Genomic DNA, 113,846 nt, shown 5'->3' with positions numbered 1-113,846 from the left:
ACTGGGATATAACATCATATTCAGCATCTAAAAGGCAAAAACAACTACAAATTGCAAATATGCAACACTGGACTATCTCTTAACACCAAGCACCCTGCCTGATTCTTTCGTTTTCTCATTTAAATTTTCTGCCATCTGATTCAGCTCATTACACTCTAGATTCCAGCAGAGTTTAGGGAGGTAGCCTTTACCGTGAATGCATAAACCGGGTTTGCTTGCAGGAGACTTCTGTAATAGCTATCCCTATGAGTGTCCCTTTGGATCTAATTTACCAGCACAGTTCCAGACAACAACAAAGGATAATTGCATTTTTTAAATGTTCACCATCACCCTGAATTACAGTACTAGCTAGAAAGAAACATTTGCCTTATCATTTACCCAGTATAATCAATCATGGCATCTTTTCACTTTTTTGGCAGGTTTTTTTGACCGATTTTGATGTCAGATAGCAGGACTGTTGCTGTCCCTCATAGACTACGTAAAAGATGGTGATTGTGTGTAAGCAGAATGTGCTAATGCAAAGCAACTTTTTTATTCAAGATACAGAGAGCAATCAATTTTTCATATACAGTACAGACATTCTATGTATGCTGCAATTAGAATTATTTCCCCCACAAAAACTAAGTTGCAGGGTGCCAGCACACACATGGCCAGGGGAAATGAATAAAGGCACATACCAGTGACCCTGTAGGTCTCTACTGTATCTACGGGTAAGCACTGATGAACCAGACCTGCTACATCATTAGTTACAACCCCATTATCAGTAGAAGAAAATGACTTCAATAAACAGTTGATTTTAATGGTTAGGAATAGAACATATTTTTCATATTCCCAGCAGTGAATAAGATCAGGGATTTAAAATAGTACATGATGTATATGATTCTTCCATCAGAAGAGGAGGGTAATGGTGTATTAAAATAAGCACAAGAATTTAGTTCCATGAGAGCTATTAACACCCTGCTCTCATTTTCCCATAGTAAACCCACCCAACAGTAACTATTCAGAAGTACATGCTCCGAAAACGTTTTATCACGCAGGAGGCAGCACTAAAATATCAGCCTCAGTAGGACCAGCAGTCGCTGAGTGGAGGAACTCCTTGAGACCAGACAGGTAAGACTAACCCACTCTCTCTGTAATTTACTCAGGCTGCACGATATATCGTATATTTATCGTCATCAAGTTTTGTGAGATGAACAAATTGCAAAAAACTGTGTGAAACTGTAATGAATAGTAGCTATTGATTTAAATTGATTTTCTGTTAAATTGATAGGCTGTTCATGTGCAACCTGTTCAATGGAAGCATGTTAGAAATAATGGCTACATTTTTTTATTCAGTGGACACAGGCTATTTATTGTCTGGGGTCTATGTTAGCAGTGCACCTAAAGCAGAAATACATTAGAACTGTGCACACTTCAATATCCGTTTATTTATTGCAAGTAATATCATAATATCAATAATATCAGTAATATCATATCATCATCACGTATCAATTTCCTTATATTGTGCAGCCCTATAATTTACTTTATTTGCTACTTAATTCCGATCACAAGACCAATGGTACAGATGTCAGTGAGTGAGGGAGTATACAAACGATTTGTAGCTGTATGAAAAATTCCCTGACATTTTAAAGCTCTTGACAATTTTACAGCGGTTAAAATTCGTAGAAAAGGTGGTAAATATTGAATTATTATTTGCCTGCATGTTAGTAAGGCAGGTGGGTTCAGGCTGTGTATTTACATTTTATTATTTCAACTCTTGCAGCATAGTAGAAGTCACTAAATACACATATAGAAATTCTACAGATGATTTCTACAACATATAAACAAATATATAACTCAATGTGACACAGATATAGTACATTGCTTTCAATAGAAGAATCTGCCAAATGAATATAATGTAAAGTAATGTAACTGTAGTGTTACGCTACCCAGTACCCATAAACAGAAAAAAATCTGTTGATCAATCTGGGGTGAAATGAATGGGGAAAGATATGAAGATTTCCAGCAGAGCAGGGAAGAAGTCTCTGCTTCCTCTCACCTACTCAACACCTCGAGGAGCTGACAAGCTCCTTTCTCAAGCAGTACGGTGCAATGAATTCTGCCTGCACATTTCACCTGCCCGTAAAAAATCGTACCGTAATGAAAGTCACTGATCGGGCTTGAACCCAGTTATCACAGCCAGTAGCTTTCAACACTATTTTACCATGTTATTTAGCTGCAGATAATCATTTCATGTGTGTGAAATGATTGTGTGATTTTTAAAGCAGTAACATGGTGGATAATGACACGTGCCAGGTATGAGGGGATGAATGGTTATCCTCATCGACATATATATATATATATATATATATATATATGTCAATGGGTTATCGTCATGTGACAAACTACTAGGAGAACAGTCAACCGGTTGAAAATAGGAAGATACATTTCAAACGTTTACTTATTGCTATTTATACAGACTGACTTGCACACAGCTAATATCATATACATAAAATCCATTTCACACAGCTATAGTTGATATTTACTAAAATAGGTAATGTACCTTAAAAGTGCTGGGAATTACTGCAATATAACTGCCAGGCTCAAAGTGATTCAGTTTGGCAGTGCACACGTATAAAGGCATAAATATATGGTCAGACTTTACAATAAGGTTCATGAATCAGTACTAGCGTAGTTGTTAAAATGAATTCATGATGGGCAAATACATTAAGCATGAAATTAAATATAATTTGTCATTAACAAATACATTAATTGACTTTTTCATTCCAATATGAATTTGCAGTAACTAATGTATTTGCTAACATTAATTAATCGTGTAATGTACAAATACATTAACAGAGCTGTAAATATTAACTTCTCAGTAGTAGTTAAGAACTACATTAGTTCATGCCAATTCATGGAACCTTATTGTAAAGTTTTAACAAATATAGAATATGAATATGAATATATAAGAGGAATAAGCCATTTCTGGTTACTCTGTTGGTGAAGCTTAGTGCACATGTTGCATGTCCATATTTTTATGGGGCATGTGACCTATCAGAAGCAGGGACCTGATGGACTAGCACAGCCTGCACAGGATCCCTGAACCCCCAGAAACTCATAAAAATATTAACTATCCGTTTAGAGTTACCCTGCATGTACTGCATATTACATCAAAATCCTAATATATCTTTATGGGCTAAAGAGTCAAATATTTTAGAGGGCACTGTGTACAGACAAACAGACATTGGTATTAAAAAGATCATATTTCTCGCAATATTTCAGTTGCATGAGATTGTAAATGTAACATTTACACACACCCACACACACACACACACACACACACACACACACAAAAGTTCCTTTTGGCAACATTTAAGTAAATAATTTGAACATTTCAAACTGACCAACATCTTGCAAGTGGGAGGTGTTAAGACTAAGGGCACTCTCCTAATTATCATATCAAAAGTGTGAATGTTGCCACAACTTTCCACCATGTTGCTAACTTTTCAGACATCTCCCACACTAATTTCTACATCTCTATTGGAATAAATTGTACATGTGTTGCAAATTCATTTTAACACACTTTGCATACATGTAGGCCGAGGCCATGGGTTTCAGATTCCAGTTTTAAATGTATTATAAAAAAAGAATAATAATGATAATAATAAAACAAAATTTAAAAAAAAGAAATAATAATAATAATAATAATAATAATACTTTATCATCCATTTTTCATCTTCCAACATCCTAATAAAATAAAAAAATGGCTGTGCCGACAAATTCAGTTTTTTTTCCTACACTGAATATTTTCACAGCGAAGCAGCACAAATAACCTTGTCAGATAGTCAGCTCCTGCACTCCTGCTGGTGAAATGCACCAGTCAATCCTGCATGTCACCCAGAACATTTCAAAACTAACTGCTGTTCAAAGAACCTGGGAAGCAGGGATGCCATCAGGATGCCATCAGGTGCCTAAACATACAGTACCAAGATAGGAAATAAAAGAGAACACCCCAACCTGCTCCATGTCCTTTTGTATACCAGGCAAATAGCTCACAAGGTTTCAAAACATTCTACTTTGGATCATGGAATGAATAAAAAATAACTTACATTTAACTTTCTTTTTTGGGTCACACCTGGAGATGAGCTGTGAGAGTGTGGCTTAAAAAGAGCACCTCCAAGCTCTTTCAGTTTCACACCTGGACTCATAAGGCAGACATAGAGCATAAGAAACAAGCAAACTTATAGGAAAACTAAATTAGTATTGCACATTATCCACCTCGGTGTCAGTTGAGTATCAAATCAAATGGCAAATCAATATTATTATTATTATTATTATTATTATTATTATTATTATTATTATTATTTTATTATTTTATTGGATAATAAGCAATAAATACTAGTTTTATAACTATAACTATTATAACTATAATTCATGCTTCGGCAACAGAGTGTCTTGGGACGAAGTATCTGCTGACAGAAAAAACCTCCATTTTACTCGCTCATTATGTAAAGAAAACACCTTCACTCATAAAACAAGTAGCCTTTTCGTAAATTATTAAACTAGCCATGGCAACCTTTTATCTAAGAAGACCAATCACTGCTGTTCAACACTTCTGACAGGTGTCTGCGACCTTTCTGCAGGTACAGAACACCCATCGCTCAAAAGTGTCGGCTTTGCATCATATTTGGCATGTCACAAGACACTTTCTCACAAAAGTGTAAATTAGCCTTAAGGGGGAAAGATTACACAACTTTATGTGGAAAGGAACCACAAAAGGTTATTGTGACTTCACAACTTCTGATTGGTACATTGAGCTGAGACAATAAGATGAAATGTGTTTCTTGTTGAATGCTAATGTTGAGTATAACCTGCAGCATCAGTAACCCAATTAGGCTGGTTAAGTCTTTAAAGAGAAATACTGACAGTACAAGAATCATTACGCATACATTTTGGTAATGCTACAGGACTTACAAGTAAAGTGATCACAGTTTAAAAATGCATGTTGTAATGTGAGAGAAGTTAAATATAACTTAAGCCTCTTTTTAACTCTTAAACATGTCAGTCTATGACCTGTGAAACTGTGAAACAAAATAAGAGAAAACATATTTTCTTCCAGCCTTTGAGAGCCTGTTAAATCTGCACAGTCTCAGCGGCGCCATCATGTGGAAAAAGCAGAAATCAGAAATGGCCCCCGGGCAGGGTAAGCATGGTGCTCCGTAAACCACCCCTCTGCCACAAAAACAAAACATAAACGAAACAAAAAATACCTGTAAATATAAATGCATTACAAAAAGAGCATTATCCCTCACGATATTTGACCATTAGAATGAGCAAAATAACGATAACTATCTTCATTAATTTTATGTTCATTTGTCACCATGCCTGTAGTTGCATTATACATTGCAGAACAACGCAAGACCACACGGCCCAAAAGGAAATGATCTCAATACTGGACTAGCGTCTTTGACACGATGGGATGTCCAAACATTTGATTTTCTAAAATTGAAATGGCTTTTAAATGACTGAAAATGCATATCATATACAAGGAACACTGCAAGGACCAACATCAGTTTACAAGGAACTGCAGTCCTAACCTCCAAAGGTCACCTGAAGCTTGAAAGAGAAAAATGAAGACACATTGAAAAAAGAAGACCTACTCACAACTTAAGTGCCAACCATTTTAGCTTGGGAAGACTAACAGTGCATGAGCCTTTTCCCCCACAAGTCTGTGCAAAGAAAATAAGAAAAAGTAAAAAGTGATCAGCTTTCCTCAGCAGGGGGAGTGAGAAACCAGCTCACACTCAAGACTGCCATTCAATATATTTGCAGGAACTGAAAACAAAATGTCTGCAGTGTGACACATTTTTGATTAATGTGCAATAAACACATTCTGCCACAGAGATGACGTGACAGGGTATTGCAAACGGTGACATAAAAAACAAATGTTTGTAATAATGTAACATAAGGTAACACAATGTAACGTAATGTTTAGGTAAAGTTACAGTATGTTATTTTGGTATGTCACTGTGTGCTTGTGCTCATACATAATTTCAGAAAGGCCCTAAGTCACAGATGTTTTATGTTTGAGAATAATGTTCTCCTGTCTTGTTTCTTTCTGTTTGGTTACCACAATTGTACACTACAAGGTTTTCCAGACAAGCCCAAGGGTGGAGGTAGGTCATGGCAAATTTAATAACAAGAATGTTTTAAATACTCAATACATCTCACTTCCCATAATTACAGCATGGCAGATTACAACTTTTAAATTAGGTCAATTATGTAAAGAGAGTAAGCTTTTAGATTTTTCTTGTTGTATTGTTAAGTGTGTCTGTCTGCAGGACATTGCATGTGACTATATGCCTTCACAGCACTGTGTAATGTGACTTCAATATAACCTCCAAAAAGGTTAGGCTAAATCTGTAAAACTGTAAAATCTACATAAGCCTTGTCCTTTTATTTTAGCACAGATTAGTGGTAGTGGTTGAATAGTAATGATTGATTAGTGATGCTTTCTGAATCTCAAACTTCAAAAACAGGTGGAGAAAGTGCAGGGGAGATTTCCTGAAGCCCCACTCTCTCATTGTTATTGACCAGCTCAGTAAGAATAGTATTACTGATGAATTAACACAAATATAAGAATGTATGTGCTTTTCAAAAACTGAGCAAGGTTTTCTATTCGGTGGCAAATATTTTATTCTTATGATATAGGGCTGGTTTCATGGGAACAGATTAAGGGTACTCTCCTGGACTAAACTGACTGTTGTACGGAGAATCTGCATTCAGAACTGAATTTAATCTAAAACAAGGCTGAATCTGTCTGTGAAACTGGCCAGTTATATTCCAACCTTTAATCGTCTGTTGTATACCTGTGTAAAAACCTACCCTCTTACTATATAAAAACACAGACATATTTATATACACCACATATAACTGCCTTTAAACAAAGTCTGTAGACCCCAAATACCAAATATTGAACTTTTATGTTGATTTTAGCAGTGGCAATAAAAAAGAAGTCCAAAGTCCCGGGTGTCATGATCACACAGTATGTGGAGGAACTTCCAGAAGGAAAAAGCAGTCCAGATTTCATCCGCAAACCCATCGCCTTGACTATTCAGGAAGGTATGGTTTTCTAATCCCCATTGCAACTTCAGAACATGAGGTACAGAATACACCATCCTGCTTATCAGTTGTGAAAGCAATTCTTTGATACGTTTATTTCATTTTGAATAACAGCTTGTATCAAGTCCACAGATCTGTAGATAAATGTCACACTTATCACACACTTCTAAAGCCAGAAAGAAAACTTGTATAGTGAGTTACTGGTTACCATGGCTACTTTACATTCACTTGTATGTAGCTAATATGTATCAGAGAGCACCTTCCCCAGTATAATTCCCTACACCTCCTTAAAGAGAGACGCACATTCGTAGGGACAATCTGCGAATCTGTGAAAGAAGTAAAGCCCCTGGCGATACCTTAAGCAATAAAGGAAGTTTCATGTTTGTGAACCTCACAGGTAAACTAGCCATTTTCAAAGCGGTGGTCAGTGGAGATCCTAAACCAACTGTAATATGGACAAGAAACACGGGAGACATGTCAGACCCAGAAAAATACCAGAATTTCTACAATGAAACGGATGATGAATACACCATACAGGTGAGAACCTTTCCTTTCACAAGAATATTTATCTGCAAATGTTTAGTAAAATGTTTAGTGTTAAATCAGCTCTAATATTGCACCGCTATTGCCCTCATATATACTCTGTTAGAGCTGAATTAACACTGGACATTTTACACTGTGTGTGTGTCGATTGGCAGCAGTTTATTATGCGCTATGAACAATGTGAATATAATAATATAATAATAATAATAATATAATATAACTCCCAATGCACATTCCAGGGGTTATTGGATGTAGAAGAACATCTAGAAGTGCCAGCTCCATTCTTTAAGTACACATATAAAACAGACATATACAGCAATGTGCTCAACTAGAGATGATTATGCTTAAAGGTACAAAAGGTACGATCTTTTAACAGATACCCAGTGTATCACCAGACCAAGAAGATACCTACAAATGCTTTGCAACCAATGAGTTTGGAAGAGCAATCTGCACTGCCAGACTGAATGTTATTAAAGGTAAGAAACGACAACATATGGTTTTGGGTTCATTAAACAGCACTGCATATATATTCCATATGTGGCCAGCAGGTGGCACTCTTGCATTTAATGTAAATGTAGAATCCACAAGGTGTTAAAAAGGTTTTTTTTTAAAAACATAATTTCTCTCTTCCAGTTGCCTTCGAGATAAATAAAACAGAAGGTATGTTTTCATGTCATGTTACCACAAATTGAATTATTGTTCTTTATTATTCTTATTTTTATAACAACCAATCCCCTTCAGATGATATATACTACTGGAAATGGCACACAGTACATACAGTATCACAAAAATACAGTACAAATAGCTTTAAATACTGTAAACATTACATGTTGATCTTTATGAATACAGTGCCCTTCTATGATGAATACCAGTGCCTTCTGTTTTACCCTTTAAGCTCCTAAAGCAGAGGATCCAGCAAAGTTCAGAAAACTGCTGAAGACTAGGTAAGACAGGGTCATTAACCAGACAAATAAATACACTCAACGAACAATGTGGAAATGTCAGACCATATACAATGCACTGATGTGCTCATATGCTTTTTCAACAATACAGTAATGATGGACACTTAACCATGAGCACTTCTGAAAAGTGCTCAATTCTGCATTCGATTTCTTGTGGTGGCTTGAAAGGTTTTTTTGTGCTTTTTTTATCGTTAATGTTCTTTCTCAAGGGCTATAAAATCTAAAGCAGAGCCGAAGAAGGAAGGGGAAATAGACCCAAAATTCTGGGAGATTTTACTGAGTTCAGAAAAAAAAGACTATGAACGCATCTGTTTTGAGTTTGGTGTCACAGACTTCCGCTGGATGTTGACAAAACTAAATCAGATAAAAAAAGAGAGAGAAAAAGAGCAAGCAGAGGTATGTAGTGTACTTTTATTAATCATCATAATGATAATCTCACAATTACACTTTCTATCATTAATTCAGGTCCAGGTATACTTTCAAACTATACCTTAGTCCTCCCTCCTGATTTCCTCCCCCCCTTCTGATATCCCTCTTGTCTAACCCTAAAAAAAAGAAAATTGCACTTGACTTGTTTGTTTAGAACAGCCCTTCATTCGTATTTTACGAGTTATGGATTTGATGCTATAACCTGTGGAAGAGAGGTTCTAAATTCCTTTGGATTAAAAACATCTGCCAAATGACTATGACTCCTGGGGTCCCTGGAGATCTACTGTCCTGTAGGTTTTCACTCCAACCCTAACAAAGCACACCTCATTTAATAGCTAGAGCAGGGCTGCCCAACCCTGTTCCTGGAGCTCTACCATCCTGTTGGTTTTCACTCCAACCCTAACACAGTACACCTCCTTCAACATCCTGTTGAGCCGCCAATTAGTAGAATCAGGTATTCCAAATGAGGATCGCAATGAAAACCTATAGGACGGTAGATCTCCAGGAACAGGGTTGGTGACCACTGAGTCTGGGCCTGTATCATGAAGCAGGATTACTGAGTTAGCTGGGTTAACTTCACTGAGTAAAACCCAGAACAGCTCTTTTTACTGATCCACCTTCAAGTTTATCATCCTCAAGGTCAGGTTAACAGCACTCTAACTGATCTATCTATCAAGCAGATGTAGTCAGACCTGCAGGTGTTCTAGTGGACCGGACTTCAATCCAGATTTCCTCTCCTGTATTGTTTCTAATCATCCATTTGTCAGTTTGCCTTCTCTCTCATTTTATTTTCTTTTCCTGGGTCTCTCTACCTCTCCAGTTTATCGAGAACCTTTCCAAGCTGAAACATATTGAGATTAAACCAAACGGTTTAGCAGAGTTTGAATTTTCCATGGATCTAAAGAGCCCTCACCATCAAGTTTTCCTCTACAAGGTGAGAAGTTCTTTCTATTTAGTCGAGAGCAAGAATGCATGGCATACAGTCCAACATCACTGTTTAAGAATGGATGTTTTTTAATGGCGGTTTTTATTTGACAGGATGGGGAATTGGTTCCTCTTAGCAGTGACAAAGATTCCAAGCACCACCTGAAGAAGATGGGCAGGAAATACGTGTTCAGCATCAGGGACCTTACCCAAAACGATGCTGGGTTGTACCAAGTTTTAGTTGAGGATGCCACCGTCTTCTCTACTGACTTCAAGAGTAATTTTGCACAAGAACAACCACTGCCATATAGAATTGAATAACTTATAATTTACATAGATTTATCCACAGGTTTTCAGAAACCTTCTGCAGGTAACTTTGCTAAACAAAATGGTGCTTCTGCTGGTCGCAATGCAGCGTAAAATTAGCTGGTTTTACAACACAACATCTCAGCTCTGGAATAATAATAATCAGCATCATAATCATAACCTTAGGAACAGTGGCTTACAGGGCTGAAAGCAGGGGCCTGTTCCACAAAGCAGGATTATTGACTTAGCCAGATAACTATAAAACCTGGAACCCACCCAAACTGAAAGATGGAGCTGTTCTGTGTTTTACATTGTGCAGTGTGCACTAACCCTGTTTTATGGAACAGACCCCTTCTCTACTGCTCTACTATACAAACTCTTAAGTAATGTAAAAGAGCATTATTAAGTCTCCTGCTAATTAAATCTTTATGATATTTCACTAAGCTTCAACAGTACATTTTTTACTAAATGGGTGAGGTATTGCAAGGTTGCCACTACACTACTAAACCTTGAGACACACCCATTTTGGATACCTCTTGACCATTGATGCCATCCATACAAATATGTGGAACTTCAAAATGAATATTTCCTGTCTACCTAAAAACAAAGGCTTCACACGTGCGCCACAGCAATAACACACAATGTCTGTCTTTCAGTTATCCCCGTCGAGTTCATCGTCAAAATACAGGAGGTGAAGGCGAAAGAGAGAGAGGATGCGGCCTTCGAGTGCGTCCTCTCTCACCCCTTCCCAAAGATCTTATGGATGGGCAAGAACAAGCCCCTGGAACAAGGGGAAAAGTTTGACATCACCGTGTCCGAGGACAAGCTGACCCACAGGCTGGTGGTGAAGGACTGCATGCAGGTGGACAAGGGAATCTATGCGGCCGTGGCTGGCATTAAGTCCTGCAGTGCCTGGCTCATAGTGGAAGGTAAGACAACTACAACTTTCACCCATTTATCCTTCCATTGTGTTGTTATTTTTAGGAAATAAAGCACTAAAAAAGAAACATGTTACATAAACTGGGACAGATCTTCAGCCTTGCAGAGTTTATACATTGTCTTTATAAGACAAATTCTCAGAGTGAAGGTCCATGTGTAAGATAATACAGCACCTCAGACTCATCACACTCAGGCTTTTACTCTGGCTCTATCAAATTCACAGAAATGTTTGATCAATTTAAATTTTCTAAGCTTTAATTCACCAAGTTTGCAAATGATCAGTTACAGGTGAGAAGCCAAATTTCAAGGGAAGAAACCGATTTCACAGTGTCTGACACCATTTTCACGGCTGTGAATTTGGTCAGGCTCTACTCAGGAAGAGTGACATGGTGAAGAAAGGCAATAATTTATCCCTCTCACTCTCTCTCTCTGCTTTTTTTCCCAGCTGACAACGACCCACGTATGCGTGGGAAAAAGAAAGCCCGGAAGACCACGTGTGCCGTAGGAGGCGGATCCGGGCTGGTGGAGAAAGTTCCAGAGCAGCCAGTCAGAAAGGAGCCTGTGGCTGTGACTGTGGCCCCTGAGCCTGTGGCTGTGGCCCCTGAGGTCAACACGGGCAGTGGAGACGGAGGGGCCGGGGAAAGATCGGATCTCATGAATGGGTCAGGGCTGGATGCCACAGAGGGTGACGGATTGGGGGGGACTAGCAATGGCCCACTGGATGCAGATATGATCATATGTAAGCAGTCACACAGGGTGCTTTTGGGATGGGTGCATGGGTGCAATATCACTGGAGGTGAGCTAGGCTGTATAATTATAAGGATTGATAGGATAATCATATAGGGCGGCCTGTAGCGTAGTGGTTAAGGTAAGTGACTGGGACACGCAAGGTCGGTGGTTCTAATCCCGGTGTAGCCACAATAACATCCGCACCGCTGTTGGGCCCTTGAGCAAGGCCCTTAACCCTGCATTGCTCCAGGGGAGGATTGTCTCATGCTTAGTCTAATCAACTGTACGTCGGTCTGGATAAGAGCATCTGCCAAATGCCAATAATGTAATGTAATTATTACACTTTCTGTTTATAGCTACAGCAAATTGAATGAATTGCTTAACTTCATTTTAAATGCTTACACTCTATCATCATTACATTACATTACTTTACAAGGCATTTAGCAGACACTCTAGAGCGACGTACAACGAAGCGCAGATCGAACAAAGGGACAAGTGCGAAGAGGTCCCTAGAGGACAGTACAGTTCTAGTTCTAGCGTGACAATACAGACACATTTGAAACCCTTGAAGAACACATCAACTTATGAACTAGCATACCACATTTGGCAGCTAGAATACCCCAAGTACAACAATACTATATCTAATACAGTACAATAATATTTATATATATTATTGAATATATACAGGGGCTGATCCCTTAACTGCCTGGTACGCGAGCACCAAAGTTTTAAATTTGATGCGAGCCATAACAGGCAGACAGTGGCAGTTGCTGAGCGGGGGGGGTGACATGTGAATGTCTGGGCACATTGAATACCAGAGGGGCTGCGGTGTTCTGGATCAGTTGCAGGCGTCTGGTGGCGGATGCTGTAAGGCCAGCCAGCAGAGAATTGCAGTAGTCCAGGTGGGACAGGACCATTGCTTGAACAAGGAGCTGAGTGGAGTAGGTGGTGAGGAAGGGCATTTAGTTTAAAAAAAAAAATAATATTCTGATTGGAATAACTTCCCTGTATGGCAGGAATCAGCAAATCACGGTCCTCGAGTGCTGAGAACTGCTGGTTTTCCACCCTCCCTTTTCCTGAAAGTCAGGTGTGAAGACAGTCTGGTCAATCAGGAGCACTAATTACCTAGGATCCTGCTGTATGGGCTTCTACAGGGGAATGCATGTATTAAAATGTTGGGGATCATATGCCATTAACTCTGCCGGTGTTGCCTATCAGCTCCTAGGGCTCATTTCGTCAGCGGGTTAGAAGACACCACCACCCTTAAGGGCCAGTCAGTGGAGCTGGTCTGTGAGCTCAGCACTGAGAACTTCACTGGTACCTGGTACAAGGACGGAAAGCTGGTATGTGTTCACTATCAGCCATCTATCAGCCATCATATTACCAAAATAAAAACAGTAGGCTGCTCAGGAATCCCACCTCTCCAAAAATGTGTGACCAGCTCCCTGATACCCCGGGAGTGGGCAGAAATCTCCTGCAAATCAGCCATCTACACCACAGGCCGAAGTGAAGTTTATAAATCTGCCTTATCCTGTTGCGAACTGACAAATAGTTGCAATTTAATTAACCAAAAAGTCTGGGGGAATCCCCCAAGGTCACATCATTTTTGCATGGGTGGGACGCCTGCCTATATCTCACTTGCCCAAACTGGAAAGATGCGATGACTATTACAGCAGAATGTCACATTTCTCCCAGTAAGAACAGAGGACACTGTTGCTGAGTTGAAACCCAATAGTCTGAAAGACCTTTACCGTTCCTTTTTGTTGTCATTAGCTGTCCTCTAAAGATGGAGTCACAATAAAGAAAGACGGAGCCCACCACAAGCTGCTAATCAGTAACTGCCAGGATGACCACGCAGGGAAATATCGACTTGAGGTCGACGGGTGCAAAACAGAAGCGATGCTCACTGTTCAAGGTTTGAGTACCTCACATGACAATGTCTTGACTTCAAATTTGATGCGAGCATTTGATGCGAGCCATAACAGGCAGACAGTGGCAGTTGCTGAGCAGGGGGGTGACATGTGAATGTCTGGGCACATTGAATACCAGAGGGGCTGCGGTGTTCTGGATCAGTTGTAGGGGTCTGGTGGCGGATGCTGGAAGGCCAGCCAGCAGAGAATTGCAGTAGTCCAGGCGGGACAGGACCATTGCTTGAACAAGGAGCTGAGTGGTGTAGGTGGTGAGGAAGGGCATTTAGTTTAAAAAAATAATAATATTCTGATTGGAATAACTTTCCTGTATGGCAGGAATCAGCAAATCACGGTCCTCGAGTGCTGAGAACTGCTGGTTTTCCACCCTCCCTTTTCCTGAAAGTCAGGTGTGAAGACAGTCTGGTCAATCAGGAGCACTAATTACCTAGGATCCTGCTGTATGGGCTTCTACAGGGGAATGCATGTATTAAAATGTTGGGGATCATATGCCATTAACTCTGCCGGTGTTGCCTATCAGCTCCTAGGGCTCATTTCGTCAGCGGGTTAGAAGACACCACCACCCTTAAGGGCCAGTCAGTGGAGCTGGTCTGTGAGCTCAGCACTGAGAACTGCACTGGTACCTGGTACAAGGACGGAAAGCTGGTATGTGTTCACTATCAGCCATCTATCAGCCATCATATTACCAAAATAAAAACATTAGGCTGCTCAGGAATCCCACCTCTCCAAAAATGTGTGACCAGCTCCCTGATACCCCGGGAGTGGGCAGAAATCTCCTGCAAATCAGCCATCTACACCACAGGCCGAAGTGAAGTTTACAAATCTGCCTTATCCTGTTGCGAACTGACAAATAGTTGCAATTTAATGAACCAAAAAGTCTGGGGGAATCCCCCAAGGTCACATCATTTTTGCATGGGTGGGACGCCTGCCTATATCTCACTTGCTCAAACTGGAAAGATGCGATGACTATTACAGCAGAATGTCACATTTCTCCCAGTAAGAACAGAGGACACTGTTGCTGAGTTGAAACCCAATAGTCTGAAAGACCTTCACCATTCCTTTTTGTTGTCATTAGCTGTCCTCTAAAGATGGAGTCACAATAAAGAAAGACGGAGCCCACCACAAGCTGCTAATCAGTAACTGCCAGGATGACCACGCAGGGAAATATCGACTTGAGGTCGACGGGCGCAAAACAGAAGCGATGCTCACTGTTCAAGGTTTGAGTACCTCACATGACAATGTCTTGACTTCAAATTTGATGCGAGCCATAACAGGCAGACAGTGGCAGTTGCTGAGCAGGGGGGTGACATGTGAATGTCTGAGCACATTGAATACCAGAGGGGCTGCGGTGTTCTGGATCAGTTGCAGGCGTCTGGTGGCGGATGCTGGAAGGCCAGCCAGCAGAGAATTGCAGTAGTCCAGGTGGGACAGGACTATTTTTTGAACAAGGAGCTGAGTGGAGTAGGTGGTGAGGACGGGCATTGAGTTGAAAAAAAATTCTGATTGGAATAACTTCCCTGTATGGCAGGGATCAGCTAATCACAGTCCTTGAGGGCTGAGAACTGCTGGTTTTCCACCCTCCCTTTTCCTGAAAGTCAGGTGTGAAGACAGTCTGGTCAATCAGGAGCACTAATTACCTAGGATCCTGCTGTATGGGCTTCTACAGGGGAATGCATGTATTAAAATGTTGGGGATCATATGCCATTGTTGTACAACTCTGCCGGTGTTGCCTATCAGCTCCTAGGGCTCATTTCGTCAGCGGGTTAGAAGACACCACCACCCTTAAGGGCCAGTCAGTGGAGCTGGTCTGTGAGCTCAGCACTGAGAACTGCACTGGTACCTGGTACAAGGACGGAAAGCTGGTATGTGTTCACTATCAGCCATCTATCAGCCATCATATTACCAAAGAAAAAACAGTAGGCTGCACAGGCATCCCACCTCTGTAAAAATGTGTGACCAGCTCCCTGATACCCCGGGAGTGGGCAGAAATCTCCTGCAAATCAGCCATCTACACCACAGGCCGAAGTGAAGTTTACAAATCTGCCTTATCCTGTTGCGAACTGACAAATAGTTGCAATTTGATGAACCAAAAAGTCTGGGGGAATCCCCCAAGGTCACATCATTTTTGCATGGGTGGGACGCCTGCCTATATCTCACTTGCCCAAACTGGAAAGATGCGATGACTATTACAGCAGAATGTCACATTTCTCCCAGTAAGAACAGAGGACACTGTTGCTGAGTTGAAACCCTATAGTCTGAAAGACCTTCACCGTTCCTTTTTGTTGTCATTAGCTGTCCTCTAAAGATGGACTCACAATAAAGAAAGACGGAGCCCACCACAAGCTGCTAATCAGTAACTGCCAGAATGACCACGCAGGGAAATACCGACTTGAGGTCGACGGGCGCAAAACAGAAGCGATGCTCATTGTTCAAGGTTCGAGTAACTCACATGACAATGTCTTGACTTCAAATGTATGCCTGGTTTTGGGGGGAAGTGAATAAAGGTAATTGAATAAGTTATCAACTGATTTTAAGCTGCGTCAACCTTCTACATTATCAAACAATCAAACTGACTTCTATAGTATTTATTTGGCCCCAATTAAAACCCTAACAAATGTTTTAAATGTTTTAATGTTCTCAACCGAAGCGAACACTTGGGATTTTGTTGGAGCCAATTCATATTGGGCTTGGGACTGAAAGGGTTAATATGGACAATATCTGACAATAATCATAGTTTGGTTCTGAACATTGTAGACCCACCCAAACTCGACGCAGATGCCCTGGCTGAATTCTCAAAGCCTGTTGTTGTGAGAGCTGGTGAGAAGGCAACCTTCAAGATGACTTTTGTGGGTCGCGACCCAATGAAAGTGCAGTGGTACAAGGATGATGAGGAGCAGCTGGATGGTTTAAACGTAAAGCGTGAGATAACGGACCAGCAGAGTCGTCTACTTCTCAGCAAGTGCCAGCGCAAAGACAGTGGAGAGGTCAAGATCAAGATCAAGAATGAGTTTGGAACCATTGAGGCTAAATCTAGACTTATTGTCTTGGGTAAGAATAATGGTTTGTATATAAAAGTTGGTAGCGTAGTGATATGAAATCAGCTGTGCCTTTTCATGAATGGTGTTATGCGTGATGCTTCAAACCAAGGAAATCAAAGGAAAGATACTAATTTACATTTTGTAAAAAAATCTTAATTTCCAATCTATACATATCGTGATCTGGGTGTTCGTATCATTTACAGATAGCAAAAATACAGTTTTTCAAGTTGGGTGTAGATTACCCGCAAATTGACCCATTGGCTCATACATATATTAAACACATATTGACAACCTTTACGAGGAACTGTATTGTGGTCTATAGTTTATGGCTTGGCGTGTGAACTGACTGTGTAAATACAACACCGTTTGTGGCCAGACAAACCAACACCACCACAAGGTCCAGTGGATGTGCTGGAAAACTCTGCCAACTGCATCGAGTTCAAGTGGAGACCCCCGAAGGACGATGGCGGTTCTCCAGTGACTAATTACAGCCTGGAGCATCAGCAGGTGGGGCGCAACACCTGGAAGAAGATAGGGATTGTCCCCAAAGACCCTCCCAGCTACAGAGACACGGATGTGGAACATGGGAGAAGGTACTGCTACCGTATCAGAGCGGTTACAGCAGAGGGCGATAGCCAGCCATTGGAGACTGAAGACATCATGGCTGGCACTAAGGGTAAGGAGTCTCTGGTCAGTCAGTCCCATTTTCCTTACTAGGGGTGCCCAATCTTATGCCATGGAGGGAGTATGCAAGCTTTCATTCCAACCAACAACATTATAACCACCTCCCGATTTCACTAATTAGCTCCCTTCTTATGGTGTGTTACTGAAATCAACTGGTGTAGTATGGTTGGAATGAAAATCTGCATACTCTCAGCCCTCCTTGATTGGACATCGCATTGGACATCACAGCCTTAAACAGCATTCATCCTACATTTTTCCAGAACTTTGCTGCAGGTCAGTTGCTTTGGTGAACATAGGCAAATATATTTAGTTCCCTCATGCCTCATTTATCAAATGAATTTTAATTCATCTGGTACAGTAAGTAGACTATGTGCTCAAATTAATAATTCAGAGTACAGAGATAAATATGCACTCAATATAAAATGTAAATATTCAATATTCAATGTAAATCCCTTCCTATCATTGAAAAAGGCTCACTGACATGTCAAATCACCCTCTGCCTGTTTTTATAGTCCTTAAATTCACTCTCTACCAAAACATTGCATAGCTGTTCAATAATTCAAGCTCATTGGTGGAAAATTGGTTCTAATTGCCACAGCCAATGGCGTTTCTGTTAGGTTTTGTATTTTTCATGTTCTGTATTCTGCCTATGTTGTTAGCGTTTTTGTGTTTTTGTTACCTCCGTGCAGACCTCATTCATTCGTTTTACCTGTTTCACTTCCTGATTGTTTCCCCACCTGATACCCATTCCCTCTCGTTACCTGTGTATAAAAACCCCTCTGTTTGTGCAGTTAGTTGCCAGACTGTTACGTGTTTATTCCATATTCTCCAGCATTTTCGTATTGATACCTGATTTTACCTATTTCGTTCCCGACCATCAAATTTAGCTTATTCCTTATGTCTTGGTCTGACTGATGTCTTATGTCTTTCGACCTGTTTCTGCTTATTGACTTTCATTTCTGGATTGTGTTTCTGTTTAATTAGCCCAATTTTTTTCAACCCATTGCCTGTGACTGCGACTATTCTTTGGATTATCCTCAATACATCTGTTTGCTGGAGATCTGACCCTTTGCCTGGACTATCACTTACAACGAACTGCCTTATTCCTGCTATAACTGTTTGCTGGTCATTGACCCTCGCTGTACCTCACTGTTCTGTACCTCAGTGCCTGATAGATTCACTGTCAGCACGTTCACAGAGAAGGGGTGGGATGAACAGTGTTGTGGTTTGAGCATGTTTGTTGCTGCAATTCCTCTCTTGACCGTTAGAAGTCTGAAGTTACTGATTGTATTTTTAAGCTACAATTTAGTTACATAATTGTACATTCCAAATTATGGCGGGAATTGAATACATACAGACAAGCAGACTTCAATGTACTCTTTGCATTACTCATTACTTCAGGGGAACGTTTAGTAACAGTGCCGTGTTGTGTTTGTTGTGCTTTAGCATACCCGGGTCCACCAGCTGCACCTAAAGTGGTCAGTGCTTTCAAGGACTGCATTAACCTCTCATGGGTCGCCCCAACCAACACGGGAGGAACCGCCATTGTGGGCTACAACCTGGAGAAACGCAAGAAGGGCAGCAACCTGTGGAGCCTGGTGAACCCAGCTGGAGAGCCCATCAAAGGTCTGAGCTCTTCCATTATTTCCATCTTGAAATGTCTATTTTGCCATTCTAAGGATCTTACTTACCTTTAATGAAATGAATGGCTTTTAAAAAATATATTCCTTCTCTCTCAGATGGTGTTGTCATATGTATGAACCGGAGTGTTAATTTCAGTACTGCGGAGAATCCATCTGACACAATTCTTCTGACTTGGCTTCTGCAAGTGCAGTGATTGGTCCGCCAGATTCTGCAAGTGCAGTGATTGGTCTGGCAGTCAACTGCTTTTTTTAAAGTTTTTTTTTCCCCCCTTAGAGAATAAGTGTGCTGTCGAAGATGTTGTTGAAGGAATGGAGTACCAGTTCAGAGTGGCGGCAATAAACTTATCTGGGGCTGGGGAACCTAGTCCCCCATCAGAAACTGTAATTGCAAGAGACCCCAAAAGTAAGTCATACTAAAGGGGTGTTATCATTTCAACCATTTGTTTGTGTGTACACACAATTACTGAAAAGGCTTTTCCACAACATAATAATAACATGTTTTCACTGTACAGCAAAGCACAGCTTGTCTTGTAAGTAATCCATGTTGATTGTGGTCAAGCCAAAGACAATTTTCCACATTGTGGACAATAAAGTTTATATCTATCTCTGCTGTGTCTTTCCAGAACCTCCTGGTAAAGTTATGGACCTAAAAGTAACAGACTCCAGCTACACCACACTGTGCCTGGCCTGGTCCAAGCCTCACGAAGAAGAGGGTGTCCAAGATGAAGCCAAAGGATACTTTGTGGAGATCAGACCAATAGAGAGTCAAGAGTGGACTCGCTGTAATACCAATGCCATCACAATGACCAGCTACACCATAAAGCATCTGAAGTCAATGGCCATGTACTGGGTCAGGGTGATAGCCACCAATGACGGGGGAGAGGGGGAGCCCCAAGAACTGGACAACTACATCCTGGCCATGCCTCCTCCTGGTGCGCCCCTTTAAATTGACCCCTTTATGTAATGTTCTACTCTCATCAATAATGACTGGAACTGCAGCATTTCACCAACATTGCAAATAATGTAAAAAAGAACCCATCGGCACAATCAGATATCATTCAGGTTAGTTTGTGTTGATGCGTGTGGTTTCTTTCCAGTGAGGCCAAGATTCACAGATTCAAAAATGAAGACTTTCATGGTGGTCAGAGTGGGAAATTCTGTGAGAGTCAACATAAACTTTGAGGCAAGTAGTGGCAATTCTTGTCCTAAAAACCTGCAAATTCTTACTTTAAATAGTAGTGTAGAAAAATCAAATACATCCCTACGTGATACCAATACATTTCATTTTCTACATTACTAGTGTAAATGTAATTATTGCCTAATAATGATAGCCAGCTAATCAATCAATACAATACAAACAATACATAATTTGTTTATGTTGTGAGTGAAATGGCAAGTGAAATTGGAGTATTTCGTTTTTGTCCAAAGGCTTCGCCAATGCCAGACATAATTTGGCTGAAGGACGGGATGTCCGTGTCTCAGCGAGTAACCGTTAGCAACACTGAGACAGGATCCCGCCTCCTGATTCCCACTTCAGAATACTCCGACACAGGGATCTACACCATCATTGTCAAGAATATAGTCGGCCAGGAAACCTTCAGCATCGAGATCAGAGTTACAGGTAATGTCATGTCCCATTTAAACCCTGTTCCTCAAATCACGGTCCTCAAGGACCAAGAACTGCTGGTTTCCACCCTCCCTTCACCTGGGAGTCAGGTGTGAGACCTGTCCCCTTAAAGGTTTAAATCTCACAGTGACTTAGAGAGTGCACATTGGGGGTGAGAGAGAGATTGTGTTTCTGACCTGGTTCCAGATGAACCCAAACCGCCAGGACCTGTGGAGCTCAAGCAGAACGTTGCTGGAACCGTGACTCTGTCCTGGACACCGTCTCCGGATGAGAAACGGGACGACCGGCTCCACTACACGGTATCCAAGCGTGACCCATTCAAACGGGCCTGGGAGATGGTCGCCGACCATCTCTTCAACAACAAATTCACTGTCTGCAACATTGTGCCTGGCCAGGAGTACTACTTCAGAGTCTACGCTAAGAACGACATCGGTCTCTCTTTGCCTTCCAAATCGCCAGTCTGGGGAGACAAAAAGACAAGAGGTTTGCCAAGTCATTTGATAACGATACTCAAGAAAGCACATTCACTCAAGAAAGCCTTTTTATAGTTATTTACCTGATGCTTTTTTCCAAAGCAACTTACAGTTGACTAGACTAATCAGGGGCCAAATCCCCCCCTGGAGCAATGTGGAGTTAAGGGCCTTGCACAAGGGCCTAACAGCTGCACTGATCTTATTTTGGCTACACTGGGGCTTGAATCACCACTAGGCTTTAGGTTGCCCCATCACAATACAGCAATATTGTCAGGGGGAAAAAAATATTGTTGTATTACATCATTAATATCATGATTACATGATGGAATATGTGGTTAGGTCAGCACAGGCAAAAGCCACAGGCACAAGCTGGGGGTCCTTCGACCTCATTTGTCCTGTCCCTCAGCTGTGACATCATCCAACTATGACTGCCAGTCCGCATCAATGGAACAAAATCAGATTACTCACATCAGGGAAGGGTTGGCTCAGCCCTTTGCAGAGTAGGTGTCTTCTAATTCAAATTCATATTTTGAAAAAGTGAAACCAGTAAATCCAGTTTTACATTAGACTGTTCAGTTAAGAACATTCTGATCACATATTTTTGATCTTACACCTTAAAGGGTTATGCCATATTTCCTCATAGCGCAAGCATTGCATAAGTGTTCCCTAAGTGGCACCTACAGCCGACCAGCTGAGAAGCATTTCTGTCCTCCAGTCAGCATTAGGTATCCTCTAATATGTTTTTACTGTGAAACAGCTGCTCTCTTCAGGAGTGTATGAGGAAAGCAGATGAGTTTCAGCTATACTGCGCAATAAATATTTAAGTGATAACGTCATAATTATTATTAAATATAATAAGATTAATTCACACATTTTGCAATCTACTGATGAAACTGCTCAATTAATTTTTAAAAATGCTGAAAGTAAAATTGCACAAATGACACAAACTGTTCATGTTATTTCATACAGAGAAGTTCACAGTAATCATTCCCTCATCTGACGTCTGCAACACTGAGAAATCGCCATCCTTTCTCGTCCCGCTGAAGATCCGCGAAGCTCTGCAAGGCTACGAATGCTACATGAGCTGTGCTGTTCAGGGCGACCCCGCACCCCACGTCACATGGTACAGAGACAACGTCAGCCTCAACACCAACACCAACTACTACATCACCAACACCTGCGGCGTGTGCTCCATGCTAATCCTCAGAGTCGGGCCCCATGATTCAGGAGAGTACAAAGTCATCGCCGAAAACCAACTGGGGCGAGCGGAGTGCTCCACCAAACTCACCATCAGAGGTACTGCTATTTGCCAGCCTCACTTCCACAGCTCAATGCTAATGACTTCAGTTCTTCAAAATGGTGCTACTTTGAGCTGAACTCAATGTCTTACTTCTCATTATGCTCCATGTGGTGAATTACAAGCTCTATGGATTTAACATCTTTATTCTTTTTGTTACATTTCAGAGTAAAGCAGCCAGCAATTTGGGCAAGGTGACATTGCCAGCTCTTTCCATGTCAGCCCATAATTAGGATGTATTGTGGTCTTTCACTGAAAACAGCGCTTTCAACATTTCCCCATTGATCTTGAAGCTCAACAGACGGAAGAAAAGAATGATGTCAGTACCTAATTTCCAACTGGTCTAGCTGGTGCAATAAAGATTTTCCATGTCTTGTTTGCTCAGCTTTAAACAGACCATGTAAAGACCAAGTTTGATCAATTTTTTGTACAAGAAGCATTTAAGTGCTTTTCGGCAAATTCAAATTTTCATATTGTGCCTGAATGGACCTGTGGCCACGACAGAGCATACAAAGTTTCAAATAATTTGATTATTTATTTAAGGAGTTATGGCCATTTTCACATTTGTACCCATGTGACAGCACGAGTCACACAATTCTGCATGCTTCCTTGGCTTACATTGTGGATCTACCTTTATTCTACCTACCGTTATTATTATTTTTTGTGATAAGGCACACACACATTCATTTCCACTGGCTGATTATTCAGCCATATTGTAAGAGATCCACAAATGATTTTAAGAAGTTTCGTCTATGGAGGCCGTATCCCAATTTTTTTTTTAAATTGGTCAATTTTTGTAGGCAGGTTTATTTTAATTTCTATTGGTTCATAAAAATATCACCAACTTCATGCACTGATTCATATAATTACTGTAAGAGTTTCTGATGAGACAAAAATTGCCTTGCTTGTAATCTGATACTTAAATATATCAAAAACATAAATGGCGAAAGGAAGAAATGGATATAACTGTACGGTTTGTCTTATTTAATACAATAAAGGAATGTTAGATCCATGAATTGTCTATTTTATTGTGTATGTGTTAATCTGACAGCTAAATATGGGAGGAGGATGATCCATTCATGGAAGCACAATAAACTGAACAATGGCTGATGGCTCTAGTGCTTTGTCAGTGCTCAGGCTATAATTTTACTGCCCTACAAAAGCATTACAGAAATGTGAAAACCTTATTGCATACACATTCCCACTAATCAGTCATATAGGAGAGGTAACAATTTGACATTAAACAACAGTAACTATATTTACATTTTGTAATAAGTCTGTTTTAATAGAAATTAAGTTTTGCTTCCCACTCCAGAGATAATCATTGAGCACCATGAGCCTGTCTCGACCTTCCTACGCCATGTACTGTATATTCCTGATTGTTTAGCTGTCATCTCTCACAGCTAAATCTCAGTAAATTACATATAAGGATACCCTGGGGATGCCAGAGAGAAGGTTGTAACCATGGAGAGATAGAGGGAACACAGAGTTCTTTCTGTTCATGTAGTGTGATCCAACTTCATCTCTCCAGATACAAGTCATCATCCCTATATGTCCACCAGGGGCTCGGACCAGTAGCTCTACAGTTGCCTAGGCTACCCTACAGCCAAAACTTTCTACTGTTCTATGCAGATATCGTTGTTTTTGCATTAAAAATCGCTCCAGATAAGAGTGTATGCTAAATGAAAGTAATGTTATGTAATAACATTTGTTCTGCCACAGTAATAATAAACACAATAAACATGCAGTGTTTCCATTTTATATCATCTGAAATGAGAGAGATTATATCAGAAAACGTGGCCAGTTACTTAAGCCAAGTGAAAAAAATGGTTTAAGGACAGTTCAGTAAGCAAATGTAATTTGAAGGTCATTTAGTCATTTGTAAAAGAAACGCGCTTTAGCGTCATTGCGCAGACATTACTAATTGAGTTTGAGCCGTCGTTGAACTTGAATGGCAGGGAACATCCAAATGATAGAGGCTAATCTCGTTTTGTCGTATGGCATACACAGGGATCCGATATGAATGATTATACCGTCATAGTGGGGAATCAAGCACAGATCTTTGGTTTGAATGTGTAGTCCAAATCTATGCGTAATGGGCTAATCGCCCAAAGTAATATATTAAACAGGATAAATAATGTATTACAAATGGTTTGGTGGCGTAAGTAGGCTATTCTTCGGGTAGAATATGTTAACATACGTCTTGATACATTTGCTTGTGGATTTATTTGCATGTACAGTAGAACATTCTGTGAGACTACACACACTGTCTTTGAAAACTGTATGTATGACATTTAATACCGTCCAGAAATGCACTTAGCGCTACTTCGTATAAAATGTTTCAGTGCTTTATGTTTTCCTCTATGTACAGAAACACGGTGACAGGGAGGACAGTGTAATGGACGACCGCTAGTATGGTACAGTGGCTACAAAACGTACAGAGTTGAGTTGCAGCCTGCAAGCACACGTGGGATTTTACAGAACATTAGATAACATTACATATGCTGCGCGGCGAATGGCTGCGCGTCGCCGCGGACCGCCCATCAACACTCAGTCCGCACTGTATGGTTCCCTGTCACGCCTTTCTTTCTCTCTTTTTGCCTGTGGACCACAAGGATATACTGTAGGTGCTTTTTGACGTTCAATCAATGAACATACTGTTCAATTTGTTTCGCTTTAAATATATCGATCAACTGGCTGAATGGATCTAAGAACTCAAGCGCTTTGAATGTAACAAGCTTGTTATGCATCGCTCGGTAGTCTATATCTTTGTTTGTTTTTTGTCCATTTACAGGGTGCAGGATTTTTAAATCATGACTACGGCAAGGCATCGAAAAGGGAAGAACTTCCACAAACGCGATGAGAACCATTTTGTAGATGACGCTTTGGAACCAGAGCTGCGGAACGGAAACCAGTATATTCTTATGTTCATTCTGTTACTCCTGTTAGTAGTCGGCGGTACCACGTTCGCCTGGTTCTGTCACGCACAGCAGCAAACTATCAGCCACCTGACAGAAAGTGTCTCTAGCGTTCAGATGAGAATAGTGAAGTTCCAGCAGTTACAGGAGGAAATGAAAACGAGAAATGTGGAGGTATGCGAAATACTCAAGCTCCTTTGCACAAGCAATTCAGAAACCCTGATAAAAAGAACTGTAGCCCGCATGACTATCAACGCTCATGAGATATTTAAATATTGATGTTACTAACGTTAGCCGACTTCAGGTGTCATTATAATGACACCTAACAGGCTAATGGGCTACTGCAAGTGGTGATATTTGTTTTGTAAAGATCTGACAGTAGTGTCCTATAATCCTTTTGACGAATAGCCTACAAATATCATATCAACAAGTAGAATTGTGTAAACGAACTAGGCCTACAATAGGCTAGCTGACTGAAAGCTGCATACGGGCCTACTAATATCACATTTCATCAGGATTCACCGTCAACAGAGATTTATTTAAACCACCTGTAATGTTGCGCAGCTGTTGCCGTAGGATATGGGGACAGCTTGACCGCTTGTTTTGTGTTGAACGTGCTATAATAACAACTTGCAAGCAACTCACTAGCCTGCAGGCTATTCGATGGTTGAGAAGTTCGTTGCTGTTCAAGGCGAATACTATAGGCTAAATTACCCTATGCGTGCAGGAACGCGTCGTTTGCTGGTTCACTAACTTGCGCGGTGTCTTTTCGAAACAGGAGGGGGGGAAAGCTATATGTAAAACGTAGCCGCTTTGTCAGTTGTTGGTTTTTTTTAAACAAAAAATGTTTTATTTTTTAAATAAACATTACACAGTTACTAACATTTATAAACGAATGGAATTTGAAACGAGCTGTTTGTTACGTATTTGGAAACATGCCTGGAGGAATGTGCCCTTTGCCGAATGTTTCTTGGTTGGTTAGACATTCGAAAACTTGATATCTGAACATCGTGCGTGGAATGAACGTGAGTTTTCCTGTAGTTCAACAAGCGAATTACGTACATATGAAATGCTCTCGAGACGTATAGATTTTTCAAATTCATAACACTCATGCTTACGTAGAGGTTGTAGTTACACTCACCTAAAATGGGCATGCATTTTTGATTTTGAGACATTTCCAACAAACCGCAGCTACCCGTTAACCGAAACAAAATAACAACCTGTATTAAGTGGGTTTTCATTTTGGTTGGTCACATTGAACAGGCCACTTACGTCATTAATGGCCAGTATGCACGGAAAGGTTTTACGTTCAATAGCATCATGAGATAAGGATATACCCCAGCTTTATGCAACAAATGAAACGTCTGAGTTCATCATATTTTTTATTTAATTGTTTAGCTCCTGGCTTAATGTAATCATCTTTTCAATGTGCTCATGCCAAAGACACAAGCAGAATTTATGTGAAGTTACAAAAATGTTAACACAAATTGTGTCAGACCATTTTTTTAATCCAATTTCAGAGACTGGGGCAGGTTATTCAATTTAGATGGAGCTAAATAAAACCTAAATCCAGATTTACCAAACTCTGTCTTTATGCAATGAATCTTTAATATGTCGTTATGAGATCTAGTGTTAAATTAATAAACTGATCAGATTAGCAAATCCCTCTCAGTGTCATGGACTGCCACACATGAAAGCAAGGGAGATTTGTGTCTCCAGTATAAAGTGTTCTTTGCAGTGGTTGACTAGCTATGGAATCCCCCGCCATTGTCCACTGTCCAGCAGTCTGCCCCAGAAGGCTTTGCAGAGAGGCTGGAGGCGCTGGAAGGGGCCTACGCCAAGGCCCAGAAGCAGGTGGACATGGCCGTGGCCACGGCGGAGCAGCTGAAGACCTTTGACCTCCGCAGCCAGGTGGCGTCTATGCACACGGAGATGATGATGCGGCTGACGGACCTGGAGCTGGCCCAGGTCTCGGCGGAGGATGTCACCCGTGTTCAAGACATCATCCAGGGCAAGAGCGAGCCGTTTCAGGCGGTGAGGGAGAACCTGTCAGACGTGGCGAGCGCCAACGAGGCTCTTGCCGGGAGCGTGGAAGGGCTGTCCTCGAGCGTGGCCGGAACGGTTGCCAAGGTTACAGAGCAGGCGGCCCTGGTGGACAAGCTGACCGATCGGATGGAGACGCAGGTCTCGGAGCTGCTGGGTCTGAAAGAGATGCTGGCACTTCACAGGGCCCAGCTGGAGACCAGCTCGCAGGACATCGCCAGTCTGAAGTACGGGTTTGAGCGTCTCCAGACAGAAACACTGGGGGTTTTCAAGACCTGGCTTGATACTGTGCTAGATACAGTACTATCTATTTCTTAGCATTAGGGATAGTTTATTATTAGGAAAATGGCTAATATTGTTGGGCTAAATGGCCTGTTCTTGTCAGTATGTTATGTTAAGTGTTCTTGTCAGAAAAATATTTTGTGGTGTTCTAAATACAATCATAATGATAATAATATTAATAATAATAACAACACTAATACATATAATAATAATTATGATTATGATTATTATGATTATACATCAATAATTCGAGAATGGTTAGCATTCACTAAGGAAGTTCTGTGAGCTCATTTCCTGTGGCCTGTCTATCTGTGCTGCAGGGGGATACTGGAGGTGGAACAGGCCAAAAGGACCCAGATCCTCGGAGAGCAGCTGACCTTTGTGCGTCGAAGCCTGGAGGACCAGAGTCAGGAAGCCCTGAGCCTTCACTCGTCCCTGAGAGCCCAGCTGGAGTCCATCCAGGGGCAGGTGGGTTTGGTAAATCTTGGCTTTATCAGCTGTGCGGTTCTGGCCAGGGGCTTGTATCATGGATTACTGAGTTAGCTCAGACCCAGAATAGCTCTTTTTACTTTTTATTTCAGTCCATGTTCGAAGCACAGCAGTATTGTTGAGATTGATAACCGCACTGAATAAAACCCAGAGGTGGTCTTTTTACGAAGACGAAGTTCACATTTGGGAGGGTTGTGGGTTCTACTCATACAGTTATCTAGCTAACTCAGTAATCTGGTTTTGTGATACAGCGCCCAGGTGTGTTTGGTATAGCATGACTTTTTTTGTTGATAGTATCATGAAGCAGGATTACCAAGTCAGCTGGATAACTGTACTGAGTAAAACCCAGAATAGCTCTTTTTACTTCAGTCTATCTATCTATATCTGTCTATCTATTGCGGGACAATATGACACAGTTCACAATTATTTTTATTTTAGTATGTCATTTGACATTTCTGTGGTCTTGTGATTTGCCTTTGTAATTCAACATGTTCATTGGACATGTACCTGGGGAATATTGTGAGAAAAGTGCTTGTCACATAGTTTAACATGTCCTGCAAATCTGTACATGCATTGTGCAATATTTAACAAGGGTCTGTGAAGTGAAGCAGTACCGTCTTTGACGAACTCTGAACTGTGATAACAAACTAGCATGGAAATACATGGTTTTTCCTTTATGGTGCAGGTTCTGATAGATTTCAGGCAATAATGCACCAACAAGACCAAGCAGCAGCAGTAGTAGAGCATTAGCGGTAGTAACAGCAGTAGTAGTAGTAGTAGTGGTAGTAGTAATAACAACAGTAATAGTCGTAGCAGCAGTAGTAGTAACAGTAGTAACAGTAGTAGTAGTAGTAGCAGAAGCAGCAGCAGTAGTAGTAGTAGCAGTAGTAACAGCAGTAGTAGTAGTGGCTATAGTAGCAGTAGTAGTAACAGTAGTAGTAATAGCTGTAGTACCAGTAGTTGTGGCAGTAGTAGCTTTAGCAGCAGTAGTACTACTACTAATAATAATGTGTCAACATGATATAGTTCCCTTCACATGCACACACAAAGCTTCAGCCTTTCATGTGTTATGTATACTCAAACTGTAATCACTCAATTCAGCAGAATTAGGAGAAAAAACAAATCTGAAATACAATGGTTCCGATACTGTATTCAGTATGGGCAGGGCAGTCAGGTTCATGGTTGGCAACCCGGGTCTTTAAACAAACAGTGTAAATTGTGAAAAAAGCTATTTTCGAATAGAATCTTTTTCAGGTTTTATATACTGTTTCGTGTAATTCAATTTTTCCTGTTTTTTTTAACCTTCATTCATTCATCTCTTTCATCATACTGAGGGTCAACCTCACAATGAGCAAACATGAAACCAGATAGAGCATGTCATCTCAAATCTGTTTGAAAACTGCATTAATGATTAGCTTTTATAGCACATGTGTGTACCCGTAGATACCATGAGACCGGTGGTTAACATGCAACCTTTTGCCTCTGAACATGATTGGTGTGTATGTGTATGTGTTGTGTATGGTGTGTGTGTGTGTGTGTGTGTGTGTGTGTGTGTGCTCATTTGTGTGTGTGTGTGTGCATACAGTACCAGTCAAAAGTTTGGACACACCTAACCTTTTTCTGGATTTTTTGATTAATGTTCTATTTCTACTCTTTGTAATCAAGCAATTCATGTGGTCAAAGTGCAGATTCTCATCTTTTATTAAACAATGTTTTTATACATTTTGGTTGCACCATAGCCCCCCATTTCAATGTTTGAGACAATTTGACATAATGTCAAATAAAATAGTCATGTTTTGTATTTGATTGCATATCCATTGCATAACATGACTTCCTGATGTCTGTGACCTATCAACATCACCAGAGTCTGGATATCTTGTTCTCAGGTTGTCCTACAAGCGATACTATAACTCTCTGCAGTTGAATGGATCTCTATGGGAATTGGGGGGTGGGACTAGATTTGGCTGTAAATTATGCTGATACAGTATAGAACACATTTGTTGGCTAAATGTCATCAAGGGTCCAAGGTATCAGATGAGCCTCAAACCACCCTGCTGCTGCCAGATATGCTGTAGATACTTCAAGGGACATTTATCCTGACTAATTTCCCTGTTGAACTCAGTGGAAGAATTGTTCAGGAGAAACAACCCTTGAAGTATCTACTGCATATCTAGTAGCAGCGCAGTTGTTAGAGGCTGGTTTGATACCTCAGACCCTTGATGACATAAAGCCATTTAGCCAACAAATGTGTTCTATACTGTATCAGCATCATTTACAGTCAAATCTAGTCCCACCCCCCCATTTCCCATAGAGAAAAAGGTAAGGTGTGTCCAAACTTTTGACTGGGACTGTATGTGTGTATGCGCATGTGTGTACATGCATGTCTATGTACAATTGTTTGTGCTTGTGTATGTGCATGCATATGTGCATGTGTGTCTGTGAATGTGTGTGCATGTTCACTTTCCACACACCTTTCCTTACCTGTCCTCTGTTCCTGCAGCTGGAAATTGCACTGGACACAGAGGCCCCACAGCTGAAAGAGCCTGCAGCACTGGAGCTGGAGCTCCAACAGGAAGTGGACCAGGAAGTCCAGGAAGAACTATTAGGACAGGAGGCTGAGGCTCCAGTGGACCAGGAAGTCCAAGAAGAACCATTAGGAGAGAAAGCTGAGCTGGACCAGGAAGTCCCAGGAGAGGAGGTAGAACAAGAATTCCAGGAAGAGGAATTGGAACAGGAAGTCCAAATGGAGCTGGGTGTCCAGGAACAGGAACAGGAAGCGGAACAGGAAGTCCACGCAGACGAAGCCTTAGAAGACGTCATGGCGTCCGAAGAAGTCATGGCGTCAGAAGAAGCATATTCGGAACAGCAGGAGGAGCTAGAAGAGTTGGCCGTTGAGGACAACCATGATGCAGAACAGCAAGAATAAGTCAGAACAAAAATGTAAGTGTGTCCTTCCATGTTCAGTGAGTGGGGTGTTGTGTGGCAGTGCTGGTGAACCAGCTCATACCAAGCTAGACCAGCTTAATATCAACTTGACCAGCTCAAAATGCTGGACATTTTACCGCAGGGTTCCAGGTTTTTGGCATCCATCTTGCCATTCCTTCAGAAAGCCTTTTTAACATTTGTTTACATACACTTAACATTTTTAATTTTCTCTTTGCAGAGAGAGATTTGTTCAGATGATGCAGTCTTCCAAAACCTCGCACTAAGTGGAACAGCCAAGAATAAAATACCGTATGAGACTAACAAGGACACATTACCACAGTGAAGGTACCTTTTTTATATAAAACTGGAGGTCAGTAAGATGACATCACTGCAGTATGTTAATTACTTAAAACAATTACCTCAAAGACGTGACATGTTTATGTATCAGGGCACGGCAGTACTGCATAACAAACAGGATTTTATGTGTATGTCTGCCTGAGAGGCCTTAATACTTTCTATGAATTCACCGGCTGTGTTTGCAGTACATATATGTGTATGTATACAGCTCTCTCTCCACATTTTCTCAACATTAACGTGGTCACACTTTACAATGAAGTTCATGAATTTGCATGAACTAATGTAGTTGTTAACATTAATTAATGATGGACAAATACATTAATTAAGCATTAGCTTGTCATTAGTTCAGGCGTTTGTTTACAACTAACGTATCTGTACATGAATATTTTTACATTACCAAACCATAGGATGAACTTATAATTAGTTAACCATAAACAGATACATTGTCTGACTTTTTCATTCCAATATGAATTGGCAATAACTAATGTAGTCGTTATCATGAATTAATGGTGTAGAAATACATTAACAGAGCTGTACAGATTAACTTCTCAGTTGTAGTTAGTTAAGAACTACATTTGTTCATGGCAATTCATGGAACCTTATTGTAAAGTGTGATTAATTAAAAAAAAATTAATTAACCGATTAATTAACAAAAACATAGTGATGAGCTCCTGAAAGACAGCACCAGCCTTAGCCTGCAGGTTCTTTGATGAGAGGAAAATACTACCCAACAAACCCACAAAGCACAGAATTTTCAAGTTGAATGAACTTTCTTTTACGTTTGGCCTTTTACGTATAACTCGTGGTTATATTGGCGGTGAAATCAGGGAAATATTGTTCATAAAATCAGGAACACTTTTTTTTTTTTTTGCTTATGATGCTTTCCTGACCACGTCACACATAATGCTTCATGACATACATCACACCAAATGAAAAATGGTACCAAAAATGCAGTTTAGACAGTCATCATGACATGGTTGCAATTACTATTAGCAGAGTTCAGAGACCTGAGACGTCCACTCCAGTGAACATTAGCTTAGTGAATATCCGCTACAAAATGTGACCTGAAAAAGCAATATAAGGGTGATTAGTTTCTCAAGCCTAGGATCTTGTTCTTTAGCGCAGTTTTTCTCATTGTGTGGACCAGGCAGCAAGTTCCATAGTTCAAAACCAGCAGTAAAACTACCCACACAAAAGATCCTATACAGTAAATTGAATTGTTAGGTGTCATTACATTGAGTGTCACTGAAACCAAGTTGGTCTGGCTAATTTTCTCACTTGCTAAATATGTTTTTAATGTTGCCTGTTTGTTAGCTTCCAACTTCAGATAAGCTTAAGTTTCTATGGAAGTTTCATAGTATGCTTTTGTCTTCATAAAGTAATGGGTTCATTTTTAACTGCTAAAGCTAGCAAGCTTTTTTGAAATTTCCCGTAAGATACCTCAATACATGTATTATAACACAAGTAAATATGTCATACCACTGTCATGGCAACTGTAAAAAACTGTTAACATGCTATGACACATATCATGAAGTACTTACTGTAAAGTGCTAATGATACACACTCTGAAAAAAAGGTACAAAAAAGTGCCTACAAGGTACAGCTTGTCACAGATGGGTACATACAGTAATATAGTATTGTATCCCTAGCCAACAATACATAATTCATTTGTACATTTTTATGCTTGTAAAAGATACTAAATATTGTTGTGCCTTCAGGATACATTTGGATAAATGTGTTTCTTCAAGAACAAAAATTACCTCCACTGTACCTTTATTTCTGAAAGTGCCTGTTCATGAGGGCTAAATTCAATAAAGTGGTAATGAGAATCTAAAGCAATTATGTCTGTTTACACTGTGCAAGCATTCTGAAATAAACTGAATTAAAGAAAGTGTTCAAAGGGCAAAATGTCAAAATATGTCCCGAACATTTAAATAATTTATATAAGAATTCTATTTCAGTCCACCATAGATAGTGATTCATGGCTGTTTTTTTATGAAGTTGCAGGAAGGTTGATGGCCAGGATATGGGTAACATGCTCCTTAAATAAACTTCAGCTCCATTCTTTTATACATCCATGCCTGTGACTCTTTCATTATTTATTATTAACTTTAGCTAAAAAATACTGTCCTAAGCTGTTTTTCTCTTTAAATTACTTATTCCTCTGCTCGATAATGTAGTTGAAGGTAAATCCAAAATGGCTCCATCAAAGAATGAAGTGTTTGAGAGGCAGCGTCCTCATTTAATACTGATATATGTACATATTTCTATATCTGTCATATCCAAGGCTGTAATGTTACAGTATATTACTAGTTAAAATAATTACGTTCTTTCATTGACTGCAACACCATATCTAACACACAAGTACATCGCTTGCACTACATGTAAATCTCATTACAGAACCTTTTTTTCTCAGAATCATATATAGGTATGTGGGAAGTAAGAGCACAAGAAGTACCTGTCTGATTTCAAACTTCTGGAGAATACCCAGCATTCTAAAATAAGATGTAATTGATTGCTGTACACCTCAAGAGTGGCTACTAGGTGCTGTGGGTGTCCTCTGGTCTCATATTCAGTCCTGGTAGAAGATACTGGAAAAGACATTGAAAGTCAGGAAGTTAGGATTTGCTGAAAAATTGTTTATAATTTAATAATGAATCATTTGTTATTTAGCCGACACTTTTATTCAAAGAGATTTACTGTTGATTAGACAAAGCAGGGAATAATCCCCCCTGGAGCAAAGCGGCATTAAGGGCCTTGCTCAAGGGCCCAACAGCTGTATGGATCTTATTGTGGCTACACTGGGGCTTGAACCACCAACCTTCTGGATCCCAGTCAAGCACCTTTGCGGGGGGCTCAAAACTGTCAAGAAGAAAGAGGCCCCACAATGTCTCTCAGGAGTGAGTGTAAGGTAAACCAATCAAGTGTCCCCAAGGGGGCGGGACTGGAATGGTGAGCCTCTGATTGGAGTTGACTGTCGCTCGGCATGACACGTGGTGAAAAAGGCAGCGACGGGATCAGATTCCAGCGCAGGGACACCGCTGATGTCAGTCACGTTTCCCCCCAGCCCCACTGCCGTTCTCCGCAGTCTGCATATCTGTCCGTTATCTGATACAGGGCCTTACGGTGGCTGTAAATAACATTCCCCGACAGCTCACATTTCAGCAGAAGACAACAACTGGAAGGCCCGGTGAAGGTTGTGACAAACTTCTGGAATAGAAAGAGCTTATCCACCTAGAAATACTGTTGCTTTGACGGTATTCTATAGTATTTGTTGTTTTCAGTTAATGTTGATAGGAGTTGAATATGAATTACATAACTTAGAATAATACAAATTATTAAGCTTCTACACTCTCAGAAATAAAGTAACAGTGGAAGTACATTTTTGTAGGATCAAATGACCTAAATGTACAGTACAGTTGTGTTCTCTTTGGGTCCAAATTAGTACATTTTCCAAGAAAAAAGTGTATTTTTTACTTGGAAAATACTCAAATTAATGTATTTGTTAAAACATACAGCTGTCATAGCAACACTTACTTGTTTTATTTATTTTAAATGTGAAAATAGTATTCTGCCATCTTGGACTTTTACCAGGACTGGAAGAGATACTGTATCTCTATGACTCCTGACTAATAAAGCATAAAAATAAAGAAACATGGCGTATGCGTCAGCTAAATAACATAATTATCTGCAAATGAAGCTACCAGGTCCATTACTGCACTAGTATCTACAGAAGTGAGGCATTCTGGGATCCAGAATCAGGTCTGACTGAGGAGGGAAGACCTGCTTGATGATGCAAGATTAATTAGCCTTTAATGATCATAAATATATAAACAAACATAATCATCTGAGGAAACAGTTATCATATTTTTCATGCTATTGCTTTTAATATCTGAAGAATGTCGTCATTGAAATCCAATTTTTTTAAGCAGCAGTTGATGCCCTCTGGTGGCGAATGTGAGGTACCGATGTATCTGTTATGGGTCCGATGCCCAAGTATCGGACCCATGCCTGTCTATTATGTGGGACATATTAGCTGCTTCATGGCTAAGCATGGGGCTTAACTGAAATATTCAACAAAGCCAAGGATTTCTTTACATTTTCATCTGATTTAAAATGTCCTCTTTTGATTGTTGAGTTATATCATGAAGGTTTGTCCATTCTCCTCCATGCGCAAATTTGTGTGTGTGTGTGGGATCTGTGTGTGTTACTTTGTTTAATTATGGGTGCAGTATTACTTTTACAGTGCAAATTACTCTAGGCTGCTATCAAGTTTAAGCTGCATCTGTTTGTAAAATGATAAATGCTGGAATTGGCAGAGAACTTGGAATCCATAAAGTCTTAAAAACAGTTATCCTAAAAAAGAGACAAGTTACAGCCACAGCTCTGCTCCTGTCCTCGTTCGCTCTCCGGTATGTTCAGCACCTACACCAGCGCAGGTGCGTGGCTTGGGGGGGAGGGGCCTGGGGGGGTCGCTTGTCCTGCATGATGCTATTATTAGTCCTGAAATCTGAAGTCCTTAAATCTCCTCTTGGTTAAAATGTCCTAGATTCTACAAATAGATGCACAGAACAGCCGCTTCCAAACTTACTTAGCGAAGGTCCATCACACATACACACATACACTACAGAGAAATGCACTTCAGAATTTTAGCAAAAGATGCTGCATTTTTTGCAAAAGATGTTAACTGTTACTCATACTTTACTCTCCTGACCATTTCCAGTTTAAAATGAGGCCAATTTGAGCAGTGCGTATCCACGCAGGCATTAAACAAGACAATGAAACAGCAAATCCTGCCAAAATTCACACATTAAGCTGTATACAAAAAACATAGAGCATTGCTATAGGCCGATGCTTTGGTCATGGTGATTCAATAGATGATGAAATAATATATTCTGATCCTTGTTTTTGATTTTATAAGCACATCCGTGATAAGAATTTATCGACAGCATCACCTAGTGGCAATTATTGGTGTATGTATTAGGGTGGGACATTGCATCTCAACAGGGAAACTGCATTGCCAAATTAATTTTGTGAAACATGTCTATTTCATTTATATCACTATCAGCAGGGTGGACAAAATGATTTTATTTACAGTAGCCCCAGATGCATGAAAAAAGAAAAACTGCATTAAACAAAAGCTGTTTGGCACAAAATATCAGAATAAATATTGAGTAAAATCAGGTCTGATTTCAGAGTGAACAGCCCAAGACAAAGATACTGTAGTTAAAAGGCCTTTATTTTTTGTTTTAATAGTTGATAACATTTATGATAAATCTGTACTTTTTAATATATGACATTTTTCATATAAGACATTTCATATTTGGTTCCCCTGATGTCTGGTACAGTGACGTTCGTTAATACCCAGGAGCTGGTGGAGTCTTTCCGTGAGAGGAACATTTTCAAAGTGTCCCCGCTTGGGGTTAAACATGCGGTCCACACAAGGTACAACAAGTGACAGGTACACACACACACACGCACACACACTTAACGACACAGAGACAAGACAAATCAACTACAGGGAACAAAACTGTCCTCAGTGTTAAAGAGTAGGACGTGAGAGGGAGAGGGATAAACTCTGAAAGAAGAGAGTAGGAGAACACAAAGAGTTCTTTGGAATTTTATTCTACAGTGATGATAGGAGATGGAAGACTGGAGCGTTTTCGGACAGAAATCGACAGTTTTGGCAGTATGCTCTGAAATCCCTCTGGCACAGCCAGGGACCGTTGCAGTGCGATTTCAACAGACAGCCATCCACAGCACACCAGATAGACTGCAACTGAAGTTATTGTGTGCATTGCACTGGCAAGGTAAAGAGCTAAGAGGCTAGAAGCAGACTTCTCCAGAGCCTTTTAATTCACATGGAGAAAAGGCTCCAACGGTTTGCTTACTGGTCCTGATGTGTGGGCGTCCCCACTTTGTGCTGACAATTTCAGTGTAACAGGATCAGAGCAAAGCCAAACGAGACTCAAAAATGCATACTGTATCAGAAATGACGGCTAGCTAAATAGACATCAGATTGGACCCACGAGTATTATGCTTGCGATTAATCTAAAACTAGAATGGTAACGTGTAAAGAAAATAACATTTGTCAAAAGAAAAGCTTTGACGTAGAAGCTAGCTGAAAAGAATGGCGAAATATGGGATCTTAAGAACCATGCGAACAATGTTTTACGTTAAACATTTCTTGCGAGCTGAACTAATTTCAGTGTCTGACACAGAGCTTCTGTTCTGGTATACATTTTATCTAATAAAAAATAAACATTCTGTGTTATCATACTATCACACTAACAACTTTATAAATTGTATGTTTACATCCATCCATGCATAGAGACAGGACACACATATGAAATATCCACTCGTTCATGCCATCATCTGGTGGAACAGCTTGCAGTATCGTTAAGGTCTCATATTCCTCCACCCAAACTCCCATTCAAAATTCAACTCTGAGACAGACAACAGGTCAGATAACCAACTGGGCAGCCTATAACATGACAACATAATGAAACCATCACGTCGCCACTGGTCAATCTGCACATATAACAGCACCAGCACAACCATTCCCTTATTTGAAATGACTGCAGAGGAAGATGAAGGGTGGCTGTGGTCTGTTTTCATCATCAGAGTTTTGCATGTTCTCACAAAGTACAGTAAAATGTATCCTCACTGGTTATTTTAACATACTCCGCCTCATCCAATTTACAGAAATGCTAAATTCTGCAGTCACGCATACTGTAAGACAGTCTTTCCTGTTACAGCAGTTATGTAATGACCTGTGCATATAGAGGTTCCCTGTGTGCCCCAAAGCGCACAAAGACATAACTGGACAGGTTCAAACAACTGCATTCATCTTACTTCTGTCCCTTCACATGCAACTTCACAAGAACCAAAACACTTTTAAACAAGAAAGACAGAAATGGCATGGCATGACAGAAGCATTCTACTTAAAACTGGGCACATACTGAGACACAAATAAAATCAAGAGCTACCATAGCAACCAACATGGCTGGCACACTAAAATGATTGTTATAGTCTTTCGTTAATCACATATTTAATGAAGTAATAACATATTTTAAATAAGCTCGTTTCAACACGTATGACCGCTGAGCTGTCCCTGCTCATACTTTTATGGCTTTATTTTTTAAAATATTAATTGACAATCTGTATACACATAAATACTGTATATGCACGCCTGTCATTTAGTCAAAAGCTAAACTTGGCGTGTAGCATTCAATAGGAAACATGAAGACACAGATAATCTATACAGTAAGACCACAACAAATACAAGTCTTTCGTATACAAAAGGGGCTCCAGGTATGGGATGAGATTGATTCTGCTTTCACAAATTAAACCCATACCCAGTTTATCCATTCATAAAGACCTTAAAATTATACTGGGTTATGGCAAAAAGCACCAGAGAACACATACTGTATACTTTATGAAACAGTAAATCTATACTCAATGACTAGTCCTTTCATAATTCAAGTGGTCAACTTCATGTTACGAATGACCAGTGTTGGCTTTGATACACCAATATGTCCAGTCTATGATGCACGAATTATCTCTGATTGGCCAAACTATATATATATACATAAATTAATATTTAACTAAGGAAATTTTACACAGCTCCGTCAAATGGCTTTTTAGCTTGGAGCCCCTTATATACAAGCAGACATTTTGTTGTTGTTGTTGTTGTTGTTGTTGTTGTTCATTAACCTGCATTGCAAACTGTAAAATAAATGAGAAAAAAAAGCTAATCTCACGAAATATAGCAGGCATGCTACAATATATCCCTAAATGAAGTCACAGAATTACACAACACTCTACGGTAGAGGTGAAGACAGAGTATGCATATAATTATTATATAGGTGTAATCTGCACTCTGTCTCTCCCCCATTCATTAAAAGTACTAGAAATGTACAGTAGGAGAACAACGGTTTCTCCGTTTTATTATCAAAATGACAGGTGACACACACTTGGACAATATATCTAATCTTCCTTAAAACATGCGGCTATTTACACTGTTGTATAGAAACATGCACTATTAACAAATTCTTATCTATGTACATATTTATAACAGGGGAGGGGAAAGGGGGAAGAGAGAGAAAAGAGAAAGAGAGAGTGATTGCTTATTTGTTTGTCGGTTTCCTTTTTGTCTTTCCTTTGACATCTGAATCTAGAATTATGACTAAAATGAAGTAGTGATACCCTAGGTATTACTTGATAGTTAGAATAAACAAAAAATGCACCTATTCTATTTTACAAAAAGGAGCCATCCGTTATAATAGTCTATCACAGTCATGAGATAACTACAGTGCAAAGTCCCTCGAGCTTCCAACTTATCGTATTTACAACCCGATCTTCATTATCTACAAACCACAGCTTTGAACTATTAACCAATGGCGAGATCTGGCTGCCTGTGTCTTATTGTTACCTTGGCAACTGGCTGGGACACCTTATGTAAGCACGAGCGGCAGAATAGCCCATGTTCTCATGAGAACAGATCAGTTTGGTATCCTCAGAAAAAAAACATCCTCCTTTTTACCATATAACTCATTTTAGCATCAGGAGTGGATATATACCTTCAAAAATATTAGATTTTCCATATATTTAAACAATATTTAAGCTCATTTATAAAAAAGTTAAATAAATTATAAATTTGTAAAGGGAGTTTCTCTGGTCTCTACAGTAACGTAGATGCTTAAATTTTATTTATTTTTTTAATAATAAAAATATCTAAAATGATTAAAAATGTTATTAAATTTAGGCGATGATGATGAACCACTAACCAAATCCTGTGGCATCCACTCTTCACGGTCCATGTTTTCTATCGTATGAAATAAAAACGAGATTAATGATGAACACAAACGAGGGAATGGCTCGTTCCCTGTGGCTGGGATGCAGCAGTTCTATAAGCCACAGGGAAACATCTGCTGGAGAAAGGGTTTGGCCCCAGTAGTCATTCCTAACGCAAGGAACTGACCGCTTCACTGATGTGTGCAACTCAATGCAAGCTCAGTTGTGCTATTGGCTAGTAGCAAGATCTACACAAGAGCACTGGTGGGAATGATACTGTAAATACATAAAAATGTTTGAAAAACAAGTCATCAAACTGGCAGTGTAGAATTGTACTTCCTGAAAGATAATTTAGTCAAGGATCTATAGGAAGGGCGAAAGGCATTTTTACTGGTTTACACTTCAAGGGGATTCATACTTTTTCTTCAAAGGTTTAACGCTAAGGAATTTGGACTTTTACCGTCTTGTTCCAAGACTGAAAAAAAATTTAAGATAACAGTAGAAAGACAGCCACTGCGGCAAGTATGTGAACCATACTGAACAACTAGCTGAATAATTCCTTGTTTCTAGTTCCACTAGTTCCGCAAACTATTGTGTTTCCTTGCACTATACATACGCGTATTCCTTTGAAATCAAAGTTAAATTATTTATCAATGAATGGCTAAATTCATCAATTAACGGTCAGGTCCTATAGTAGATTTGGAGGCATCAAAACCACAAGTGGTAGATTTGCAGGCAGTAGAGCGGACACCTAACAAATGCCACATTTGCAGGCACCTCATGGTTAAGTCCATAAGACAGAGATATGTTTGGCCGATCACGTGGAAGATATGTTTCACCAACAAACATGCAAAATCAGATAAAAAGATAAAAAACACACACATATCTGCTGACCCCCAAATTTCATAGTATACGTATGCTATATACAGTACTGTGCAGAAGTCTTAGGCCCATGTTAAAAAAAAAAAATCTGTAAAGTGAATATGCTTTCAGAAATATTTCTAAATATCAAAGCATTACTATAAAGAGCAGTAAACGGTTAAATCAACTAAATCAAATCAATATTTGTTGTGACCACCCTTCTCCTTTAAAACTGCATAAATTCCCTACACTGTCCTGCAATTCTTAAGACAACCAGCAGGTAGGTTGTGTAAAACATAGGAGAACTTGCCACAGTTCCCTGCAGACTTTGGCTGCCTTGCTCCGTGCTCCTGTTGATCAGGTTTTTATCTGAAAAGTGGTATATTACTTATTGTGTTATTTTATTTAATGACATGCAAAAATGTCTCTGTAAAGACATTTTGGAAAATGAATGTTTGGAAATCTGAAGATTGCCGTTTTCTACTGACACACTAATGCAGAAACCAAAACAAAAAATAAATAAAAATGTGTATAAAACAATCTAGGGTGCCTAAGCCTTGTGCGCAATACTGTACATAAATATTTCACACTTTGTATAACCACTCATATATGAGGTGAGCTCATAGTCACACTTTTGATTGATAAAAAACATTAAACGCTATTACACAAAAACTACACACTAAAATGAGTCATGCCATTGCAATATTGCTCAAGAATACAATGCCGATTACAAAGCAATGACCAGAACAAAAATAATCAAAAGCAAAAAGAGATGCATTGTTTGGAAAGCCAAAAAAAAAAAAAAAAAGTTTCGACAAGATTTTGATCGCCACCGTTTTTTAACGCGTTTTCTTTTCACTTAAGTTTGCCACTATAAAAAGGGGACAGAGCTCTTTATATGATGTTATTTGAAAAAAAGTGGCGTTTATTCTAAAATACTATTGCATTGTGAATTTAAAGTTATTCTGCTTGTAACTCCAAGGCTATAAATAAAAAAATAAGAAAAGACGTTGAGGGGAGGGTCGCTTTTACATTTTTAAAATCTGTGTGAAAAGTTCAAATGTTGGTTTTCTGTATAAATAACGTCTGTGATTAAGACGTTAAAAGATGAAAAGATGTTAATAAACTTAAAGATGTTGTCACCCGGGAGGATTTGAAGACACACAGGCTATATGTTTTATAATCTTTCATCCTGTCCCCCACAACATCACAGGTGTTAGAATGAATATGGTGGGATTAAGACGGAAATGGCTTCTCACATCGCTCCAGCTTTCCTTAGAACATTGTGCCCCTTCCTGAACTGGCAAACTTAAACGGAGCAACAATATGTGATGAGAAAGCTATTTCACTGTAGTTACACATCCAAAACCTTTTCCCAATTCCCAACTCACAATGAATGCAAACTGGCCATTTGCAGAAATAACTATTTCAGCAGTATAGTATGTGAACATAGTATTATACCCATCTCACCCTTATCAGTGCATATTCATCTACTCATTTCATGAATCAAGTTATTAAATCATTTTGTAAAAAATGCAAAACAAAGAAAACATTTTTTTTTATCTTAGTCATTCCTAAGTGTTTGCTATTTTCAATTATCTGACCATGTCTGTAGTGTTGATAATCCATGAATGGCATGCAATAAAGCGGTACGTGGTTGGTTAGGAGGTTGCCATGGGGACGGGTTATTTCTTGCCAGCCAGGGCCGCCAGGGAGGCGTCCACTTCCTCCTCGGGTTTGAGGGGGTGCCACTGGGCGATGGGGCGCCGCGGATTGGCCAGCATGTCGGACCAGTGCCGCAGCTCCGTGCCAGTCGCCTTGCTGCCCACGAAGATCTTTCCGATGGCGTCGTTCTTCCCAATCTTGTCATAGTCCAGCACGGTGACCACCGCCTGGATTTTCTGCACACAAGCCATACAAAGATGAATGCTGGGGGTGATGCTATATAAACACTATAGGTTATGCTACAATAGACACTGTGGGTTATGCTACAATAGACACTGTGTGTTATGCTATGTGAACATTGTGGTTTATGGTATATGAACACTGTGGGTTATGGTATAAACATTTCGCTGTAATTTACACTGCTGAATTTAATACAAACCATCCATCCATCTGGAAATTGTACAGTAACAGTTCTAGTTAAGTTATTGGCTTTTAGGGTACAGCAGCAGTGGGCTACTGAGGAACTGAATAACCATGGAGCTGAAAGCCTAGTTCCCAAACCCCTACACTACACTGTCTTACCGCACACGCGTGGCAGCCATGTTCTGTGTGTTACAGTGGCCATGTTCTGTGGGTTACAGTGGCCATGTTCTGTGGGCTACAGTGGCCATGTTCTGTGGGTTACAGTGGCCATGTTCTGTGGGTTACAGTGGCCATGTTCTGTGGGTTACAGTGGCCATGTTCTGTGGGTTACAGTGGCCATGTTCTGTGGGTTACAGTGGCCATGTTCTGTGGGCTACAGTGGCCATGTTCTGTGGGCTACAGTGGCCATGTTCTCTGGGTTACAGTGGCCATGTTCTGTGGGTTACAGCGGCCATGTTCTCTGGGTTACAGTGGCCATGTTCTGTGGGCTACAGTGGCCATGTTCTGTGGGTTACAGTGGCCATGTTCTGTGGGCTACAGTGGCCATGTTCTCTGGGTTACAGCGGCCATGTTCTGTGGGTTACAGTGGCCATTTTCTGTGGGTTACAGTGGCCATGTTCTGTGGGTTACAGTGGCCATGTTCTGTGGGTTACAGTGGCCATGTTCTGTGGGCTACAGTGGCCATGTTCTGTGGGCTACAGTGGCCATGTTCTCTGGGTTACAGTGGCCATGTTCTGTGGGTTACAGCGGCCATGTTCTCTGGGTTACAGTGGCTATGTTCTGTGGGCTACAGTGGCCATGTTCTGTGGGTTACAGTGGCCATGTTCTGTGGGCTACAGTGGCCATGTTCTCTGGGTTACAGCGGCCATGTTCTGTGGGTTACAGTGGCCATGTTCTGTGGGTTACAGTTGCCATGTTCTGTGGGTTACAGTGGCCATGTTCTGTGGGTTACAGTGGCCATGTTCTGTGGGTCACAGTGGCCATGTTCTGTTGGTTACAGCGGCCATGTCTCCAACCCTGGATATTAATTGATTGATGAATTCATCAATTAGAGCAGTTGATTACACAGTTACCTCACCTCACCTGGTTACCTGAGTCTGAACAGGATGCTGATTTAAGGTGAAAACAAAAAACAGCAGGCCCAGTAGCTCTCAAGGTCCAGGGACAGAGACCACTGTTCTGTGGGTAATGGCAGCCATATTTTCACATTCCAGCATACCTGCATCTGCTCCAGGGGGATCTCAAAGCTGAAGGACTCGTTGTAGTAGGGGTTCAACGTGTTCTTCTTCACTGTGGTCTTCTTCTTCTTCAGCCGCTTGCCGTTCTGCAGCAGGTGGATCTTCACGTAGGGATCTACACACAAGCCAATCAGAGCAGAGAGTAAGTGGATCACTCCAGCCAAACAGGACTGTTGGAGGACTGGCGGACATCACTTATTCTTGATTTTTATTTGCTCTCATTAGCTACTCATCTCACAGAACACTTCTGTTTCCTCCGGTACTCACAGTCAGCCTCTCATTACCAGGGCTCTCTTCACTAATTGTCTAATTAATTAAGAGCACACACACTCCAAATTATGTTCAAGCACACACTTTGACAGCCCCACCGTATAATTACAAAATGGAGAAAGCACTTGATTGCCACGGCACTCTCTCAGTGCAGAGAAAATGTCCCAATAAATATTTGTGGTTCATATTTGTGAACTTTACTCCCTCCTCCACAGCCTCATTAAACAACACTATTTCTCTGATACTCTCCAGTGATTGAGAAGCCTACATAATAAATGTGACGTGTTATGAAAACATATGATCTGAAGTGCAAATAATGTCATTCTAGGTTCAGCTGAAATCATATCTGGTTGACCAGTTCAGACCAGCTCCGTACTCAACATGGTTTGACCAGCTCAAGCCATGTTTTAAAACAGCTGGTAGCTGGTCATAGCTGGATTTTACACCAGGGGCAGTAGTGAAATGATAGAGCAGTAGCAGTAGTGGGTAGTTCACTGCACCTGACAGTCCACCAACGTCCATCTTTTTCAGGTTCTTGGCCTCCAGGATGCAGATGGTGAGCTTTCCAGCGGTGGGGACATAGCGGAGTGAGATACAGATATCTCCCAGTTTCTCCGGCTGAGGAGGGGAAAGAAGGAAGAACACACAACATTTCTCTCTTTCTCACTCTTTATTGCCATCTTATTATCATTATTATTATTATTATCTCACAAACACAATCACTTGTTCTATCAGCATACACAAACCACTGCAAAAGGTCCCATATTGTACACTTTTACAGCTTTTTATTTTAGGTCCTGATATCCATAAGAAGACGTTTGTGTGATTTTAAGCACCAAAAAGAATCTCTATCCAGTTTCTCCATTCTCCAGTGCCTCTGATGAGCTTTACCAAGAACAGGCTCTTTTAGTGACTGTGTCTTTAAGGCTCATTGATATCAATTAACCTGTGTTCTGGCTACAAGGTGGGCCGTGCTGAAGCAAATGATCGCATTGTCATGATGACATAACTTCACGGAAGGCTAAATGCACATTTTCTTCATATGGATTGTTTTTATAGCACCTTCAACTCCTTTATAATCCACACTACAAGGGGAATGTAATTTTAAAAAATATGGGACCTTTAATTAAGCTTTCCAGACATGCACTGCTGAAAAAGAAGTCCTTGCGTATTCACGTAAATGCGGGGACAAATCTCATTAGACAAGGCAAATGTTCAAAACTGTTCAATTAAAATGCCTGACTCTGAACCTCAATTAAAAATCACTGGAATACAGATGGTTCTAATTGACCAGCGAACACTAATCTTGTCATTAAATGCAGTTTCCACAAGTCGAATGCCTAAAGGGGTACTAAAGGGGACCAGAAGATAAATATGTCAATAATGAGAAGACAAGTTTAATTTAATTACAAGTTTTATTACAGAATAGACAATGAATGTCTGAATGCACTTCAATTAATCATTTATGATTTATCCTATCTCACTGAGAAAGGTGAGAGGTCAAGCCCTAATTCAATCATTTTTTCTAAAATATGGCACGTAATAAAATCCCATCAACAACAGCTGTGTAATTGTTTTGTTCAAAGCTACTAGAATAATTTCATCATAATAAATCCGTAAGTATAGGAAAGAATGGACTCAATATAGAACTGCTTTATCTGGTAGAGATATGAAGTGGTACGATTTCAGCCTTTCAGGTGTGAAAAAATGTGCGGTTAGAATGTTTTGCTGGTGACTGAGCAATGGATTTCTAGAAGACTGGCATAGAATTTTGAAACGAAAGAAAATAAAAAAACCCATTCCAAAAAACATACTCTTCACAGGGTAACAGATTAAAAGCTAATGCTCTGTGTCACATCATCAAGTACCGCCAAGTTTTACCTCCTCTTTTTCTGCACTTTCCAGATCCCTCCATTCCTCAATGGGCTGGCCCAAGTCTATCTTGTTCATGGGAATTTTCACCTCACCGATGATGTCATGCTTGGAAAAGCGGTCAAAATCGTAGACGGACATCACCAGGGTTTTCCCACCAAGTTCCTGATAGGGAATCTGGGAAAACAGGAAACAGGAGAAGGAGGGCAAAATTAAAAAAGCTCTCCTTTCGTTCATTTCATAAAAACCCCAAAAATCCCAAAAAATCCTTCTATGCTGAACTGGTCAACCAGCTACCAGCTCATTTTCAGCAGGGATATGAGACCAAATCAACACTTACATCCCCATGCCCACATTTAAAGGAATCAGACAGATTTGTGTCCAGGCAAGATTGATAAAATCAATTATTCTTTAGGATCCTAATGCAGCCTGAAGCTCCACAGTGTGCAGTATTGAACTATGTCTCGCTAGTGTAATTGGAAAATATTGGACCCATTCATCATGAACAGCAGGAAATAAAAAAGACCAGAACATTCAGTTCATTAAGATTTTCTGTGAGGCCCATTTGCTTTTTGTCTTCTTGGTGTGTCCGGCCATTTTGTATACAGTACTCTTTTGTAAACTTTACTCTCACTGCTTTTATCAGATATTTTTACACAGTTTACATCCTTTACATACCATCTATTAATACTGCTGGATGTTAACTGAAGCAAATCAGCTGAGGTACATCCCTCAAATATATTGTAAAATGCGACTGTAGTAAGTAAGAATAACCTGTAGCCTTTGAGTTACAAGATCATGCTCCAACCATTTTACCACACTGTGGCTAACCCTAAAGGTTGGTGTAAGTAAGGAGATGGCCAGCCAGGCTAGTGTTTAGCCTAGCTTCTTTCAACTGAGCATGCTCAGCTGCCCGGGGCTTCTGCTGGTCTACACTCTCAGAAATAAAGGAACAAAAACTGCCTAAAAAAAGTTCAAATGCTTGTCGCTGGGGCAGTACCCTATATATACATGAAATTGTACCCTAGCCCACAATATATAATTAAGTTGTACCTTTTGTTGCTTGGGAAAAGTACTCATTTGTAGCCAAAGAGAACATTCAGGGTACATTTGGGAAATTTGATCCTTTGCAGAACATAAATGTACCTCCATTGTGACTAAGAGTCAGGGCTATTCATAGCCCATACATGTGCATAACATTAATGAAGAAAAAGCTCAGTCAGTTTAAATTGTGGCACAATTAAAGGCAGCAAAAAAGATGTGAAACCAGTGAAGCTAGGATGTTGAGCTACCTCACCTTGAAGATAAAGGTTTCATTGAAGGTAGGATTCAGGGTCTTCTTGTGAACCTTGGTGTCAAACTTCTTCTTCTTATCGGGCAGGATAAACACCTTTACATAAGGGTCGGAGGTTCCTCCCGTATCCATGGAGATGAGGTCCGCAGCCTGAAGGATGCCCACCGTGAGCTGGAGAGAGAGGAGAGAGAAAGGCTCAGGTCAAAGGTCATCGGTCTGGAATTTAAAATGACCTTTCAAGGTTTTAGAATCTTCAACACATTTCCGTCATCTGTGTCACGTACTGTATGTACACACTCAGATAAAACACCCACTCTTGCCTTGCTCTATTGATGTCACAACATCTATTTAGATATATGTAGTCCTCTAAACACTGTTCCTAAAACTCTTCTGCAAGCCCTTTACCATATATACAGCCAATATTGTTATTCTTGTGTGTGCACTATACAAGGTGAAAACATTAAGACCAAATGTTTAGGTCACTCTGACCCCTGTGCAACAAGGGAGTCAAATGTGTAATTGTTTTGAATTGAAATACTTTTCTGTGCTTGAGTGATCTTGCATCTTGCCTGGTGCAATCAAGCCAATGAAGAGGACCAGAAGGCGGTTTGTACTTTTTAAGGGTATTTAATAGGTTCCAATACACTAGACAAGCCCAGTAATGTGTAGAAATCCATAGCAATTCCGTATTTGACCGATATCTGCTCCATTCTCCTGTGTTCATTTCAGCGGGAGGCTTCAGCGGACAGACTAAAGCTTGCGGCTCTGTCTGTCCGACCCACCTTACTGTCCTGGAAGTCATAATCCAGGGAAAACTGCAACTTTCCCAGCTTTTCCGCCTCTTTCTCCTCTTCCTCCTCCTTCTCCTCCTCCGTCTGTCCCGTCTCTGCATCGTCATCGTCGTCGTCCTGATGTTTCTGTGCCAAAAAAGAGGGGGGGATTAGAGGTCAGAGGTCAAAGGTTGTGCCAGAACTGTGACCTCATCACAGCATGCCATTGTGAGGAAGCGCGGTGGGAGCCAGGAGCGCCACAGCACTTACCTGCAGCTCACCCGCGAGCAAAGCACCCCAACGCACTCAACAACGCCATCATTCACAACGCCATGTTTGCAACGTGACTTGACTCCGCACTTTCCCGAGGTGACACATCTTCGGTAGCGCATTCAGGGGCTCTTGTGCTAGTGCTCGTGCTCAAGGTGCTTCTGACCTCACACACAACCACTGCCACTTTTTCAGGCCTCCGTTTTAGGAGTTCAGTCTCTAAAAAAGCCTACTAGCGTCAAATCAGGCAGGAGCTGTTTGTACAGGTCAGCACAGAGTGACATGGAGAGCAATTTGCATGCTGGTCAGGTAGGAAAAAATGGGTATATATATGGTTATATTGATGTAGTGAACATCAATAAGAAATACATATCAAATTCTCCTGATTGTTATGCCACTTGCTATCAATCTCGCATAACGAGATGCCATGTGCATGTACGTATGCCAAAATGCCAAATAGAAACAGAGTCCTGTGTCAGTATGTGCAATTATTCATTTCTGATTAGAAATAAATAAAGCAATATGTGCCTCTCTGTTTGGGCCCACTGTTATGTAAATCGGAGACTATTCAATTTGTGACTGATTGCTAATGTGTTATTTTTTTTGTAAGCACATTCGCGACATTCAATGGGCCTTCAGTAAATCACATCCTGACTTCTGGCTCATTAGTGCATGGCAGATAACAGGGCATTTCTGAGCACCCAGCTTGTACCCTGCAAGAATCCCGTAGTGTAAAACATTCTAGAACTGCCATTGTCATGGTAACACAAGGAGCCATTTTGAACCTTCAAGGTGTGAGATTACAAATGTGCGATTAGAATGTTCTTAGGTGAAGATTCTAATGCTGATGTAACAATCACTGCTGGTGACTGAAAGCAGAGGAGTTCTAGAACACTGACTTAGAATTCTGAAAATGCTAACATTCCAGAAAACCCACTCTTCAAGGGGTTAGGGCATTTAACCTGAGACGTGAATACAAATTAAATCAAGAAAACAGTTGGCTGATTGCAATGAAACACAGCAGGAACTATCCGCTAGAATCACCTTTTTAAAAGTTAAACCATCCCTTACCACTTGTAATGTTGTTTAAATAAAGATATGTTCAGAAGATATAGGGAGGTAATTGTGGAGTCTGAATATGACTCTGTAAACCAGCATGCATGTAACAGTTGACACAGATAATAGCATTTGTTAATGGTCTCCTTGGGTTCTTCCAGGCAATCTCAGAATAAGCGCAGTGCAGCATAACCATTAAATCCATAATATCATATAACTGCTTTTTGCATGCATCAACATCCAGCTTCATATTCATATTCATTCATGCTTGAACTATGATTTATGTTATCGCTCAGGGAAGGTAAAGGGACTCTTCTGTTTCTGGTGTTTGTTGGTAGAAAACGTAAAGAGCACAGAACATTGGTCATGGACGCCAGCATAAAGGTAAACGGGCAAAGCCAGTGATTTTTAATCCCTGGACACCATCCATTTGTGCTGTGTTACACCCCTAAAGGCAGGAGGAAACTGACTGTTGCCAGTACGTCTTTACAGCTTATGCATCACCTTGGAAAGTCACGTTCAAGTCTCAATCATTCCTCTATAGCTACTTAAAGGGCACATATGGTTGCTTGTATTGAGATATAGTATTAGTAGTAAGTATTTAGCAAGTATGACTAATCTTAGGAATGACAAAGCTTTGTTATAATTGAATATAAACAAAAACATGTTTATAAATATGAAAAAATATTTATATGTCACTTTTAAGTACATTGTTCACTATCTAGTCAACAAATAACCAAGCATACCCTTTAATTCATGCATACTGCCAGTGGTTAATTGTGCATTGCTGGTTGCTCTTAATCATCCAAACCTCCAACCTTGGGGTGAGAATTTCTGGTGTGTACTCAAGTCCTCAAGAACAAAAAATAGGTAAATAAAAAACGAATAAATAAAGGAAGACAGAAAGAAAAATATAAAAAAACTTGAGCAAAGCCTTTGCCCAACCTCCCCAGGATGAAACCATCTTTGTTGATGTGAAAGTAGCGGCATCTCTCGCTCGCTTTCAATGAATCACAGGGTCTGAGTTTGCAAGAACATGGCAAGTACAACACTTCATCCCCCAAAAAAGCCCCACACACACCCACCGCCCCACCGCCTGCACTTACACCACCCTGCCAGAGAGTGGCACTGTGAGCTGGACACCTACCGTAGAGCAGAGATCCGTGAGAGTCAAGAGAGACGGTGCACACACAAGACAAAGAGCAGGAGGAGAGCAGAGAGAGAGGGAGAGGTTGAACTCATGGACACCAGTGAAGAAGACACAAGAGAGGTACAATAGTCAACACCACAACAGCACACAACTGAATAATAACACACACTTATGTAAACTTTCATTCTGATATGCCTCCGTTTTCCCCTCTGAGCTGCTATTATGAATGGTAAATGGTCTGCATTTATATAGCGTCTTTATCCAATGCACTAGATATAACCAGAGTGGGAGAATTTGGGGTGTATTTGGGGATGTATTTTATCCATTTTTACTTACTGCATTGCTAAATGCTGTTCAGAGTTTAGGAGAAGCGTGCAGTCTCATTTGTAGCTGTTGATGTTGTGCGGGGGCTATATTACTGACAGCAGCCAGAAAACACACTTCACTCTGGCCATGTCTCGTATTTAAAACTAATTTCTCTTATGTCTCCTTTTGCTTTTCCACTGCAGGTCCACTGGAATAAAAACTTCCATTATCCATCATACCCCACTCACCAAAGCAATCAGACTTTAATTGGCAAAACTTGGCAGAAAACAGTCCATTACCCCCAAACCCATTACTCTTCTCTCTGAAGCAGAGTGTGATTTTTCAATCTGGTTCCCAAGCACAGGAAAACACAGCGTCTCACATTTAGAACACAAACGCACTCCCAGAACGGACACGCTCGTACGAGAAGAGCGGGCGACATTCCTTGTTTATTGCCTGTGTGCCGGTCTACAGGCAGTGTGAAACTAGCTAAAAAACATTCTGAATGTTTAATCATTGAAAGCCTTTTGACTTCAAGAAGATAGATTCTGTGTCACTCTTTTAGGGCCAAGTCTTTCTAATCAGGCTGCGGTTGTTTTCATAGAAGCGTGCCAAGCACCACAAGTCATTTTATTTGCCAAAATATATCAAAGATTTAGCCGTAGTCTCACAATTTAAGACTGGGTTTTCATCAGGGGGTTTGTGGACCCTTTGGGGTCCTTGAAGGTCATGTAGGGGGGTCTCTGTTATTTTGCGGAGATTTTTTATCCAAAGTGACTACCTGTTGATTAGACTAGACATGTACCTTAGCCACTAGGCTACACACTGTCCCAGCCTGCATCAAAACCATCAACTAAAGTCGTCCTAAAAGGCTGCAAAGGCTTTTAGTTCATCCACCCAAACACTCCCCCAGGATTCCATTTCCCACCCAACAATTTTGCCTTTTTCATTGCAGTTTTAAACCTAAATAAATAAAGGTCCAAATTCAACTAATGTTTGTCCTTTAGCTAACAAATGCAGACATTCATTTTTCATTTTATTTCGCTAATCACCTAACTTGCTCATTGATGTTTGTGAAGACATGTTCAGACATGGACATTTAACTGTAAGAGTTAAGCTAAAAAAGGAGTGATGTACAGTTGCTTCAGAAATAATTCAGACCCCTTCAATTTTTGCACACTTTATTATGTTGTAGAAGACTCTGCCAAAGGGGCTTCTACAAAGTACTGAATTAATGGTCTGATTACTAAAAACATGTTTTCACTTTCACATTATGGGTTATTGAGTGTAGATTGATGGGAAAAAATGTCAATTTTATTTGAATAAATGAAATGAAATCTACAACACAATAAAGTGTACAAAAAGTGAAGGGGTCTGAATATGTTCTGAAGCCACTGCAGGGAGGATGAAGGGATGACTGTTGCCAGGGCAGCAGAGGAGAAGTGTACAGTACCTCCTCTCCCTTCATGTTCTTCATGTTGAAGCCGCCCTTGTCTTTCTTCCCTTTCTTGTTCTTCTTCTTCTTGCAGAAGCACTTCTTGATGATGCAGAAGCAGCAGGTGAGGATGAGGAGGGCCGCTACCACTGCGATGGCAATCAGCGCCCAAGGAGGAACTGCAGAGTCATGAGGGGAGATGAGAATTTCAAAATATCTTTTTTATGGGGTGAGGGAAACAAGAATGTCAATATATCAGCACGTCATATACTGTCTGGTGTGAGGGAGATGGGAATTTCAAAATATCAATATCAGTGTATTATCTTTTTCTGGGGGGTGAAGGGGATGAGAATTTCTAAATATCAGCGCGTTACATCTAGCGTGGGATGAGAGAGAATCAGAACTGAAGCGTACCATTTCCATCGTGTTACAAACAAAACTAAGTAACTTTGAAGCAACTTCAGAAGGCAAACAGACTCTGTGAGGTGGGTACTTACGTGGGATCTTATCGATCTCGTTCAGGAACTTGCTCTTGATCTCCTCGAAGACGTCGCTCTTGCCGCCGGAGGCCGTGGAGTTATCGGCCGCGGTGGAGACAGCGAGGGTGGGGGCCATGGTCGCCGTGCCGGTAGGCTCCGCCCCGACCATGGGCTCGGGCTTCTTCTTAAACAGGTTCCACTTCATGATTGACAGCTAGGCCACAAACAGTCTCTGGAATGAGATGCACATGCACGCACACACACACACGCACACACATACGTACACACACACACATGCACATACATACACATAGGTGCACACAAACACACACAATCATATACACATATATACAAGCACATGCACACACACACACACAAACACATGCGCCCACACACAAAGACACACAAAACACATGAACACACACACACATTAAATTAAACACTAAATCATACAGATATATTGAATGATATCTTGTTGTGGGATGAGACATTGTTATAATATTAATGCTTGTCTGTTTTATTTATGAGTTTAATTCCTGACTTTTGCAGACTCATTAAATGCGAACTGACATATAATGTCTACCCACAATGTAAAAATAGTGTTAGTAGAAAGAAACATGAGATTAAAAAAAACAACTCTTTCTTGATTACCTTACACCTGTCAAGCGTTTTATCTGTCAGAACATATACTACAGTTAATTACAATCTGCCAAATGTAACTTAAACAGAAGGAGATACTAGTATTTCGCAGCATGTGAATGTCATATCTGTTTTGTACAACATGGCCGTGTTGGCAGCAGTACAGGGCAGCAAACCCAGCAGACTCCCACAGAGAGCACAACTGCCATGAATGATGGAGGACTTCAGCCATGAAAGAGAATTTCTCATTGGATGAAGAGACATAGCCATTTCATGAAAGGGGATTTCTGATTGGATGAAGAGACATTGCCAAACAAATCTCCAGCGAGAGACATCCTTTTTCATTCCATGAAGGGGTGGGGTAGGCATGAATAATTTAGCAGGCATCGGTACTCTTGGACAAGCTCTTTCATAATTCAAAGGATGAGGCCAGTTATAAATGTAGAAAAACTCCCTGTCTGAGTGGGATGGTGGTCCATACGTCAAGCAACTGAGAGAGAACTTTACTGCACTAAAGAACACATCACACAAAATGGAAGCAGAGCTGTAGGGTTTGGAGTGTGTGAGAGGAGTTGGGTGTGTGAGAGGAGTTGGGAGTGTGAGAGGAGTTGGGAGTTGGGAGTGTGAGAGGAGTTGGGAGTTGGGAGTGTGAGAGGAGTTTGGAGTGTTAGAGAGGAGTTGGGAGTGTGAGAGGAGTTGGGAGTGTGTGAGAGGAGTTGGAAGTGTGAGAGGAGTTGGGTGTGTGTGAGAGAGGAGTTGGGAGTGTGAGAGGAGTTGGGAGTGTGTGAGAGGAGTTGGGTGTGTGAGAGGAGTTGGGAGTGTGTGAGAGGAGTTGGGAGTGTGAGAGAGGAGTTGAGAGTGTTGGGCAGCAAAACAATGAAATAAAAAACATTGAAAGATAGTTAGGTGCGCAGTCTGTTCATCATACACTGCTAGTCCATAATCATACCTCATATTTTTATGAAAATAATGTTTTCCAAAGAATAAAACTGCAAGATGTGTTTTCCCTTCTTGTATACACGCACTGATAGCCTCAGCATTACATAATATCCATTTCAATTCATGAGTCATTCCCCCCAAAAAACAGTGTCTGGTGATGCCCAGTGTAATTTCTTCAGTTAGAAATGAGGACTACCCAGGATAATTTAGAGAACTGGCAGAAGGCTTGGAGTATAACAAAAGCATTGCTCCATTAGTTCTTTCTTCATCTAACTTACTTTTTAATCTCTGTTTTCCTCAGGGAATATTTTACTAGGATTTTCTACTTTCATTTCAGGAGATGCCCTGCCCAATGAGCTGTGTGAGATACTTCAGTTAAAATTGCTTCACTGAAACAATCAGGAAGACCGTTAATAAAACACTGCAGCACACAGTGAAGCTCACACAGGAGCACCCCTATCACCACTTCCCTGGACCTGTGCAGCCAGGAAGCATCATACTATCATGTTTTACAATGCAACCAAGTCAATAACATAAAATATGAATTCCAACACAGTAGTAGATGATAGTGCCATCTTGCATTCTCAACCAATGGCATCACATTACAGGCATTTGAGAGACTCTCCTATGCGTGAATGTGTGTGTGCGTGTGTGTACGCATTATAGAGTGGTCATTGATGATATCTAATGCTAAATGAAATAAAGTGCTAGTACAGAGTCCTGGAGGGAGATGCAGAATCTGAGTGGCTAGCTCACATAATCAGAGTGGTTCCCTCACAGAATCAGAGTGGCTACCTCACATAATCACAATGGTTCCCTCATAGAACCAGAGTGCCTACCTCACATAACCAGAGTGGTTCCCTCATGGAATCAGAGTTACAGACTCAAGAGTGGCCAAGGTGACTTGCTTAGAAGTCTTCTAATCAAAAAAAGGATTGCAGTGCTTTTGATCTTAAGAGCACAGGACAGCCATTTTGATTAGGCTACGCTGACTGTTTTGAATATGACATGGTCACCGAAGCATGGTAGCACCCTGTCAGACCTGTCTGCTAAAGTACAGTCATCGAGGCCACTGTTCACAGCTCAGTAGGCCCACACTGTCAACGTCTGTCAAAAGGTAAAATGCACTCTGTGCCTGTAAAAATAACACAGGAACCTTACACCCATTAAAGAATAAATACATCTCTTTAAAAAAAAAGGGCCTCATAAACCTATGGTTCAGAATACAGTCATTCCACAAGGCCGGCATTGCCTGTAAGTGCCTGAGTAGCTACAGAGTAATATGACTTAATGTAGCTAATACACTGCAGATGTAATATACCATAGCTTAATGTCGCTAATATATTGTGTAAGTATTCTAGCTTAATGTAGCTAATATAGATGTAATATAGCTTAATGTAGGTTATATACCATAGAAGTAATATAGCTTAATGTAGCTAATATACCATAGAATATAGCTTAATTTAGCTAATATACCATATAAGTAATATATCTTAATGTAGCTAATACACCGTCAACATAATATAGCTTAATGTAGCTAATATAGAAGTAATATAGCTTAAGAGCTGATGGCAGTGAGAATGAAAGATTCATGAATGTGAAATATTTGAAATATGAGTACCCATCCAATCGGAGAGAGCAAGGTTAGGATGGGGTGGGTGGCGACTCAGATCAATATTCAATGAGGGACTCAGGCACTTTAAAGCTGTGGGGGCTTTTAACCAATAAAACTGCCCCTGCCTTCACACTAAATTATGATGGAAATGACTCCACAAGCATCCCCGCCCCAACAAAAATCCAAAGAGCGCAACACTGCACATTTTCATGTGGTTTTCAGTTTGTCATTCGTAAGGCAGCAGTGCTGAGGTGACCTTATTTAATGAAAAATACTAAATAAAGGAGTCAGCCTCCTGTCCAATCTAATAGAATGTGCTACACCAAGGTCAAATATGTGTCTTTTGTTTTATTCCTCTTTAGTTCTTTCACATATGGCATCCACAATACTGAACATAAAATGCAGTGAGCACCACATAGGGCAACATCCATGAGTGGCTGATTTAGCCTCCGGTACCCAGGAAAGCATCCACTTTAGCCCCCTCAGTGATAGTTGCAATTAAACCCGTAACATGCTATCACTACAGCACATTTAAAGTGTACACATTTGGCAGATGTTTTAATCTGGAGCCATTCTACACATCTTGGGAGATTTCAATTAAACGACTGGACATTACTGAAGCAATTCTGGTTTTAAACCTTCCTAAAGTACCATGAGAGTGACTTTCCCTAAATGTTCACATTCTCTTCATACATTAACACTTCTCATGACTTTGATTTATCTTTTCCCCATTCTACTCTGTGTCACACAATGGAGTACAGACTTCTGTCCAGAATGATACTGCACAATGTGTGTTCAGCTCGTTCAGTTCAGTCCGGTGGGTTGCTAAGGACACTTTCTCTCTTCTACCGAGGCAGAAAGCTGGCAACTGCAACATCAAGCATCATCCAAACATGGTCATATTTTTAAGGAGGTCTGAAGTCATTAGCAATATAATAGAAAATAAATAGACTTTAAAAAAAGATCAATACATTCTTACTTTCCTCACATTTTCACAGCTATACATGTATTTGAAGTTCCCCTGAAGTAAGGAGGTGCCATGGGTATTTGAGAATGAAGTGCGGATCAAACTAATCCAGAAGCTGAGCGGCATGTACAGGTGTGTCTGACAAACTGTTTGAATCACAACTTCCATGGGAATAATGCATCGGAGGAATGGCCCTAGGACTTCTCCTTTCACGCCGCAAATCTAGCGCCTGAACCAGGGCACTCAGAACTCTTCTGCAGCCTCCTATTTTCCCCAAAGCAGCTGAGAGTCCAACAAGCACCCAAAATCCAACCTATTCAGATGGTCAGTGCTGCTGGGCAAATTATCCTCTTTAAGAACGTTAGGACCTGTTGGGACCTTGAGCAAAACCCTTATAGGAATTATAGAGCTTCAAAATTAAACAGCAAAAAACAAAACAAAAAAAACCCCATATGGGCAGAGGGAAAGGGAGAGAGAGGGAGAGAGAGAACAGACAGAGAGAGAGAGCGAGAGTGAGTGATAGGGGGAAAAGAATGATTAATTCATTGCAAGTGGAAAATTGCATAGTTGTTCTGCACAGCTCGCTTTCTATGCATGCCCATCGTGTTGCCATTAAATCAATACCGGCTGTTATTTAATACAATGCCTCAGAATTGGGCCGTTATTTAATACAATGCCACAGAATCGCTGTGGGACACAGGAGACAGGTTTGTGTAAGAGAACTCGGGGGCCGGAGAAACAGTGTTTGTGTCACGTTCCTGCGGTGTGCCAAAAGACAGCCACTACATTCACTCATCCATCTATCATCCATTCATTTCCATGTATTTGTCATCTTTCAACAAGCAGAACAATTATTTATTATTTGTTAACCATTATTTAAATAGGGTAGGTTGACTGAGCACACATGCTCTTTTGCAGAAAGCCCTGTTAATGCCCCCAGAGTAGCCTAACCTGCATGTCTTTGGACTGTGGGAGGAAATCAGAGTACCCGGAGGAAACCCACGCAGACATGGGGAGAACATGCAAACTCCACACAGAGAGGCCCCGGCCGGGAATCAAAGCCAGAACCTTCTCCTTCTTGCTGTGTGGTGACAGTGCTATTCAATGCACCCCTATGTCACCCAAATAAGCAACCTCATTTTCATTTTACTCCTGACGGATTTTAACAGCATATATCACACATCTTTAAAAAATAGTTTATCTTGTGAGTCTGCTCCAGCCTGGACTCAGGGAACTGTGTGTGGGGGACGTGTGGGTGTGGTGGTGAAGAGGTGAACTACTTCTAAATTAATTGTGCTCCTTTGTTCTGCGTAGAAGTATTCTCATATTTAACCCATTCATCTCCCTGTGTTTAACTAACAGAATCAACCATCACACAATGGTGAACACTGAAAGCTCTACATCTTACTACAGGTTCATAAAAGGCTAACCCGCTGGGCAAAAATCATATAATTATGTGAGTCTATACTTCCACCAGTAAGATGACTATGTCTGTAAATAGCTCAGGGGTTATAGCTATTAGTCTCAAGTTACCTGACATTAATTGCTATCATCCTGCTTTAATAGTCCACAAATGAACACCATACAGGATGGCATGACTGCAGATATGTTTGATTCATTTCATATATAAGTGCATTGATACTCATTTACATAATACAGTATGCGAGACATCCATATTGAGCAGATACCAAATTATATGTGATTTAAATGACTGCCCAACCCTCTTCTTGGAAATCTACCAGCCTGTAGGTTTTTCAGAATTAACTTGGCACTGGACTAATTTTCAGCTCAGTGAGGTCGCTAGCCGTTGAATGAGGTGTGCTCTGTCAGGGTTGGAGTAAAAACCTACAGGACGGTAGATCTCCAAGAACAGGGTTGGGCAGCCCTGGTGTAATTGAACGTGGTTGGTATATATCTGTGATTCTTCTTCCTTTTCTCCGGCCCTGCTATGTCATTCTTTCCCTCCCTCCTGCAGGAAATGTCTCCTCTGTCTTCATCCTTTCTCCCTGCAGTTGACCGAGTGCAAACTGAGCACGCTCGCAAACAGAATGAGATAATCTCCTGTTTACTGAATCAACAGTGCCGAGGCAGACTGCTACAAGATCTGTGAGCAGTATTACTCATACGCTATGGACCAAAAGGAGAAGAAGGCAAACAAGCCTCTCAGTGTGAGAAATCAAAGAGTTTCAAAGCACTGCCTGCTGTAAAATCCAGCTATGCCAGCTTGACCAGCTGGGAAATTGAGCAGGTTAAGCCGGTCATAAGCTGGTCTAGCTGGGTATGAGCTGGTCAACTAGCTACTTCTGGTAGCTTGTCTGAGGTGGTAGCTGGTCAACCTGCAACCAACCTTTTTAAGACATAGCTTGAGCTGGACAAACCATGTCAAGCTGGGAGCTGGTCTGAACTGGTCAACCAGCTAAACCATGTCAAGCTGGGAGCTGGTCTGAACTGGTCAACCAGCTAAACCATGTCAAGCTGGGAGCTGTTCTGAACTGGTCAACCAGCTAAACCATGTCAAGTTGGGAGCAGGTCTGAACTGGTCAACCAGCTAAACCATGTCAAGCTGGGAGCTGTTCTGAACTGGTCAACCAGCTAAGAGCTGTTTCCAAACCTACCGTAGCTTGTGCTGTTTTTTTTTCTGCAGGGCTCCTGTGCAGGAGAAATTCATAAAAATGCTTATGTTTTTTGTGTGTAAAATGACCAGTTCGTCCACTTCTCTTTCAATTCCAAGCAAACGTCTTGTCTTGACAAATGAAGATTATCGCAATCACACTTTCTTAGTTCTTATTCTAAATCGTTTGTCGTCCCATGCCTGCACTGCAAGGTTTTCTGAAGGGAAAGCATAAAAGCCAGCAGCCATTTTGTTTTTGCTCAGCTGTCCAGCAGTTTAGTTTAGCACAGTAATTTCGGGCTCACAGTCATGTCTCACAAGAGACATAAGCAGACACTGTTCAGCGGCTAATTTAGCAGAGCATTAACAAACCCTGTCTCCATGGGAGACACAGCACATTATTATGGGCTGCCCTGTGGGCCTGCTGGCCTTAGACTACACTGGCAGGGTCAGAATGCAGTACCAGACATGAGCATTAATCGCTAGACTGCAAAAACCAGAAAATAAGTCAATTTCAAGTACTTTAGTTGTGTTTTCTTTTACTTTTTTGCTAAATAACAAAAGAATATTGTCAATGAGGTAAGAGTTTTGACTCATTTAAAGACTTGCAAATTGAACAACCAAATATTCAAGTCTTATTACAAGACTAAAAATGCTTGTTAAGACAGAGTTTTTTTGCACCCCCATGTCTTAGAAGGACGAGTGACCTGGCAACCCCAGATCAGAGACAATTCCCAGATTTCACCTTCATGAATCACTGGGGCCACTTGAGACACAGTAACTACCTCTGCTTGAGCTGCAGAGGCTGCCTGCTGACAGTGTGAGTGAGTCTCTCAGCACTTAAAGGGCTCCCATGCAGGCAGAGTAAGAGGATTACACCGCAGATACTGCCCTGATCTACCTGTCTCCTAGGGTCACATTAGGGCAGGCCACACTTAGACCTGAATTTAACAATGACAGTTATCACAGTAAGAATGGTATAGATCATTTTGAGGGGTGAGATTTTGCAGTGGTCATAATGGGTTGGTACTGTATAAGTCCTCTTTCTGGTCTTAGTAAAAGTAATCCTTAACCTAAAAGTAATCAAATAATTCAGAGCCCATCCCGCCGGGTCACAGTTGCATCCTGCTTTTCCGTTCAAAGCTCCCGCAATTATTATTTTTGAAAAATGGAACATTCCTGAAAAAAACAAATGTATTAAGCGAGTAAAGTACTTGACAATGGCAAAAAAAAACACTGCAGAGAACAGACTGAAGACTCTGTGGTTCAAGTCCTTAGCAAAAGTAATAGTAAGAACAAAAATGCGATACCTTCCAAAAGGCTGACTTATATCACCGCAGAGTGAAAAACTCCCAGTGGACAAGATTAGTTTAACCTGCTTTGTCTGTAGTGCAGACCCCCTTTACCACAGGTGTGACAGAAAGTTACAAGAGGTTTTATGACTCTATGATGGGAAAGAAAACAGAGAGTTGAAGATTTTATGACTGTGTGATTGGAAAGCATAGGTATGCAGGCACACACACAGACAGGACTGCTCATTCCGTTACCACCGGGTCAATCCAATCCCTTATTTTTCTCCTCTTTTTTCTTTTTCATTCTTCTTTTCTTGCCCCTAGCTCCACCCATCGGGAGAGGCTAGGAAAAGATGAAAGAAAAATAAGTAAAAATGTGGAAATCGAGAAAACTTGCTCCTTAAAACGTCAGTTTGACGTGGCAGATGGAGAGAGGTGGACCCACAGGTCAATCATTTATATGTCACGCTTTAGGAAAAAATACTTCAACAAAGGATGCTCTCATGATTTCTCACAAGAAAGGAAAGTTCAGGAGCTCTTAAGTTCTACTTCTAGCTCCTAGAAGGAACATGTAACGGGTTGGAATGTCCTTAACGATAGAGGAGCTCGATCAATTTCTGGGTCAGAAGCAAGTAAAAGATAAAAGCTATTGATCTATAGCCTTTTCCACTATATCTTCTCTTGCTCTGAGATCTGTTGATCTTGCCTGTCCCACTGTCCTCATGGGTCAGTTTGTCCCACAGGGGGACACACAGTTGCCCTCCCTTCTCTCCTATGATGGGACGTCCCAAAGCCTTTTCCCCAAATGCATGATCGCATGATCGATAGGGGAGAGATGATCATGCCTGGGCTTGTATGCTGTACACGTATTCATGGTAGCAGTTTTAAGGGCTCATAAACACAATTTAAATTAAAATGAACATTATTAGCATGTATCAAATTATATGGAACTGTCCTAATTTGCAATAAAAAAAATCACATTCCAGTACTTGTTTTTTTGTATATTCCCCCCCAAACCAAACCATGTCAGTTATAGAATTAAAATTGGCTTGAAGAGAAACTAATAAACACTTGTTTTGCATATCCTCCTCATCATCACAACTTTTATCCTTGCTTTTAAACTGGCATAACAAGGGTGGGGTGTGGCACAAGCACCCGATTGATGTTTTGCTGCAGTTTACATAATAACATCCAATGTTAATTCAACTCTAACAGAGCCCAATAGGGTCCATATTTACTCTGTAACATGAGTTGATTTAACACTGAACACTTCACTGTATAGATGAGATGAACAGTCCTCTGAATGACACTCTTCTTACTGAAAGTGAAAGCTGGAGTAATTCACTGTACGTGTGCTGAGAAACCTTTAAATATGTCCTCCATTCCGCAGGGAAATCAGATTAATCACACTCTAGACAACACAGCACCGATGATGTAATACCAGCACTGTAAAACCAGAGATCAAGATTACACCCGAACATCGCTGTACTGCAGGTACAAGTCCATGGCCACATACGACAATAACTCTACTGTGAAGGGGGTCTGAATGATAACCTAGCTCGTGTAGATCTGTATGCATGGCTAACTGAAGATGCTGCTTCAGACCATTAGCATTCTCAATTAAACGACACTATTTTCAAGATGTGGAAAAATGACAGGCAGTGAGAGGATGATTATCAATCATAGGAGCGAGCTAGCCAGCTTTATCTCCTGAACTGAGTCTGTAAAGCTTCACATGTTCACCGCTCCTTCCCCACGTGTAGCAAATGAGCTAACATAACGAATAGCGTAGCCTTTTGTGGGTCCTGATATCAGTGCTAACAGCTGCACTACTAAATACCACTACGCTCTGAATAAACGAAAACACCTTATAAAACTGAATCTTGAGTGTGGCTGATTGGTTTTATTAGATTATTAAAGTACAGCATAATCATACAAGTCTATGTATAGCTAGTTTTCTACAGTTTTATTTGTATTTCGTGTATTAATGACATGCTGGCAATACAAACTGACTTTCCACTGGATGGAGGACAGAAACTCCCAAAAATGCACTGCAACATTGCACCTTAAAAAGTGTTTCAACTTCTTGTCACAGTACATGTAAATATTTTATGTATCATATTATTCCAAACACGCCTCACAGCAAGGAGGTCCTGGGTTCGAATCCCCGTCGGCCGGGGCCTCTCTGTGCGGAGTTTGCATGTTCTCCCCATGTCTGTGTGGGTTTCCTGCGGGTACTCCAGTTTCCTTCCACAGTCCTGCAGGTTAGGCTGATTGGAGAGTCTCAATTGCCCATAGGTATGAGTGTGTGAGTGAATGGTATGTGTGCCCTGCGATGGACTGGTGACCTGTCCAGGGTGTGTTCCTGCCTTTCGCCCAATGTATGCTGGGATAGGCTCCAGGCCCCCTGCGACCCTATTCAGGATAAGCGGGTTAGGATAATGAATGAATGAATGAATGAATGAATTATTCCAAACAAATGAAATCCATTTGGGCTGGAGGGTTAGAGGTGAGTTCAAAAAGTATTTCTGCTCAGGAAAATCCCAATCTCCTTTTGAAAAACTTATTTTTTTTAGTGAAGGTGTGTGGCGCTGAATATGATTCTTTAAGTTAAGCCTTTATTCCTCATGAAACCTGATTTTGAACAGAGAGATGATCTGCTCTGTGTGTTCATTAATTTTCTCCTCTTCAGTCCCACAACTCTTATCCTACCATCAGAGCATCAAGGACGTGTAGATACAGAGACGAATGTTGGATAGCAGGAACATACAGCACTCGATAGCGCACAAATTAGAAAAGAAAACTCATAAGGGAAATTACACAGTGATACACATCTTCTTACAAGTTTCTCCACTTCTTTCAAGGCCTGTACGACTGTTGTCCCATTGCTATGAGGTCACTTTGGTCTGTTGTTCAAGAGTCGTCCTACGTTTGAATATTTATAATCAAATTAACCCAAGATAGCTACTATGCACACGGACTGACTGAGGTTAAATTGCCGACACTTCATTCGTTTTTGATCTACGCGAAAGTAGGGACAGGCGATTCACCTAATTCAAATCTTACTTCTAGATATGTTTTATGTGGTAAAACATACAAAATACTTTGTCTAACCTTACTGATTTTTGATGGACCAACATGCAGTTACTGAGGAAGAGGTGCATTTGCTCCATGTAATGCTCACTTTTTGCATCAATGATAATGCAAATCTATAAATCTATGAAAATTAATCATTTCTAAAGCTACATCTGCATTTATATAGCGCATTTATCCAAAAGCGCTGTGCAATTGATGTTTCTCATTCATCCATTCACACACACACACACACACTCACACACCAACGGCAATTGGCTGCCATGCAAGACACCAACCAGTTCATCAGGAACAATTAGAGGTTAGGCGTCTTACTCTGGGATACCTAGACACACCGAACCCTCCAACTGCCAGACGACTGCTCTTGCTTCCAGAGCCAATGCCGGCCCTGATCAGTCCGTACCTCTGAGGTTCATATCTGAGGTGTACTAACCATAAGGCATATTTGTCAAAATTAAGCACGCATGCAGATTAAATTTAGGCGTGGATTCATTTTTAAATAACAGAAAGAGGAGATTTCCTACCAGACCTGGGTTCAAGTAGTATCCGTTTTGGATTCAGATACTTTTCAACATTTGACTAAGCTTGACTGGTGTATTGGAACAAATGAAATAATCCCAAAAGAGTAAACCCGCCAATCTGCTCCCCCTGGCTCAAATGCCCCAGGCAAGAACAATAGAGTACAGAAAAGTATTTAAATTAGAAACAAACACTATTTGAACCAAGGTCTGTTTCCTACCCAGAATGCTTTTTGTTTTTGGAGAGGCACACATAGTACAGCCTAATTACCGTCCCCCGTCCCCCCCCTTGTACTCCTCTCATTTCTCAAACAGGACGCCCTTGAACATGAGTTATACCCTCCTGTATGCCCAGAGACTGCTGCTGAACAGAAAATCACCTCTGTACTCGTTGCCATAGCAGACGACACAGAGACCGCTCCCCGCAGTGCCATTCTGACAATGGGAAACCGCACTGCTGGGAGGCTTGATGGCCTGTCACTCAAGAGCCCCTGAAATAACTACACTACTAAACCTCCTGGTCACATGATTACATGTGACGATGATGATGATGACATGCCATTTTTAACAAGTTACTGATGTACTCTTCCTTAATAAAACTGTTCCACAGGTCATAATGAGTGTGACTTATTTTAGCAGCCTTTCTACAGTGGGGTGTAAAAATGTGGGCATCCCTGGTTTAAATGTCTGTTACAAAGAATCTGTATGTGACCGTTTTGGATTATTCTTTGTTACTTTTTAAAAAGATGATTACTAAGGCCCGGGCCCCGGTGATTTACTCTGCTTCAGTAAATATAAGTCATTCTGCCTGGTGTTAAAAACCTGACAAGCTCAGCCTTTTGGAACAATGTGTTTTGGACTGACAAAAACAAAATTGATCAACAAAGAAGGCATTTTTGGAGAAAAAAGGGTGAAGCCCTTTATGCTTTTGGGTTGTGTGGCAGTTGGGGGCACAGGAAATATTGTGCAAGTGGAAAGAATGGATTCTACCAAATATCAATAAATTGTACAGGAAAATTGTATGAATTGTATGAAGAACCTCCAGAAAAGACAGAGGAAGATTCTGGAATGACCACCACAGTCCCCAGACTTGAATATTATTAAAAATCTGTGGAGAGATCTCAAACATGCCGTAAAGAATATTTCTGAGCTAGAGATGTTCTACCAGGAAGAATGGGGAAAAATTACAAAAGGGAGAATTTGAAGAAATTTGTCATGTTTAATGTTGTACCATTTCTACTGTATAGTGGGTTTCCAGTTGGTCTGTTTGGTTAATTCTTACTGATTATACATGGGCCTTTTGTAAACCCTTGTTGATGTTGCACTTCTATATTCCTGAGACTAATAATGATGTTCTCCACTTGAATAGAGTAACTCACTCTGAATCAGACCAGGGTCAAATAAGTAATTGCTATGGATACAAATACTTTTCTGTGCTTGATTGATCTTGCCTGGTTCCACAGGGACACGAAAGAGTACCAGAAGGCAGGGATTTGCACTTTTTGAGACCGTTTCAGAGGTTCCAATACACCAGACAAGCTCAGTAAAGCAAAGAAAATATTTGAACCCAAAACAATAATATATTAGACCCAGTTCTGCTCTGAATAAGTGTCTGGTAAGTGACTAACATTTCCACACACCTACAGATCTACTGATCACAGGTTTAAAGAGGTTTAAGGGGATGGACTTGCTCTTGAGTGGACATAAATAGCAGTTTCACAGCTCTGACCTGAAAACAACATTGTTAGTTATCGACACAGCCTGATTCAGACTGAACTGCTGTTTTGGAGAGGGGCTGTGAGCTTCTCCACATCTGATTTGCACCCATCTTATAGAGACAGGCCATAACACTCCACATCCTTATAGGAGCACACTTTTTAAACATGCTAATTCCCAGAAACCCTATTAGAGCCGATTCACTCATTCTCAAAGGGCGTGAAAAGAACAATCAACATGGAACAATCAGCCTCTTTCCAACAAATAAGGGTCAACAAGCCACAATGAAAAAGAACTGGCAGGTTCACAAGACCTCAAGTGGATGAGATGAGAGTCCCTTAACCCATGCATACACATGCATACACTGGAGTCCTGAGATGGAGCTGAAACTGAGCCCAAGAGAGGTCAGGCGACATCTCTTATGTCATTTGCAGATTTACAGAAACCCGAGAGGTCTCTGCTTCAAAACGCAATCGCGACTTTGACAATCGGGGCCTCACATAAAGCAAAAGGAGTCCTTCTGGTGAAATAAATGGAAAACAACGTGGAGTGAAGTGGTCCAGGGAAAGACGGAGAAGTGTGGGGCGGAGAGCACAAGCGAAGGAGCAGGCGGGATAGTACGCTGACTGCATTTATACCACCAGAGCACCAGCAGAACGGCAGCACAAACCAGATTAGGCCGATGGGAGATTATAATACGAACGTGGGAGCATGAAAAGTGGAGAGAGAACAAACGGGCAGGAAGGCGATGCGCTTCTTCCCCCGCGTTCGGCCTCGGCGTTCGGTCTAAGCACAGAGCTACACTGCTCAGCCAGGAATCCGCCCTGCCCTTGGATCTGTCCTCTCCACTCCGGATAGAAAACTTTTCCCCGTGGGAATCAGGTGCAGCTCGCTGCAGAGCTGAGGAAGCATCGGGAACCACGCGACCAGGGGGGGAGGGGGGGAGGGAGGCTGTGAACAGAGCGTCCTGTCACTATTTCACATGTCACATTGTGAAGAAGGTTGAAGGTATTTTTTTATGAGAAGCCTCTCTCTGCACACTCCTCAGAACATCAACGACTTCTAATCACAGACATCCATCCATCCGTCATCTTAACCCGCTTATCCTGAACAGGGTCGCAGGGGGGCTGGAGCCTATCCCAGCATACATTGGGTGAAAGGCAGGAATACACCCTGGACAAAACCCAAAATACCTTATTCTAAACACACAGACAGAGAACCCAACACAGCTTACTCCAAATATAGGGAGAAAACCCAACACAGCTTAGTCTAAACACACAGAGCGTGAACCCAAGACAGCTTACAATAAACACAGACAGCCCAACACAGCTTACTCTAAACAAAGATACAGAACCCAACACAGCTTACTCTAAACAAAGATAAAGAATCCAACACGGCTTACTCTAAACACATAGACAGAACTTCATTCATTCATTCATTCATTGTCCTAACCCGCTTATCCTGAATAGTGTCACAGGGGGGCTGGAGCCTATCCCAGCATACATTAGGCAAAAGGCAGGAATACACCCTGGACAGGTCGCCAGTCCATCGCAGGGCACACACACCATTCAAATCACTCACTCATACTTATGGGCAATTTTGACTTTCCAATCAGCCTAACCTGCATGTCTTTGGACTGTGGGAGGAAACCCACGCAAACACGGGGAGAACATGCAAACTCCACACAGAGAGCCCCCGGCCGACAGGGATTCAAACCCAGGACCTCCTTGCTGTGAGGCGGCAGTGCTACCCACTGCACCATCCCTGCCGCCATTAGACGGAACTTAACACAGATTATTTTAAACACAGAGCTTCCTCAAAAGGCTTTAAAGGTCTAATGGTAGAAGGAACACAAAGAGAGAACAGGCTTACTAATGCCAAATTAAGTAAAATATTGCTGAAACTTTTGCTTGGATCATCTTCATATAAAAAGCTGAATTCAATGCAATGAGTCATTTGCATCTTGCAGTGAAGCCTCTGTAGTTCTGTTTGTGAAATCTTCTGTGGACAGTAGTCACTGAAACATCCACGCCTCTTGGAAGAGTGTTTCTGATCAATTGTACAGACTTTTGAGGGGGTCTTCCTTGGCCTACCAGTCCCTTTGCGAATATTGAGCTCACCACTGCTCTTTTTCTTCTTAATAACAGTTTATTTTGATATTGTTTGGCCTATGTCTCTGACTGAACATCTTAATGGCTTCCTTGACTTTTATTGGCACAACTTTTGTCCTCATGTTCACAAACAGCAATAACGGACTCCAAAGGTAACCGAAAAGCACTAAAGTGACTGAACACACCTGACTATTCAGAAACACCTGTGCAGTCATTTGTCCCAAATATTATGGTTCGCTGAAATGGGAGGAGGGGGTATATCTGAAGTGCATTAGTGCTGACAGTATTCACTTTCACCTGATTTTATTTAGTACAGAGCCAAAACAAAATAAATTGTGTCACATACAGAGTATACACTCACTGAACATTTTATTATGTAGACCTGTACACCAGCTTCTTAATGCAAATATTTAATCAGCCAATCATGTGGCAGCAACTAAATGCATAAAAGCATGTTCAGCTGTTTTTTAGACCAAATGTCAGAATGGGAAGAAATGTGATCTAAGTGACTTTGACCGTGGAATAATTGTTGGTGACAGACAGGGTGGTTTCAATATCTCAGAAACACACAACAGTCTCTTGAGTTTATTTGCAGAGAACAGTGTGAAAGCATCCAGTGAGCAGTCTTTCTGTGGGCAAAAGCCCTTGTTAAAGAGAGAGGCCATGGAGAAGGGCCAGACTGTAAAAAAAAAAAAGTAACAAATAACCACATATTACAGCAGTGGTATGCAGAAGAGCATCACTGAACACGCAACGCATGAAAGCCCTTAAGTGGATAGGCTGCAGCAGCAGAAGACCAATAAGTCTTAAAAAATAAGTTGAATAAATACCTAATAAAGTGCTCACTGAGTGTGTATATAGAGAGAAAGAACAGATATAGAAGTACATGTGTCACACTTTCCTTTTGTGGGAAACCACGCTGAATAGATTTTCCTGTAACTGTAGACTATAGAATCAGCATATTTTTCCTCCTATAGTTCCACAAACACAATATATAACCCCCCCTCCCCCCATCACAATCCATCAGCTCCCATCACTACACAGCAGCACAAAGTCACATCCGGCAACTCACTTTATTCAGGCAACTAACCGCCCCTACCCAGGTGCCGAGCTGGCCATCCTGCCCCTGAGAAAGGGCTAAAATCCCCGTGCCTTACCCGTAATTTCACCGCTGTCCTGTGTTGTGATGGGGCGGCCCATCCGAAGGAGAGGAGCCGTGAGTTAAGGTTTCAGCGCTGTAGTAGCGTTCCCCCGATCGCTCGATCGCTCTCTCTCTCTCCCGCTCGCCACAGCCGAAGCAACTGCAGTACCCTTTACTGTTGTACACTGCAGCAGAAACTCGCCCGCTGCACCCTCTCTCTCTCTCTCTCTCTCTCTCTCATCACACCCCTCCCTCCCTCTTTCAATCCCCCTCTCTCCCTCGCTCATCTAAACACCACTCTCTCTCTCACACACACACATTCTTCCTCTCTCCTCAACATACACACACTCCCCCCCTTTTTAATTTCCCTCCCTTTCTTCCTCTCTGTTGTCCCTGTTTCTCTCCCCCTCTTTCTTCCTCCCTCTCTCTCTTGCGCTGCCTGCTGATTTCAGATGCCGGTCACACTCTACAGCATGCAGCACTCCCAGGTCTAATCATCCGAAAGGATCAATACGTGAGGCTGCCCCTCCACGCTGAGCTCAGCGCACCTCTGTTCACACACAGGAGGGGGGAGAGGAGAGAGAGAGACAGAGAGAGAGAGGCCATTTCGAAGCAGGAAGTCACTTTTTCTGATTTATTCTCCAAATTTGAAGATGGGCGCACAGCGTTACATAAGTCCACCCCACTTCACTCCCTCCTGGTCTATTCTAGGCTTAGAAAGCGCCATACATAGATTTAATCACCATTTCATATTGCTACCATGATACAATATTGTTTTGATGTTAATTGGTGTACTGGTATTGCTATAATCTTTTTAATTTGTTATAGTGCAGTCCAGATCCAATGCTAAATACCAGTGTTCACTGCAACACGGGTACTTCTGGGAACTGATAAAGCAATTATTCAGATGTTTTTACATGATAAATATCAGCAATATTCCATGTCAGTGCATGACAAGCTACGAACAAATGCACCACTCCATACACAAAAGAGTTTGGTACAAAAACCTATGTTTACAGTTTACAGTAACAGAAAGCTTACCCCGCAAAAAAAAAAAATATCTAGGTTTTTAAACAGTAGGTTGCTGGAAAACTGGTCATAACTGGATTTTACACTAGGGTAACTTAAAATGTAAAAGGGCTGGATACACTTAGGGGCTCACAGGTACTCAGGTATTGAGGTAAAGCACTGATTTTCAGGACAGCAAGGTTTCCCATATGCTGGAACTGACAGGGGATGGGCTTACAGATGTGACTGAGTGTCCTAAAACGGATCGTTTCCACCTTTTCGACTGGCGTTGAAATGGAAAAATAAAAAGCCCAGAATAAAACAACTGAAAAAAAGATACTTGTTTGAATGTGCTGTGTTTGTCCATTGACTGAGACCTCAGGCTCCGGTACAGTGCTAAAATGCACACCGACTGTCCCATTAATACACAGCACACAGACATAAGCAGAGTTGTGTGACTTAAGGACAGAGAGACAAGCTTCGATGAACCCCGTCCGTTCCTCAACCTCACCACCCCGACGCACTACTAACCTCCCAGTCTCGAGAGCACTGTCACCAGCAGGGGGTTGTGGGTAATTGGTATCAGCACGGTGTTGCAGATGGAACAAGGTGGCATAGAGGGATATCACCAGCGTATTACTGTGTATTAACCTGGATGTGCATGACTGCCAGTGTTAGGAAACAGCCTCTCTCACAATATGTGAGCGGATCTGTCTATGAATCTAATGCTACGGTTTGGGAGACCTGACCCAGGCTTCCAGTGTAAACATTTACCATGCAGCAGGTTTTGCAGGTCCCTTTTCCGGCTTACCAGTAGTGATCATCTGCATCAATCTCATTTGTGGGGTGATTTGAGTACTTAAATGCATCTCAAACCGAACCCCCTTCCATACAAAAAAGCATTATCACAAGATCCCTTTGATACCCACACACCTACATATGTGAAATAGCAAGCAGATGCTCTGTTCACCCGACTCTCTTATCTCCTCATGCACATAGCCCCCCCCCCCCTTCACTCTGTCTCTGGATTTCCCCGATCCTGAGTCAGATTAGATGGGAAAATATTACAGAGTATCGGGGGTGGGGGGGGTTTAGTCATGAGCTTGCTTCTTTCGGAGCGGTGAGAACATGCATGAGACAGCCCTGTTACTCAGCACACGGTACCATCTATAAGCAGAGAGAGAGGGAGAGTGAGAGAGAAAGGGAGAGAGAGAGAGAGAGAAAGAGAGAGAGTGCTGAAATCAAGAGAGTTCGCTCAGCACTAAATCATTCATAAGGACAGTAGTAGGGATGGGAGTGGCTGTCTGCAACATTTTCAGGTCCAGGCATACGCTAGCGCTTTAGCCACATAGCACATAACTACTTTAGCCACAGCTCAAGGTACGGGGGTATGCTAGCGCTTTAGCCACATAGCACATACCCACTTTAGCCACAGCTCAAGGTGGTCATATGAAGAGGAAGCACTGGTAGCCATAGTAACGGCAGTACACATGAAGAGTATTCAGGCAGACAGTGGAACATAAAAGTGATGTATAACTAAAATACATGCTGACTTTTCAGGCCAATTACTTGAAGAGTTAATCTCTCACTGTTGATATTGTGAAGCAAAAGAGTGAGTTTTATTTGATTCACATGAAATGATCGCCTCACTCAAAGCCAGCCTCCCACTTCAGCTGCATGGGTGACAACACCTGAACATTACTTTTATCTGCCCAGAATGAATCAATCATGAATCAATCGTTCAAACAGAATCTTTTCTCTTGACTTACAAGGACTGTTCGTAAGATTACAGCATGCAAAAAACCCTGTGTAAGAGTGTTATACAAAATTCCTGAATATTGTTACATTAAAATGTTTCATTGATTTTGAGGTATACCCATACCCAAAGTCTAAAATCATTCAGCCTGAATCGCTAATTCAGTGATAGAAGGTACAAGACTGGGACCCAGAAGGTTGGTGGTTCAACCCTTGGTGTAGCTACAATAAGATCTGCACAGCCATTTGGCCCTTGAGCAAGGCCCTTAACCTCGCAATGCTCCAGGGGGAAGTTACAAGTTGCTTTGGATAAAAAGCATCAGCTTAATAATGAATTATAATTCAAATGAATGCTACCATTTGACATATTGTGCCACAAACTCTTCTTAATCTGCAATGCATGGATCGGGTGACACGTCTGAGTTGCACTGCTGCCTACATGTGACTCACGGCCAGAATTTCAGCCAAACTTCAAAGCATAGTTAGTGCTTTACCTTCCCTTTCCCTTCTGCAAGAGGAAATTGATTAAAATAAATACATTTTTGATTAACATTATTCCTTGCATTGATTAAATATAGTGGGAAAAAACAACTTGTTGCCTAATTTCAGTTGCCTTTTGCTTAATTCTCCCTCTGCTGAAAATGTGGATTGTGGAAAAAACCGATTGAATTTAACTTTGAACTCTGGAGCACCCTGGGCTTCAAAGGGAGAGGTGGAGCGGCTGTATCGCTGGACCGGAATGGTAATCAGGATCAGGAACGCTCGCACTGGGAGAGACATTCAACAAGCCTGATTCATCTTTAAAAACACTCATACAATACGATCGGAGCACATCCCTCTCCCTCCATTTAAACCCAAGTTTGAACTGAGAATCAATGTTAACATTAAACTGTATATGCCCTGCATAGGTGATGCTCCATAAAACATAGTTAGTGGTAATTTCTCAGAAATGCTCCACCAAAAATATAGTTTTCTAAATCTCAGGTCAACGACAAAGTATATATAACAGCGATAACACAGATTCACTATGGCTATTCATTATTTTTGTACAGTTTATGGTTGCTCAAATCGAGCTGATCGGGAGAGAGACAAGTTGTTTTTTCATTTCTCAAAGATTATTACCCACCAGGGATAAGAAAATACAATGTTGTCAACAGAAAGAAGAGCAAGGTGGATTTGCAATATAAGTAGGCAAGATCTTACACCAAAAATAATGTAATATATATGAGTGTGTTTTGAGATGAAAAATCCCAAGGACCAGTTTTACCAAGTGTAAAGTCCAAACAAGAGAGCTACGAGGTACTTTACAACAAACAAAAAATAAATAAATTGTGACACCATGATTAGGGGAGATCGGGGTCCATTGTGTATTTCACCCGATTGCTACGAGAACGCTTGCATGTCATCCAGTCATACTGGACCCCGTCTCGGCTGACCTGCGCATCTCCATCAGCTCTCAAAATCAATGAAAATAGGAAATGCTACAACTCAATGTGATTTTTCTATCTGGTATGTACACTCAGTAAATTGTTTTAGTTTATATACCTATTTTTGGTTTATTAAATGTGTATGTCAAGCATATGAAACATGTTTAACGATGTACACAACTTATGTGTAACAATCTACCCTACCTACTCGGCCATGATTTGCAAAGTCATGCCAGCTTGACACAACAACTTTCTCAGTCAATAAGAATATCCACTAATAGCCCACATATTGTGCTTTTAAATCATATACGAAAAATAACCGAGATGTAAAAAAAGTTACCTTCTCAAATATGTTTGTTGAATGGAGCACACAGTTGACACTGGTCTGTTGTAATCTGAGGTGAAGGAGGGTGTGCAATGTGATTTACAGCAGGCTAGCTTGTTTCCCCATATCCCCTACTTATATATCCTAACTGGTTATAACTCTTTTAGACGTAAAGTCATTACTAAGACGAGTGGATAATCAACAAAAATGTTTTATCTCCTCGTGGTTACCGTCTTCCACTTGGCATCATAGCTAGTTTGCTAGATATCATAGCCAGGCTACGCTACTGAAATATCATATCCATAAATTAAACCTCTACTTGATTACCAAGATGCAAAATGTCATGGTGTTACTGAAAAATGATGCTGTGTGCACAAAATATGTCTTACCTTGAGTGACTGTGTGATTACACCTGCTGAGTGTTGGCGCAGGCTATAGGACTGTTAGCTAGTTATGATGTTAGCTTATTTCCATTGTGTCACCACTTTTATGTTAGTAATGCAAAACTCAAGAGTACTAGTAGGATTTAAAGTTATAGCTAACTAGGCTACGTTTGAACTTAAGTACAGCTGGTGCAACCCAGTCCTACAGAGGGCACGCAGATGGTTGCTGCGGCAGTGAAGTTACCCCCTTGGACATGGATGCCATGTCATCTAAGTCTAGTTTAACCCTTGTGTTTTACCACAAAAAGGAATGGGTAGCTATGGGTTGCTATGGTCGCTTGTCCTCCAACTCGTCATTGTCAAGGAAATTGTCACATGATAAGAACGATAAATATAGTTTCGGTAAAGCTCCAGGCTAACCCTTAATATAGTATGAGCTGAAGTGGTGCAGTGCTAATGCTTCCTTCTAACTAGCTATGCTACAGGCATGCTGAATTAGCATACAGAGACCCCACCTAAAGATGCACAATTCAAGAGGACAAAAACACCTGCAAAATCCTCTGCATTTCCTCTTCTTTTTTTTTTTTGGAGGATGAAATTCTATATCCCTTCATAAAAAAATTCATTAAAATATGTTGTACAGAATAGATAAGTATTAGCTAGACATTAGCATCAATGAAATAATAAAAACCTCTGTCAATATCACAGGCAAGGTAAGCCATGAAGCCTTTATCCTTTATCATGGACTCTGCCCTCTTAGTGAATGGATCCTACAACTCACAACAGACACAACACTGATGTACAGTAAAGCTATAGCAATTATGTTGTGTACACAGTACCTTCAAACAAATATTACACACCTACACAGGTACGACATCTGCATGATTCTAACCATAACAAACAAAAACATGTGCAAACATGACTCACTGCATCCCCATGATAATGCAGCCTCTTACCATTCACTGTGGAACAACAGAGGGAAAACAGCCAAGCCTGCGAGTTGACGCAATGTAAATAATATTATTACATAAGCTGGAGGACAGAAGATATTACTCACAACCCAATGTGTGGGTCAAACCAGCTCACGGCAAAAGCTGTGAACATAAAAAGAAGTCAGTAGAGACGTGACTGAGTAGCACAGTAAACTCAAAAATGAAAGTGAACATCTAGGGAGGCCATTTCATACCCTGTTTCTCCATCTACATGTAGATTATGTTTATTTTATCATTTAATTGACAAAAAAAATGTTCCCTCTCTCTCCACCTGAGCTGGTGGGTGGGTGCTACACGTTGGAGGTGGATGAGGAGAGTTTCCCCCTACTCACTGTAAGTTTTAGTATGAGAAAAGCACTGTATAAATGCAATTATTACTGTAGTTGTTGTTGTTGTGCCATTATCATGTACAATCACACTGTCATTTCATACTAAGTGCAAGATATTGTGTAGTAAAATGGTTAGAGAATGGGTTTGCATCTCTGCACTTGTAGGTTAGACTTCCAGGTGGGGTGTTGCCATGGCACCCATGCCATACTTACCCAGAATTACTGCAGCAAATATCAGTCTGCATAAATGGATTTTATGTAAAAACATGTTAGGTGTGCAAGTTGCTCCGGATAAGATGTACAGCATTGTAAATACAGATTATTACATTATTGCTTCATACTAACTTGGGAATGTCTTATGAATTGCTTTAATCATAAACTGACCTCCATAAATCTAACAGAAATCTCTCCTGCTTATCTCTCTTTTCAACTCTGCACTTACAGTAATACAACAGCAAGCTAAATCATAGAGAGAGCAACCCCCAGCTGTTCCACTACAGTAAAGTTTACCCTGGCTGAATCACCACAACACAACAAAGAAAATCAATGCAACGCCCCAGGTCATTAAATGACGTAACAATGTAGTTATATTATATGACATAGCCATTACATTGACGGTACACAGTACCTACAGTATCTTTGACTGCCCTTGTGGGTTTTTCTTTACCTCTCGTGCACTGTCCCTTTAAAGGTACAATAGGTAATTTCGGACGTCTAACAATCAAGAGAAGAATTACAGCAACAAACACCCTCAAACCACATCGCTGTTTGTCCCACCCCTTCTCTGTGGACGAACTGACGTTGAACTCCCCTCCTTTCCCCCCATGACATTGGCTGTGGCAATTAGAACCAATTTTCAACCAATGAGCTTGAATTGTTTTGTTTTGGTACAGAGTGTCGGGCAGTCAACTGTATAAATTTTTGCCAGTCTCCGACGGGATGCGGCTACCCTCGCCCTGGCAAGAAAAGCCCAGAAGCACGACTGGCACATCCTACACAAAGCCACAACAACACCGGCACCACCATGCAGGCTTAAGTCTCGCCATCCCTACAACAAGGCAGCACAAGAGATGCTACAGTCTATCCCTGAGGACTTGTCCAGAGACGCCTGGCTGGCAGCATCCTGGAAACAGACGTGGGAGATGGCTGGGCCCTCCTGCATTCAACGATACATCCGGGACCCAGGAGGCGGTGTAAAAGGAGAAGACATGCCACGCCATCTATGGACCTCACTGAACCGTCTGCGCTCTGGCGTCGGACGCTTCAAGTCATCTCTGAAGAAGTGGGGCCTATCGGACAGTGCGGCATGTGAGTGTGGCGAGCCTGAACAGACTGCCGAGCACATAATCACCGGCTGCCCCCTATACAGCTGGCCTTTTCGACTTAGGACCGGAGACGAGGGCGTGGCTGCATGACACTGAGTTGGCCATCTGACGATATACGAAAGAACTGTATAATTTGAAACCTGAATGTAAAGATGATAAACACAGGCAGAGGGTGTGTCTTGGCCTACATGTCAGTGAGCCTTTTTCAATGATAGGAATGGATTTACAATGGTCTTGTAACAATGTTTTAACACAAAAATCTAACCTATTGTACCTTTAATGCATTGTCTGATATACAGTAGTTCTCTTTCTAAAAGCCGAGTGCTATCAAATGAAGAAAATTTATAAATATCAGTGCTTATTCCAGTGCCTATAGAGTGAGCATGCATAAAGACCAACCTTTATTGATTCATAAACACTATTTAATTAATTATCTCTCTCAGAAATAAGTAATAAACAGTGTAGATACATTTTTGTTCTTTAATGAACATATTTTCCAAATGTACCTTGAATTGTACCTTTTCTATAGGGTAGAAATAAGTTGACAAGAAAGAAAATATACAAAATTTACAATCATTCCTGAGTGTTGTGTTGCAAACATCCATCCAAATCTATTGAGTTAAAGATATGAGAGAACATGAATTTGAAAATGGACAAAAAAGAAGACGGACATGATGTCAGGCCTGGAATTTCTGTCCTGAAGGTCAACGACTGGACAGTGACAAAGATACTGATTGTTCATTTGTAGACACATAATCAGAGTATTAAGTCACTCGTTCTGTCTATTGCGCTCTCTTGTTCTCTTACTTCCTCTCTCATGCAGGAACTTGAGCTATGATTTTTTTCAGCAGGGAACGGTGCCTGTTTTGCATCAAAAGAGCAATTCATTAAAACATATTTTGTATGTTGTTCACATTTGAAATGAATGTAATCCACTGTATTGTAATGACATGCAATGGAAGATGTATCATGCCTACCACACAGTGTATTCAGTGTTTTATTCCGAAAACAGCTTAACCACTGAAACCCCTTTTCCTCCTCTAGCTTTTGGACATGGAAGATTTACAATGAGATCAAATCTGCAATGACGCAAGCTTTTAATTCCTCCAATCAGAAAATCTTTAGGATGTAATTTAATTAAGATGAAAAGGCTTCCGTTGTGGCTGGGGAGTCCCTGGCCAGTGAGTAGAAAAAGGTAGGATGATAATCTTACGCCACAATAATATAACATTACACATTACTATCACTTAGAAAAAGCTCTTATCTAAAGCAACAGAAGTGGACTACATCAGTGTTAGCCTTGTTTAGTCAAGAGACAGAACGCTGCAAAAAAATGATTTACTTCGATAACTGAAAGTGCCACGTATAGCATCATGGGAACTGTAGTCCTAACCACAAAAAGCCTCAGGAATACAAAAGTGTGATATGACCAAGAAAGCAAAGAAGGCCCAAGTGTAAAGTTAGGCAAGCACACCAATAATACTTGCACAGTATTGCTTGGTATCAGCTATCAACGGCATCAATATATACACTCAGTGAGCGCTTTATTGGGTATTTATTAGACATATTTTTAGAATTATTGGTCTTTTGCTGCTGTGGCCTATCCACTTAAGAGGTTTCACAGTGTGTTCAGAGATGGTCTTCTGCATACCACTGTAGTAATGTGTAATTATTTGAGTTACTGTTACCTTCCTGTCAGCTTTGACCTGTCTGGCCCTTCCCCTCTGAACTCTCTAATTAACAAGGCGTTTCTGCCCGCAGAACTGCTGCTTTTTTGTTTTTTGCACTAGTCTCTGCAAACTCTAGACTGCTGTGTGTGAAAAACCCAGGAGATCAGCAGTTTCGGAGATATTCAAACCACCCCGTCTGGCACCGACAATCATTCCACAGTGAAAGTCACTTGGATCAAATTTCTTCCCCATTCTGACAGCTGAACCTCCAGCACATGCCAGCATGCTTTTATGCATTTAGTTGCTGTCATATGATTGGCTGACTAAATATTTGGATTAACAAGCTGGTGTACTGGTCTACCTGATAAAGTTCTCAGTGAGTGTACGTACTACTACTACTACTACTACTACTAATAATAATAATAATAATAATAATAATAATAATAATAATAATAATGATGATGATGTGGTGGCACGGATGGTGCAAGTATTATTACACATTATATACAACTGTAATGTAATGTCTCTGATCTCACACCTTAAAGAATTAAGATGGACTGGAACTAGTCTTGCTATTGTACAGGCAGGGCGACATACAAACATCCTAAAATCTAAAACCCACTGCTTCCTTTTCTGTAAAGAAATCTGATAGATGGGAATTCCTCATGCAAGTTACTATGGCTTTTAACAACCAGGTTTCCCATACAAAATTAATCAGAATCATCCCTAAAAGCAGGAGGTGGCTAACCTACAAAATAGAAAAAGGAGGCAGGAGGAGCGGAGATGAAGAGGAGGCTGGATGAAGAGCAGACAGTGGAAGTAAAAGCTCCAGAAAAAAGCTGGTCCACTCCACAGGCTTGGAGAGTAATTCTGACAGAGCGGCTGCACCAGCTTCTGAATTATTGATTCCCTCTGGAGTCCCAGTGCATGGTGGGATTGTGTGCTCCCCCACCGCACGCGGCAGTGTTGCTCGGACAGAAGGAACGTGCAGCACGCTCCGATATGTCTTCCCCGCATGGCTGACCCTGCACTCCCTAGCCACGAGCAAAGACACATGGAGTTAATTAGAAACTGAGGAGGAGAGCTTGCAGTGAAGTGTGTGTGTGTGTCAGTGTGTGTTCCCTGTGTAAGCACGCAGCTCGGGGTACCATGTGTGTGTGCACTGATCAGGGTCCTGTGTGTGACTTTGTTTGTGTGTGCATGTGCTTGTGTGGGTATGTATGTGTATGTGTGCATTTGTATGTGTGGGTGTGTGTGTGTGTGTGTGTGTGCTGCTCAGGGTACTGTATCAACTTTGCGTGTCCCAGTCATGTACCTTAACCACTACGCTACAGGCCACTTATAAAGACACAGAGACAGAGAGGACATAGAGACGGAGAGAGGACACAGAGACAGAGAGAGGACACAGAGACAGAGAGAGGACACAGAGACGGAGAGAGGACACACAGACAGAGAGAGGGAGACACACAGACAGAGAGAGGACACAGAGACAGAGAGAGGGGAGACACAGGGGAGACACAGAGACAGAGAGAGGACACAGAGACAGAGAGAGGGAGACACAGAGACAGAGAGAGGGGAGAGTGTAGTGCTGCAGCTCTACTGCATTGCAGGGCTTTACCGGAGAGATATGCGGGGAGAGAGAACTGAGCGTGCTCAGACTGCAGCCAGCACACGTACATACACACACGCGCACACGCAGACCACTAAGCATGCTCAGACTACACGGCCAGGACCCACACACACACACACACACACACACACACTTCTCATATCCCCATGCATCTCTGCTGATTATTCTGTAAAGGCTGTTCCCTGTGGGACAGAGTAAGCTGTATGGAAACAGCTGTGTGTGCTGTGTTCAGAGGGGGGACACACTCAGACAGCCGACGCTACATTTCTGCACACTTTAGCAGGACAGTGAATGGGAAACCTCAGATAGCCAGAGCTACATTTCTGCACACTTTAGCAGGACAGTGAATGGGAAAACTCAGATAGCCAATGCTATATTTATGCGTTTCTGAACACGCGTTTCTCTACACAGACTAATTTATCCTAGTCCAAATCAAGGGTACTCAAGAATGGTCCTCTTGGCTGCATGGTTTCTTGGTTATTTTCTTTATTGTCAAGCAGTACACACTCAAGAAAGCAATTGTGAAGATTATTTGATAAGCTATTTAGGTACTTAAACTAATTTATGTCATCATAAAGATCTGAGTAACAAAAAAGGTAGGACACATTTCAGCCTCCGAAAGACAAGGGCAGAAGGGGAGAGGTGAGTAACCTTAATAATACACAGCCTTTACATCTATAAATACTCTTCAATGAAGAACAGAATAAAGGCAACAGCAGGAGTTAGAGAACATTGTAGAAGGACCATAAAACAATGTCTCCTCGGAATCTGCAAAAATGTTCAGTGACAGTTATCTCACTTTGTGTGTGTGTGTGGGAGTGTGCTTATGTGTGTACGCACGTGTGTGGGGGGGGGGGGCAGATTTAGCACTGTCATATAACCGTGAGCTGTTTTTCTGACTGATAACCGTTAGACCCACGGCCATAACCTGAGACCATCAGGCTTATTGCTTTAATGTACTAATGCCATTCCATCAATGACACAGACAGCTTGTGTGACACAGTGTGCATCTATAACATTACATTACATTACATTATTGGCATTTGGCAGACGCTCTTATCCAGAGCGACGTACAACAAAGTGCATACCCATAACCAGGGATAAGTTCGCTGAAAGACCCTAGAGGTATAACAGTGAATAGCGTGGGTGGGGAACTATCTGAAGATGGGAGGAGCGTTGGGGGGGGGGGGGGGGGGCTAGCGGGGGCGGACAGTTCCGCTCTGTGGCAGACGGCTGACCATAGACCATCTGTCATAGTCAGCAGAATGAATCTTCTGCACACATAACACCCGTCACTGCGGTGAGGCCACTGAGAGCAGCCAGAACACAGAGGCACACACTCATTCCCCTTACAATGTTGGCCAGCCTCGTATATAATTCAAGTGATCCTTCCCTTTCTCACACTCTACACTCTGGCAGAACAGGGGCGTCATTTCAGGGGGAAAAAAACCTTTGGGATAGGCAGAAAATGATGTAATTGATTCACGGGAGCAGAGCAGTACAATCCCCCACTGTAGCTTACCTATACTATACCAGGCCAATTAGCTAGAGCTGTAAAGGTCATTAGGAGCTTGCATCCAAGCTCTTGCTATTGTAGCTGATTATAACTATGTCAAAACTGCCACATAACTAATATTAAAACTGCCCCATCACAGCAATTATCATCCAAATCAAACATGCATTTTTTTATGCTTACAGGATGTGACCAATTGATTCCTATGTGAATCCCAACAGGTGCACCTGGAGCAATTGTTCAAGAATGCCCACTGAAGTGTTTTGCAAATAATAGATCAAAGATAATTGGTATTCTTTGACTGAAATCCAGAACTATGTCAGATCTGGAGCCAAATCTAGCTTTGAGTGGTTTGGTTTTTTTCTAAGAGTGAATGTTGCGCTTAACAGATTTCATATTTTTCCAGCTTAACTGGGAAATGCAATTTTTAATGAAACTTGGGAAAAAAATAAAGGGGCCCTTTTTTAATCCTTTATTTAACCAGGTTAACCAGAGGTCCATTGATAATATGTTCCCTTTTTACAAGGACGCCCAGGGAGAAATGCCAGAGAGAACAGAGAGGGAGAGAGATAGAGAGAGAGAGAGAGAGAGAGAGAGAGAGAGAGACAGAGAGAGAGAGAGGGAGAGAGATAGAAAGAGAGGGAGAGAGAGAAAGAGAGAGAGAGAGAGAGAGGGAGAGAGAGAAAGAGAGAGAGAGAGAGAGAGAGAGAGAGAGGGAGAGAGAGAAAGAGAGAGAGAGAGAGAGAGAGAGAGAGAAAGAGACAGCAGGGCTAAAGCAGTTTTTTTTTGTTAAAAGCCTTGTTCAAGTTCTTTCTTTTTTTTTTTGTTCAACTTCATCTCTCTCGATGCTAGTCAGTATCTCTACTGTATGTGCCCACCAGGAGCTAGAGCCAGCAACCTACCACTAGGTTACCCTACCAGCCTTAAAATGCAAAGCTTTCATATTATTTTAAGTAGTTTAATTAAGAAAGCGTTCAAAGGTTCTACCAATTTTTAAAGGCATTATACCCAATATTTGACCTCTAGACAACTAGCAATCATAAAGGAAAGAGTGACTTTACCGGTTTGTGCGTGGTCAAAGATTCAACCAGAGGCTTGCCAGAAGGTTGTGGATGGCTACCAAAAGCACCTAACTGAGGTGAAAATGGCCAAGGGACATTTAACCAAATATTAGCATTGCTGTATGTATACTTTTGACCCAGCAGATTCGGTCACATTTTCAGAATACCCATAATAAATACATAAAAGAACCAAAATTCATGAATGTTTTTTTGTGACAAAGAAGTAAGTGCTCCAATCATTTCATCACACCACAACTGTATATACTGCATATATAGTACTGTGCAAAAGTCTTAGATGCCTGTAAAATTCAGTACAGCTAAGATGCTTTCAGAAATAATGTATTATAAAGAGCAGTAAATTGTTAAAAACAAAACCAAATCAATATCTGGTGTGACCACCCTTCGCCTTTAAGACTTCATCAATTCTCTTAGGTACACTGTCCTCCAGTTTTATAAGAAAACCAGCTGGTGTGTTGTATAAAACATATTGTAGAACTTTTGCAGACAGGCAAAGAAAAAAAAAGACAATCTAATACAATCTTGCTTTGTGTTAAAGGTCAGGTTTGTAGCTACATGGTTCTGTAAGAGACTAACCTGTGAACAGATTAAGCTCAAACCATCAGGCCTGAAGACACAATGACAAGACGACGCCAGTACTTATCACACATTTAAAATGGCAGGTGAGGCCAATGGATAGTTGTGTCTTAAAAAAAAAAAACAACACACATTTCCATTAGTGAATAAGGGGGCAGGTTAGTCCATATGGGACCAACAAATATTCAGGCTTATTTTGAACCATCAGCTCTGAAAGCATACATCTTTCATTTATTGTTCCAGCAAAATATTCCACTAGGACCATAGACTGCTCTCAAAAGAAACAAAAAGGTTTATGAGGCTCAAGAATATCTATCAGTGGCCAAACCCATCAATTTAGGAGGTGATAAAGTGAAGGTGAGACGCTTCTTTGAGCCTTTGATGCTCTATCTGTGGATTGATCGTTCTGCTTGAGAATGCTTTAAGCGAAGTCGCGGTCCTGCTATTCTGCCTAATCCATTAGCAAAAGGTGGATAAGAGGACGCCATGTCATCACTAAGGGACACTAAACACTTCAGTGATAATCTCATTGGTCCTCATCTGGCTGCTGCTGGTAAAAGGCAGTCAGGAGAAGAAAAGGCAGTGTCCTGTTCTGAACCGAAATGGGCTCCAACACCCCCACACCCCTCCCAACCCCCACTATTTCAGGTCATAAAACCCCCTCACACTAAAGCCAAACAGCATGATTTAATGAGAAAACATACCCCAGGGAATGTGCTTGGCCTGTATGAATCAGCTTTTATTCCGGGGGTCAACTATTTGCTGTGTGTTTGTACATGCATCTAAACACTGGGTTTAATTTCTAAATTCTGGTGGAACTTGTTTCTGCCTGAACAATGAGACTGTCTGGACATGCATATTAAACATTTAAGGATGACGCTGACCCCCAAACGTGATGATTTTTCAGAGAAGCGCTTTAAGCTGGGACAGCAGAGGTTTGGAGCCACAAATTCTTCCGGAAAGCCTCAGAGCACTAAAGTAATTACCGAAAACTGAGAGGAGTCGGAGAACAGCGCTGACATAATAGGGGACGTGACCTGCACCATGACAATCCCCACAATACACAAGTATTGATTCCTCTCCGCTTTGAAATATTGAGGGTATTAAGGCACATTTAGGTTCGGAAGCCCAAAAGCCTCCACGGAATGAGGGAATTACAGGCAGGGAATCCGGAAACAGCAGCATCCAGGAACTCTCAAATGAATGGCCTTATTGGACTAACTTTCTGCAGTTTTAGGGGCTTAATTTAGCAAGACTTCACCCATATTCTTGTTATTTCAAGCAATGTCTCCAACTGTGATTGCATTCAATAACCTGAGGGCTTTGTGGTAATTAAGTGGAAGATCAGATCTGAAATAGAGGGAGTCTCTTTCACTTGAAATATAACTTAAAACCTGACCTGATGATGTTACATGTTATGTTTCACACATTTCCCTGGAAAGAGAAAAAAGTTATTTCTTCTAAAAGCGCCAGATAAAACAATGCATACTCACTGAACCATATGAATGCTTAGGATTCTATTCAAATTTCAGTCTTGCATCAAATAAAATACATAGAACTAACCTCTTTTGCAAAGGAAATGGTTGTATGCACTGTTCTACTGGTGTAAAGCAGATTAGAGCCATATCGGTACATAGAAATACCAGACGTTAGGAAATCAGCAAAATAAATTTTGTACTATTTATCTTTCTCTCGATCAAAAAGACAATCCAATAAGTAAATTAAAACACCCCCTAGCTAACGGAGAGGTCTGAAATCCACCCAGACCTCCCACGGTCCTCCTCTGCAGTTGTCTGCTATAGACAAGATGGGTAGTGAGCATGCAACTGTTTTACTAATTTTAGAGAGTATTAGTAATACCAATGTTACATAGTGAAACAACAAGTTTAGAAATTAGCTTCTCAAATCTAGCTTCTTTTCACAAACAATTAATTTTTTCCATCCTTTTTGGTGAGGAAACTGGCAACAGGAATAAACAGACTGGAGCAAATGAAAAGAAAATTACATGGATTGGACACAAATTTGTGAAATTGGCGGAAAATTTCAATTGCAACTTTCATTTATTTATCAGGGGTGTCCGAAATCCATTCCAGATCTTTCCACCCAATTTAACCCCTGAGCATAGCTGAACAAGGTACTTAACTTGAATTATCTGAGTCATGGTAAATACAGGTTAAGCCAGTCTGTTCAAGGGCTTCTGCGAAGCATGTCAATAAATGAATAAATACAGTTCTGTAAAGTTCTGTCCCAATTCTTCCACATACATCACAAGTTCTGCAGCCCTCTGTCCAAACTGTGCTTTTCTACTTTTGGCTGCTGTCACTCATGAGAAACAAGCAGACTGGTGCAAAAAGCGGAAAAGCTAGTGTGCACAGGACAGCAGAAATATGGGTCTAGTATCTCATGGGACAGGGCAGGACAGGGGTGGGATGGGGCTGTGGTGGGACTGGGGAGAGGAGGGGAGAGCAGGATGGGGAGTTCTGAGGTCATGCCCAAGTCTTCTCTGTTTCCCATCGTGTTTAATGTGGCTGTACACTCTGAGCTGCGCATGCCTGAGAGACCTTTAAACCCCCTCAGAGTGGAGAAGTGTGGACCTGAATAAAACGCAGCGGACAAGTGTGGACCTAAATGAAACATAGTGGATAAGTGTGGTGCTAAATGAAACACAGCGGATAAGTGTGGACCTAAATGAAACAGTGGATAAGTGTGGACCTAAATGAAACAGAGGATAAGTGTGGACCTAAATAAAATACAGTGGATAAGTGTGGACCTAAATTAAACACAGAGGATAAGTGTAGACCTAAATGAAACACAGAGGGTAAGTGTGGTCCTAAATGAAACACAGTGGATAAGTGTGGACCTAAATGAAACACAGAGGATAAGTGTGGACCTAAATAAAACACAGTGGATAAGTGTAGACCTAAATGAAACACAGAGGGTAAGTGTTGTCCTAAATGAAACACAGTGGATAAGTGTGGACCTAAATGAAACACAGTGGATAAGTGTGGACCTAAATGAAACACAATGGATAAGTGTGGACCTAAATGAAACACAGTGGATAAGTGTGGACCTAAATTAAACATAGTGGATAAGTGTGGACCTAAATGAAACACAGTGGATAAGTGTGGACCTAAATGAAACATAGTGGATAAGTGTGGTCCTAAATGAAACACAATGGATAAGTGTGGACCTAAATGAAACACAGAGGGTAAGTGTGGTCCTAAATGAAACACAGTGGATAATTGTGGTCCTAAATGAAACAGTGGATAAGTATGGTCTTAAATGAAACACAGTGGATAAGTGTGGACCTAAATGAAACAGTGGATAAGTGTGGACCTAAATGAAACACAGTGGATAAGTGTGGACCTAAATGAAACACAGAGGATAAGTGTGGTCCTAAATGAAACACAGTGGATAAGTGTGGTCCTGAATTAAACACACTGGAAAAGAGTAGACCTGAATGAAACCTAGTGAGTTTGACTTAAACAGTGAAACTGCATCAGCACCCCATGAGCAGGATCAAACGCTGTAGCACAATGCCAAGTCATCTCATTTCTCTCCCTCAGTTTACAGCAATATGGACCTTTTCATCTGGAAAGTGTGATATATAGGGTTTCATAAAATCCATATTGGCCTTTTCTCGATTCCATTTTCTGAATGCAATTGTTGGAAATGTGCCATTCGATAACAGATTTATCTACATTATTTAAATGCACTTTGACACTGCAGATGCAGTAGTGTGCACACTCATATGCACGCACGTACGCGCACACAAGCACACACACACACACACACATACGCAAGCATGCGGCCACATGCTCACACACGCAGGCACACACACTGCTTGAGGCTGAATGGGTTCCTCTTGTTTACTTTAATACTATTTTCAGGCTTCATACGATATTGAAGCTGCTTTTCTCAGTATCAGCGCACAGTTGCAGTGATATGCAGTGATGCAGCGATGAGTCAGGAGCATGAGAGCATGGCACAGGGTCAATTTGTTCCATCTGTCTGAGAAATGCAGACTCTGCATGTGTGTGTATGCAAAAACATGTACAGTCAGGTCCATAAATATTGGGACATCTACACAATTCTCATCTTTCTGGCTCTATACACCACCACAATGGATTTGAAATTAAACGAACAAGATGTGCTTTAACTGCAGACTTTCAGCTTTAATTTGAGGGTATTTACATCCGAATCAGGTGAACGGTGTAGGAATTACAACAGTTTGTATATGTGCCTCCCACTTTTTAAGGGACCAAAAGTAATGGGACAAACTAACAATCATAAATCAAACTTTCACTTTTTAATACTTGGTTGCAAATCCTTTGCAGCCAATTACAGCCTGAAGTCTGGAACGCATAGACATCACAAGATGTTGGGTTTCATCCCTGGTGATGCTCTGCCAGTCCTCTACTGCAACTGTCTTCAGTTCCTGCTTGGGGCATTTTCCCTTCAGTTTTGTCGTCAGCAAGTGAAATGCATGTTCAATCGGATTCAGGTCAGGTGATTGACTTGGCCATTGCACAACATTCCACTTCTTTCGCAGTGTGCTTCGGGTCATTGTCCATCTGTACTGTGAAGCGCCGGCCAATGAGTTCTGAAGCATTTGGCTGTATATTAGCAGATAATATTGCCCGAAACACTTCAGAATTCATCCTGCTGCTTTTGTCAGCAGTCACATCATCAATAAATACAAGGGAACCAGTTCCATTGGCAGCCATACATGCCCACGCCATGACACTACCACCACCATGCTTCACTGATGAGGTGGTATGTTTTGGATCATGAGCAGTTCCTTTCCTTCTCCATACTCTTCTCTTCCCATCATTGGTCTTCCTGTTTTTGAGGCTCACCAATGGTTTACATATTGTAGTGAACCCTCTGTATTCACTCTGGTGAAGTCTTCTCTTGATTGTTGACTTTGACACACATACACCTACCTCCTGGAGAGTGTTCTTGATCTGGCCAACTGTTGTGAACGGGTTTTTCTTCACCAGGGAAATAATTCTTCTGTCATCCACCACAGTTGTTTTCCGTGGTCTTCTGGGTCTTTTGGTATTGCTGAGCTCACTGGTGCGTTCTTTCTTTTTAAGAATGTTCCAAACAGTTGATTTGGCCGCACCTAATGTTTTTGCTATCTCTCTGATGGGTTTGTTTTGATTTTTCAGCCTAATGATGGCTTGCTTCACTGATAGTGACAGCTCTTGGATCTCATTTTGAAAGTTGACAGCAACAGATTCCAAATGCAAATAGCACACTTGAAATGAACTCTAGACCTTTTATCTGCTTGTAAGTCAGTCATAAGTAACATTTGGTCTCATGCGCTAGTCAGCTTGCTGACTTCCCCCTCCCGGAGCATGCATTGTTAGCCCCCACCTTTTGGCACACACGCCTGTGGGGGAGAGCTAGAGAAGGATTCCTGGAGCCCCCCTTTTCTCACATTCCTTACAGGTTAGAGCACAGGAATACTGGTGATGGCATAAAGATGTTTCATGATAATCCCAGGTCAGAATATAGTTATGTTTGGTGTTATTCTGATTGGTTCAGTGCGACTGGTGTAATGGTCTAGTTTTTGTAACAGTCTACCTTTGATATCATAACCATTCAGGAGCCGAGGGGAAACTGGGCAAAGGCTGTCTTTGTAGAAGCCATGTGTTTTAGCCCCCTGACCACTGCCTGGCTGTAAATTACAGACTCACTTTTAGGGTCAAGAACTAAGGCCTGGATTTCGGAGATAAGGAGAAGAAACCAAGCAATCTGGGTTGTGTCTCCTTTCCTTTCATTCACCCAAATCAGGTTTATCCAAAAGGTATATTACCATGAGAGGCACAAATACATATTTACAGCATAATGCAGTTATCCCAAGTACAGCATTCATAGATATGATGGGGCGGCCTGTAGCGTAGTGTTTAAGGTCAGGAAGGGCTGCCATTTGTGAGGGGCCTGAGAGCTGGGGTTTCTGGTCAATGTTGTTTAAACTAGATTTGGTGAGTGTCAGGCCGAAGGAGATAAGGGGAAGATGTTTTAGTTGAGGGGTCAATAAATCATGGGAATCGTGACCGACTACCAGAGCACCTCCAAGGGGGAAGACTCCGGACAATGCCACAGTGCCCTCATTTGGGATTAAATATTCAAAACTGCTATTATGATAGTAAATAGACCCGGTAAAACTTTGAAAACATTGTCCCTGTGATCCTTGTATTATTGCATTAAGTCTTATGTAATGGTAACAGGAATTGCATGTAAAATGGATAATCAGGAGGGAAGTTTCATGATAACTGCAACATAATAAAACACAAGGGTAATCTGCTTGGTATGGATGTGATCTGGTAAAATCAAGGAATTGGATGAGATACATTTCATAATATTAAGAATTGTACTGATCCGTGACCTGCCCTATATCCCGCTTACGGCTGGCCTGAAACGGATCAGTACAATTCTTAATATTCTCCGTTCTCAAACGGGGCCATATTGTAAACTTAGTGATTACTATAGTTTTACTCATTATATTCTTAAATAAGAGGATAATAATTAACCCTACTAATATTCCCCCAGCAACATCAGAAGGACAAGCATGCAAAACCCCCTTCGGCCCCCGCTAAATTCTGTCATTGGGTTAGCGTGGGGTTTTACATGCTCCTTGTAAATGAGATAATGAGGGAATAACACACACCTGGCCATGGAACAGCTGAGAAGCCAAATGTCCCATTACTTTTGGTCCCTTAAAAAGTGGGAGGCACATATAGAAACTGTTGTAATTCCTACACCGTTCACCTGATTTGGATGTAAATACCCTCAAATTAAAGCTGAAAGTCTGCAGTTAAAGCATATCTTGTTCGTTTCATTTCAAATCCATTGTGGTGGTGTATAGAGCCAAAAAGAGGAGAATTGTGTCAATGTCCCAATATTTATGGACCTGACTGTAGGTGTCTGCACATGTGTGTGTACGTCTGTGTGTGATGATGTATCGAGAGAGTAGCCTGTGTGTGTGTGCATGTGTGTGTGTGTGTGTTTGTGTGTGTGTGTGTGTGATGTAAGCAGAGAGTAGGCCCTTCCTCAGACACTCCCCACCCCAACAACAGCCCTCCTCTGCAGTGTCTTTCCACCTCAACCCAAGGGCGCCTAAAGTAGGCCAGCCAGACTCATGGCCCAGATGTGCTCTCTCTCTCTCTCTCTCTCTCTTTCTCTCTCTCGCTTGCTTGATCACACACACACACACACACACACACACCCTTTCTCTATCTTTCTCACTAACTCTACCTCACTCACAAATATAGATCCAGGATTCAAAGGGAAATTCATTCACCCTGAACCTCTGGAAACCAGCTGTTCAACACGACACATCTGGGTCATCTTGAATGAATAGCGGGGAATGGCCTTTCAAACAGGGAAGTGAGGATTGAGTAACTGACCAACTTGGTGTGGCTAGCTTCCACTTCACTAGGAGGGGCAGCCTATAGCGTAGTGGTTAAGGTAAATGACTGGGACAGGCAAGGTTGGTGGTTCTAATCCCGGTGTAGCCACAATAAGACCCACGCAGGCGTTGGGCCCTTCAGCAAGGCCGTTGAGCCCTGCATTGCTCCAGGGGAGGATTGTCTCCTGCTTAGTCAAATCAACTGTATGTCGCTCTGGATGAGAGCGTCTGCCAAAATGCCAATTATGGTTCCTCTTGCTCTCAGCTGTGTCAGTATTACTAGCTACAAATCTACATATCTCTCACCATTACTGACACCCATTCCGAAAAATCATTAGCTGACAAAAGAACACACAGGCGTCCTTGCACATTTTCCTGTTTTTTGGTTAACCTTAGCTTTAAGCATTAAAGAACAATTCAAAGTTAAAAGCCACATGACATGTACATAAGTGCTTGAAACATGTGAAGAATAATGAATACTGTCCAATTAAAGAACAATTGTAATACACTGGATTTATTTAACTGAGATATTTTGTCATTCCAGTTTAAGATATAGTTACAATACAGACATGCAGATAAAGTCACTTAAAAAACCATTTTGAACCTTAATTTAAACATTTTAATTTTGAACATTGCAAAAGCTTGCTCAATTGATTTATACATTTCCATGTTAAAAAATTAATAAATGACACAATAGCAATAGTTGCTTCATTGTCCTGAAGGCAGAGGCCTTGCATGTCTCTGACAGGCAGCTCTCAGCCCACAGACATTACGGCTATAATCGTTCAAGAAAAAGATGATGATACAATTCATTGAACCCCATGGGGTAATTTGTCCTCAGCATTTTACCCATCCTAGTTACTTGAGAGCAGTGGGCAGCCACAGTGCAGCACCCAGGAAGTAAGGTGGGGTTGAGGGCCTTGCTCAAGGGCCCAACAGTTGTGCAGATCTTATCGTGGCTACACCGAGGCTTGAACCTCCAACCTTGTGGCTTCACAGTCATGTACCTTAGCCACTAGGCTACAGGCCCTCAGGGCGTATTGGAGGGGGGCGAGGAATTTTTTTTCTCTCAAGTAGAAAATATGACATTGTTTTAAGTTACTGTTTGCTTGACAAGTTACATTTTCTTACCCCACAGTCAAATCTTAAAATAACAGCAGTAAAACTATTATATTATTGTATTTTGTTCGCAAAAAAAGAAAAAGAATAGAAATGAAAGAATTTAAGTCTAAATATATGACTAAAATACTTATGGAGACAGACATATTTTTTGGCTTTTGCTGTGTGGCGCTAGTTAGCACTCAATCCCAAAATGGAGTACTAAGAGCTTTCTTTATTAATTTTTTTTAGCTCTTTCTACGTTCTTGTGGCAGAGATTATATGTACTGTACCACAGGACCTATTGACATAAACAATCACACACATTCAAGCAGTGGACAGAGTCCATGAACACAACATTTACAAAGGAACCGGTGAGAACAGCTTGGCAAGGCTCTTGTGAGAACAGCTTGACACATCTTCTGAAAGTGTGTTTTTGACACATCTTCTGAAAGTGTGTTTCCCTTCTAAAGCAAAGATATAAACTCAAGGTTTATAGAAGGCCTGTATGGGCCAGCTTTACTTGCACTGAAAACATCATTATTTCTGAAGGGGACTATCACCTACATAACCAGACATAGTAGCCTAATACTTGTATAATAACACAAGATTCTGCTATGCTTCAGTAACACACTGTAAATAGTTTGAGCGCAACACATTTACTCTTGTAAATATGTGCAAATCAGATACAGAACAGTTGCTGTGGGCTGATTCGTTTAACAAACTCAATATTTATTTTATGTCCCCATTTTTTATTTCTCACACCAAATTTCTGATATTTAACGATACTCATTTGCCTGTGCATATTATGCGCTGATGAGTATTTTAAGTATTTTTTCTTGTTATTCTTCAGTTCTTAAGAGATTAGTCACTGACCAATCAACTGTCAGGGAAGACACTATCTACTGAAACACGGACCAATCAGCTAGTCGGGAAAATACTGTCCACTGAGTCACTGACCAATCAGGTAGTGGGGAAGATATTGTGCACTGAGTCACTGACTAATCAGCTAGTGGGGATGACACCTTCCACTGAGTCACTGACCAATCAGCTGGTGGGGAAACTTATAGAACTGGGATTTATTACCAGTATCAGTTAGCTATATTCTGCAAGCTCAAAGGTCTCTCACACAACTGGGCTAATTTCACAAACTTTTCATCTTTCCAAGCCAAAATAATATCCATCCCACTATAGCAGGAGCATATCCACTGGGGTGGCCAGGGTGGTTCCTCTGGAATTTGATTGGCTACCCCAGGTGTCACCCTACAGTATTTTTCCACCATTACATTACATTACATTACATTAATGGCATTTGGCAGACACTCTTATCCACAGCAATGTACATTAAGCGGGAGACAATCCTCCCCTGGAGCAATGCAGCGTTAAGGGCCTTGCTCAAGGGCCCAATGACTGTGGGGATCTTATTGTGGCTACACTGGGGATCGAACCACCGAGCGTGCGTGTCCCAGTCATATACCTTAAACACTACGCTACAGGCCTTCAGTTAGCCCAGTTTCTGATGCAAGTGACCCAGGCCTACAGAATCATTTTAGAAAAAATAGTTTTGTTTTGCCCCAGTGATTTCATCTTTATGGAAAAACATTGTACATAACTTCTCTCTTTCCTTTTTTCTCCTTGGGATGCTGAGCATTCAAATTAAATCATATATCAAAGGAAAAGCAAAGGCAGGGTTCAGAGCAGACTCCATTTTGTTTCTACTGTGTCACTACTTTGAAAGCTTGGATTGGCAAAATACTGTATCTCTGTTATTATGTGGAGTCATCTAGGAGTCTGCACATAAATGTTCATTTTCCTCTGAGGGTCCACAAATGTAACAATATTTTCAGAAATGATAATAAAAAATGAAATGCTATAGATCACCACTGGAAAAGTTACAAACATTTTCTGAGCAAAGTCGACCGTATACTTAACAGAGTTAATCTCTGAATCTGTTGAGATGATTCAGATTAGAATTGCCTTTTTTTCTGACCAGTACAAGAGCTGGAACGTCCAGAAAGAGGCTGATTTTAAAATAAATGCAGTTCATTCTGAGAGCCTTGCCCATGTTTAATATTTATACTCTGTTTCTAAGTAATGGAAGAGCCCTGGGAATTCTTCACAGAAGCCAGAGAAACATCTTTGTGCTGACAGCCCAAAAGTCAGCGTACATCTCCAGGAATAGATAGCGTATTGGTATTCCAGTGGAGAAGACATCAGATACAGGAGAGGGGGACTGGAAGTTTGATTTGAAATGGAAGTGAGAGAGAGAGTGAGAGAGTGTGTGTTTATAAGAGACGGGGGATGTGAGTGAATGAGACAGAGTAAGACAGAAACAGGGATAGACAGACAAAAAGAAAGAAAGAAAGAAAGAGACAGGGAAAGAGTGAGACAGAGCTGGTCAGAGAGATAGAGACAAAGAATTGTTAGCTGGCTTTTTTATGGCTTTGGTTATTTATGTGTTTATTTGTGCATGTATTATTATTTTCCCCCAATGTACTGTTTTAATCGTGTCTTATATGTTATTATTGTAAATTGTTTAATTGTGAATTTCTTTGGCAATGTTGTTACATAAAGCATTATTTAACTGATAGAGAAGGAGTGATGGAGAGACAGGCAGGAGAAAGAGTGAGACAGAATCTGAGAGACAGACATAGACACAGAGGGAGAAAGAAACAAAGAAGGAGACAAGCAAAGAGAGAAAGAGAGTGGTTGACCACTAAGATTATATTCCTTTTATTTATTCATTTATACATATATTTTTCTTTTTTTCCCCCATTTTTTCTGTCTGTTTGTCTGTCAGTCTGTGCCGTCACAAGTCAGACAGGCAAACAGACAGGCAGACAGACAGACAGACAGACAGGCAGTCAGACAGACAGACAGACAGATAGGCAGTCAGACAGAGAGACACAGTGCGGGTGAGATTGCTCTGAGCAGTAGCAGGATAAATGGTGAATGGTGTCTGTGTGGTCACAGGTAGGACAGTCCTGCCACTCTATGGGGGGGGGGGGGGGGAGTAAATGACTTTGATGCAGACGGACACCTGTATTTCACACAGGTCTGAAAGAAGACCTGCAGCTCCAGCTCAGGACCTCTGCAGCATGTAATGTACTGTGTGTACCTGTGCTGATGATTAGAGCTAACGCAAGGCTCCAGAGGCTGCAGTCTTCCTTCTCCTCCTCTTCCTCCTACCCCTAAACGAGGGCTGAAACAGGCCAGGCTCTGAGCATATCACACGTGTGTCTACTCGCATAAGAGTCAAGCCCCTCACCCCCCTGCGTCTCGGGCTGTTAGAAAATGCAGCGTGTGTCTTTAAGAAGGAAAGGACCCAGCTCAGCTGCAGTACAGAGGAAGCCCGAAGAAACTCGATGCAGCAGAAACGGCACAACTGCACATTCTCACAGAGAGATCACTGCTCTACAAAGCAGCACTGACCACAGACATACAATATGCTTCAGGGGATACACATCATGATTAACCCCTGAAGACGTCTGTCTGTACGGTAAAGGACATTGTTGAGAAATACATCTGGATCTAGCAATCACTTGTGATTTAACCCAAAGACTGCAACATGTCTATTGTTTTATTTTCATGTACAGTAGAAGCAGATTTATCGGCGGTATTAAAAGGTTTGAAAAAGGGCCTGAAGGCACAGCACACTGCCTCTCTGTGTGTGATACTGTATAACCCCCATGCTCCTCCCCTCTCCCCTCCCCTGGATTAATTATGCAGCATACTGCAGCACTCTGAGTCTGGGCCGCAGTCATGACTCTCTCTCCTCCTCCGTCCTCCGCGCTCTGTCTCTCCCTCCCTCCCTTTCTCTCTCTCACTTGCTTGCTCGCTCTCCTTCTCTCTTGGTCCCTCTCTCTCTCTCTTGGTCTCCCTCACTCTCTCTCCCTCCCTTTCTCTCTTTCGCTCATTCTCCTGCTCTCTCAATCTCCTTCTCGCTCTCCCCTGCTCTCTCTCTCTTCATCCTGGCTGCGGATTCTCTCTCTCCATCTCCCTCGCTCTCTCCATTGTAGGTGCAGGCTAGGCTACGGATCCTCTCTCCCCCCCTCTCTCTCCCTCTCTCTCTCTCTCTCCCTCCCTCGCGGGTCAGTAATGGAGGGGCTCCAGAGCTCCACGCTTCCCTGGGCAGTACGCCGCAGTCTCTCTCTCTCACACTGTGTGCCCGAGCCTCTCTCTGCTAAACAGCCCGTCAGACCCTGTGTCATTCAGGGATGGGCAGGCCAGTACACTCCCACATCAGCCTTTTTATCACGCTTTTAATAATATACCTGTAAATAAGCCTGATTCCCATAATGCATCCAGAGTAACACATACAGCGAAAAGGCATTAATCACAGTGGGCACACAGACCTATTCAATTTGGTGCCATGCAAGTTATGTTAGGCTATTCGCTAACGGCACTGACACAATTACAGTGTGTGTTTGCGCTTTGGTAGATTTGTGTTTTTCATGCATAAGTATTCACTGGACTGCAAGATTCCATCTGCAGAGGCTAATAGATACAAATTCTGATTTATTGACAGATATTCAGTCAGTATTGATATGCATGATTTTGTATTAATAAACACTAAGCAGCTCAGTTCACAAAATGTGACTATGGAGTGGCACAAGTCCATATAAGCTGGCCCCTGTCGTGGTTTCCTGCCAAAGTGGCTGGTAGAACAGACAAACCTACCAGCCAGATACAATATACTGTGTTCACAGATAAAATACCTGGTGTTCAGTTCCCACACTGTGTAATACCCTGAAAGCTATAAACTTAGCTACATGTGTTTGTACAACTTCGTACAAAGATGTAGTAAAATACCACCCTGTGCCGCCGCAATAGGTGAAATTGGTTCAGTAATGTTAGCCTAGCTATCGCTGATCTTGTCCTCATCTCATTCATCAGCTGTGATACTACGGATGCCAGCCTACTACCAGGGGACTAACTAACCAGAAGTCAAACTGAACTGAACACATTTGCTTTACACGTTAAAGCACAATAAGGACATGTGTATCTGGAATGGTTAATGGATCAGTATATATCGGTCCCTGCAGAACTAAGCAAACGATGGGAAGGGGGATAACATTAGCTGTGAAAGTCAAGCAAAGTGGCTTGCTCACAATAGTTTGCTTTGCTTGGAAGGTAACGCAACTTAGCTTGCTGCCCAGATGTACACACATTTTATATTCTGACTTAACTAATATTTTAAAGGTACAATAGGTAACGTTTTTGGGTTAAAACATTGTCACAAGACCATTGTAAATCCCTTCCTATCATTGAAAAAGGCGCACTGGCATGTTGACTCTGCCTGTGTATTCTGGTTTCAAAATATACATTTGACGGCCCGACACTCCACCAAAACATTGTATAACTGTACAATAATACAGTGGTTCTAATTGCCACAGCCAATGGCGTTTCAACGTCAGCGCGTTTACAGAGAAGGGGGAGGGATAAACAGTGTTGTGGTTTGAAGGTGTTTATTGCTGCTATTCCTCTCTTGACTGTTCGAAGTAAAAAATTATCTATTGTACCTTCAAAATTACAGTGTTAAAATCACGTATCGCTACAATGGGCAAAATCTGTTAGCTAATGGTAACATAATTTTTTGTTGTGAGCCGGGAGCAGCAGCGAGCTACGTGGCTAATTCAGAATCAAGCACAAGCGCTGTTGACTAACTTAGCTGCTAACACCTAGCAGTAACATCCCATTTACATCACATCGTGACTGAACCAGCGTTAAGAAAAGTTACTATATTAGATATATTAGTACTATGTTAAATACAAACATGCACACAACAATGCATTTGATCAATTAATGACACATTTTCCACAATGAAAAGCAAGATATAGTTTTAAACTACACACATTTCATGATCAAGTTCTTCCAAACAACCTTCCATCAATCAAAACTGCTCATTTCAGGGTGTGATTGAAAAATGTATAATTAACTGCAGTTAAATCTGAAAGGTCTGCAGGTACATTTTTCAACAATAAAATTTTTTTTTTAAACTACAACATACACAGGGACCTTGAGTGCCTAGCACTACTGGTTTTCCACCCATTACATTACATGACATTATTGGCATTTGGCAGACGCTCTTATCCAGAGCGACGTACAGTTGATTAGATTAAGCAGGAGACAATCCTCCCCCTGGAGCAATGCAGGGCACAACGGCTGTGCTGATCTTATTGTGGCTACACTGGGATTAGAACCACCGACCTTGCATGTCCTAGTCATTTACCTTAACCACTATGCTACAGGGAGTCGGGTGTGAACACCCTCTCTTTACCTGGGAGTCAGGTGTGAAGACAGTCTGGCCAATCAGTAGCACTAATTACCCAGGAGAAAAGAAAACCAGGATCTGGACTTAGATTTGACGGCCAGAGTTGATGACCTCTGAACTATTCAATGCATTAAAGTACATGTTTATACTTGATCTGACACTAATCTGTATTTGAAAATCAAACCTTGTTAAAAGAAATCATGAAAAATAATTATTTTTCTTTTTCTTTTTTCTTTTTTTTGCCTTCTAATTTGTCAATTATATTTTGACATTATTATTCTTGCCAAAGGAGTCTCATAAAGTCATATTCATATATCAATTCTCATATTCAGCAAATCTGATGAAATGTCTTTGTTTAGTTAATTTATGTAAAATGATGTTAACTATTGTTTATGACAATGTCATAAACTATTAAAAACTGGTAGTGTATTTTTGGTTATTTTTCCAGTGCATCTTTAAACTGATTTCAATAAGTAAAAGTGTAATCACAGTTGCTGTTAGTCCATATGCATCTTTGCTAATAAACAGGATAATTAAAAAACAGCAAAATATCGGTCTGAAACCTTGGCAGATCACAATACTAATCCTCTCTCCCACTTTGGTAATATTTAATATTGTAGAAACTGTATCATCAGAACCTCACATCTTAATAAATTCATTTAATTGAGAATGCATGATTAATTTCATATACCATGATCGTCATATTGGAAAAACTTAATGAACGTGAATACTGCTATAGCAGAAACACTAAATTGAACACGTTTATTCTGTTGGTTTTATTGTATTTAAAGGTAATGTGTTAGATTCCATTTAAAATGCTATACAGTAACAGTAATAACAGCGTGGAAAGACAGACTTTAAAATAAGCTAAGAGTATCCTGTATACAAATTTTAAAGATCAAACTGATATCCGGCCCTGGTTTTATTTTCTCCCAGGTAATTTGCTGAACTCTCAAACAATTAGAGCTACTGTCGCCAAACTATCTTCACACCTAACTCCCAGGTAAAGGGAGGGTGGAAAAGCAGCCCCCGAGTACTGTGATTTGATGATCCCTGCTTTACCCCCACATATCCTGGCCACTTATTTTTAAATGAGATCAGTGTCAAGGGTTTACTGTTCCTTCATGCCATCAATTTCATCAACACTTCTTCTTAATCACACGGCACGTTTGTTTAATTTTCATAAAATTGTATTGCCACAGTGCAGACCCAAATAGGGCTGAAATGAGACTGCCACGTTGGGTCAGAATTTTGGGACGGCATCAGATGAGAAGCAACACGATTCAATTTCACGATCCATCGAGCAGACTGCCTTCCGCCTAAGACGCGTTTCCCCAAATGCGGGGAACAAGGAGCGGAGAGTTCCCCTGAGGAGCTCTCCAGACTGCGGGCTCCTGACAGACCTCCATTTTCCTACTCATAAACCAGCTATAAAAACACAAATCTAGCGCATCCTCCACCTTCTCCCAGCAACACAGTGTCATCTGAGCATTAGGAAAACCACGCTGGCAGTTTTAGAGGGTACGGTTTTTAAAAGCATGGCCAAAACCTTCGCACACAACATCAGTGGCGCAATCGCATTAAAGCCCCTTGGGTTCTGAGCATCAATAACTGCATGTTTTTTCGACCAGCTCACTGCCACTACGCTGGTGATTAGGAAATCCTCCACTGATAAAAAAGAAACATAAATTATTTTCCATGCTGGGTCCCCACTGGTCACGCTCAGTCACGGTGATCTATCAGAGAGGCTCCACACAGTTTCTCTTCTTCAATTATCTTGATGAAGCATCAGCCTGGCCCATTCCCCCAGTGGAGCGGTGTAACGTGACACCTCTTCCACAACAGCATGTGGTGGGGCCATCCCATCCTCCCAAGCTGGTATGCTCTGGGTGATTATTCTTGAGATTCACTTAGGTGCCTCCCTTACAACAAACTCTAATTCCACTTTAATCGTAATTGGACAGCTGTTAAGATTTCTTGGTCTTCACTGTCCAGTACATACATTCATTCGGTATTGATAAAAAAACAGCAAAGACTGTTACCCTGACTCCACTAAGCCTTCACTCCAACCAAATTCATATTTCAGTTTCTGGAGAAGGAAATAGCACCCACTAATGGATGAACCATTGAACTTGTAAGTAGGGATCTTTCAAGACCACCTGAAATAACAACCAAATCTTTACTCCCAAACTATGTGTTACAGTGTATAGTTAATACTGTGGATTGATGGAGGACAGGAAATAACAATTAAGAACAAGGAAGGGTCATGAACTCATGGTGGGTATAAGTTTGGTGACCCAAAAGGAAGTAAGTGGTTGCTTCAAACATGCTGTTCACCTGCCCAAGACTCCCTTTAGACTGCTGTGGAGTAGATTTTGTGCAAGATACTATCAGATCAATGCAATTGGTTGACCTTCATGACATGCATTGTACTAGCTGGACTGGATTGTTTATAGTTCAGCTGAAATGGGCCATGTTGACCATAGGCTGAGTAATTACACCTCCAGTGTGTCCATTTAAGAGCTTCACTGAGCTTCAGCAGCTGAAACTGGGGACTGACTGCAGCGCTGGCAAACAGCTGTCAAACCAAATCAATTCACTTCTGACTCTTAGAACCTAAACCCATTCGTTTCAATGAAATGTTGCACAAAACATTACTGAAATGTGTGTGTGTGTGGGGGGGGGGGGGGGGGGGGTTAGCAGGCCTGTTTGCTAACCCCCACCACCTATGCCTAGAACTAGCCCTGGATGACTTATAACATTTCCTTCAATCTGGCTATTAAGCTGAATAGATTAAAATAACTGATATGACATAATTCCTCCAGGGCACTTATAATAAACATTTAGTCATGCATTTCTGAGTTACAGATGGCTTGGTGAGAGATCTTTGCGCATTGGGACTATGCTCTGTGTTTTTACTCCACTTGATGTTTCAAAGTTGTTTCTGGACGTTTACCTTAACACAAAATTATCATGCATTACAGCTGGCTTTGCAGTCACCTCCACCTTTGGGGAAACAGTATGATGGATGACCTTCAGCTGGTTCATGTGTACAATTACTGAGTCTCAATTACCTTGCACCTGTGATGCAATGCTTATAAACTCCATCCACCCCAAAATCCTAATCCTGAACCAGCCCCATACTGTACGCTCCTATGCTAGGCAACTGCACAACAGTACATGCCAATGCAGAGCATATACAGAATTCCATGCAGGAAAACCCCATCCATGTCCCTCCAACCACCCTTCCCTGTGCTTGGAGTACTTACAATTCCGCACTGTGCTGTCTCCATGCAGTACTGTACACTGGAAAATGTCTGTGCAAATCTATATCCAGACAATTACCATCCATTTCATTAATTCTAATGAAATACAGCCACTTTGAAAACTAAAACAGTTATTTTACCATACCATATTATTTTATCCTCCCATAAAAAACAATTTTCAGACCACTAAGGCAGCCCATACAGTGCATCAAAAAACTACAATGACCAGAGTTACACACAGGACAGCAATATGCATCCCACCCGTATGGAAACTACAGCTTACCGTGTGAAAAAAGACGTCTGTCCAAGGAAAAAATATATATTTTAAAAAAGATAAAGAAATACTTCTAAGTCCCTTCGGGACACTTTTAGAGACTCTTTAAGGAGGTTAGGGGGAACAATCTTCACTTGAGTATAATTCAGTGCTTTTCTTCTAATCCCTCTTCTTCTTCTATGGTTTTTCCTTTTCTATGGTTTCTTTTTCTTATTCCAAGGTGCAGGTCTTCCCTCGGTTGTGTTCACGCACAGAGCATCTCCGCAGCACAGCCCCGGGCCCGAGTTCTAGCGTTAATGCGTACAGTACGTCAGTGGAGAGACGGGCGTGCATTCTGTGCACTCAGATGCACTGCAGCTTGTCTTCCGCACAGCTCCCCCTGCTATGTTATTAATGTATTTCCCAGCACCGCAACCTCATTGGCTGAGCTGCCGCTCAATGAAAAAACGGTCCTCATTTTTAATTGGGAGAGGGCTCCTGTTTCACTGCAGAATCTGGATTTCTATATTAGCTATTCCCTGCCCCCAAAATGTTTTGGGGGAGGGGGGTGCTTTGGCTTTAAGTGCTTGCACTGAAAAATGCTGAGCTTTGCAATTTGGAACCTCAGCAAAGAGGCACGGGGGGTGGGGGTGGGGAGGAGGTTAGAGAGAGGGAGGGAGGGAGAGAGATAGAGAGACGAGGGAGAAAAAGAGGACAGAGAGGCAAGGAGAGAGAGCAAGAGGGAGAGAGAAAGAGTGAAGGAGGGAGAGAGAGGAACAGAAGGATACAGAGAGAGCAAGAGGGAGAGAGTGTGAGTGCAAGAGAAACAGAGAGGGAGGTAAAGAGAACAGGAGAGGGAGGGAAAGACAAAGAGGGGAGAGATGGAGAAAGAGGAGGGATAGAGAGCAGAGACAGAGAGGTAAAGAGAGAAGGAGAGAGTGAGAGAGCGAGGGAGAGTGATAGAAACGGATCAATCTCGCAGCCGAGTCAGAGTGCTCGGTGCATTGCAGGGGTTGGGAGGGATGTGGAAGGAGCCGCCAGAGACTCTGCTCTGACCCACTCTGAACCGCTCTGTGCGTCTGAACCATTCTGAAACCCTCTGAATTGCTGAAAACCTTTCTAAACTGCTCAGCACCACTCTGAACTGCTCTGTGTCTCTGACCAACTCTGAACCGCTCTGAACTGTTCTGCTACTCTGAATAGCTCTAACCCACTTTGGACCGCCACAGCTGAGACAGGCTACCTCTAACCTGCTACACTCTGAGACAGGCTACCGCTGATCTGCTACACTCTGAGACAGACTACCGCTGACCTGCTACACTCTGAGACAGGCTACCGCTAACCTGCTACACTCTGAGACAGGCTACCGCTAACCTGCTACAGTCTGAGACAGGCTACCGCTAACCTGCTACAGTCTGAGACAGGCTACCGCTAACCTGCTACACTCTGAGACAGGCTACCGCTAACCTGCTACAGTCTGAGACAGGCTACCGCTAACCTGCTACACTCTGAGACAGGCTACCGCTAACCCGCTAACCCCCTATCCCGCTACACTGAGACAAGCTACCGTATGCGCAGCAGGTAGAACAACCAGCTGCAGAAAGCAGGACACAAGATGCTGGATCTTCAGACCACCACCAGAGGAACCTCCAGTGGTCTCACTGCCCAATGATAATCCATTCTCCTTCATGAATTAGTAAAGACACCCAGAGGACAAACTCAATGGAACTCAATGGGCTGGAAAAAAAGACTCCCAGGCAGTGTTGCTGGTCCAAACTGGGCTAGTAATGGTAGAATAGCACCCTGAGAAATGAGCGTTGTCAACATGATCAGAGTATTAATGTCTGTTATGTAGAAATTCATAGGTCCTGCATATGGTTGTGCTCTCATTATGACCATCAAATCTGCACCAATAAATAAATAAACAGAAGTTAATATTGCAGAATGACACAAAATGCCCTTGCTGATCTGACAGTGCCAAACCTGGTTTTCAGAGAATATATCAAACATTCAATGGGTGCTTGACTGGGACCCGGATTGTTGGTGGTTCAGATGTAGTGCAGATCCGTGCAGCTGTTGGGCCGTTGAACAAGGCCCTTATCCCCACATTGCTCCAAGGGGGGACTGTCCCCTGCTTAGTCTAATCCAGTGTTTCTCAACTCCAGTCCTCGAGACTCAATTGCCAGAAGGTTTTTGTTGTAGCTAGGAACTCACACACCTGATTTAACTAATCAAGGGCATATTTGGCTTGATTAGTTCAGTCATCAAATCAGGTGTGTGAGTAACAAAAAACCTACTGGGAAGGGGGTCCTAAAGACTGTAGTTGAGAAACACTGGTCTAATCAACTGCAACTGTCTCTTTGGATAAAAGCATCAGCTAAACAACAAATTACTGTATTATGATTATCCAGAGGGACATTCATAACACACCTCTTCACACACACACACACAGCTGGAAACTTACTGAAACAATATAGTGCCTTGCTTTGTCCTTTGAAGAGCAGATTTCCTCTCGCTGTTCTTCTCAAAATGATGCAGTATCATTGTCATGTTGACAGCCTGTTATACTAGAAATCAATTTTTGACTGGAGTAAACACATATCTGTGCATACTGAAGAACTTCTTGTTTCTTCTTCAATACTATAACTGTTTCGCTGCTGGTACTTCGAATCGCGTTTCAGGAAAGAAAGAGTCGTTACTCGAAATTCAAGGGTGTAAGACAAGTTCAGCTCTTTATTCGTGGTTCCAGGCAGTGTGTACGTTTTCCTGAGGTTTCACCAATCTTACACAATCCTTACTGGGAATGACAGAGTTTATATCAGTATCTGAAAGGAAGTGCTTCATCCATGGTGACAAAACACTCCTTTAGATATGATAATGTCTATTGACAGGTTTCCTGGTTAGGCCACAGACAAATGATTGTCTGCACCTAGACCTCAAATCAACGCCAGGAAAGGAAATGTAAATAGAGTGGGGAAAACAGGGTGATTGTGGGGACATGCATTTGAATAGGATCAGAACTTGCGTGTCAACTTTTTAACTCAGTTACATCTTGAAAACACCGAAATCTAACAATACCATCTACAGGTACTGTAAATGTGCAATGAAGCTAATTAAGCCAACAATGCACAGTTTCCGATTGCATGGCCCAGGGAATAGGAGGGTTCAGTTGATAGGTTCTCCTATCTAGCTCGAGCCACAGACGAACGTTCTTCCTCCGACATGGCTCAGGCAGTAAGAGCAGTCGTCTGGCAGTCGGAGGATTGCTGGTTAAATTCCCCGCCCGGGCTGTGACAAAGTGTCTCTGAGCAAGACACCTAACCCCCAAATGCTCCTGACGAGCTGGTCGGGGCCTTGCATGGCAGCCAATTGGCGTCAGTGTGTGAGTGTGTGTATGAATGGGTGAATGGAGAAGCATCAATTGTACAGCGCTTTGGATAAAGGCGCAATATAAATGCCTGCCATTTACCATTAAAATCATGGAGATATAGAAGATGTGGAGATACTATAATATGATAACTTCTTCTGTGGAGCTTACAAAATAAACGGTCACTGGAGAGTAATGAGTTCAGTGTGAAGAACCTTTTGAATTAAAAAGTAGTGTCCAAAACAGCATAAATTTGCCAAGGTAGTCATAGTTTTGAATGGACTTCAATAGGGAAATATGCTTTTTGGCACCAGATGCTTAATAAACTGCAATACCTCTGGTAACCACTGGTGTTTGTGACCTTCTGGGAGAATTTAAATCCCTGATCCCTTGCCGCCAAATCCACTCTGTGCAAGACTCTCTGTAGTCTGCGGGGTGAAGTGAAGCAGCTGGTGACTCCAGGGGAACCATGTACAGTAAATCTGCACTCTCCTGAATGGGCAGTGAGAGTGGAACATGTACGAGGCTGTGGTTGCAGATGACCTGCCGTTCCAAACTGGGGTGGGAATTGTAAACTCTCATCCCAGCATCGGGTACAAAATAGACTTATTTTCCACACTTCCTTAATCCATATTTATTTTAAGCAAAATACATTCATAAAAAAACCCATACATGTCAAAATACACTTTTGCCAAATTCACTAGCAGAGTCTGATTTTAAAAAAGTATAGACAACACACCTCAAAAATACATAAATAATAGTCCTGTTTGACATTTGACCAATGACCATTCATCAGAAGTCCCTGTACAGATTTCTTCTTCTCCAAGAGATACTTTAGCAGAAAAGAATTGGTCAAGAGGAAATGTTGAGAAAAAAAAAAAGCATGAAGAAAAAATGAACAGGGAAAACAAATAAAATAGCAATTTTTTTTTATTTTTCTTTTTTTATCTTATCTGGCTAACATTGAACTGCTGTATGAACTACAAAGTGTTCCATTCTACCTAAATGAAGTGAATGTCTCAATTATCCAAAGGAAAAACCAATTAATAGCATCTGGGTACAATAATAAATATGTCTTTCACATTTGAGATGGTGAGCAAACCCTGTCTCACTCTTAACCTTATAGCCTAGTTAATCTCATTTTTACCTTTTCATAGCATTTCAAATAAAAGCTTTCTGATGCACAAAAAGTCCAATCACTGGATTTTTGGTTCTAAACTAGTGGCACCACCTATTGTTTGCTGAAGGAAATGCAGGCTTGCACGATGCAGTTTGTTTAATATTGTGTGCTTGTACATGAAAACTGACACTAGATGATCATCAATATTCCTATTAAAACCATAATAAGCATATAACTTTACATGATTTGGCTAAGCAAAATACCTCAGTCTTCCAATTCCTGTTCCTTTCTTGTGCCATTTTGAAAAGAATACTAAAATAGATAAAACAATTTAAGAAACGATATAATCAAACAATGTTTGGAACTAAGGAATATGTCACAGCTTGAATATGTTATAATTTCACATGTATTTACTAAGAAGCAAAAAGAATGAAAATAAATCAGGTACCCGTATTCTACCTAAAGGTAAGCTCTGCACTGCATGATATGTGCATTGGATACAGGGGCGGCCTGTAGCATAGTGGTTAAGGTGGTTCTAATCCCGGTGTAGCCACAATAAGATCCGCACAGCTGTTGGGCCCTTGAGCAAGGCCCTTAACCCTGCATTGCTCCAGGGGAGGATTGTCTTGCCAGTAGAGTAATGTAATGGATAAACCTACATTCATCTCCAAGCCATGGGATGAAGTTCTCCTGCATGAAATAAAATCCTCAGGCTTTCCTGTGCGATCACACCCATCTGCGATCTTCCCAACTGAGATGTTTTTCCCTTCACTGGTCAGCTAAAACAAATGAGAAATAATCTGAGAGTCACAAATGGAAATATGGCCAAACCAAATAATCTAAATACAGCCAAGATGAGCTATCAATGTAACAGTTGTACAGTTGTATCAATTGTACAGTGCTTTGGATAAAGGCACTATATAAATGCAGACCATTGTTTAAATATACAATGAAACAAAATGGTGAACATTTGGTCAAACATTTTTCAATGAAATGGTCAAACATTACAGCAAAAATTATGAAATCCCTTCTGCTCCATTAATGATGGACAAATATATTAAGCATGAAATTAACTTTTCATTAGTTAATGCATTTGTTAAAAAAAACAAAAACATATTTGCGACATGATATTTATACACGAGCAAACCATAGAATGAACGTATAATTAGTTAAACATTAACTACATTAACTGACTTTTTATATGAATTGGCAAAAACGAATGTAGTTGTTAGCATGAATGAATGATGTACAACTACATTAACAGAGCTGTACAGATGAAGCTCTCAGTAGTAGTTAGTTAAGAACTACATTATTTCATGCCTGAGTTGTCAATGTAACAGTACCTTTGAATGACGTGAATTATTCCGGATCCTTTTTCATTGGGAATACTAGGAAAGCAAGAAATGAAAAGGTTGTTAAACATGTCAACATGCTAAGCATCAGTCATGATGGAAGCAAACTCGTTAGACTGGCAGACATCCATCCATCCATCCATTATCTTAAGTTCTGTTAATGGAAGTAAAACAAGCCAAAAACATACACCGATCAGCCATAACATTAAAACCACCTGCTTAAACCAGTTTTTTTTTCTCTCACGGTTACAAAAGCTTTAAACTGTATAAATTCAATAGTGCAATTTTGTGTTATCTTAATAACTTGGTAGGAACTGGTGTTCAGGATCACGTCTATCTTAACAAGTGCTCCAGGACGTGTAGATTTTTTCATATTTAAAAATGAAAATAAAAGCCCGCCATATTTAGAAATACATGGGATCTATTCCGACATAAATTTCACCACATGCAGTACCATGTAATTCCAACAGAGGGAAGAAGGGTGAAAGTGATGTAGGATTAGATCCATCCATCCATCCATTATCTGAACCCGCTTATCCTGATCAGGGTCGCAGGGGGGCTGGAGCCTATCCCAGCATACATTGGGCGAAAGGCAGGAATACACCCTGGACAGGTCGCCAGTCTATCTCAGGGCACACACACCATTCACTCACACACTCATACCTATGGGCAATTTAGACTCTCCAATCAGCCTAACGTACATGTCTTTGGACTGTGGGAGGAAACCGGAGTACCCGGAGGAAACCCACGCAGACACGGGAAGAACATGCAAACTCCGCACAGAGCCCCAGCCGACGGGGATTCGAACCCAGGACCTCCTTGCTGTGAGGCGGCAGTGCTACCCACTGCACCATCCGTGCCGCCGTAGGATTAGATGCCCTGCATTTTTTAATATGGCGGGTGATCTTTATTTAAAACACATATGAAACATTCTACAGGTCCTGGAGCATCTGTTATGATAGATGGCATCGCGGACACCAGTAACCTACGTACAAAGATATTTAAATAACAAAACGATGAACGTTCCATTTGCATGCTGCTCTCAAGCTAATTGTCTTCACCTGTCTAAACCCGCATATAAACTCAGTGCTCATGTCTTTGCGAAATTGTTGCATCCTGTTCGTCTTTTGATCGGGTTTGGCAAGCCATTGTCTACCTGTTAAGCGCCAAGCCTGTTTATCGACCATCGTTATTGACTTCTGCTTTGTTGACCACTGCCTGCCTATACCACAAACTAGTGTCTGCTGTCTTTGTACTTCTGCCCCAAGGAGTTGGGTCTGGACTCTTGCACCGCCTTCGACTCCGAGCCTGCCTACCGTTCGTCTGCACTACTGCCCCGCTGAAAGCTTTCCTGGTTACTGGACTTTTGCATGGTGTACTGGTTAGGAAACTGCCTTCTCCCTTGGTACTTTACTTTGGTTTTGGCTGGGTTACATGTGTATGAACCTTGCTTGTTTTCAACTGCTCATTGGACATTTCCCTAATAAAGCCCTGACGGGAGTCATGCTTTTTGGGTCCAACCCCTACGGACCCGTCTCATAACACGCACTATGCAACAGGTAAAAAGAAAAATGTTTAACATTTGGCACTTTCCTTACATACAAGGCAGCAGTTTCGACTCCGCTAACCAAAGATTATGTGTACATATGTTAGGTTGAGGCTGGGCGGAGAGCCAGATGCGACCGAGGAAAAACCCTCTAAAACGAACACACGAACGTGTTCGTCACTAGATCCCAGGATACAATGGGAATGGGATTTAATCAACTGAAACTGAGCATAAAAGGAGAAAAGCCAAAAAACGGCTATAAGAAAACAAAACAACCCTCTCAAAACAGGGCGAACCGCACCACTGACTTGGTGCCCCAAACGACTGTGGATCAATAAATAAAAATACAACCTAGCCGGGAAAAAGGCTAGGCACGAAAATAAAAAACCTCGAGACGCAGCTCGGGACCAAAACGCAAACCAAAAATACATACCAGGGGACAACGTCCCCCAACCTCCGACTCACACGAGTCAAAAAGAAAACCAAAACCTTAGAGGAAGGCGCCAGCGAACACAGCTGAACGCCTTCCTTACCTTTTAATCTTTTTGTTTCTTAACAGTGAAACACACACCAGCACAGTACCGGACTCTTAAGTCTCACAGAGTCTACCAAGTGCTTTTACCGGCTTTGTGTCAGAGCGCACAGTGAACACAAAAGCATTGGTGGACTGCCAGTACTGGCCTTAAATACTCTTTAGGAGGGGGAAAACTCCTCTGCCAATAATGACAACCAGGTGAAGCCAATGAGCACCAGCCCTCTGGTGGACACCTTAGGTGTTACCTCACCATGACAACATATTACTTCGCTAGCCACATTTATTAATGTATTTTTAAGAAATGTAGGCCTACCTGTGTTTGTTACTGAGCTAGCTAGTTTGCTAAACCCGTTGCGATTATTTGCCTTCCAGGTTTCACTTTTACAGTATACATTTGGCTGGAGGAACGCATTGGCAAATCATAGAAGAATCATAGAAACCCAACCAGAGGGTGACAGCAATAGCACAGCACGTCATATCATTAAACGCGAGGCAAAAAACTAAACTTGCATCAGCCACATGTCATGCCACTTCTATAGCCTACCATGAAGTTTGCAGCTTGAACTTGAACTCACCATTATAGTTTGTTTCGTAAGCGTAGTCGGCTACGCGATGCCCCATACTTGTTTAATGGAATTTATATGTGTGTATATATGTGTGTATATATATATATATATATATATATATACGTATGTATGTATATGTGTGTGTATATATATATATGTATGTATGTATATGTGTGTATATATACGTATGTATGTATATGTGGGTGTGTATATATATATACGTATGTATGTATATGTGTATACAGTGCATCTGGAAAGTACTCACAGCGCTACACTTTTCCCACATTTTGTTATGTTACAGCCTTATTCCGAAATGGAATAAATTCATTTTTTTCCTCAAAATTCTACACACAACACCCCATAATGACAATATGAAAGAAGTTTTTTAGAAATTTTTTCTAATTTATTAAAAATAAAAAACGAAGAAATCACATGTACATAAGTATTCACAGCCTTTGCCATGAAGCTCAAAATTGAGCTCAGGTGTGTAATACCCCACGCTAACCCAACGACGGAATTTAGCGAGGGCTGAAGGTATCAGCATGCTCGTCCTTCTGGTGTTGCTGAAAGAATACTAATAGGGTTAAAAATTAGTGGCCCTTATGCAGACAGTCTAGATCAGCCAATAAACAAACCACGATACAAAGGCAGTAGTACCACTCTGCCTTCCGCTCTTTACTGGTCCGGGCTGACCCAGAATCTCCACAATAGGGCCAATAGATTCACCTTCGTTTATCTGACTCCATTTTAGAATAATAATTTAGATTAGTTATCCACATTAGTGGATGTCGTATTTATAATTTTGACTTGATCGCTATAGGAATCCTGTACTGAGATTTACTCTCCGAACAGTCCTCTGCTGGTACCACCGCATGTCACATCGCGCGTAATGTGCATGTCTCACGAACTGACTAGCTATCTGTAGTCATCAGAGGTCGCAGGAATAGCTACTCTTGGGTATATCTGTTTACAGCCTAGGGACCCAAGCAGACCAACCTAGCTACGGCTGTGCTCGACATGAATGAACTACCATGCGGAGGCGAGGGATTTACCAACATAGGTCTACGGGTGCTATACGCCGTGATACATTAAGTGGAAATAATCATCCTCCCTAGACCAGTTCGAGGGGGTAAACCACGCATTCCCTGTATAACTTTGAGTGTCAGTAAGCGAAACCAAACAGATCAAGTTTTAACAATTTATTTTACCAGGCAGGTTACATACACGTAATTACATTCTAGTTCCAAATCAAAAAACGGAAACCAAATTACGGAGTCTTAAAAGTCATACCTGGTAATAAAAGCTACATACGGGAGTCTGGCTACAGACACCCTGTACGTAGAAATGACTGATTGCATTCTCCCAGATTGCTTAGTTTGCTGTCCTTAAATCCAAAATCTGGCCTTTGATGTTAACCCTAAAAATGGGTCACCCATCTGTTATTTGGAGCCACGCCTCCCCAGGAAACGCAGGGGGGTTGAGGCACATGGCTTTCACTGGGGCAGAGCTCCACACAGCTTCTCCTGGTTGGTTATGATGTACAGGGTTTGCTGTTGCAGAAATAAAACCATTGCACCAGTCGCACTGAAACAATCAGAATAATACCAAACATGAATATTATCTAAACTGACTTTGTCATGAAACATCCAATGCTGTACACATCATTTAGTGACTGAGTAAAGAGGGAGAGAGCAATGAAGGGGGGTTCAGGAGAAGGTCAGGGCCTAACAGGCCGTGCCCTCTGAAACCTTCCCGTGCCGTAAAGGATGTTGCCCCGTCGTAACGAGTTTTACGGTTGGAGGCCTGAGTCTTCCCCCACAGGCTCCTGCCCGTATGGTTGCGGAGATAGTGGGGGTTAATGGTGCATGCTCCTGAGTTGTTATGATTAAATTACTTTACAGCCACATATTCCACAATACCAGAGGAAGCCAGCAAGCTGACCAGCCCTGAGTGATAATGCCAGATTTCCAGCCTTACAGATTCATCCTGTTTCCACTGATCAACCTTGAGATGTTTCTACAGCTTAATTGGAGTCCACCTGTGGTAAATTCAATTGATTGGACATGATTTGGAAAGGCACACACATGTCTATATAAGGTCCCACAGTTGACAGTGCATGTCAGAGCACAAACAAAGCATGAAGTCAAAAGAATTGTCTGTAGACCCCCGAGACAGGATTGTCTCGAGGCACAAATCTGGGGAAGGGTACAGAAAAATTTCTGCTGCTTTGAAGGTCCCAATGAGCACAGTGGCCTCCATCATCCATAAATGGAAGAAGTTCGGAACCACCAGGACTCTTCCTAGAGCTGGCCGCCCGTCTAAACTGAGCAATCGGGGGAGAAGGGCCTTAGTCAGGGAGGTGACTAAGAACCCGATGGTCACTCTGTCAGAGCTCCAGCGTTCCTCTGTGGAGAGAGGAGAACCTTCCAGAAGGACAACCATCTCTGCAGCAATCCACCAATCAGGCCTGTATAGTAGAGTCGCCAGACAGAAGCCATTCCTTAGTAAAAGGCACATGGCAGCCCGCCTGGAGTTTGCCAAAAGGCACCTGAAGGACTCTCAGACCATGAGAAACAAAATTCTCTGTTCTGATGAGACAAAGATTGAACTGTCATGTTTGGAGGAAACCAGGCACCGCTCATCACCTGGCCAATACCATCCCTACAGTGAAGCATGGTGGTGGCGGCATCATGCTGTGGGGATGTTTTTCAGCGGCAGGAACTGGGAGACTAGTCAGGATTGAGGGAAAGATGAATGCAGCAATGTACAGAGACATCCTGGATGAAAACCTGCTCCAGAGCGCTCAGCAGGACAACGACCCTAAGCACACAGCCAAGATATCAAAGGAGTGGCTTCAGGACAACTCTGTG

At 41.5% G+C, this 113,846-nt stretch overlaps 3 protein-coding genes across 6 annotated transcripts; 2 read left to right on the top strand and 1 right to left on the bottom strand.

Moving 5' to 3' along the window:
- The first annotated feature begins 6,965 nt into the window (after positions 1–6,965).
- Positions 6,966–22,798, top strand: LOC133109382 (immunoglobulin-like and fibronectin type III domain-containing protein 1). Its single transcript, XM_061218706.1, has 25 exons — positions 6,966–7,104; positions 7,502–7,641; positions 8,024–8,150; positions 8,543–8,591; positions 8,819–9,005; positions 9,859–9,972; positions 10,077–10,239; positions 10,925–11,197; positions 11,653–11,946; positions 13,155–13,279; positions 13,710–13,851; positions 14,385–14,509; positions 14,940–15,081; positions 15,602–15,726; positions 16,157–16,298; positions 16,619–16,912; positions 17,279–17,578; positions 19,033–19,212; positions 19,504–19,632; positions 19,853–20,161; positions 20,327–20,412; positions 20,658–20,850; positions 21,043–21,339; positions 22,299–22,625; positions 22,794–22,798. Exons 1-25 carry the CDS (start codon positions 6,966–6,968, stop codon positions 22,796–22,798), a joined length of 4,407 nt encoding a protein of 1,468 aa, XP_061074690.1.
- A 2,419-nt stretch (positions 22,799–25,217) lies between these two features.
- LOC133110397 (probable inactive protein kinase DDB_G0270444) lies at positions 25,218–33,714 on the top strand. Of its 2 annotated transcripts, none has more exons than XM_061220470.1 (6): positions 25,218–25,249; positions 25,421–25,718; positions 27,330–27,814; positions 28,190–28,337; positions 30,859–31,298; positions 31,522–33,714. In XM_061220470.1, exons 2-5 carry the CDS (start codon positions 25,440–25,442, stop codon positions 31,282–31,284), a joined length of 1,338 nt encoding a protein of 445 aa, XP_061076454.1. In that variant the 5' UTR covers positions 25,218–25,249; positions 25,421–25,439; the 3' UTR covers positions 31,285–31,298; positions 31,522–33,714. The 2 variants fall into 2 exon arrangements, with proteins under 2 accessions (XP_061076454.1, XP_061076453.1); XM_061220469.1 differs by having other exon boundaries at positions 27,327–27,814.
- Positions 33,715–36,861: 3,147 nt separating this feature from the next.
- Positions 36,862–102,594, bottom strand: LOC133110502 (synaptotagmin-2-like). 3 transcript variants are annotated; one of them, XM_061220671.1, is made up of 9 exons: positions 102,521–102,594; positions 53,544–53,757; positions 53,065–53,225; positions 48,842–48,976; positions 48,063–48,230; positions 46,775–46,942; positions 45,394–45,511; positions 44,605–44,738; positions 36,862–43,198 (listed from the first exon to the last, which is right to left on the bottom strand). In XM_061220671.1, the coding sequence occupies exons 2-9, from the start codon at positions 53,728–53,730 to the stop codon at positions 42,983–42,985; spliced, it is 1,287 nt and encodes a 428-aa protein (XP_061076655.1). In that variant the 5' UTR covers positions 53,731–53,757; positions 102,521–102,594; the 3' UTR covers positions 36,862–42,982. The 3 variants fall into 3 exon arrangements, with proteins under 3 accessions (XP_061076655.1, XP_061076654.1, XP_061076656.1); XM_061220670.1 differs by lacking the exon at positions 102,521–102,594 and adding an exon at positions 70,184–70,316; XM_061220672.1 differs by lacking the exon at positions 102,521–102,594 and adding an exon at positions 70,184–70,316 and having other exon boundaries at positions 48,842–48,967.
- Between the last annotated feature and the right edge of the window lie 11,252 nt (positions 102,595–113,846).

Source organism: Conger conger, chromosome 14 (genome assembly GCF_963514075.1).
Source record: "Conger conger chromosome 14, fConCon1.1, whole genome shotgun sequence".
In the NCBI taxonomy this organism is placed as follows: domain Eukaryota; kingdom Metazoa; phylum Chordata; class Actinopteri; order Anguilliformes; family Congridae; genus Conger; species Conger conger.
The sequence above is the reverse complement of the archived record's forward strand: the minus strand, read 5'-3'. Positions and strand labels throughout refer to the sequence as shown.

Excerpts from the sequence above, each read along its gene's own strand:
- LOC133110502 (XM_061220671.1), bottom strand. The coding sequence starts at position 53,730 with ATGAAGTGGAACCTGTTTAAGAAGAAGCCCGAGCCCATGGTCGGGGCG. Across the intron at positions 53,226-53,543 it reads CGAGATCGATAAGATCCCAC|TTCCTCCTTGGGCGCTGATT; the intron begins GTAAGTACCCAC and ends ATGACTCTGCAG. Across the intron at positions 43,199-44,604 it reads TCCCCCTGGAGCAGATGCAG|AAAATCCAGGCGGTGGTCAC; the intron begins GTATGCTGGAAT and ends GCTTGTGTGCAG.
- LOC133109382 (XM_061218706.1), top strand. The coding sequence starts at position 6,966 with ATGTTGATTTTAGCAGTGGCAATAAAAAAGAAGTCCAAAGTCCCGGGT. Across the intron at positions 14,510-14,939 it reads GGTACAAGGACGGAAAGCTG|CTGTCCTCTAAAGATGGAGT; the intron begins GTATGTGTTCAC and ends TGTTGTCATTAG. Across the intron at positions 21,340-22,298 it reads GGGAGACAAAAAGACAAGAG|AGAAGTTCACAGTAATCATT; the intron begins GTTTGCCAAGTC and ends TATTTCATACAG.
- LOC133110397 (XM_061220469.1), top strand. The coding sequence starts at position 25,440 with ATGACTACGGCAAGGCATCGAAAAGGGAAGAACTTCCACAAACGCGAT. Across the intron at positions 27,815-28,189 it reads CAGGACATCGCCAGTCTGAA|GGGGATACTGGAGGTGGAAC; the intron begins GTACGGGTTTGA and ends TCTGTGCTGCAG. Across the intron at positions 28,338-30,858 it reads TGGAGTCCATCCAGGGGCAG|CTGGAAATTGCACTGGACAC; the intron begins GTGGGTTTGGTA and ends CTGTTCCTGCAG.